Consider the following 144,179-nt stretch of genomic DNA (forward strand, 5'->3'; position numbering starts at 1 on the left):
ACCCTCATATATGGGACTCTCAATCAAAGGCAGATAGACAACACCTGCCTTCAACTGAGAGTCCCAACCCCAATTAACCAAACATAGAACCAGACATACTAGACTAAACATAGAATACCTGAAAACCAAACAGTGCCCAAAAACCCCGGAAAACTTAAACCAAATGCCCCTTCAACAAAACACACCACTCCGAACCACATAAAACGAATACCCTCTGCCACGTCCTGACCAAACTACAATACCAATTAACCTTATACTGGCCAGGACGTGACAGTACCCCCCCCTTAAAGGTGCTAACCCCGGAAGCACCTTAACAAAAATAACCCCAAGCAACACCAAAAAGAAAAATTCCCCCTTACTAAAGGGATGGAAGGGAGGGTGGCTGCCGTCAACGACGGCACTGTGCTACACCCCCCCTCCCCAACCCACCTATCTCTGGAGGTGGCTCCGGCTCTGGCCGTTCCAGGCTGTCGGGGCAGTCTGGCAGCTCGGGACAGTCTGGGCAGTCTGGCAGCTCGGGACAGTCTGGGCAGTCTGGCAACTCGGGACAGTCTGGGCAGTCTGGCCACTGCGGCAGTTCAGGGCAGTCTGGCCACTGCGGCAGTTCAGGGCAGTCTGGCCACTGCGGCAGTTCAGCGCAGTCTGGCCACCGCGGCAGTTCAGCGCAGTCTGGCCACTCCGGCAGTTCAGCGCAGTCTGGCCACTCCGGCAGTTCAGCGCAGTCTGGCCACTCCGGCAGTTCAGCGCAGTCTGGCCACTCCGGCAGTTCAGCGCAGTCTGGCCACTCCGGCAGTTCAGCGCAGTCTGGCCACTCCGGCGACTGTTGACTGGCGGGCAGCTCCGACGACTGTTGACTGGCGGGCAGCTCTGACGACTGTTGACTGGCGGGCAGCTCCGACGACTGTTGACTGGCGGGCAGCTCCGACGACTGTTGACTGGCGGGCAACTCCGACGACTGTTGACTGGCGGGCAACTCCGAAGACTGTTGACTGGCGGGCAGCTCTGATGACGACTGTTGACTGGCGGGCAGCTCTGATGACGACTGTTGACTGGAGGGCAGCTCTGATGACGACTGTTGACTGGCGGGCAGCTCTGATGACGACTGTTGACTGGCGGACAGCTCCGGTGACTGTTGACTGGCGTGGCTGGGTTTACGCACTTGAAGGCTAGTGCGGGGAGCGGGAACAGGACGAGTCGGACTGGGTTGACGCACTTCCGGGTCCGCACGAGAGACAGGAGCTGGAAACCCAGGGCTATGGAGGCGCACAGTCGGTCTTGGTCTTACCTCCTGCACAACCCGTCTTGGCTGGATGGAACTAGTAGCCCTGTACGAGCGGGTTGCTGGTACAGGGCAGATTGGGCTGTGCAGGGGCCTGATGGTAGCCGTGCGTAGAGCGGGAGTTGGGTAGCCTGGTCCTCGGAGGCGTACCGGCGACCAGATGCGCTGCGCAGGCATCCTCCTACCAGGCTGGATGCCCACTCTAGCACGGCACCTGCGAGGGGCTGGAATAACGCGCACCGGACTGTGCGTGCGTATGGGTGAGATAGTGCGCTCCTCAGCGAAACATAGCGCTCTCCACCCCATACGCTCCTCCATGTAACCACGGGCAGCTGGCTTCCGGCTCTTCCTACGCCTAGCCAAACTACCCGTGTGCCCCCCCAATTTTTTTTATTGGGTGTGCCTCTCGTGCTTCACCCTCAGCGCGTACATGGCCTCGTACCTCCGCCTCTCTGCCTTGGCTGCCTCAATTTCCCACTGCGGGCGGCGATAATCCCCAGCCTGGTGCCAAGGTCCGGCCCCGTCCAGTACTTCCTCCCAGGTCCACTTCTCCCGCCAGTCCAACTCGAAGTCCCTCTGCTCCTTCTTCTGCTGCTTGGTCCATAGTTGGTGGGTGATTCTGTCACGCTTGTCGTTGGAAATGGAGGACCAAAACGCAGCAGGTATGTGTATGCTCATCTTGCTTTTTAATAAATACAAAATGAACACCAAAATAACAAAGAACGAATGATCAACAAAAACAGTCTGGTAAGGCACAAGGCTAAACACAGAATAATCACCCACAAATAACAAACACAAACACACCCTCATATATGGGACTCTCAATCAAAGGCAGATAGACAACACCTGCCTTCAACTGAGAGTCCCAACCCCAATTAACCAAACATAGAACCAGACATACTAGACTAAACATAGAATACCTGAAAACCAAACAGTGCCCAAAAACCCCAGAAAACTTAAACCAAATGCCCCTTCAACAAAACACACCACTCCGAACCACATAAAACGAATACCCTCTGCCACGTCCTGACCAAACTACAATACCAATTAACCTTATACTGGCCAGGACGTGACACTTCCGTTTGGCAAAAGAAGAAAATTAAGAAGAGGAAGCAGTGGCCCCCAATACGGCCTTCCATTTGGTAGAAGAAAAAGAAGAAGAAGAAGAAGAAGAAGCAACAGTGGCCCCGCTAGTATATTTGGCTGGCCAGAAGAAGAAGAAGAAGAAGAATACGGCCTTCCATTTGGTAGAAGAAAAAGAAGAAGAAGAAAAAGAAGAAGCAACAGTGGCTTCACTCCTATACTTGGCTGGCAAGAAGAAGAAGAAACATAATAAATGAAGAAGAAACATAGGAAGATGAAGAAGAAGAAGAGGTGGCATCATTCCCCCTCTACTAAACCGCCTACCAAACTGTCTAACAAAAGCCTACCAATCAGCCTACCAAATGTCTACCAAACGTACTACCAACAGGCCTATGAAACGGCCTTACGTTTGGTAGAAGAAGAAGGAGAACAAGAAAATTATAAAAGAAGAAGGAACAGAAGAAGAGGAACAAGAATAATAAGAAGAAGAAGAATAAAAAGAAGAAGAACACGGCCTTCCATTTGGTTGAAGAGAAATAATAATAATAAGAAGAAGAATAATAACAACAATTATAAAAGAAGAATAAACAGAAGAAGACAAAGAAGACAAAGAAGAAGAAGAAGAAGAAGGAACTGTGGCTTCACTACTATACTTGGCTGGCAAGAAGAAGAGGAAGAAGAATAAGAATAAGAAGAAAAATAAGAAAAAATGATAGAAGAAGAAGAATAAACAGAAGACGAAGAAGAAGAAGAAACAGAAGAAGATGAAGGCGTGGCATCATTCCCCCTCTACTTATCGGCCTACCAAACTGTCTACCAAAACCCTACCAATCAGCCAACCAAATGTCTACCAAACGTACTACCAAGAGGCCTATGAACAACCTACAAAATGGCATTACGTTTGGTAGAAGGAGAAGAAGAAAATTATAAAAGAAGAAGGAACAGAAGAAGAAGAACAAGAAGAACAAGAAGAAAACGAAGAACAAGAATATGGCCTTCCATTTGGTTGAAGAAAAATAATAATAATAAGAAAAATAAGAAGAATAATAAGAACAATTATACTTGGCTGGCAAGAAGAAGAAGAAGAGGAAGAAGAAGAAGAAAAATAAACAGAAGAAGACGAAGAAGAAAAGAAGAAGAAACATAAGAAGAAGAAGAAGGGGTGGTATCATTCCCCCTCTACTAAACGGACTACCAAAGGCCTTCCAAAATGTCTATCAAATACTACCAATCAGCATTCCAAACGTCCTACCAAAGGCCTACCAAAAGGCCTATCAAATGGTCTTCCGTTTGGTAGAAAAAGAAGATTAAGAAGACGAAAAATTATTTAAGAAGAAGAAACAGAAGAAGAAGAAGACGAAGAAGGAGCAGTGGCCCCAATTCTCCACTTGGCTGGCAAGAAGAAGAAGAAGAAGAAAAATAATAAAAGAAGAATAAACAGAAGAAGACAAAGAAGAAGAAAAAGAAGGTGAAGAAGAAGAAACATAAGAAGATGAAGAAGGTTGTGGCATCATTCCCCCTCTACTAATCGGCCTACCAAAGGCCAACCAAACTGTCTACCAAAGCCTACCAAACAGTCTACCAAAGGCTTACCAAACAGTCTACCAAAGGCCTACCAAACATACTACCAAGCGGCCTATTAAATGGCTTACCAAAGAGTCTTCCAAATGGCCTACCAAACTTACTGCCAAGCGGCCTATGATATGGCCTACCAAACAGCCTTCCAAACGACCCACCCAACATCCTACCAAAAGGCCTACCAAAAGACCAACCAAATGGTCTACCAATCGCCTTACCAAAGGGCTTACCAAAGAGCTTACCAAACGCCCTACCAAACGGTCTATAAAAGGCCTACCAAAGCGATCTATTCAGCAGTTACGCCGGCCTATCCGATGGCTGTGCACTGGCCCGCATAGCTGTGTTGACCTGTATTCTTAGCTGGCATGTCCTCCTTAGTTTTACCATGCCACACACCTCCAAACATTTCCATAGAGCTGTTCAGAAGATGTGGCCCCATTCCTCCACTGAAATATAAAAGAAGAAGAAACAGAAGAAGAACAAGAAGAAGAAGAGGTGGCATCATTCCTCCTCTACCAAACGGCCTAACAAAGGCCTACTAAACTGTCTACCAAAAGCCTACCAATCAGCCTACCCAAAGCCTACCAAACGCACTACCAAGCGGGCTTTGAAACGGCCTCCCAAACAGCCTACCAAATGTCTACCAAAAAGTCTACCAAAGGCCTACCAAACAGACTACCAAACGACCTATCAAACAAACTACCAAAGACCTACCAAACGGCTTACCAAAGGGCCTACTAAGTGGGCTACCAAGCAGTTTACCAAACAGTCTACCAAAGGCCGACCAAACAGCTTTCCAAACGACATACCAAGCGGCCTACCAAATGGACTACCAAGCGGCTTACCAATAGGTCTACCAAATGGCCCGCGTAGCTATGTTGACCTGTATTCTTAGCTGGCATGTCGCCCTTAGCTTCACCAGGCCGTACACCTCCAAACATGTCCATAGAGCTGTTCAGCCTTCACCCAGAGGGCACCTTAAGATGCCCCAAGCCAGTTATTATGTCACAGTCTCTCAGAAGAAACAGAAGAACAAGAAGCAGAAGGGGTGGAATCATTCCCCCTCTACTAAACGGTCTACCAAAGGCCTACCAAACTGTCTACCAAAATCCTACCAATCAGCCTTCCAAACGGCCTACCAAAAGCCTACCAAAAGGCCTACCAAACGGCCTTCCATTTTGTAGAAGGAGAAGATGAAAAATTATAAAAGTAGAAGAAACAGAAGAAGAAGAAGAAGAAGGAGCAGTGGCCCCACTCCTCCACTTTACTGGCAAGAAGAAGAAGAAGAAGAAGGGGAGGCATCATTCCCCCTCTACTAAATGGCCTACCAAAGGCCAACCAACTGCCTACCAAAAGTCTACCAATCAGCCTACCAAAGGCCTAGCAAACATACTACCAAGCATTCTATGAAACGGCCTATCAAAAGGTCTACCAAACGGCCTACCAAAGGGCTTACCAAACGCCCTACCAAAGCGACCTACTCAGCAGTTACCCCGGCCTATCCAATTGCTGTGCACAGGCCCGCATAGCTGTGTTGACCTGTATTCTTAGCTGGCATGTCCCGCTTAGTTTTACCAGGCCGTACACCTCCAAACATATCCATAGAGCTGTTCAGCCTTCACCCAGAGGGCACCTTAACACGCCCCAAGCCAGTTATAATATCACAGTCTCTCAGAAGAAAAATAATAAATGAAGAAGAAACATACGAAGATGAAAAAGAAGTGGTGGCATCAATCCTCCTCAACCAAACGGCCTACCAAAGGCCTACCAAACTGTCTACCAAAAGCCTATCAATCTGTCTACCAAACAGCCTAACAAACGGTGTACAAAAGGTCTACCAAAGCGACCTGCTCAGCAGTTACCCCAGCCTATCCAATGGCTGTGCACTGGCCCGCATAGCTGTGTTGACTTGTATTCTTAGTTGGTATGTCCCCCGTAGCTTCACCTGGCCCTATACCTCCAAACATGTCCATAGAGCTGTTCAGCTTTCACCCAGAGGGCACCTTAAGATGCCCCAAGCCAGTTATTATGTCACACAGTCTCTTAGAAGAAGAAGAAGAAGAAGAAGAAGAAGAAGTGGCCCCATTCCTCCACTGGGCCGGCATCCTGACTGCCAGGTAACAATGAGTGTGACATCCAGCACTATGCTCATTTCAGTCATCTCAGACCCGTCGCTCACACACTTTGAGTGGACCAATCTGTCAAGCTGTCCACTGGCCCCAAGGCAGTGTTGACCTGTTTTCTTAGTTGGCGTGTCCCCCTCGTCTTCACCAGGTCACACTCCTCCAACCATGTCCGTAGAGCTGGTTAGCCTTCATCCACAGGGCAAATTAACACAGCCAGTTCAGTTATTATGTCACACAGATTCCCGTCACTGTCACCTCAGCCCCACAGCTCATCCTTTTGAGTGGACCAATCTGTCCGGCTGTCAGCTGACCCCCATATGGCATTGTTGACCTGCCTGCTTAGCTGGCATGTCCCCCTCAGCTTCATTAAGTCACAAGTGAACAAGAACGTTAACTACAAAGTAACTTTCTGAAGATGAATGCACAGGACGTAGAAATGCTCCTGTCTTTGTGTGTGTGCTGTGCAGGTCTACTTTGCGTAGATGTGAGCGACGATACTAATGACAACTGCCTTTTGGTAGATGGAAAGACTTTTCCAAAAACCTTCTCAATTAAATGTTAACTACAATGTCGCCTATGCCTACCTGGAAGACATATATCATGATTATTTGCATCAATCCATTGGGCATATGTTTAGCAATATCTACACACGTGGGCTCCAGAAACACAGGTAACCAAACATTCTATTGCTATATTTCCATGGTGCACACTTGAATGAAACTACACAAAAACATTTTTTATCTTTAGATTTTCCCCAGACCTCAAAAGTTGTCTCTTGATGTGGTTTAATTATTGTTGTGAACTTAGACCCCCCCCCCCCCCCCCCCCCCCCAAAAAATGAGAATAATGAGAAACCTGTAAAAACAAAACTGAGAAAACAGAATTTGGCAACAAAAAAACAAAAAAAACTGAATTAGGCAAAAAAGGAAACAGATTTTTTAGAGCCCTAACTATGTAGAAATCTAACATTCCACAAATGACTTTGAAATGTCAATGACATGTATTTGTATCAACATTTTAGCTTTTTATTTAAAAAAAACGAATGTATGTACATGGGTACCTATTAGTCCCTAGGGCACAACATATAGCCCCATCCCATAGCCCCATCCTACAGCCCCATCCTATAGCCCCATCCTATAGCCCCATCCTATAGCCCCATCCCATAGCCCCATTATAGGCTGTATCTCAATCGAATTGAAAGAAAAATAATATTTTCTCGTTCTCCTAGATTTTATTTTGTCCTCCTCACTTTTTTAAGTTGGAAGCACCAGTCCTACCAATGAAACATTTTAATTTAGAGCCCATAGAGCACCTTAACTTGCCCCAGGCCAGATAGGTCACACAGTTTCTCAGAAGAAGAAGAAGAAGAGGAACTATAAAACATGGTTTACATATCATGTTTGGGTCAGTTCTTCTGGACCCACTCAGTCTGTATCTTCTTGCCCATTTCAGAGTCTAGATTCAGGCAGAGTGTTCTTGGTGGTATTGGTCTTCCTTAAACTCACCCTGTTGAGGAAAAAGGGTATCCATTTATTTTTACGGTAATTACATAGAAATGTCATGGTGCAACGGTAGTTACCCAATAATAACGTGAACCATTTAAAAGCAACACATCATAAAGTTAATATGCCAAGTTAATCAAGTCAATGAATGTAGGATATAACTCACACTGAGATGTCGTCAAGCCAATAGATGGCGCTGCTGTTATGTGTATCTGAGTGTGGTACCCTATAGTAGGAGTGAGCAAAGTTAGGCATTCATTACTATGTGCTGAATGGAGCTGTATACATGCTACACAATGGTTCTGAAATAAAGACCTTCTAATCAACATTACCTTGCTCTCGTTTAGCACAAACATTACCTTGCTCTCGTTTAGCACAAACATTACCTTGCTCTTGTTTAGCACAAACATTACCTTGCTCTTGTTTAGCACAAACATTACCTTGCTCTTGTTTAGCACAAACATTACCTTGCTCTTGTTTAGCACAAACATTACCTTGCTCTCGTTTAGCACAAACATTACCTTGCTATTGTTTAGCACAAACATTACCTTGCTCTTGTTTAGCACAAACATTACCTTGCTCTTGTTTAGCACAAACATTACCTTGCTCTTGTTTAGCACAAACATGTTGTCACAGATAGGGCTTCTCTGATGAATGGTGTGTTGGAGGATGTTCCTGGGATTCACATGCGTTCTCAGGCACAGAGATTCACATGGTGTTCTCAGGCACGGGGATTCACATGGTGTTCTCAGAGACACAGGCACCGCCGTCTGCCATGCATCAGGAGAGCTGGGGAACATGAGGCAAAATGAGTAATACTTAAATAAGGGTACATACATGGAGCGTACCAAACACATTCATAAGCATTACTATGAATTTTGTGAATGTTATTGAGCAAACAGAAACAGAAACACTGTCTAAATGATCACTGTTCAGTTCAAGGAAGCTAAACCTTCATAGCTTTTGTTTATTCTGTGATTTACGGATACATACTGTACACAACTAATACATTATGTTATATGGCAATTGTATTATGATATGAAATATTCTAGGCTACTACAGTATATCATAATGTCACACCCTATTACACCATATGGTATCATATTGGTCTTACCATCAGTTGAAATCATCAGTTTGGAACAAAAACGCATCTCATTCTAAAAAGCTGAAGAATAGAATCCTGAGGTCTGGAAGACTACTGGTCACTGTAGCTTAGCGTTCTACCAAGAAGACAAGAAAGAATGAATGTGTACAATATGTGAAGGTATTTTATAGCAGCAAGGAGAGGAAAACCCCAACCCCTGGAAAACACCTGGAAAACCCCTGTCAACCCCTGGGACACCCCTGGGAAACCCCTGTCATACCAACACGTTGTAAATAGCTTCCATAGTTTCGAAGGAAGGATGACATAATGAAAGTATACACATTAATATTATTGTGTTTTTTGTGAAAGTGTGAAGTTAGCATTTTATTTAATTTTGAAATGTGTGGGTGGGTTGGGATCTACCTTTGGGGTCACACTTAGAACCAACTACAACAAAAAGTCTTCATAATCGCTTGACAATGCCTAAGCTTCAGAAATCATTTGTAAGCAAATGTCATTCTATACAAGCGTGGCAAAAAGGGTTAGAAAACTACATAGCAAATTGGCCAGTGTTACCTAGTGTTGATGTTTCAGTGTAAAATGTTCTATTGTTGATTCACTAATTGTTAAAATGTTTGTGTTAATAACCAGAGGTGAGTGTGGCAGTTTTACTCTGTGGAGAGTTTTATTTATTTTACCTTTATTTAACTAGGCAAGTCAGTTAAGAACAAATTCTTATTTTCAATGATAGCCTAGGAACAGTGGTTTAACTGCCTTGTTCAGGGGGAGTATGACAGATTTGGACCTTGTCAGCTCTGGGATTTGATCTTGCAACCTTCCGGTTACTAGTCTAACCACTAGGCTACGCTACCGCCCCAGAGTAAAACATTCCTGTCAAAACCATTCCTATCACAATCATATTTCCCAGCATGCTCGACTGCAAGTAGATTTTTTTAGGATTGTTTTTCATATCTGTGTTTTTGCATTAACATTGATTGCTTGATTAATCTGATGCTACACAAATATAAATAACATTTTCCTAATTAAATCCATTACTTTATTTAGATTCATTGCACCCGTTATTAAAAGGGTTGTTCCAGTTTAAACACAGACATTTTTTACTTTTCCATACTAAACTGCAAAAAAAAAAACATGTGTTTACTTTCTGTGCATTCTTAAATTACCTCCCCCAGACTGAGGTTCCACAATTGGAAGGCATTGTGTCATCGGCCGTAACCCCACCCCTCCTGTAGGTTAGGTTACCTGTATGCAGAGTTGCCTTCTGTTATTGGTAATCCAGTAGTACATCATGCTTTCAAGTTGACAATTTTTTTTTTACTGTGAATTTATGGGATTGTTTAGGATTTTTAAGACAGAAGCTTCTTCTATACTAAATGCCAAGAGAGTGCAAAGCTGTCATCAAGGCAAAGGGTGACTATTTGAAGAATCTCCAATATAAAATATATTTTGATTTGTTTAACACTTTTTTGGTTACTACATGATTCCATATGTGTTATTTCGTAGTGTTGATGTCTTCACTGTTATTCTACAATGTAGACATTTTTTTAAATAAAGAAAAGCCCTTGAATGAGCAGGTGTTCTAAAACTTTTGTAGTGTAGGTCCAAAGGTTAACTTACAAAGCATGAACAAAGAGATGCCTATTAGGCCAGAGGACCAGAATTGATCATACAACCTTCCTCCTTGGACTGGATACAGGATAAGAGAGAGAACAAAAAGCATTTAATTCCATTTAGAACATCTGAAGGTGTAACCTTCCAGCCTAAAACCAACCACCATTGACCAATCAAACAATACCAAGTTTACAGAGTAACCTGACCAACAAGGCAACAAGGCAGCAATCTCCACTGGGTGTCACAGCATCTAAAGGCTTGTGTGGGGAATGAGACCAATGTAAATATGACAGAATCCCTGAGAAGACAATAATATCCTTTGCATAGATTAATTCAGAGTTCACCCTGTCCAGATAGAAGTTACCACAGAGATCATACATCCATATAGACAGCAGCAGAGTTATCCTCAAAGGACACATTCCAGATACAAACCAAACATGCATACTATAGTAGTAGTCTGTCACAATAGTCAGTCCTCTGGATACTGTAACAGAGAGAGACAGTACATTTTGCCCCCTCAGAGGGGGAATGATTGACTAGTCCTTGGGCATTGTAGTTTGTTCCTGGACCATTTGCCATGTAGCTCCAGGTGTCAGAGATTTACAAAAGAACTGGGACATTTTCAGCCTCCAGGAATTGTTTGCAGATTCTTGCGAAATGGGGCCGTGCCTAATCATGTTGAAACATGACGACATGACGGTGATAGGCGTGATCACAGTCGATGATGAGCTGATCGTAAACCACAGGAAACGGGGGTCGAGCACGCCCCCCTTCACATCAACAAGGGAGTAGGTCGAGAGCTTCAAGTTCCTCTGCCCAAGTCACAAAGGACTTAAAATGGTCCACAGTTGTGAAGAACGTGTGACAGCTCCTCTTCACCCTCAGGAGGCTGAAAAGATTTGGCATGGGCCTGTCATTCCAAATATAGCCCCCCCTGAACTATTCACGTCCGTTGCTATTTCAACAGTGTGATGACCTAATGCATCACATTTTGGAGACCATTACAGCCTAAATTACATTCTTTTCATCCCCGCTATGTAAAGTAATGATTTCAGCGACAATTTTTACTTAGCCAACAAGATGAAAATATTACTTCGAAGTACCTGTGGGAACCTTGGTAACATTTCAACAACATGAAATCCATGTCTTAAACATTGCTATGTTTCGTAAATAGCAAAGAAAAAGCTTGCTTCATAGTTATTTACCTTACAAATCACAAAGTCAGCTAATTTTCTCTCCATTCATGTGCAAATCCGTTTGATTCATACGCTGGATTGAATGGTTGTCATGTTTATATTTTAACCTGCCCTTCCCTTATCTACACTGAAATAATATCATTTCAGTCGACCTCTATTATGATTAACTTTTTTCTATCTCCCATAGCTCATTAGCACCCCCTTGTGGTTGAATAAACAGTTGAAGTCGGAAGTTTACATACACGTAGGTTGGAGTCATTAAAACTTGTTTTTCAACCACTACACAAATTTCCTGTTAACAAACTATAGTTTTGGCAAGTCGGTTAGGACATCTACTTTGTGCATGACATAAGTAATTTTTCCAACAATTGTTCACAGACAGATTATTTAACTTATAATTCACTGTATCACAATTCCAGTGGGTCAGAAGTTTACATACACTAAGTTGACTGTGCCTTTAAACAGCTTGGAAAATTCCAGAAAAGGATGTCATGGCTTTAGAAGCTTCTGATAGGCTAATTTACATCATGTGAGTCAATTGGTGGTGTACCTGTGGATGCATTTCAAGGCCTACCTTCAAACTCAGTGCCTCTTTGCTTGACATCATGGGAAAATCAAACAAAATCAGCCAAGACCTGGTAGACCTCCACAAGTCTGGTTCATCCTTGGGAGCAATTTCCAAATGCCTGAAGGTACCACGTTCATCTGTACAAACAATAATACGCAAGTATAAACACCATGGGACCACGCAGCAGTCATACCGCTCAGGAATGAGACGCGTTCTGTCACCTAGAGATGAACGTACCTTGGTGCGAAAAGTGCAAATCAATCCCAGAACAACAGCAAAGGACCTTGTGAAGATGCTGGAGGAAACAGGTACAAAAGTATCTATATCCACAGTAAAACAAGTCCTATAACGACACAACTTGAAAGACCGCTCAGCAAGGAAGAAGCCACTGCTCCAAAAACGGCGTAAAAAAGCCAGACTACAGTTTGCAACTGCATATGGGGACAAAGATCGTACTTTTTGGTGAAATGTCCTCTGGTCTGATGAAACAAAAACAGAACTGTTGGGTCATAATGACCATCATTATTTTTGGAGGAAAAAGAGGAGGCTTGCAAGCCTGAAGAACACCATCCCAAACGTGAAGCACGGGGGGGCAGCATCATGTTGTGGGGGTGCTTCGCTGCAGGAGAGACTGGTGCACTTCACAAAATAGATGGCATCATGAGGTAGGAAAATGATGTGGCTATATTGAAGCAACATCTCAAGACATCAGTCAGGAAGTTAAAGCTTGGTCACAAATGGTTCTTCCAAATGGACAATGACCCCAAGCATACTTCCAAAGTTGTGGCAAAATGGCTTAAGAACAACAAAGTCAAGGTATTGGAGTGGCCATCACAAAGCCCTCACCTCAATCCTATAGAAAATTTGTGGGCAGAACTGAAAAAGCGTGTGCGAGCAAGGAGGCCTACAAACCTGATTTTGTTACAGCAGCTCTGTCAGGAGGAATGGGCTAAAATTCACCCAATTTATTCATGGAAGCTTGTGGAAGGTTACCCGAAATGTCTGACCCATGTTAAACAATTTAAAGGCAAAGCTACCAAATAAAAATTGAGTGTATGAAAACTTCTGACCCAGTGGGACTGTGATGAAAGAAATAAAAGCTGAAATAAATCATTCTCTCTACTATTATTCTGACATTTCACATTCTTAAAGTAAAGTGGTGATCCTAACTGACCTAAGACAGGGAATTTATACAAGGATTAAATGTCAGGAATTGTGAAAAACTGAGTTTAAATGTATTTGGCTAAGGTGTATGTAAACTTCCAACTTCAACTGTATATAGAACGCGTGAGCATGTGGGCTGAGCAGACACTTAACAGAGAACACACAAAACACATAAAGCAAGACACTTAACGCCTTTGTGACCCCAGACAACTTCCTACAATACTCTGTCATGGCTTTTGGGATGCGGAATGCACCAGCCACTTTTCAACGACTGGTTAATACCATATTAGCTGGCGTTCCCAATTGTAGACACCTGAAACCCCACCTCTTTAAGGAATACCTGGGATAGGATATAGTAGTCCTTCTAACCCCCCCCCCCCCAAAAAAAAAGATATAGATGTACTATTGTAAAGTGGTTGTTGCACAGGATATCATAAGGTGAATTGTCACAGTTGTCTTCGTCTTCTGACGATAATGCGAAATCGTCATCAGAAAATGTGGACCAAAACGCAGCAGGTACGTGAATGCTCATCTTGATTTTTAATTAATCTCAAAAATGAACATACAAAATAACAAAACACAAAAAACGAACACTCGACAAATAAACAGTCTGGTAAGGCACAAGGCTATACACAGAATAATCACCCACCAATCACACATACAAACACACCCTAATATATGGGACTCTCAATCAAAGGCAGATAGACAACACCTGCCTTCAACTGAGAGTCCCAACCCCAATCAACCAAACATAGAAACACACAACCTAGACTAACCATAGAATTAACTAAACATAAACCAAAACCCGGAAATACTAAATCAAACACCCTTTACACAAACACACCACCCCGAACCACATAAAACAAATACCCCCTGCCACGCCCTGACCAAACTACAAAACAATTAACCTTATATACTGGCCAGGACGTGACAGTACCCCCCCCTTAAAGGTGCTACCCCAGAAGCACCTTAACAAAAAATAACCCCAAGCAACACCAACAAAAAGTCCCCTTTTCTAAAGGGAGGGAAGGGAGGGTGGCTGCCGTCAACGACGGCACTGTGCTACACCCCCCCTCCCCAACCCACCTATTTCTGGAGGTGGCTCTGGTTCCGGCCGTTCCAGGCTGTCGGGCCACTCTGGCATCGCCGAGGGGCAGTCGGGCCAGTCTTGCATCGCCGGGGGTCAGTCTGGGCAGTCTGGCAATTCGGGAGAGTCTGGGCAGTCTGGCAATTCGGGAGAGTCTGGGCAGTCTGGCAATTCGGGACAGTCTGGGCAGTCTGGCAATTCGGGACAGTCTGGGCAGTCTGGCAATTCGGGACAGTCTGGGCAGTCTGGCCACTCGGACCACTCCGGCAGTTCAGGGCAGTCTGGCCACTCCGGCAGTTCAGGGCAGTCTGGCCACTCCGGCAGTTCAGGGCAGTCTGGCCACTCCGGCAGTTCAGGGCAGTCTGGCCACTCCGGCAGTTCAGGGCAGTCTGGCCACTCCGGCAGTTCAGGGCAGTCTGGCCACTCCGGCAGTTCAGGGCAGTCTGGCCACTCCGGCAGTTCAGGGCAGTCTGGCCACTCCGGCAGTTCAGCGCAGTCTGGCCACTCCGGCAGTTCAGCGCAGTCTGACCACTCCGGCAGTTCAGCGCAGTCTGGCCACTCCGGCAGTTCAGCGCAGTCTGGCCACTCCGGCAGTTCAGCGCAGTCTGGCCACTCCGGCAGTTCAGCGCAGTCTGGCCACTCCGGCAGTTCAGCGCAGTCTGGCCACTCCGGCAGTTCAGCGCAGTCTGGCCACTCCGGCAGTTCAGCGCAGTCTGACCACTCCGGCAGTTCAGCGCAGTCTGACCTCTCTGGCGACTGTTGACTGGCGGGCAGCTCTGACGACTGTTGACTGGCGGGCAGCTCTGACGACTGTTGACTGGCGGGCAGCTCTGACGATGACTGTTGACTGGCGGGCAGCTCTGACGATGACTGTTGACTGGCGGGCAGCTCTGACGATGACTGTTGACTGGCGGACAGCTCTGACGATGACTGTTGACTGGCGGGCAGCTCTGACGATGACTGTTGACTGGCGGGCAGCTCTGACGATGACTGTTGACTGGCGGGCAGCTCTGACGATGACTGTTGACTGGCGGGCAGCTCTGACGATGACTGTTGACTGGCGGGCAGCTCTGACGATGACTGTTGACTGGCGGGCAGATCTGATGAAGACTGTTGACTGGCGAGGCTGGGTTGACGCACTTGTAGCCTGGTGCGTGGTGCTGGTACTGGGCTTACCAGATTATGTACACGCACCTCCAGGCTAGTGCGGGGAGCGGGAACAGGACGAGTCGGACTGGGTTGACACACGAGAGACAGGAGCTGGAAACCCAGGGCTATGGAGGCGCACAGCCGGTCTAGATCTTACCTCCTGCACAACCCGCCTTGGCTGGATGGAACTAGTAGCCCTGTACGAGCGGGGTGCTCGTACAGGGCAGACTGGGCTGTGCGGGGGCCTGATGGTAGCCGTGCGTAGAGCGGGAGTTGGGTAGCCTGGTCCTCGGAGGCGTACCGGCGACCAGATGCGCTGCGCAGGCATCCTCCTACCAGGCTGGATGCCCGCTCTAGCACGGCACCTGCGAGGGGCTGGAATAACGCGCACCGGACTGTGCGTGCGTATGGGTGAGATAGTGCGCTCCTCAGCGAAACATAGCGCTCTCCACCCCATACGCTCCTCCATATAACCACGAGTAGCTGGCTTCCGGCTCTTTTTACGCCTAGCCAAACTACCCGTGTGCCCCCCCCCAAAATTTTCTTGGGGGTGCCTCTCGTGCTTCTCCTTCAGCGCGTACTTGGCCTCGTACCACCGCCTCTCTGCCTTGGCTGCCTCAATTTCCCACTGCGGGCGTCGATAATCCCCAGCCTGATGCCAGGGTCCGGCCCCGTCCAGAACTTCCTCCCAAGTCCACTTCTCCCGCCAGTCCAACTCGAACTCCGTCTGCTCCTTCCTCTGCTGCTTGGTCCTTTGGTGGTGGGTGATTCTGTCACAGTTGTCTTCGTCTTCTGACGATAATGCGAAATCGTCATCAGAAAATGTGGACCAAAACGCAGCAGGTACGTGAATGCTCATCTTGATTTTTAATTAATCTCAAAAATGAACATACAAAATAACAAAACACAAAAAACGAACACTCGACAAATAAACAGTCTGGTAAGGCACAAGGCTATACACAGAATAATCACCCACCAATCACACATACAAACACACCCTAATATATGGGACTCTCAATCAAAGGCAGATAGACAACACCTGCCTTCAACTGAGAGTCCCAACCCCAATCAACCAAACATAGAAACACACAACCTAGACTAACCATAGAATTAACTAAACATAAACCAAAACCCGGAAATACTAAATCAAACACCCTTTACACAAACACACCACCCCGAACCACATAAAACAAATACCCCCTGCCACGCCCTGACCAAACTACAAAACAATTAACCTTATATACTGGCCAGGACGTGACAGTACCCCCCCCTTAAAGGTGCTACCCCAGAAGCACCTTAACAAAAAATAACCCCAAGCAACACCAACAAAAAGTCCCCTTTTCTAAAGGGAGGGAAGGGAGGGTGGCTGCCGTCAACGACGGCACTGTGCTACACCCCCCCTCCCCAACCCACCTATTTCTGGAGGTGGCTCTGGTTCCGGCCGTTCCAGGCTGTCGGGCCACTCTGGCATCGCCGAGGGGCAGTCGGGCCAGTCTGGCATCGCCGGGGGGCAGTCTGGGCAGTCTGGCAATTCGGGAGAGTCTGGGCAGTCTGGCAATTCGGGACAGTCTGGGCAGTCTGGCAATTCGGGACAGTCTGGGCAGTCTGGCAATTCGGGACAGTCTGGGCAGTCTGGCAATTCGGGACAGTCTGGGCAGTCTGGCAATTCGGGACAGTCTGGGCAGTCTGGCCACTCGGACCACTCCGGCAGTTCAGGGCAGTCTGGCCACTCCGGCAGTTCAGGGCAGTCTGGCCACTCCGGCAGTTCATTGCAGTCTGGCCACTCCGGCAGTTCAGGGCAGTCTGGCCACTCCGGCAGTTCAGGGCAGTCTGGCCACTCCGGCAGTTCAGGGCAGTCTGGCCACTCCGGCAGTTCAGGGCAGTCTGGCCACTCCGGCAGTTCAGGGCAGTCTGGCCACTCCGGCAGTTCAGGGCAGTCTGGCCACTCCGGCAGTTCAGCGCAGTCTGGCCACTCCGGCAGTTCAGCGCAGTCTGACCACTCCGGCAGTTCAGCGCAGTCTGACCACTCCGGCAGTTCAGCGCAGTCTGGCCACTCCGGCAGTTCAGCGCAGTCTGGCCACTCCGGCAGTTCAGCGCAGTCTGGCCACTCCGGCAGTTCAGCGCAGTCTGGTCACTCCGGCAGTTCAGCGCAGTCTGACCACTCCGGCAGTTCAGCGCAGTCTGGCCACTCCGGCAGTTCAGCGCAGTCTGGCCACTCCGGCAGTTCAGCGCAGTCTGACCACTCCGGCAGTTCAGCGCAGTCGGACCTCTCTGGCAACTGTTGACTCGCGGGCAGCTCTGACGACTGTTGACTGGCGGGCAGCTCTGACGACTGTTGACTGGCGGGCAGCTCTGACGATGACTGTTGACTGGCGGGCAGCTCTGACGATGACTGTTGACTGGCGGGCAGCTCTGACGATGACTGTTGACTGGCGGACAGCTCTGACGATGACTGTTGACTGGCGGGCAGCTCTGACGATGACTGTTGACTGGCGGGCAGCTCTGACGATGACTGTTGACTGGCGGACAGCTCTGACGATGACTGTTGACTGGCGGGCAGCTCTGACGATGACTGTTGACTGGCGGGCAGCTCTGACGATGACTGTTGACTGGCGGGCAGCTCTGACGATGACTGTTGACTGGCGGGCAGCTCTGACGATGACTGTTGACTGGCGGGCAGATCTGATGAAGACTGTTGACTGGCGAGGCTGGGTTGACGCACTTGTAGCCTGGTGCGTGGTGCTGGTACTGGGCTTACCAGATTATGTACACGCATCTCCAGGCTAGTGCGGGGAGCGGGAACAGGACGAGTCGGACTGGGTTGACACACTTCCGGGTCCGCACGAGAGACAGGAGCTGGAAACCCAGGGCTATGGAGGCGCACAGCCGGTCTAGATCTTACCTCCTGCACAACCCGCCTTGGCTGGATGGAACTAGTAGCCCTGTACGAGCGGGGTGCTCGTACAGGGCAGACTGGGCTGTGCAGGGGCCTGATGGTAGCCGTGCGTAGAGCGGGAGTTGGGTAGCCTGGTCCTCGGAGGCGTACCGGCGACCAGATGCGCTGCGCAGGCATCCTCCTACCAGGCTGGATGCCCGCTCTAGCACGGCACCTGCGAGGGGCTGGAATAACGCGCACCGGACTGTGCGTGCGTATGGGTGAGATAGTGCGCTCCTCAGCGAAACATAGCGCTCTCCACCCCATACGCTCCTCCATATAACCACGAGTAGCTGGCTTCCGGCTCTTTTTACGCCTAGCCAAACTACCCGTGTGCCCCCCCCCAAAATTTTCTTGGGGGTGCCTCTCGTGCTTCTCCTTCAGCGCGTACTTGGCCTCGTACCACCGCCTCTCTGCCTTGGCTGCCTCAATTTCCCACTGCGGGCGTCGATAATCCCCAGCCTGATGCCAGGGTCCGGCCCCGTCCAGAACTTCCTCCCAAGTCCACTTCTCCCGCCAGTCCAACTCGAACTCCGTCTGCTCCTTCCTCTGCTGCTTGGTCCTTTGGTGGTGGGTGATTCTGTCACAGTTGTCTTCGTCTTCTGACGATAATGCGAAATCGTCATCAGAAAATGTGGACCAAAACGCAGCAGGTACGTGAATGCTCATCTTGATTTTTAATTAATCTCAAAAATGAACATACAAAATAACAAAACACAAAAAACGAACACTCGACAAATAAACAGTCTGGTAAGGCACAAGGCTATACACAGAATAATCACCCACCAATCACACATACAAACACACCCTAATATATGGGACTCTCAATCAAAGGCAGATAGACAACACCTGCCTTCAACTGAGTGTCCCAACCCCAATCAACCAAACATAGAAACACACAACCTAGACTAACCATAGAATTAACTAAACATAAACCAAAACCCGGAAATACTAAATCAAACACCCTTTACACAAACACACCACCCCGAACCACATAAAACAAATACCCCCTGCCACGCCCTGACCAAACTACAAAACAATTAACCTTATATACTGGCCAGGACGTGACATGAATGCACCAATTTGTAAGTCGCTCTGGATAAGAGCGTCTGCTAAATGACGTAAATGTAAATGTTGTAGTGCATATCTTGATGATCTAGTGATTTATTTATCTGAGTGGACAGATCATGTTAGCTCTCTAAGGGTAGTATGTGAATGTTTGGCAGCTGCTTCTCTAACCCTGAACTTGGCAAAGTGCGAGTTTGGGAAGGCCACTGTTACATCTCGACAAAGAGGTAGGCCATGGACAGGTGCGCCCTGTTGATGCTAAGGTCTTGGCTATCACTGCATTCCCTGCACCTACCACCAGACGAGAGCTACGCTGCTTTTTGTGGATGGTTGGCTACTACTGTAGCTTCTGTAAAAACTTCTCTTCGGTAGTTGCTCCATTGACCGATTTGCTCAGTCCGACAAGATCGTTTGAGTGGTCCCCGGATTGTCAGGTAGCTTTTGATACTGCTAAAGCACTCTTATGTAATACCCCTGTACTTGCTGCTCCGGATTTTGAACAACCATTTAAACTTGAAGTAGATGCTAGTGCCAGAGGTGCTGGTGCTGTTCTACTGCAGCAGGACAAGAGTGGAGTGGATCATCCTGTGGGTTATTTTTCCAGAAAATTGAACAAATGTCAGAGAAACTATGCCACCATCGAGCAAGAAGCTCTAGCGTTGTTGTTAGCTCTGCAATATTTTGAAGTGTATATTGGTTCTAGTGCCCTACCTGTGATTGTATATACGGACCATAACCCCTTAGTGTTTCTCCACCGTATGTACAACCAGAACCAGTGCCTTATGCGTTGGGCTCTTATTGTGCAGAATTATAATTTGGAGATACGCCACAAAAAAGGTTCTGATAATGTGTTCGCAGATGCTTTGTCTCGTGTGTAAAAATAATAATTTTTGTATGTTTTGAAATATTGATTTGGTTTGTTGATATTGTGGGGATTTATAGTAAATACTTTGGTCGCAATCCCCCCTAGGGTTGCTCTTTTAAGGGTGGGAGTGTTACAGATACAGGTAGTGTGTATCCTGTATTTGTATTTCTTTTCTCTCCTTCTCCCCTCACAGGTGACTATCATCATTCCCCCCAATCAGTCATCAATCAGTCCCCAATCAGAAGACACCTGTTCCTTTTCCCTCAACCAATCACAGCCCCTTTCCCTTGGTTTAAAAACCCAGTCAGTTGTTTTCTCCCCAGATCAATCTTTGTGTTCATTCTCTCAATCTCTCTGTGTCCCCATCGCTCTATCTCTGTATTGATCTATTTTGTTTTGCAACTACATGTCACATTTGTCCGGTTATCCTGTGAGTATTGTTTTGTTGTTTGACTGTTTGTTTGGTGGGAAAAGGGGGTACCAAGACAAGTCGCCCATGGGCATACATTACCCGTAGGAATACTTTGTCTAAGTATCCTAGTTAGAACTGGGCAGACCACCCACTGTATTTTTGGGTAGTTAGCTAACTGCTCTTGAAGTAGGCTAGTCTAGTTTAGGGGTGTTTTGGATTATTGTTTCTTTGCTTGGGTCCAGCTCAGCCCCTTTTCTCACACCCCATTACCGTGTGTTTAGCAATAAACCTTTAGAGTTTGACGGTAAACTTAAGTTGTCTGTGATTTTTGTTCTCATTGTTACTCGTCACTATTATAATTTGCATGATTTATGTTACGGGTCTCGTATCCATCCCCCCTAGACTGCAGGGCCAAAAGGGATTCGTAACAGTCATTATGGCCAAATAGTTCTATTTTTGTTTAATCACACCAGAGGACATTTCTGCACGTTCATCTCTAGGAGACAGAACGTGTCTCCTTCCTGAGCGGTATGACGGCTGCGTTGTCCCATGGTGTTTATACTTGGGTACTATTGTTTGTACAGATGAACGTGGTACCTTCAGGCGTTTGGAAATTCGCATACCGTCCCAACAGATCCACAGATGACGCAATCTCAATCGCACTCCACACCGCCCTTTCTCACCTGGACAAAAGGAACACCTATGTGAGAATGCTGTTCATCGACTACATCTCAGCGTTCAAGACCATAGTGCCCACGAAGCTCATCACTAAACTAAGGACTCTGGTACTTAACACCTTCCTCTGCAACTGGATCTTGGACTTCCTGACGAGCCGCCCCCAGGTGGTAAGAGCAGGCAACAACACGTCTGCCATGCTGATCCTTAACACTGGGGCCCCTCAGAAGTGTTTACTTAGTCCCCTCCTGTATTCCCTGTTCACCCACGACTGCATGGCCAAACACAACTCCAACACCATCATTAAGTTTGCTGATGACACAACAGTGGTAGGCCTGATCACTGACAACAATGAGACGGCCTATAGGGAGGAGGTCAGAGAACTGGTAGTGTGGTGCCAGGACAACAACCTCTCGCTCAATGTGATCAAGACAAAGGACTTGATCGTGGACTACAGGAAAAAGCAGGCCAAACAGGCCCCCATTAACATCGACGGTGGCTGTAGTGGAGCGGGTCGAGAGTTTTAAGTTCCTTGGTGTCCACATCACCAACGGACTATCATGGTCTAAACATACCAAGACAGTCGTGAAGAGGGCACGACATAACCTTTTATGAAAAGATTTGGCATGGGCCCCCAGATCCTCAAAAGGTTCTACAGCTGCACCATCTAGAGCATCCTGACCGGTTGCATCACCACCACGGGCCTTCCCTGTGGCTCAGTTGGTAGAGCATGGTGTGTGCAACGCCAGGGTTGTGGGTTTGATTCCCACGGGGTGGCCAGTAAAAAAAAAAAAATGCATGAAATGAAATGTATGCATTCACTACTGTAAGTCGCTCTGGATAAGAGCGTCTGCTAAATGACTAAAATGTAAAATGTAATGGTATGGCAACTGCTCGGCATCTGACCGTAAGGCACTACAGAGGGTAGTGCGAACAGACCAGTACATAACTGGGCCCAAGCTTCCTGCTATCCAGTGCCTATATAATAGGTGGTGTCAGAGGAAAGGCCATAAAATTGTCAGAGACTCCAGTCACCCAAGTTATAGATTGTTTTCTCTGCTACCGCACGGCAAGCGGTACCGGAGCGCCAAGTCTAGGACCAAAAGGCTCCTCAACAGCTTCTACTCCCAAGCCGCTGCTGAACAAGTCATAAAAATCACCACAGGACAATTTACATTGACACCCCCCCGTACACTGCTGCTACTCACTGTTTGTTTGTTACCTATGCATAGTCACTTCGCCCCCACCTACATGTACAGATTACCTCAACTAGCCTGCACACTGACTCTGTACCGGTGACCCCTGTATAAAGCCTCGTTATTGTTATTCTTATTGTGTTACTTTTTATTATTACATTTTATTTTAGTCTACTTTGTAAATATTTTCTTCTTCTTGAGCTGCGCTGTTGGTTAAGGGCTTGTAAGTAAGCATTTCACGGTAAAGTCTACACTTGTGGTATTTGGCGCAAGTGGCAAATAAAGTTTGATTTGATTTTGAGGGGCCCTTTTCCTGGGTTAACTTAGCCCAGAACCCCCCCTCTTACGACTCCGACCAATGCACCTATAGTTCGGTCTCGGTTATTTTATCCCAGCAACTTTGGTTTCCAATGGACTAATTAACCATATGCTAAAAATCCTCAATCAATCAAATCAATCTCAGAAACCTAGAGTAAAATGACATGCACATGTATGACTGTTCGATGACACAGGGTTACAGAACAATGAAGCAAGTTTATTAAAAATTCCAGAAACAGGCATAGAAAGCCTTTCTAGGGAGTTTTTCCTAGCCACCGTGCTTCTACACCTGCATTACTTGCTGTTTGGGGTTTTAGGCTGGGTTTGTGTACAGCACTTTGAGATATCAGCTGATGTAAGAAGGGCTATATAAATAAATTTGATTTGATATGACGAGACCAGGTGAGTAACTAACACAGGTGAAATCAATGAACAAAAATGAAAGACAGGGCTACGTTCAAGAACACAACGAAACAGAACACAAGGTTGACTAAGAAAAGAAATACAGAACCTTACACAACTGCAATCCTAATAGCCTATCTCTGTTCCTAACCCAGCCCCTAACAATAATAACCTATCTCTGTTCCTAACCCAGCCCCTAACAGTAATAACCTCTCTCTGTTCCTAACCCAGCCCCTAACAATAATAACCTATCTCTGTTCCTAACCCAGCCCCTAACAGTAACAACCTATCTCTGTTCCTAACCCCGCCCCTAACAATAATAACCTATCTCTGTTCCTAACCCCGCCCCTAACAGTAACAACCTATCTCTGTTCCTAACCCCGCCCCTAACAATAATAACCTATCTCTGTTCCTAACCCAGCCCCTAACAGTAACAACCTATCTCTGTTCCTAACCCCGCCCCTAACAATAATAACCTATGTTTCTTCCTAACCCCGCCCCTAACAATAATAACCTAACCCAGCCCCTAAAAATAATAACCTATCTCTGTTCCTAACCCAGCCCCTAACAGTAATAACCTAACTCTGTTCCTAACCCAGCCGCTAACAATAATAACCTATCTCTGTTCCTAACCCAGCCCCTAACAATAACAACCTATCTCTGTTCCTAACCCAGCCCCTAACAATAATAACCTATCTCTGTTCCTAACCCAGCCCCTAACAATAATAACCTATCTCTGTTCCTAACCCAGCCCCTAACAATAACAACCTATCTCTGTTCCTAACCCAGCCCCTAACAATAATAACCTATCTCTGTTCCTAACCCAGCCCCTAACAATAACAACCTATCTCTGTTCCTAACCCAGCCCCTAACAATAATAACCTCTCTCTGTTCCTAACCCAGCCCCTAACAATAATAACCTCTCTCTGTTCCTAACCCAGCCCCTAACAATAATAACCTATCTCTGTTCCTAACCCAGCCCCTAACAATAACAACCTATCTCTGTTCCTAACCCAGCCCCTAACAATAATAACCTATCTCTGTTCCTAACCCAGCCCCTAACAATAATAACCTCTCTCTGTTCCTAACCCAGCCCCTAACAATAATAACCTCTCTCTGTTCCTAACCCAGCCCCTAACAATAATAACCTCTCTCTGTTCCTAACCCAGCCCCTAACAATAATAACCTATCTCTGTTCCTAACCCAGCCCCTAACAATAACAACCTATCTCTGTTCCTAACCCAGCCCCTAACAATAATAACCTATCTCTGTTCCTAACCCAGCCCCTAACAATAATAACCTCTCTCTGTTCCTAACCCAGCCCCTAACAATAATAACCTCTCTCTGTTCCTAACCCAGCCCCTAACAATAACAACCTATCTCTGTTCCTAACCCAGCCCCTAACAGTAATAACCTAACTCTGTTCCTAACCCAGCCCCTAACAATAACAACCTATCTCTGTTCCTAACCCAGCCCCTAACAGTAACAACCTATCTCTGTTCCTAACCCAGCCCCTAACAATAATAACCTATCTCTGTTCCTAACCCAGCCCCTAACAATAATAACCTATCTCTGTTCCTAACCCAGCCCCTAACAGTAATAACCTAACTCTGTTCCTAACCCAGCCCCTAACAATAACAACCTATCTCTGTTCCTAACCCAGCCCCTAACAATAACAACCCATCTTTCTTCCTAACCCCGCCCCTAACAATAACAACCCATCTTTCTTCCTAACCCAGCCCCTAACAATAACAACCCATCTTTCTTCCTAACCCAGCCCCTAACAATAATAACCTAACTCTGTTCCTAACCCAGCCCCTAACAATAACAACCTATCTCTGTTCCTAACCCAGCCCCTAACAATAACAACCCATCTTTCTTCCTAACCCCGCCCCTAACAATAACAACCCATCTTTCTTCCTAACCCAGCCCCTAACAATAACAACCCATCTTTCTTCCTAACCCAGCCCCTAACAATAATAACCTAACTCTGTTCCTAACCCAGCCCCTAACAATAACAACCTATCTCTGTTCCTAACCCAGCCCCTAACAATAATAACCTATCTCTGTTCCTAACCCAGCCCCTAACAATAACAACCTATCTCTGTTCCTAACCCAGCCCCTAACAATAACAACCCATCTTTCTTCCTAACCCCGCCCCTAACAATAACAACCTATCTTTGTACCTAACCCCGCCCCTAACACTTACATTCTCACTGATGCTTCTGCAAATCTTACACGTGCATCTCCAATCTCTCAAAGGGGCTTTTTCAGCCACCCACTAACCCCCACTTTTTCCTCAACATTTCTGAAACCACAGGCCCCTTCCCTCCCAGGCTTAAGCAAGCCGTGACATAATTAAAACCTCTTCTAACCTAAGTTGGATGTGGCCCCCAACACCAGATGATACGAGCCTAGCATCCACAGGATTTCCTGCCTCCTAAATACAGTAGGTCATGCTAGCACCCTTAATATGATTTTAGCTACTTACCATCATAAAATAATAGTTTTAAACATTAACACGTATTCCCTTTTCTATTCTAATTGCACTAAATTGTAATCTAACCTAATTTATTATTCCAGTTACATCTGAAACATTCAACATCCCATCATCATCCTGTTATTTCAACATTATAACATTTCACTATCAACCTCCTACAAGCCTCATCCTCCAAACCAACCTCCTACAGGCCCTAAGGCCTCATCCTCCAAACCAACCTCCTACAGGCCCTAAGGCCTCATCCTCCAAGCCAAACTCCTACAGGCCCTAAGGCCTCATCCTCCAAGCCAAACTCCTACAGGCCCTAAGGCCTCATCCTCCAAGCCAACCTCCTACAGGCCCTAAAGCCTCATCCTCCAAACCAACCTCCTACAGGCCCTAAGGCCTCATCCTCCAAACCAACCTCCTACAGGCCCTAAGGCCTCATCCTCCAAACCAACCTCCTACAGGCCTTAGGCCTCATCCTCCAAACCAACCTCCTACAGGCCCTAAGGCCTCATCCTCCAAACCAACCTCCTACAGGCCCTAAGACCTCATCCTCCAAGCCAACCTCCTACAGGCCCTAAGGCCTCATCCTCCAAACCAACCTCCTACAGGCCCTAAGGCCTCATCCTCCAAGCCAACCTCCTACAGGCCCTAAGGCCTCATCCTCCAAGCCAACCTCCTACAGGCCCTAAGGCCTCATCCTCCAAGCCAACCTCCTACAGGCCCTAAGGCCTCATCCTCCAAGCCAACCTCCTACAGGCCCTAAGGCCTCATCCTCCAAGCCAACCTCCTACAGGCCCTAAGGCCTCATCCTCCAAGCCAACCTCCTACAGGCCTTAAGGCCTCATCCTCCAAGCCAAACTCCTACAGGCCCTAAGGCCCTATCCTCCAAACCAACCTCCTACAGGCCCTAAGGCCTCATCCTCCAAGCCAACCTCCTACAGGCCCTAAGGCCTCATCCTCCAAACCAACCTCCTACAGGCCCTAAGGCCTCATCCTCCAAACCAACCTGCTACAGGCCCTAAGGCCTCATCCTCCAAACCAACCTCCTACAGGCCTTAAGGCCTCATCCTCCAAACCAACCTCCTACAGGCCCTAAGGCCTCATCCTCCAAGCCAACCTCCTACATGCCCTAAGGCCTCATCCTCCAAGCCAACCTCCTACAGGCCTTAAGGCCTCATCCGTAACATAAACATAGTCCTGATATACTGTACCTTAAAACAAACAAACATCTCATCCGTAACCATTTTACTATATTACTTCATTCGCCTTTTGACATTTAACATCTTTAACCTTAAATTATTATTTTAATACATTCCAGTCCCAATTAATTTCTTCTTCTTCTTTTCTAGAGTCAACACCAAATTTTGTCTAAATGTTCAGTCTTCTTTGTGCTCCATGTGGGAGTAAACAAAGAAGAGGAATGAAGAAGAAGCAGTAAAACTTGTTCATGAGTGTGTGGGTGGGACCTTCCTATTCACGCTTTCGGCCACTAAAATGTCACAGAAAACTAGGCCTTAGACTGCCATTCTGACAAGTGACATTCTGACACTTATAATGAAGAAATGATTACTTAAATACTGGAAGTCTGAATATACTCTAACGTTAAGAGAATGTAAAAATGTATTTATTATTTAAATATCGAAGGGGGTCTGGCTAGGACAGACTACATGGCACAATTCTAAGCCATATGGGGTCGAGTTTTACAGCCACTAGAAGCAACGCTGGGTGTGGATATGGTGGGAACATGTGGGTCTGAGCAAGTGTGAGGTCGTTGATGTTTGTTGAAGTGTATGTATGTGAATGTTGTTGTTTGTTGTTTTTGTGTGGGGGGGAAAAAAAATGAAATGCCTCATGAGGTTAGTTCAACGGTCGTAACCCATCACAATCCAAAATATCAGCTTGTTTTTTTTTGCCAATGTTTGTAAACAATATAAATGTAAACAAACACTGTATAGCCTCATAACATGGTTTGTGAGTGGTTACATTTCTCCAGCCCCATCCCTCAGCCTTTTACCAAAACAGAGGCGGGGTATGGGAGTTGTTATTCTTTCTATTAAGGCCTTAAGCTTTAAACATATAAAGCGTTTTCATTGGGTTTTTTTTAAACGAATTTAGGAATTATATGTGTACGTGCATAATGATTGACACTATGCCCCTATATTGCCCTGGTTAAAGTCTGCAGTGGCTTGCAGAGATTGTTGTTTATGGAATTACTGCTTTATAAAATGTATCTTTAAGTCAACTTCTCTGTATGACGGGCCAATAAGTTATATAATATGGCTATAGGTGTGTGGCTGCTATGAACTGGCCTCCTATATACAGTGGAGATTTTAGCATGTAAATCTAGGTGCTATACACTGAATGAACAGTGAACACACGCTTTTTCAAGTATTTCAGTGAACAAGTATGATGATTGTTACCTCAGTTGAATTAACTAACTGTAAATTGCTTTCATCTGCTAAATAATTGAAATGAAGAAGAAAAAAAATGCATTAAATTATTACTGGATAAATAATTGTTGTGTTCTCTGATTGATGAAAATAAATCCAGACTGCTATGAAGAGAAAGCATATTATGTCCTACTGTTGAAAGAGATGTGTTAAAAGAAAAGGAGAATATTAACAGGGTTATGTCAGCTACCACTGAAAGGCTTTAGTAATAGTAGGAGCAATATAGTGTGTGGTCCTGTCAAGGCAGAGTTTAAAATGAGTTTTGGCTATATAGTCAAAAGATCCTATATGAAAATGAAAGGATCTTTTGACTATATATAGCCTAAACTAATTTTCAACTCTGCCTTTGTCTGCCATCTGTTTGTGATTTCTTTAAGGTAAGAAACTTATAAAATGACATATATATAGAGAGACGTTGATTAAAAATACATATTTTATAAAAAGGAAATAACTTATTACATACAGTATGTTGCATGACTTATTGCACGTAATGTAGGCCTAATGACAAGCCTTGCTGTTCCTCACACACTCTCGGCTACATGACTGTCTCTCCAACTTTTGTAATCTCTTTTTTAAAAAAAGAAGCTGTATAAGGACTAGTATCTATTCTAACTCTTATTTTAACATAGCCTGCTAACTTTGAGAAAAGGAACAAACATTAGTTATGGCTATGCATGACTTTCTAATGAATAGCCTAGCTCGCTGCTCACCAGGTCTTTCAAACTTCTCGGTTAGAACTGATTTAGTTCATTTAATTTGGATTCCCCCCCGACGCACTAATGTAACTATTAGTTAGATGCGGTGTCCAGAGCGCAATAGAGCAACGCGTCAGAGTACCACTGCTGCATATTTTGTGTAGCCTTCCGCACCTCAGTGTGTTGTTGATTTCCGTCAGTAGAGGGCATACATTTCAGCTAAATGTTCCGATGTGGCTTGTTGTTCCCTTGTTACAATTCGTATTGTATTAAACTTGATTTATTGTAACCTACCTTCTGTTGCGCTTTCTAGACCTGAGTTTCCCCTATTACAGGCAAATACATTGACAGTCATTGGACTACCTACCTCCCATATACACATGGTGTCAATGGTACATGATAAAGTTTCACTCTTTTACTCCAGCCCTTACTCAGGCTGTTAGTGCAGCAGTGATCATTGTTATTTTACAGCAGATGAAAGGGGAGTTATGCCTAGTGGTTAGAGCATTGGGCCAGTAACCGAAAGGGTGCTGGTTCGAATCCCTGAGCCGACTAGATGAAAAACCTGTTGATGTGCCCTTGAGCAAGGCACTTAACCCTAATTGCTCATGTAAGTCACTCTGGATAAGAGTGTCTACTAAATGACTAACATGATACAGCTTATAATAATGTACTGGTTATTATAATAGAGATAACTGTGTTTTCTCTGTGTTTCTACCCAGGGCTGTGTTTCTACCCAGGGCTGTGTTTCTACCCAGAATGGAGTGATGACCGCTGCTGCTCTTGCGATGGAGACAGTCCCTAAAGTATAATACCTAGTGTATTATATACCCTACATGAGGCTAAAAATGTATTGATACTAACACAGGTCATGACATGAGTAAAAGTCAAGTGTTCCCTTTTCAAAAATCACTGAAGTTAATGTTTTATATTAAGTATATTAACTATTATTTAGTTACAACCCAGGGTCGGTAGTGAGGTGGTGAACCCAGGGCCGGTAGTGTGGTGGGGAACCCAGGGCTGGTAGTGAGGTGGGGAACCCAGGGCTGGAAGTGTGGAGGGGAACCCAGGGCTGGTAGTGTGGTGGGGAACCCAGGGCTGGTAGTGTGGTGGGGAACCCAGGACCGGTAGTGTGGTGGGGAACCCAGGGCTGGTAGTGTGGTGGGGAACCCAGGGCTGGTAGTGAGGTGGGGAACCCAGGGCTGGTAGTATGGTGGGGAACCCAGGGCTGGTAGTGAGGTGGGGAACCCAGGGCTGGTAGTGAGGTGGGGAACCCAGGGCTGGTAGTGAGGTGGGGAACCCAGGGCTGGTAGTGAGGTGGGGAACCCAGGGCTGGTAGTGTGGTGGAGAACCCAGGGCTGGTAGTGAGGTGGGGAACCCAGGGCTGGTAGTGAGGTAGGGAACCCAGGGCTGGTAGTGAGGTAGGGAACCCAGGGCTGGTAGTGTGGTGGGGAACCCAGGGCTGGTAGTGAGGTGGGGAACCCAGGGCTGGTAGTGTGGTGGGGAACCCAGGGCTGGTAGTGAGGTGGGGAACCCAGGGCTGGTAGTGAGGTGGGGAACCCAGGGCTGGTAGTGTGGTGGGGAACCCAGGGCTGGTAGTGTGGTGGGGAACCCAGGGCTGGTAGTGAGGTGGGGAACCCAGGGCTGGTAGTGTGGTGGGGAACCCAGGGCTGGTAGTGTGGTGGAGAACCCAGGGCTGGTAGTGAGGTAGGGAACCCAGGGCTGGTAGTGAGGTGGGGAACCCAGGGCTGGTAGTGAGGTGGGGAACCCAGGGCTGGTAGTGTGGTGGGGAACCCAGGGCTGGTAGTGAGGTGGGGAACCCAGGGCTGGTAGTGAGGTGGGGAACCCAGGGCTGGTAGTGAGGTGGGGAACCCAGGGCTGGTAGTGAGGTGGGGAACCCAGGGCTGGTAGTGAGGTGGGGAACCCAGGGCTGGTAGTGTGGTGGGGAACCCAGGGCTGGTAGTGTGGTGGTTAACCACCTTGAACCCCAGCCAGCTGAGCACCTTCTCCAGTTTCACTGCAGGACAAGAGAAGGCACTCAACTCTCAAACAATTCTGTCTATCACTAAATCATTATTTCACATCAACCCATAATAACCAACTACTGAGTGAGACAAGAGAAAGTTGGTCAGATGTTGAAATATAGAAGTGTGACTGGTTGATGATAAGAAGTTGAAATACCAGCATCAATGTTTGATCCCGCTCTGTCCCTCATATCCTCTGCTGTAAACTTCTGGATGTTAATCAAGATACGTGTGGTCTCAGTTAGGCCCAGGGGATACGTGTGGTCTCAGTTAGGCCCAGGGGATACGTGTGGTCTCAGTTAGGCCCAGGGGATACGTGTGGTCTCAGTTAGGCCCAGGGGATACGTGTGGTCTCAGTTAGGCCCAGGGGATACGTGTGGTCTCAGTTAGGCCCAGGGGATACGTGTGGTCTCAGTTAGGCCCAGGGGATACGTGTGGTCTCAGTTAGGCCCAGGGGATACGTGTGGTCTCAGTTAGGCCCAGGGGATACGTGTGGTCTCAGTTAGGCCCAGGGGATACGTGTGGTCTCAGTTAGGCCCAGGGGATACGTGTGGTCTCAGTTATGCCCAGGGGATACGTGTGGTCTCAGCTGTTTTTTCAGTTTTTATTTTTTCAGCTGTTTGAAGATGGTGAATAAAACCGAAAGTAAAAGAAGCAAAAACAAAACTTAAGAACAGGAAGCATAGAAATAGAGCACAAAGAACAGATCAACCACTTCTTAGGCTTTCAGTGAGAATGACAGATCTATAACTCACAATTCTGCATCTGTAAAACGATGCCACATGCTCAATTGAAGGAGTAGATAAATAAACATGGTAGCAATGTAAAACTGGATCCCCTTCTTTTTTTTAAGAAAGGACTTTCAAAATAAAGGACATTTATCAAAACTACTTTCAAAAAGTTTTTACCCGTGATTGCATTAGAATTGTTGTGCATTGACTGCTTATCAGAATACATATTCTCCTCCTGTTGCTCTTGCCACTTGAGTGCCCTCAAGAAGAACATTTATCTTGCATAGATAAACTATTCTACTATGAGGTTGTCTGCTTTTGTTTGAATAACAATATTATAGTATCACTGGCAAATTACATCCTGAGTAATAAAGTATAGGCTTTGAATGACTTTGCCACCCCGCTAAAATGGAACACAATATCTCAGAATACATTTATTTGGGAATATATTTCGTAGAACAGTCTGTATTAGGCTGTAATCTCCAGACCAGCGGGAACTCCGATCAGGTGTCTTTTCTATGCCTGCTGCTTTAGGTTACGGTGCTTATTAAAACGCATTTGATACTGAATGTGATTCCCTTTTATTCATAACTTCCCTAGACGATCATCTCAGTTTGTATTCATGTCGATGCTTTGAACCGTTTTGTGTTTTATCTTTCTCACCTTCTATTATTGTATTTGTGAAGTACCTTGAAATGCATTTGTTGTAAGAAATGTACTATATAAATAAAGTTTGATTTCAGATGATGATGTGCCCAGACAGGATAGGCGTGGCTGCTTTCAATGCCTTTATATTACATCGATTACGGATGAAAGCCAAAGCAAAGAAAACCTGTTGAGCCTACAGCATTCTGGTTATAATTTCTTGAAGGTAAGAAACCTACTAAAGCACTAACTCGATCTTATTTCGTGGTGTACTATTAGTTAGTCTATACATTGAGTAAAAACACAGATTACATTTTTTAAAAAGTATTACATAGAGGTTTGCACTTTGCTGACGCGCACCAGGCTACACGACCGTCTCTCCGCTTTTTAGAATCTTTAAAAACGGTATGAAGACTAATATCGAACTTGTATTTTATGGTGTATAATGAACATGGCCAGCTAACCTTTAGGAAAATGTGAAAGATGTGAACGTATGTAGGCTGTCGATTGTGTGCAAGCCTATATGTGTCTTTCACACTTGAATCTTCTCGTTGCGCCCTTCTTCCGTTTCATTTCGGCCTATTTGTATTAATTTATTTGTATTTATATTTGTTTTTACTGATCGAAGGTTATTGTTATTGTTGTTGCTTGGATAACCTTATCCACTATTATCCTATGTTGGCCTATTTATATTTTCCATTTTTTATAAGCGGTGCGCACTGCGCAGAACAGCCGAAGAATTATCACTGAAACATTGTGGATTTAATGTTGTAGCCCAAGCATTTATTCAAGTTGGATCATCTTCTTATGTCGAAAGTCACACGAATCTAAGACATAGCTTGTGGATTGTAGCCTATAAATGCCTATTCCTGTTATTTTCCCGCCTATTTCTGTTCTTTTCCCGCGTTCCATCAAACATCTTTTCGTAATCGGTTACATGTAAATCCTCAACCGTGATGATCCGCTGCCGCTACTAACTGTTCACAAATGTATATGTGTATTTTAACCCAATAATGGTTGAATTGAAGTAGTTTAAGCTGTCTATCAAGCAATGTTTTTTTTGACAGAAACCGTTACTCTTTTAAAAACCAAACGGATGCAAACAGATCAAAGCGAGAGTTTCTATTGGACACATTCAGGTAGGTCCCTCGCCGTTTCGTTTGCTTCGGTTTAATAAACGTTTTGCAACAATCGGCGTAATGAATACGCCCCAGTGGATAGAGTGAAACATGCGTTCTTGCTGCAGCTGCGTTATGCGGACCCCATCCTATGGAATAAAAGTTTGAGTTCCTCCCTTATAAACTCCGCTGTGGTATTGTGCGCAATACTGTCAAAAATAGTTTAATTTAAGAAGACCACGAGTGGGGCTTTTATTGCTCAATCTAATTCGTGCTGATTAAAGAATCCTTAGGCCTAATGGACACATTCTCAAACTCGTGCACTTTTTATAGACTTAAAGAGCTGCAAATTGTCGAGCTATCAAACTGTCACCAACAAAAACGGAAGCAATAGGCTTATAGCAAACGCAGCATATTGCATTCATTTTTCACGTGCAAATAGCACTTTTCAATAGTGCTCAAAGCATGCCATTCCATGAGCGCAGAATTTCCATTTCAACTCGAAGCAACGAGCCCAATTAGTCCTCTATGACAACACAATGATAAACAACATAGTAGTCTAATTAGTCATTCGTTTTGGGGTTATGCTCAGGTAAAAGAATTTGGCTACTCTATATTTATATATTTCCAAGTCCTATTCTTGACGATCAAGGTGTATTAAATTCAAGCAAGCATTTCGCTACACTCGCATTAACATCTGCTAACCAAATACAATTTGATTTGATTTGAAATTCATTCGAATGACAGGAAATCTGACAGACTCATGTTTTCAATGTAAAGATATAGTCTACTTGTATTATTATATATAGAAAGCAATGGGTTAGGAGAAGCCTGCATAACTAACTCATGAAGTAAAATGTAACATCCATTTATGGCCAGCTATTAACTCATTGATTTATCCTGCAATAGATGTCATTCAATTGGTAATATTCCTTTTTGTCTTCTAAGGGCTCTAAGCAGGTTGATGTTTATTGGGATAAGTCTTGTCCTTGAGGCAGAACTGAGTGATTTCCACTAGCCTCCATCATTCTTAAATGGAAGAAGTTTCGAAACACCAAGACTCTTCCTTGAACTGGCCACCTGGCCAAAATGACAGAGCTCCAGAGTTCCTCTGTGAAGATGGGAGAACCTTCCAGAAGTACAACCATCTTGGCAGCACCAGCACTCCACCAATCAGGCGTTTATGAGCTCCCGAGTGGCACGTGCATCTCAGTGCTAGAGGCGTCACTACAGACCCTGGTTCGATTCCAGGCTGTATCACAACCGGCCGTGATTGGGAGTCCCATAGGGCGGTACAAAATTGGCCCAGCGTCGTACTGGTTAAGGTTTGGCCGGGGTAGGCCATCATTGTAAATAATAATTTGTTCTTAACATATTTGCCTAGTTAAATAAAGGTTAAATAAAAACATTTAAAAGATTATGGTATAGTGGCCAGATGGAAGCCACTCCTCAGTAAAAGGCACATGACAGCCCGATTGGAGTTTGCCAAAAGGCACCTAAAGTACTCTCAGACCATGAGAAACAAGATTCTCTGGTCTGTTGAAACCAAGATTGAACTCTTTGGCCTGAATGCCAAGGGTCACGTCTGGAGGACACCAGGCACCGCTCATCACCTGGCCAATACCATCCCTAAGGTGAAGCATGGTGGTGGCAGCATCATGCTGTGGGGATGTTTTTCAGCGGCAGGGACTGGGGGACTAGTCAGGATCGAGGGAAAGATGAACGGAGCAAAGTACAGAGAGATCCTTGATGAAAACCTGCTTCAGAGTGCTCAGGATCTTTAGACTAGGGCAAAGGTTTACCTTCCAACAGGACAATGACCCTAAGAACACAGCCAAGACAACGCAGGAGTAGTTTCGTGACAAGTCTCTGAATGTCCTTGAGTGGCCCAGCTAGAGCCCGGACTTGAACCTGATCGAACATCCCTGGAGAGACCTTGAAATAGCTGTGCAGCGATGCTCCCCATCCAACCTGACAGAGCTTGAGAGGATCTGCAGAGAAGAATGGGAGAAACTCACCAAATACAGGTGTGCCAAGCTTGTAGCTTCATGCCCAAGAAGAATTGAGCCTGTAATCGATACCAAAGGTGCTTCAACAAAGTACTGAGTAAAGGGTCTGAATACTTATGTAAATATGATATTTCATACATTTGCAAAAATGTCTAAAAACCTGTTTTTGCTTTGTCATTATGGGGTATTGTGTGTAGATTGATGAGGGAAATGAAGCATTTTAATCCGTTTTAGAATAATAGTGTATTTTAACAAAATGTGAAAAGTGAAGGTGTCTGAATACTTTCCAAATGCACTGTGTGTATATATATATATATATATATATATATATATATATATATAATATAATATATATAGTATAAATGCACTATATATATAGTATAAATGCACTATATATATATAAAATATATATATAAAGTGCATTTATACTATATATATAGTGCATTTATACTATATATATATATATACAGTACCAGTCACAAGTTTGGACACAGCTACTCATTCAAGGGTTTTTCTTTACATTGTAGAATAATAGTGAAGACATCAAAACGATGAAATAACACATATGGAATTATATAGTAACCAAAAAAGTGTTCAACAAATCAAAATATATTTTATATTGGAGATTCTTCAAAGTAGCCACCCTATGCCTCTATGAAAGCTTTGCACACTCTTGGCATTCTCTCAACCAGCTTCATGAGGTAGTCACCTGGAATGCATTTCAATTAGCAGGTGTGCCTTGTTAAATTTCTTTCCATCTTAATGTGTTTGAGCCAATCAGTTGTGTTGTGACAAGGTAGGGGTGGTATAAAGAAGATGGCCCTATTTGGTAAATGACCAAGTCCATATTAAGGCAAGAACAACTCAAATAAGCAAAGAGAAACAACAGTCCATCATTACTTTAAGACATGAAGGTCATTCAATCTGGAAAATGTTGGAACTTTCAAAGTTTCTTCAAGTGCAGTTGTACGCGTTATGATTAAACTGGCTCTCATGAGGACCGCCACAAGAAAGGAAGACCCAGAGTTAACTCTGCTGCAGAGGATAAGTTCATTAGAGGTTACCAGCCTCAGAAATTGCAGCGCAAATAAATGTTTCACAGAGTTCAAGTAACAGACACATCTCAACATCAACTGTTCAGAGGAGACTGTGTGAATCAGGCCTTCATGGTCAAATTGCTGCAAAGAAACGACTACTAAAGGACACCAATAAGAAGAGACTTGCTTGGGCCAAGAAACATGAGCAATGGACATTAGACCGGTGGAAATCTGTCCTTTGGTCTGATGAGTCCCAATTTGAGATTTTTGGTTCCAACTGCCGTGTCTTCGTGAGACGCAGAGTATGTGAACGGATGATCTCCACATGTGTGGTTCCCACCTTGAGGCATGGAGGAGGAGGTGCGATGATGCTTTGCTGTTGATTTATTTAGAATTTAAGGCACGCTTAACCGGCATGGCTACCACAGCATTCTGCAGCGATACACCATCCCATCTGGTTTGTGCTTAGTGGGACTATCATTTGTTTTTCAACAGGACAATGACCCAACACACTTCCAGGCTGTGTAAGGGCTATTTGACCAAGAAGGAGAGTTATGGAGTGCTGCATCAGATGACCTGACCTCCACAATCACCCGACCTCATCCCAATTGAGATGGTTTGGGATGAGTTGGACCGCAGAGTTGCCAGGTGCGACAAAACTAGGGCCTGTTGATAGTGTTGTTAAAAAAGCAGAGCAGCACTTTATTATGGACAGACTTCTCCCCATCTTAGCTATTGTTGTATCAATATGTTTTGACCATGACAGTTTACAATCCAGGGTTACTCCAAGCAGTATAGTCACCTCAACTTACTAAATTTCCACATTATTTATTGCAATATGTAGTTGAGGTTTAGGGTTTAGTGAATGATTTGTCCAATGCTTTTAGTTTTTTTATATTGAGGACTAACTTATTCCTTGCCACCCATTCTAAAACTAACTGCAGCTCATTGATATGTGTTGCACTGATTTCACTCACTGTTGGAGCTGAAGTGTATCGTGTTGAGTCATCTGTATACACTGGCTTTACTCAAAGCTTGTGGCAATTCATTAGTAAAGATTGAAAAAAAAGTAAGTGGCCTAGACAGCTGCACTGGGGAATTCCTGATTCCACCTGGATTATGTTGGAGAGGCTTCCATTAAAGAACACCCTAGAGTTGAAGTGGGAAGTTTACATACACCTTAGCCAAATACATTTAAACTCAGTTTTTCACAATTCCTGACATTTAATCCTAGTAAACATTCCCTGTCTTAGGTCAGTTAGGATCACCACTTTATTTTAAGAATGTAAAATGTCAGAATAATTGTAGAGAGAATGATTTATTTCAGCTTTTATTTCTTTCATCACATTCCCAGTGGGTCAGAAGTTTACATACACTCAATTAGTAATTGGTAGCATTGCCTTTAAATTGTTTAACTTGGGTCAAACGTTTCGGGTAGCCTTCCACAAGCTTCCCACAATAAGTTGGGTGAATTTTGGCCCATTCCTCCTGACAGAGCTGGTGTAACTGAGTCAAGTTTCTAGGCCTCCTTGCTCACACACGCTTTTTCAATTCTACCCACAAATTTTCTATAGGATTGAGGTGAGGGCTTTGTGATGGCCACTCCAATACCTTGACTTTGTTGTTCTTAAGCCATTTTGCCACAACTTTGGAAGTATGCTTGGGGTCATTGTCCATTTGGAAGACCCATTTGCGACCAAGCTTTAAAATCCTGACTGATGTCTTGAGATGTTGCTTCAATATATCTACATAATTTTCTGTCCTCATGATGCCATCTATTTTTTGAAGTGCACCAGTCCCTCCTGCAGCGAAGCACCCCACAACATGATGCTGCCACCCCTGTGCTTCACAGTTGGGATGGTGTTCTTTGGCTTGCAAGCCTCCGCCCTTTTTCTTCCAAACATAATGATGGTCATTATGGCCAAACAGTTCTATTTTTGTTTCATCAGACCAGAGGACATTTCTCCAAAAAGTACGATCTTTGTCCCCATGTGCAGTTGGAAACCGTAGTCTGGCTTTTTTATGGCGGTTTTGGAGCAGTGGCTTCTTCCTTGCTGAGCGGCCTTTCAGGTTATGTCGATATAGATACTTTTGTACCTGTTACCTCCAGCGTCTTTACAAGGTCCTTTGCTGTTGTTCTGGGATTGATTTGCACTTTTCGCACCAATGTACGTTCATCTCTAGGAGACAGAACGCGTCTCCTTCCTGAGCAGTATGACGGCTGCCTGGTCCCATGGTGTTTATACTCGCGTACTATTGACTGTATAGATGAAAGTGGTACCTTCAGGCGTTTGGAAATTGCTCCCAAGGATGAACCAGACTTGTGGAGGTCTACAATTTTTGTATGATTTCTTTAGATTTTCCCATGATGTCAAGCAAAGAGGCACTGAGTTTGAAGATAGGCCTTGAAATACATCCACAGGTACACCTCCAATTGACTCAAAGTATGTCAATTAGCCTATCAGAAGCTTCTAAAGCCATGACATCATTTTCTGGAATTTTCCAAGCTGTTTAAAGCCACAGTCAACTTAGTGTATCTAAACTTCTGACCCACTGGAATTGTGATTAAGTGAAATAATCTGTCTGTAAACAATTGTTGGAAAAATTACTTGTGTCATGCACAAAGTAGATGTCCTAACCGACTTGCAAAAACTATAGTTTGTTAACAAGAAATTTGTGGAGTGGTTGAAAAACAAGTTTTAATGACTCCAACTTAAGTGTATGTAAACTTCCGACTTCAACTGTATGTGTTCTGTTAGACAGGTAACTCTTTATCCACAATATAGCAGGGGGTGTAAAGCCATAACACATATGTTTTTCCATCAGCAGACTATGATCGATAATGTCAAAAGCTGCACTGAAGTGTAACAAAACAGCACCCAAAATCTTTTTATCATCAATTTCTCTCAGCCAATCATCAGCCATTTGTGTAAATGCTGCGCTTCTTAAGTAGCGGGATTACTTTAGCTTCCCTCCAGGCCTGAGGGCCCACACTTTCTAGTAGGCTTAGATTTCAAAGATATGGCAAATAAGAGTGGCAATATCATCCGGTATTATCCTCAGTAACTTTCCATCCAAGTTGTCAGATCCCGGTGGATTTTCATTGTTGATAGACCATTTTTTCACCTTTTTTCACAGCATGAGGTTGGTGCCTGAAACTGATCATTTGATCCTGTAGAGGTTAATGTGTTTGGACCCCAGGAAGAATGGCTTGGCAGCAGCTAAAAAAGCAAGTAGTGGCCTAGTCAAAGTAGAGACCAAATTCCAATTGAGATGTTGTGGCAGAACTTGAAATGAGCAGTGAATGCTTCGAAACCCACAAATGTCACTGAGTAAAGCAGTTCTGCGTGCAAGAGTGGGCCATAATTCCTCCACAGTGATGTGAGAGAACTATGGATGCAAGGACTGACCATCCACGATATCAAAATTGTAGTTTTAACCATTTTTTGAGGCTATACAACAGTTGTTTACATTTACAATGTTTACAAACATTGGAGTAAAACAAGCTTATATTTTGGGTTCTGATGGGATACGACAGTTGAACTAAGCTCATGAAACATTTATAATTTATATTCTTCAAGAATCAATCCGTTATATATACATATAATACACATTGAACGAAGAATTTACAGATTGCCCCTTTAAGTTTATCAAAAGTGTGCAAGTAATGTCGGTTAGGCCAATGGATTTTTTTATTCAATTTTTTATCAGCACAAATTAGATTGAGCAATAAAAGCCCCACTCGTGGTCTTCTTAAATTAAACTAGTTGTTGACATTATGGCGCACAATACCACAGCGGAGTTTAGAAGGGAGGAACTCCCTCAAACTTTTGTTCCATATGCTTCGATCCGTAGTATGCAGATGTTGCAAGAGCACATTTTTCACTGGCTGTCCACTGGTCGCAATGACAATGATTGATAGGCAGCTTAAACTTCTTCAATTCATCCATTATTGGGTTAAAATACACATATACGTTTGTCAGCAGTCATCCACAACAACCACGGTCCCGTAAGATGCAGATAACAAAATGATACACCTTCCTAGGATTCTAGCTTTAAATAACGGTATAAAAACTCATATCTAGTCTAACTTGTATTTCATGAACTATAATTAACAGCCTGCTAACGTTGAGTAAAAAGTTAATGTTGTAATGCGGGCTGTTCCTGAAGCATAGGCCAACCCTACTACCACGCCAACATGGCCGTCTTCACAACTTCTCGGTCGGACTAATTGCGTTGATTTAATTTGTATTCCTCAATGCACTGCTGTCATCAAAAACCATCTCTTAGATGCGGTGTCCAGAGCGCAATAGAGCAATGCGTCAGAGTACCACTGCTGCCTAATTTGGGCAGCCTTCCGCACCTCTGTGTGTTGTTGATTTCTGCCAGCAGAGGGCACACACCTAATATCTGAAATCTGTTGTGAATGTATTGTAAAGTTTTTTTAAATGTATAACTGCCTTAATTTTGCTGGACCCCAGGAAGAGTAGTTGCTGCCTTGGCAGGAACTAATGGGGATCCATAATACACCCCAGGTAGAGTAGTTGCTGCCTTGGAAGCATGGGGATCCATAATAAAGCCCAGGAAGAGTAGTTGCTGCCTTGTCAGCATGGGGATCCATAATAAACCCCAGGAAGAGTAGTTGCTGCCTTGGAAGCATGGGGATCCATAATAAACCCCAGGTAGAGTAGTTGCTACCTTGGAAGCATGGGGATCCATAATAAACCCCAGGAAGAGTAGTTGCTGCCTTGGAAGCATGGGGATCCATAATAAACCCCAGGAAGAGTAGTTGCTGCCTTGGAAGCATGGGGATCCATAATAAACCCCAGGAAGAGTAGCTGCTGCCTTGGCAGGAACTAATGGATCCATAATAAATACAAATACATTTCAGCTAAATGTTCCCATGTGGCTTGTTGTTCCCTTGTTACAATTCGTATTGTATTAAACTTGATTTATTGTAACCTACCTTCTGTTGCGCTTTCTGGACCTGAGTTTACCCTATTACAGACAGATGCATTGACAGTCATTGGGCTACTGTACCTACCTCCCAAATTCACATGGTGTCATTGGTACATGATAAAGTTTCACTCTTTTACTCCAGCCCTTACTCAGGCTGTTAGTACAGCAGTGATCATTGTTATTTTACAGCAGATGAAAAGGCAGTTGGTGATATAGGTATCTGATTCTTTTGTCCATGGCAGTGATCATCAACAATGGAGCGGTTGTTGGTAAAGACTCTGGATGAGGTGACGAGTGACGAGATGAAGAGATTCCAGTGGCTCCTGATCAAGCACCAGAGGCGTGGCTATGAGCCCATCAAAAGAAGCGAGTTGGATCGCGACACAAGCAGGGAGAATACCGTGGAGCTGATGGTGAACAAATACAAAGAAAATGGGGCTCTGGGTGTCACAATTAATATCCTAAAGGACATGCACCAGAATACACTTGCTGGCAAGTTGAAGACAAAGGCAAACATTCTCAAAGAAGGTAATACAGAATTTACAAATTACAGGTCATAGACACCTATGATGAAAAAGACAGCTGAACATGACTGCCACATTATACTGGGACAGGATCATAGACAGATACATGTAGCATCTTTAACGTGTGTATGTACAGTTTATTAAATTATTGGCACCCTGTTCAATACGTCACCTTGCAAGGATAATGGCACAGACAGGGGCGAAAATCTGATATCAACTTTGGAGGGGACAATTACATGAAATTTTCTCAAGAGCAATTCCTGAGGGGGACACCAAAAGTAGTGCTGTAACACATAGCCTACATTGTAATATGGTAAATGTATATTGAGGAACCAAAGAAATAAGGTGTTTGCCGTACTCCAAACTACCGGTACCCAAAACTACCCAACTAATCCTTCCCTGTGGCTCAGTTGGTAGAGCATGGTGTGTGCAACGCTAGGGTTGTGGGTTCGATTCCCACAGGGGGCCAGTACAAAAAAAAAAAAAAAATGTAGGAAATGTATACATTAGCTACTGTAAGTCGCTTTGGATAAGAGCGTCTGCTAAATGACTAAAATGTAATCACAACAGCAATACCATTGCTTTTAACAAATCTTAGTTCAGTCACCAGTTTAAGTTGAGAGTGGGGGTATCCATGGCATTTTCCAATTATGTTCCTATTTTACAAGTCAAAAAAATTGAGAACCTTTCATAATGTTGCCAAACAAAGACTCAACAAACTTACCTGAGACTCCCTGTCTCTGCCAGTCTGTCCCTGCATATCTGTCCCCAACTCTGCTGTCTGTGTGCCATCTGTTGCCTGCTCTGCCTAATGACATCATTGTGAAACATTTCCATTAGAATTTCATTTCTTTCTTATGAACATTTTATCAACTAGTCTTTGAGATATTAGGCTACTAGGGTTCTTACTATGCGTTTTGGTGTATTGAAAAATACTCTGATGTCCGTCTTTTATTTTTCTGCCATTTTTCTACCTGGCTGGCTACACACACAGTGTGTAGGTTATTTACAGTAGGAGATGGGCTTCTATCATCTTCAATCATTCTATTTGGGCTTCGATCTAAAAGGTAGCTAGCAAATGTGAAACGTATTAAAATGACAAGAGTTGACAGCTGTATGAGTTCACCATTTACACAACATATGCTGCAACCTTTTGTCATTTTAATAGTTTGTTTCATATTGGCTGGCTTCCAACAATAGCTGAATTTGCAAAGCTAGCGAGCACCAATTCAGTTTCAGTGGTGTTTGCTATAATCTTTGCTACCCGGGTTAAATAAAGGTGAAATAAAATAAATAAATAAAAGTTCACTTGCGACAATTTAGCTTTTGCAACGAGACCATTAAATATATTTAAGACAATGGTAGAAGAGAGTGTAGTTCTGTTCAGTTTGGATTTCAGTTTATCGCTAACCTTATCACAGGGACTTTGAAGCATGCTGATTCCATCTTTGACGACGCCACATAAATGGAATAGGTACTAGCTAGCTTAATAGTTAATATTTGCATGTATATGTATATGTATATATATATATATATGTATGTATGTGTGTATGTGTGTATGTGTGTATGTATGTATGTATGTATGTATGTATGTATGTATGTATGTATGTATGTATGTATGTATGTATGTATGTATGTATATATGTAGTACCAGTCAAAAGTTTGGACACAGCAACTCATTCCATTTTATTATTTTTTTTACTGTTTTCTACATTGTAGAATAATAGTGAAGACATCAAAACTATGAAATAACACATATAGAATCATATAGTAACCAGAAAAGTGTTAAACAAATCAAAATATATTTTATATTTGAGATTCTTCAAAGTAATAACTCAGGAAAAGAAGACTGAGTTCAAATCAAATTGATGACAGCTTTGCACACACTTGGCATTCTCTCAACCCGCTTCATGACGTAGACACCTGGAATGCATTTCAATTAACAGATGTGCCTCATTAAAAGTTAATTTGTGGAATTTCTTTCCTTCTTAATGTGTTTGAGAAAAACAGTTGTGTTGTGACAAGGTAGGGGTGGTATACAGAAGATAGCCCTATTTGGTAAAAGACCAAGTCCATATTATGGCAAGAACAGCTCAAATAAGCAGAGAAACAACAGTCCATGTTTACTTTTAAGTCATGAAGGTCAGTCAATGTGGAAAATTTCAAGAACTTTGAACGTTTCTTCAAGTGCAGTCACAAAAACCATCAAGCGCTATGATGAAACTGGCTCTCATGAGGACTGCCACAGGAAAGGAAGACTCAGCTCAAATCAAATTGTATAGTAAGAGATTAGAATAACAAATAATTAAAGAGCAGCAGTAAATAACAATAGCGGGGCTATATACAGGGGCTATCTACAGGGGGTACCGGTACAGAGTCAAGGTGTTAATGTGCGGGGGGCACCGGTGTCAAGGTAATTACGTACATGTAGGTAGAGTTATTAAAGTGGCTATGCATGGATAATAACAGAGTAGCTGCAGCGTGGGGGGGGGGGCAATGCCAATTGTCTGGGTAGCCATTTGATTAGCTGTTTAGGAGTCTCATGGCTTGGGGATAGAAGCTGTTTAGAAGCCTCTTGGACCTAGACTTGGCGCTCCGCTACCGCTTGCCGTGCGGTACCAGAGAGAACAGTCTATGACAAGGGTGGTTGGAGTCTTTGACAATTTCTAGGGCCTTCCTCTGACACCGCCTGGTATAGAGGTCCTGGATGGCAGGAAGCTTGGACCCAGTGATGTACTGGGCTGTATGCACTACCCTCTGTAGTGCCTTGCAGTTGGAGGCTGAGCAGTTGCCATACCAGGCAGTGATGCAACCCGTCAGGATGCTCTCGATGGTGCAGCAGTAAAACCTTTTGAGGATCTGAGGATTCATGCAAAATCTTTTCAGTCTCCTGAGGGGGAGTAGGTTTTGTCATGCCCTCTTCACGACTGTCTTGGTGTGCTTGGATAATGTCAGTTTGTTGGTGATGTGGACACCAAGGAACATGAAGCTCTCAACCTGCTCCACTACAGCCCGTCAATGAGAATGGGGGCGAGCTCGCTCCTCCTTTTCCTGTAGTCCACAATCATCTTCTTTGTCTTGATCACGTTGAGGGAGAGGTTGTTGTCCTTGCACCACACGGTCAGGTCTCTGACCTAGCTGTCTCATCGTTGTCGGTGATCAGGCCACTGTTGTGTCATCAGCAAACTTAATGATGGTGTTGGAGTCGTGTTTTGCCACGCAGTCATGGGTGAACAGGGAATACAGGAGGGGATTAAGTACACACCCCTGAGGGGCCCCAGTGTTACAGTTTTTCTCAGTCGCTTTGGTGCATTTTTCACATCATCCCTAACATGTGCAAAATAATAAGTGCATTTCTCTGAACAATTTGTACAAACTGCTATATACAATAGATGTGTTTCTAAAGCTAGTCAGTGACTAAAAATCCTTAGTACATCTCTCAAAAGTAAATATTCATGCCAATGATCATGTCAGTGTCATCAGAATGATAAGTCATTGAGTCAATGTTCACGAACAAGGTCGTCAAAATGTTTAGGCATGTTGTCAATGGAACTGTGTACTTTGACAGTATTACCTGATGTAAACTTAGGCTACAGTTTGGATGACAGTTACTGTATTGAAAATGCACAAGGCTGCACTTCTATGGCATATATCAATTTCAACAGTACTATTTACATATTACTGTATGTGGGTTATTGATTGAAAGAGACTGGACAACCCAAGGGGCACAAGGGAAAAAAAAATAAATTATAAAGAAACACAGGAAACCACCCCTAAGGCACAACTTTGCCCGCAGCACTGTTCTAGTGCTGTCTCTACACATCCAGACCTTCCTGTCTGTCGGCCCACATATTCTCATCCACATCACACCGGATATTTTCCCTTCCAATGCAACGTGGAAAGAATCTTTTGGAATGCCTTATCCATCCTCTGCAGGCGTCTACTGTGATGTCCTCACATGCTGCATCCATTGCAGCCAGCAGGGTCATCTGTGTGTGTGGCTGACGATCGTACACCTTCCACCTCCATGCTGAAAAGAACTCCTCAATTGGGTTAAGGAATGGTGAATAAGGTGGGAGGAATTCTATGAGCATCCTCGGGTGGGTCACAAACCATTGCCTTATGATGTTTGATCGATGGAAACTCACATTATCACAAATGACCACATACTTTGGCAAATCCTCTCTAAACAGACCCCTCTCATCATCAGGGATGAGAGCCCTGTAGAGAGTCTCTAAAAAGTTGAGTAGATGCTGGGTGTTGTATGGCCCTATAAGGGGGATATGGGTTAGGACACCATGCTCCGAAATAGCAGCACACATGGTGATATTTCCTCCCCGTTGGCCTGGCAAATCCACAGTAGCTCTGTGACCGATGATATTCCGACCCCGCCTTCTGCATTTGGTCAGGTTGAAGCCAGCCTCATCCACGTATACAAAGTTGTGAGAGGGTTCACTTGATTCCAACTCAATTATACGCTATATCCCAGAACACACAGTTGAATTTGTTTTGGTAAGGAAGAGTGACATATAATGTACATATATTGCATGTTCCTTCCACAGCAATGGAAATGTGTGCAGTTTATGCTTACAGTACTATGTATCACTATAAAATGTTGCTGTAAAGTAGTTACATAGATATATGTTTTACCTGTACATACTGGTACCGTAGCTCCTTAACTCTGTCCTCATTCCTTTGGAATGGTACACGGTACAGCTGTTTCATACTCATCTGGTTTCTATGCAGCACCCTGTCGATGGTTGAAATGCTAACCGTATGGATGTTTTCAAAGACATCGTTGTCTTCTATAATGGTCCTTTGAATTTCCCTGAGTCTCATGGCATTGTTTGCTCGGACCATGGTGCAAATAGCCTCCTCCTGTTGAGGTGTGAAAAGGCGTCCTCTGCCACCGGTTTGAGGTAATCTTGCAGTCCTATGTGGTGAAAAATGCAGTGATGCATCGCACACTTTCACATAGACAAAAACTATCCGAACACACATTTTATTGTAAAACATACAGGTGGGTGCATGTAAGGTGCGGTATGTATCTGTATAGAGTATATTTCTGTATGCTGTGAAATACAAGTGGACTACTGTAATATGAAGCATTGTAGGAAGTATACAGTATGCTGCTTATACAGTAACTGTGCACTGTACATTGGTGGACATACCTGTTCTCTCTTCGAAACGTTTGAACTATTGAGGACACGGTTGATCTCCCAATATTCGGCTGCATCCTTCGACCTGCCTCAGCCATTGTAAGGCCATGATTGACAACATGGTCTACAATAGTGGCCCTTATGTCATCAGATATGCGCCTATGTCCTCTTCTGCCTCTTCCTCTGTTTTGCCTTCCACCACGCATCCTTGCTCCTCTTCTTCCTCCTCTTGGCTGTTGACCCTGTTCGTTTCCTGGTCCATCCATTATTGGAAAATTGCAACTCTGTGTTGTGGTCTGTCTATATATGCTTGCCAATTGATTCTTCATGAGATGCACCTTTGAGCAATTTAAACAACTGGTTGATTGTTGGTTGAACTAACACTTTACATTCCTTCATGAGTGAGGGTCTATTTCACCTGCACCATTCATCAATTCACGTTTTTGTACAAAAGGTCTAATAGAAATGTGTAAAACTATGCTTGACAGTTTATGACAAATAGTTCTTAGATGTTTTGAGGGGTAAGACTATTCAACAGAGAACCATCTACTATATTTTGATCAACATGACATGAGCAATTGAAAATGTGGGAAAAAGCTGACACTTGTACATTATCAATTGCAATATGTACAAAAGCAATTGCAATTTGTTCAAAGGAATAAGAAATTGCTTTAATGATGTGCACAAGTGACTAGATGATTTGGAATTTGTACAAGTAGTATCAAGAATGGCACTTTTGATCTAAGAAATGCACCAAAGCGACTGAGAAAAACTGTAAGAATCAACGTGGCAGATGTGTTGTTGCCTACTCTTACCATCTGGGGGCGGCCCGTCAGGAAGTCCAGGATCCAGTTGCAGAGGGAGGTGTTTAGTCCCAGAGTCTTTAGCTTAGTGATGAGCTTTGAGGTCACTATGGTGTTGAAAGCTGAGCTGTCGTCGATGAACAGCAATCTCACATAGGTGTTCCTTTTGTCCAGGTGAGAAAGGGCGGTGTGGAGTGCGATTGCGTCATCTGTGGATCTGTTGGGGCGGTATGCGAATTGGAGTGAGTCTAGGGTGTCCGGGAGGATGCTGTTGATGTGAGCCATGACCAGCCTTTCAAAGCACTTCATGGCTACTGACATGAGTGCCATGGGGCGGTAATCAATTAGGCAGGTTACCTTCGCTTCCTTGGGCACAGGGACTATGGTGGTCTGCTTGAAACATGTAGGTATTACAGGTTGAAAGTGTCAGTAAAGACACTTGACAGTTGGTCCGCGCATGCTTTGAGTACACGTCCTGGTAATCTGTCTGGCCCAGCGGCTTTGTGAATGTTGACCTGTTAAAAGGTTTTGTTCACATCTGCTACCGAGAGTGTTATCACACAGTCGAGCAATACCTCGAGACTTCTTGAATATTAGACATCGCGCACCAGCTGTTATTGACAAAAAGACACACATCCCCACCCCACGTCTTACCAGCGGTGCCGTCTCTGTTCTGCCGGTGCATGGAAAATCCCGCCAGCTCTATATTGTCAGTTTCTTCGTTCAGCCACGTCTCGGTGAAACATAAGATGTTACAGTTTTTAATGTCCCGTTGGTAGGAAAGTCTTAATATTATCTCCCGACCTCAACCCAATTGGTTTGGTTTGGGATGAGTTGAACCGCAGAGTGAAGGAAAAGCAGCCAACAAGTGCTCAATATATGTGGAACTTCTTCAAGACTGTTGGAAAAGCATTCCAGGTGAAGCTGGTTGAGAGAATGCCAAGAGTGTGCAAAGCTGTCATCAATGCAAAGGGTGGCTACTTTGAAGAATCTCAAATATAAAATATATTTTGATTTGTTTAACACTTTTTTTCATTACCATATGATTCCATGAATTGTTTCATAGTTTTGATGTCTTCACTACTATTCTACAATGTAGAAAATTGTAAAAATAAAGAAAATCCTTGAATGAGTAGGTGTTCTAAAACTTTTGATATATATCAAAATATATATATATAAAAATATTCCACATTTTGTTATATTACAGCCTCATTATAAAATTGATTTAATTGTTTTTTTCCCCTCATCAATCTACACACAATACCTCATAATGACAAAGCAAAAACAAGTTTTTACAAATGTTTGCTAATTTATGAAAAATGTAAAACTGAGTATTCAGACCCTTTACCCTTTCCTCAGTACTTTGTTGAAGCACCTTTGGCAGTGATTACAGCATAAATGTTTCTTGGGTATGATACTACTAGCTTGGCACACCTGTATTGTCACGTCCTGACCAGTATAGGGGTTATTTGTTATTGTAGTTTGGTTAGGACGTGGCAGGGGGTATTTGGTTTATGTGGTTCGGGGTGTGTGTCTATGTAGAGGGGTGTTTGATTTATGTATTCCGGGGTTTTTGGGCACTGTTCTATGTTAGTGTATTTCTATGTTCTGTCTAGTCTAGTCTATTTCTATGTTTAGTTTATTGGGGTTGGACCTTCAATTGGAAGCAGCTGGTTATCGTTGCTTCTGATTGAAGGTCCTATAATTAGGAGTTTGTTTTCATGTTTTTTTTTGTGGGAGATTGTGCTGTGTATAGCTTTGTGCCTTACCGGCATGTTATTCGTCATTGTGTTTTTTGTGTACGTGTTTGTTTTGGTTTACCTTACCTTCTTTGTCCATTTAATAAAAGAAGATGAGTGCACATATTCCTGCTGCGTTTTGGTCCACTCTACCCTACGACAACCGTGACATGTATTTTCAGGTCTCTCCAGAGATTTTTGATTCGGTTCAAGTCCGGGCTCTGGCTGGGCCACTCAAGGACATTCAGAGACTTGTCCCGAAGCCACTCCTGCATTGCCTTGGCTGTGTGCTTAAGGTCGTTGTCCTGTTGGAAGGTGAACCTTCACCCCAGTCTTAGGACCTGAGTGCTCTGAAACAGGTTTTCATCAAGGACCTCTCTGTACTTTGCTACATTCAGCTTTGCCATGATCCTGACTAGTCTCCCAATCCCTGCAGCTGAAAAACATCCCCACAACATGATGCTGCCATCACCATGCTTCACCATAGGGATGGTGCCAGGTTTCCTCCAGACATGACGTTTGGCATTCAGGCCAAAGAGTTCAATGCTGGTTTCATCAGACCAAAGAATCTTGTTTCTCATGGTCTGAGAGTCTTTAGGTGGCTTTCGGCAAACTCCAAGCGGGCTGTCATGTGCGTTTTACTGAGGAGTTGCTTCCATCTGGCCACTGTATCATAAAGGCCTGATTGGTGGAGTGCTGCAGAGATGGTTGTCCTTCTGGAAGGGTCTCCCATTCTCCACAGAGAAACTCTAGAGCTCTGTCAGTGTCACGACTTCCGCCGAAGTCGGCGCCTCTCCTTGTTCGGGCGGCGTTCGGCAGTCGACGTCACCGGCTTTCTAGCCATCGCCGCTCCATTTGTCATTATTCCATTTGTTTTGTCTGGTTTCATACACACCTGGTTTTCATTCCATAATCAACTGCATGTATTTAGTCCTCTGTTCCCCTCCATGTCGTTGTGTGTAATTGTTTATTGTTGAGGGTGGTATTTGTTACGTATATTATTCCAGGCGTTGCACTTTTGTTTTTGACTGTGTTTTGGCACTTGTTTTGTTATGTGCTGTATCATATTATTACCGGTATTAAAGTGCGCCTGTTATTTATACTCCGCTCTCCTGCATTTGACTTCGCCTCATACACCTCTCCTAACAGTCAGAGTGACCATTGCGTTCTTGGTCACCTCCCTGTTGGGTTATTGTCCTGTTGAAAAACAAATGATAGTCCCACTAAGCCCAAGTCAGATGGGATGGAGTATCACTGCAGAATGCTGTGGTAGCCATGCTGGTTAAGTGTGCCTTGAATTCTAAATAAATCACTGACAGTGTCACCAGCAAAGCACCCCCAGACCATAACACCTCCTCCATGCTTTACGGTGGGAACCACACTTGCGGAGATCATCCGTTCACCCACACCGCGTCTCACAAAGACACAGCGGTTGGAACCAAAAATCTAAAATTGTCCTTTTCCAAGATAATCCATCCACCTGACAGATGTGGCATATCAAGAAGCTGATTAAACAGCATGATTGTTACACAGGTGCACCTTGTGCTGAGGACAGTAAAGGGTCACTCTAAAATGTGAAGTTTTGTCACACAACACAATGTCACAGATGTCTCAAGTTTTGAGGTAGCTTGCAATTGGCATGCTGACTGCAGGAATGTCCACCAGAGCTGTTGCCAGAGAATTTAATGTTCATTTCTCTACCATAAGCCTCCACCAATGCCGTTTTAGACAATTTGGCAGTACGTTCAACCGGCCTCATATCCTCAGACCACGTGTAACCACTCAAGCCTAGGACCTCCACATCCGGCTTCTTCAGCTGTGGGATCGTCTTCCATAGATTAGGGCCAAATTGACTGATTTCAATTGACTGATTTCCTTATATGAACTGTAACTCAGTCAAATTTGGCTTAACAAATCACATATGTTATATGTTATATCACTGTGTGAATAGGGGTTGAATTATTTTTTAATTACTTCCCCTTCCTCTGTCCTCCATAAATATAATATCTGTAAGGTCCCTCAGTTAAGTATTGAATTTCGAGCACAGATTAAACTACAAAGACCAGGGAGCTATTTGAAAGCCTCATAAAGAAGGGCAGTGATTGGTAGATGAATGACAATAACAAATCTGACATTGAATATATCTTTAAGTATGGTCAAGTTCATAATTATGATGTGGATGATTTATTAAACCACCCAGACACATTAAATATGCAGTTACTCCTTCTGAACTGAGCTGCAGAACAGGAAGTAAACTGCTTAGGGATGTCACCATGAGGCCATTGGTGATTTTAAAACAGCTACAGAGTTCAATGGCTGTGATGGGAGAAAACTGAGGATGGCTCAACAATATTGTAGTGACTCCACAATAATGACCTAAATGACAGAGTGAAAAGAAGAATACAAATATATAGAATAAAAATATTTCAACGTCCAAATGTGTCAAGGCTCTAAAGTAATACTGCAAAAAAACACAGCAAAGGAATACACTTTTTGGCCTTAAATGCAAAGCCTTATGTTTGGGGCAAATCCAACACAACACATCACTGAGTAACTGCCTCCATATTTTCAAGCATGGTGGTGGCTGCATCATGGTATGGTTGTCTTTAAAATCAGCAAAGACTGGGGAGTTTTTAGGATGAAAAGAAATTAGATGGAGCTAAGCATAGGCAAAATCCTAGAGTAAAACCTGCTTCAGTCTGCTTTACACCAGACACTGGGTGATGCTGAATTCACCTTCCAGCAGGACAATAACCTATAACATGAAGCCAAATCTGCACTGGAGTTGCTTACGAAGAAGACGGTAAACGTTCCTGAGTGGCCAAGTTTTGACTTCAATCTGTTTGAAAATCTATGACAAGACTTGAACATTTCTGTCTAGCCATGATCCTCAACCCCTTGACACTTTTTTAAAGAATAATGGCCAAATATTGCACAATACATGTGTGCAAAGCTCATGAGACTTATCCAAGAAGACTCACCGCTGTAGTCGCTGCCAGAGGTGTTTCTAACATGTATTGACTCAGGAGGATGAATCCTGATCTAATCAAGGTATATCAGTGTTTTATTTCACCTTAATCTAAAAAATATATTGATTTTTTTCACTTTGACATTAGAGTATTTTTTTTGTAGATAGTTGACAAGATATGACAAATCCATTTTAATCCCATTTTCTTACACGGCGGTGTAGATTCTCGATAGGCACTGTATGGCTGCCAGGAAATATTGTTGTTTTTGTTACAGGCTTAAATTAAAATGATAACAAGACCACTGCAAATGAGTGACTTTGTTTAGTTTAGTTGATTCATTTGACCATTTAAAAAAACAATCACACATAAAACTTGAAAAGCCATATATGCACATGATCGAGGATAACACACAATAAAGTCTGGGACTTATTTCCATTGTTAAATCATGGAGGACAACACACAATAAAGTCTGGGACTTATTTCCATTGTTAAATCATGGAGGATAACACACAATAAAGTCTGGGACTTATTTCCATTGTTAAATCATGGAGGATAACACACAATAAAGTCTGGGACTTATTTCCATTGTTAAATCATGGAGGACAACACACAATAAAGTCTGGGACTTATTTCCATTGTTAAATCATGGAGGATAACACACAATAAAGTCTGGGACTTATTTCCATTGTTAAATCATGGAGGACAACACACAATAAAGTCTGGGACTCATTTCCATTGTTAAATCATGGAGGATAACACACAGTAAAGTCTGGGACTTATTTCCATTGTTAAATCATGGAGGACAACACACAATAAAGTCTGGGACTCATTTCCATTGTTAAATCATGGAGGACAACACACAATAAAGTCTGGGACTTATTTCCATTGTGGTCCTCTTGAAACAAGATGACTAGGCAAGATCCAACACGGTTGAACACAGTATTACAGAGAGATAATAAAACATAAAAACAAAGAAAAATAAGATCCAACACAATTGAACACAGTATCACAGAGAGATAATAAAACATTAAAACGAAGAAGAAGAACATCTATCTCATCATTGCCATGACATCATAAGGTACATTCAAATGAACACAGAAGACATCAAACAGTGTTTTTACTTTATTTTTAAAGCTGCCCAGAGAGGACGTTGGCAACTCATTCCACTCTGAGGCTCCAGTATACAAGACAGTATCTTTCCCAGCATTACTCCTGAACCTGTATAAGCACACATTAGCAACACCTGATCTGGTGCTGTGATTGTGTGCATCCCTAATATGGGGAAAGTAATTGGTTAGATATCTGGGCACAGAACCATAAATACTCGTGTAAACCAAACCCAATCTAATCTGGAACACCCGAGCCTCAACAGGCAGCCAGTTGAGTTTCTGAAAGCAGCTCTATGTGGGTACGGGGACTCCCCTAAAATACTACCCTGATCAGCTTATTCTGGGCTATCTGGAGCTTCCTCTTCAGAAGCTTAGATAAGCCCCCAAACCAGGAAGTACTAGCGTAGTCAAAATATAATTGAATGAGGGTGGTGGCTAGCAGTCCTTATCTCCTGTGGGCTAGGTGGGACGTTTGCGTCCCACCCTAGTCAACAGCCAGTGGAATCGTGTGGCGCGAAATACAAATACCTCAAAAATGCTATAACTTCAATTTCTCAAACATATGACTATTTTACACCATTTTAAATGCAAGACTCTCGTTAATCTAACCACATTGTCCGATTTCAAAAAGGCTTTACAGCGAAAGCAAAACATTAGATTATGCCAGGAGAGCACCCTGCAAAAAATAATCACACAGCCATTTTCAAAGCAAGCATATATGTCACTAAAACCAAAACCACAGCTAACCTTTGATGATCTTCATCAGATGACACTCCTAGGACATTATGTTATACAATACATGCATGTTTTGTTCAATCAAGTTCATATTTGTATCAAAAACCAGCTTTTTACATTAGCATGTGATGTTCAGAACTAGCATACCCACCGAAAACTTCCGGTGAATTTACTATATGATACTATATGATATATGATATATGATTACTCATGATAAACGTTGACAAAATACATAACAATTATTTTAAGAATTATAGATACAGAACTCCTTCATGCAATTGCGGTGTGAGATTTTAAAATAGCTTTTCAGCGAAAGCACATTTTGCAATATTCTGAGTACATAGCTCAGCCATCACGGCTAGCTATTTTGACACCCACCAAGTTTGGGGCTCACTAAACTCAGAATTACTATTAGAAAAATTGGATTACCTTTGCTGTTCTTCATCAGAATGCACTCCCAGGACTTCTACTTAAACAACAAATGTTGTTTTGGTTCCAAATAATCCATAGTTATATTCAAATAGCTCTGTTTTGTTTGTGCGTTCAGGTCACTATCCGAAGGGTGACGCGCGAGCGCATTTCGTGACAAAAAAATTCAAAATATTACATTACCGTACTTAGAAGCATGTCAAACGCTGTTTAAAATCATAAAATAGCGATAAAATTCCATCCGGGCAACGTTGTATTCATTCAAAGGCTGAAAGAAAAAAATGGAGTAGTCTCGTGAACGCGCATCTCAGTCTCACTGTCCCCAGACTGACCACTTACAAATTCTGCTGCTGTTCTTTGCCCAGAGACAGCAGACACCCCATTCCACTTTCTGGCGGCTTTAGAGAGCCAATGGAAGCCTTAGAAAATGTCACGTTACAGCACAGATGCTGTATTTTCGATAGAGATGCAACAGAAGGACAACAAATTGTCAGACAGGGCACTTCCTGTATGGAATCTTCTCAGATTTTGGCCTGCCATATGAGTTATGTTATACTCACAGACACCATTCAAACAGTTTTAGAAACTTTAGAGTGTTTTCTATCCAAATCTACTAATTATATGCATATTCTCGTTTCTGGGCAAGAGTAGTAACCAGTTTAAATCGGGTACGTTTTTTATCCGGCCGTGCAAATACTGCCCCCTAGCCCCCAACAGGATTTATCAAGCAGCTTGGACTTTCTAGCCAAAAACGTAGTCCTGTCATTAACCTTCCCTAGCACTTTAGTGGTCATTCTCACACCTCCCAAGATTCCATCAAGGATACATCCCAGGTAGCTAACTGAGGTTTTAGTTGTCAGCACATCACGCCCTAACTGCACTCTGATTTCAGAGGACCTACACAATTTAGGTCTGGACCCAAAAATAATTGCCTCAGTTTGTGCACCGATAGCTTATTATCTCCAAGCCATTTGCTAATGTTAGAAAGCTCTGTGGTAAGTATGCTCTCCAACATAGTTTTAGTTTTATGAGACACCAGAAGTGTAGAGTCATCCGCATAAAGACAGTAGCGGCCCAAGCACGCCACAACTCATTGGTCTTGCCTGAGACAGTGAACAATTAACCTCTACCACTTGCTCCCTACCTGACAAGTTGGACTTTACCCAGCCTAGAGAGATTCTGCTTAACCCCAGTGCCTCCAGTTTGGAGATTAGGAGACAGTGGTTAGCTGTATCAAAGGCCTTCTGTAGGTCAAGCAGTACCATTCTACAGAGATTTCCCTCATCAATCTCTTTCCTGATGAAGTCAGTCAAGTAAAGTAGACATGAATCAGTGGTGTAAGTTTTTCTAAACCCTGACTGAAAATCATACATTAGACTTTGTTTGTTGACATATTCATAAATTTGCTCATGTACATCTCTCGACAGTGGAGAAGAGCACTGCTACAAAGAGCACTGCTACGAAGAGCACTGCGGCAAAGAGCACTGCGGCAAAGAGCACTGCGGCAAAGAGCACTGTGGCAAAGGAGAGCACTGCAAAGGAGAGCACTGTGGCAAAGAGCACTGTGGCAAAGAGCACTGCGGCGAAGAGCACTGCAGCGAAGAGCACTGCAAAGGAGACACCAGCGGAGAAGAGCACTGCAGCGAAGAGCACTGCAAAGGAGACACCAGCGGCGAAGAGCACTGCGGCGAAGAGCACTGCGGCGAAGAGCACTGCAAAGAAGAGCACTGCGGCGAAGAGCACTGCAAAGGAGAGCACTGCAAAGAAGAGCACTGCAAAGAAGACCACTGACGCTACATTGAAGAGACCTGCAAAGAAGACACCAGCGGAGAAGAGCACTGCGGCGAAGAGACCTAAGCTGTTCTAGATCAAGAGAATGGGCCCATATGGCATACTTTCTTTTAGACCGGTTTACAATTAATAATGATATTTCATAGGATTTCACTTTTCTTTTACGTGCTGTATTTTCTTAAGCTTTTCTCAGAATTTTTGCCATTTTACAACCTGACAATGAAATAAAAATCATAATTTTCAAGAATTGGTAGTTAGACATTTTCTCATATGCTCTTCAGAACATAAAATACGCAATAATAAAATACTAACTGGTGTCAGCAAGGCTCGATAAACAGGGCTGCCCGCTGGAAACCCTCCAGACCAGTCGATCATCCCCGTGGGCCAGTGAAAAATATATTGAAAAATATTTTCATGCTATTTTTAATCTAGGTTATATAATTGATTTTTTTTTTTAAATGATGGATTCCCGAAGCTGTTTGTTCATACATCGATTATTTTTCACATGTGCTGCACTCAAACGGCTCTCAAACAACAAAATTGTCAAAGGCTCCAGCCACCCAAGTCATAGACTGTTTTCTCTGCTACCACACTGCAAGCAGTACCATATGGAGCCAGATAGCTGCCAAAGGTTGAACGTACGTGTCGTTAGGATCGTAAGAAAATCCATATGTAAATTGTTAGGTTCATAAGAAAAGTAATGCGTGAAACATGAAACGTAACCGTTAAATTAGATCTGTAAACGTACAAATGTTACAACTATGAACATTTACACGTTCAATTCTTACTTTACATCTCCCTTTACTCGGTTACAGATATTTTTTATACATACAAGCTTTTGTCAGGAATGTGGCATCTGCAAAGGACATGGACCGAACGCAGCTAGTCAAAGTTAGCTAGTCAATCAAGCATCTTTAGCCCAGACGTTAGAGGTGCTTTGCAGCTTCCGGGTTTCATTTCCAAAATAAAAGTCTGAAGCTTGTTTTAAAACGGCATTTGATAACGATGTTATACTACTACACTTGGGCTTAGTGTAGGCTTAGGCATTCAGCAAATGTGTGAGAATACTACTATAAAGACACAGAAGACTCTTGTCTAGAAAAAACGCCTGAGCTGCAAAACAGAAAGTAAATATGATTTAGGCTAGGCCTATTCCACTATCTAAATATGCCATGCTGTTGTGCTATTTAATGGCCATATAATTTCATAATTAATTTTTATAGGTGAGTGGGGCTACTGTGGTGATCATGTAACCTAATGAATCACACTTTTTCCAGTATTTAGGAGCACAGGCTGTAGACCTTATACTAGGCCTTTTGACTGTTGCATTTGAAACTTCCACTCTGTATGGAGGCTTGTTATAGCCATTTGCTTTGCACAACCCCATCACTCAGAGACTATATCCATATCAATAAATGAGACAAAACAAAATGTTGATTAAGTTTTGGCTATAACCAGTTATAAAACACAAATAAGAGTTCTAAAATGATTCTGCCAGACACCAGAACCCTAAATGATAGCCTAAATTGTAATGGCTACAAGTTGAATGCCTATTTTTAATTAAACATAGAATTATTAAAGTGATAGGCTAAAGAACTGTTCTATTGTCTTTGATTTAGTTCCTATTGCAGTGTGGATGACATACTGACTGACTGAACAGAATGAAGGATGAATTAAATGGAATGGAATGATGAGTTGCATGCATCATGCATGCTCTGCACTTTATTTGGCTAGTAGACAAATAGGCCTACATTAGGGTATAATGACTATGGCTGCATTCCTCCAGAAGGGCATCTTCTTTTCCTTTCGGCTTTTCCAAAGGCGCATGGTGCTGTGGTGCTACATGGAGATCACAAGCTCTTCAGCTGGGCAGTAGGGTCGCGATGGAGGGAATCGCCTATACCGGAGACTACCTAAGACCACTGCAACAGCGTTATTGTAAAGTGTTGGAATAAGCTTATGCCAGACTTAGCCTCTGTTTAACCTCTCACTTGTTCATTTCAATGTCCATATGTTCATGACCCGATTCATATGAATCATGTCAAATTATTTTAAATTCACATTAAGCCCTTCTACAGAATATGCTTTGTCAAGGTTTTGATTGATGGAATACATTTCTAAATATTCTATAAAAAAATAATATTTTGAGTGGCAAAGACTCCAGTGGTTATACATAATTCATAGATTCACCAAACAGTTATTATTATTATTATGATCCATTATTCCTGGTAGATACTACTGGTTATGATTCATTATTCCTGGTAGATACTACTGGTTATGTTTCATTATGCCTGGTAGATACTACTGGTTATGATTCATTATTCCTGGTAGATACTACTGGTTATGATTCATTATTCCTGGTAGATACTACTGGTTATGATCCATTATTCCTGGTAGATACTACTGGTTATGATTCATTATTCCTGGTAGATACTACTGGTTATGATTCATTATTCCTGGTAGATACTACTGGTTATGATTCATTATTCCTGGTAGATACTACTGGTTATGTGTCATTATTCCTGGTAGATACTACTGGTTATGATTCATTATTCCTGGTAGATACTACTGGTTATGATTCATTATTCCTGGTAGATACTACTGGTTATGATTCATTATTCCTGGTAGATACTACTGGTTATGATTCATTATTCCTGGTAGATACTACTGGTTATGAATCATTATTCCTGGTAGATACTACTGGTTATGTGTCATTATTCCTGGTAGATACTACTGGTTATGATTCATTATTCCTGGTAGATACTACTGGTTATGATCCATTATTCCTGGTAGATACTACTGGTTATGATTCATTATTCCTCGTAGATACTACTGGTTATGATTCATTATTCCTGGTAGATACTACTGGTTATGTTTCATTATTCCTGGTAGATACTACTGGTTATGTTTCATTATTCCTCGTAGATACTACTGGTTATGATTCACTATTCCTGGTAGATACTACTGGTTATGATTCATTATTCCTGGTAGATACTACTGGTTATGATCCATTATTCCTGGTAGATACTACTGGTTATGTTTCATTATTCCTGGTAGATACTACTGGTTATGATTCATTATTCCTCGTAGATACTACTGGTTATGATTCATTATTCCTGGTAGATACTACTGGTTATGTTTCATTATGCCTGGTAGATACTACTGGTTATGATCCATTATTCCTGGTAGATACTACTGGTTATGTTTCATTATTCCTGGTAGATACTACTGGTTATGATTCATTATTCCTGGTAGATACTACTGGTTATGAATCATTATTCCTGGTAGATACTACTGGTTATGATTCATTATTCCTGGTAGATACTACTGGTTATGAATCATTATTCCTGGTAGATACTACTGGTTATGATTCATTATTCCTGGTAGATACTACTGGTTATGATTCATTATTCCTGGTAGATACTACTGGTTATGATTCATTATTCCTGGTAGATACTACTGGTTATGATTGCAGACAGAGCCCAGAGAATGGGATGGTGCAGTATGGAATTAGTCATATTTTGATAAGGTGCATGCATGGGGATGTCCACATCACCCAGAGATATTCCCATGCTGTAGATAGACACCTAGCGGACTGAAACTTCACTGTTGTAGGCATAATACAGTAACAGATTATGCTCCTTTTAATGATCTGCCGTCTAAGGAGTGTGCTGACACTTATTGATATTCTACAGATATGGCAGCTACAGTGCATTCGGAAAGTATTCAGACTTTTTCCCTTGACATTTTGTTACGTTACAGCCTTATTCTAAAATGTATTAAATAGTTTTTTTCCCTCATCAATCTTTTTTTTTACATTTTATTTCACCTTTATTTAACCCGGTAGGCTAGTTGAGAACAAGTTCTCATTTGCAACTGAGACCTGGCCAAGATAAAGCATAGCAATTCGACACATACAACAACACAGAGTTACACATGGAATAAACAAAACATACAGTCAATAATACAGTAGAACAAAAGAAAACAAAAAGTCTATATACAGCGAGTGCAAATGAGGTAAGATAAGGGAGTTAAGGCAATAAATAGGCAATGGTGGCGAAGTAATTACAATATAGCAATTAAACACTGGAATGGTAGATGTGCAGAAGATGAATGTGCAAGTAGAGATACTGGGGTGCAAAGGAGCAAGATAAATAAATACAGTACGGGGATGAGGTAGGTAGATAGATGGGCTATTTACAGATGGGCTATGTACAGGTGCAGTGATCTATGAGCTGCTCTGACACCTGGTGCTTAAAGCTAGTGAGGGAGATATGAGTCTCCAGCTTCAGAGATTTTTGCAGTTCGTGCCAGTCATTGGCAGCAGAGAACTGGAAGGAAAGACGACCAAAGGAGGAATTGGCTTTGGAGGTGACCAGTGAGATATACCTGCTGGAGCGCGTGCTACGAGTGGGTGCTGCTATGGTGACCAGTGTGCTGAGATAAGGCAGGGCTTTACCTAGCAGAGACTTGTAGATAACCTGTAGCCAGTGGGTTTGGCGACGAGTATGAAGCGAGGGCCAACCAACGAGAGCGTACAGGTCGCAGTGGTGGGTAGTGTATGGGGCTTTGGTGACAAAACGGATGGCACTGTGATAGACTGCATCCAATTGGTTGAGTAGAGTGTTGGAGGCTATTTTATAGATGACATCACCAAAGTCGAGGATCGGTAGGATGGTCAGTTTTACGAGGGTATGTTTGGCAGCATGAGTGAAGGATGCTTTGTTGCGATATAGGAAGCCGATTCTAGATTTAATTTTGGATTGGAGATGCTTAATGTGAGTCTGGAAGGAGAGTTTACAGTCTAACCAGACACCTAGCTATTTGTAGTTGTCCATGTATTCTAAGTCAAGAGCCATCCAGAGTAGTGATGCTGGACGGGCGAGCAGGTGCGGGCAGTGATCGATTGAATAGCATGCATTTAGTTTTACTTGCGTTTAAGAGCAGTTGGAGGCCACGGAAGGAGAGTTGTATGGCATTGAAGCTCGTCTGGAGGTTAGTTAACGCAGTGTCCAAAGAGGGGCCAGAAGTATACAGAATGGTGTCGTCTGCGTAGAGGTGGATCAGAGAATCACGAGCAGCAAGAGCGACATCATTGATGTATACAGAGAAGAGAGTCGGCCCGAGAATTGAACCCTGTGGCACCCCCATAAAGACTGCCAGAGGTCCGGACAACAGGCCCTCCGATTTGACACACTGAACTCTATCAGAGAAGTAGTTGGTAAACCAGGCGAGGCAATCATTTGAGAAACCAAGGCTGTCGAGTCTGCCAATAAGAATGTAGTGATTGACAGAGTCGAAAGCCTTGGCCAGGTCGATGAATACGGCTGCACAGTAATGTCTCTTATCGATGGTGGTAATGATGTCGTTTATGACCTTGAGCGTGGCTGAGGTGCACCCATGACCAGCTCTGAAACCAGATTGCATAGCGGAGAAGGTACGGTGGGATTCGAAATGGTCGGTAATCTGTTTGTTAACTTGGCTTTCGAAGACCTTAGAAAGAAAAGTAGAAGCTCGAATTGTTTGGGTACAGACTTGGATAGTAATATAGAACTCTGCAGGCTATCTTTGCAGTAGATTGCAACACCGCCCCCTTTGGCAGTTCTATCTTGGCGGAAAATGTTATAGTTAGCAATGGAGATTTCAAGGTTTTTGGTGGTTTTCCTAAGCCAGGATTCAGACACGGCTAAGACATCCGGGTTGGCAGAGTGTGCTAAAGCAGTGAGTAAAACAAACTTAGGGAGTAGGCTTCTAATGTTAACATGCATGAAACCAAGGCTTTTACGGTTACAGAAGTCAACAAATGAGAGCACCTGGGGAGTGGGAGTGGAGCTAGGCACTGCAGGACCTGGATTAACTTCTACATCCCCAGAGGAACAGAGGAGAAGTAGGATAAGAGTACAGTTAAAGGCTATACGAACTGGCCGTCTAGCACGTTCGGAACAGAGAGTAAAAGGAGCAGGTTTCTGGGCATGATAGCATAGATTCAAGGCATAGTGCACAGACAAAGGTAAGGTAGGATGTGAGTACATTGGAGGTAAATCTAGGCATTGAGTAATGATGAGAGAGATATAGTCTCTAGAGACGTTTAAACCAGGTGATATCATCGCATATGTAGGAGGTGGCATATTGAGGCATATTGAGCAGGGCTAGAGGCTCTACAGTGAAATAAGACAGTAATCACTAACCAGGACAGTAATGGATGAGGCATATTGATATTAGAGAGAGGCATGCGTAGCCAAGTGAACATATGGGTCCAGTGAGTGGTTGGGCTGACTGGGGTCACGGCGATTCAGACAGTTAGCAGGCCGATGCTAACAAGCTAACAGTTAGTAGGCCGGGGCTAAACAAGTTAGCAGTTAGCAGACCGGTGCTAGCAAGCTAGCAATTAGCAGACCGGGGCAAGCAAGCTAGCAGTTAGCAGACCGGGGCAAGCAAGCTAGCAGTTAGCAGACCGGAGCTAGCAAGTTAGCAGAAGGGCCTTTGGGGGACGTCATGATGGGGGTAAGTCTGTTTTTGCCTCTTCGTGTGGTGACGTCGATAGACCAGTCGTGGATTAGTAGTTAGGGTTCCAAGTAGTTCTAGGTAGCTAGCAGGCCGCGGTTAGCAGAATGGGCCTTCAGCGGACGTCACGCCTGAGGGGCCTGTTGAAATCCTCTGGCAGATTATGTCGGTATTCCAGTCGTAGAGGATCGGCGGGGTTCCGTGCCCCGTACCGGCAGTAGAAGGGGTCCAGATATTGTAGCCCAGGAGTGGGCTTCGGTGGTAGCACAGGAGCCCTGGCCGGGCTAGCTTCAGGCTAATTGGTGCTTGCTCCGGAATGGAAACGCTAGCCAGGAGTAGTCACCCGGGATTGCGGTTAGCTAGTTGCGAAGATCCAGATGAAAATGTTCAGAGTTTGCGGTAGGAATCCGGGGATATGGAGAGAGAAAAAATAGGTCCGTTATGCTCTGGTTTGAGTCACGTTGTTCGAACTGGCGAGAGCTTTCCGAGCTAAAGGTTACCTGATGACCGCTAGCAATGGTTTGCTTACTGATAGCTGGTAGGTAGTTAGCTGGCTAGCTTCAGTTGAACACAATAGCCCATAATAACAGGTTTTTTGAAATGTTGGCAAATGTATTAGAAATAAAGAATAGAAATACCTTATTTACATAAGTATTGACACCTTTTACTTAGGACTTAGTTGAAGCACCAAGTCTTCTTGGGTATGACGCTACAAGCTTGGCACGACCTGTTTTTGGGGAGTTTCTCCAACTCTTCTCTGCCGATCATCTCAAGCTCTGTCAGGTTGGATGGGGAGCATCGCTGAACAGCTGTATTTTCAGGTCTCTCCAGAAATGTTAGATCAGATTCAAATCCGGGCTCTGGCTGGTCCACTCAAGGACATTCAGAGACTTGTCCCGAAGCCACTCCTGCGTTGTCTTGGCTGTGTGCTTAGGGTCGTTGACCTGTTGGAACTGTCATCCCGGTCTGAGGTCCTGAGAGCTCTGGAAGATCTCTCTGTACTTTGCTCTGTTCATCTTTCCCTCATTCCTGACTATTATACCTGTACTTGCTGCTGAAAAACATCCCCACAGCATGATACTGCCACCACGCTTCACTGTAGGGATGGTGCCAGGTTTCCTCCAGATGTGACGCTTGGCATTCAGGCCAAAGAGTTCAATGTTGGTTTCATCAGACCAGAGAATCTTGTTTCTCATGGTCTGAGTGTCACGTCCTGACCATAGTAATATGTTATTTTCTATGGTAGAGTAGGTCAGGGCGTGACAGGGGGTTGTTTTTCTATGTTTTGTATTTCTATGTTCATGTTCTAGTTTTGTATTTCTATGTTGGTTTTGTTTGGGATGATCTCCAATTAGAGGCAGCTGGTCCTGCTTGTCTCTAATTGGAGATCATACTTAAGTAGGGTTTTTTTCCACCCGGGTTTGTGGGAGATTAATTTTGAGTTGTGTATGTTTTCACCTCTTCGTCACGGTTTGTTGTTTTATCATTCAGTTTATTTATGTATTGCATAGTTTCACAGTATTAATAAAATGTGGAACGACACACACGCTGCACTTTGGTCCGCTAATTCCTACGACAACCTGAGTCCTTTTGGTGCCTTTTGGTAAACTCCAAGCAGGGTGGCATGTGCCTTTTACTGAGGAGTGGCTTCCATCTGGCCACTCTATCATAAAGGCCTGTTTGGTGGAGTGCTGCAGAGATGGTTGTCCTTCTGGAAGGTTCTCCCATCTCCACAGAGGAACTATGGAGCTCTGTCAAACTGACCATCGTGTTCTTGATCATCTCCCTGACCAAGGCCCTTCTCCCCCGATTGCTCAGTTTACCCGGGCGGCCAGCTCTAGGAATAGTCTTGGTGGTTCCAAACTTCTTCCATTTAAGAATGATGGAGGTCACTGTGTTGTTGGGGACATTCAATGCTGCAGACATTTTTTGGTTCTCTTCCCCACATCTGTACCTCGATACAATCCTGTCTCAGAGCTCTACGGACAATTCCTTCGACCTCATGGCTTGGTTTTTGCTCTGACATGCACAGTCAACTGTGGGACCTTATATAGGCAGGTTTGTGCCCTTTCCAAATCATGTCCAATCAATTGAATTGACCACAGGTGGATTTAAAAAAAGTGTAGAAACATCTCAAGGATGATCAATGGAAACAGGATAATACATTACGTAAATAAGGTATTCCTGTTTTTTATTTTTAATAAATTTGCTAAAAAATCTAAAAACATGTTTTTGTTTGTCATTGTGGAGTATTGTGTGTAGATTGTAGAATAAGGCTGTAAAGTAACAAAATGTGGAAAAAGTCAAGGGGTCTGAATTCTTTCCGAATGCATTGTACATACACCTTTCAGACAGAGGCTGACCTGCCTCCCTCTAACAGGGATTATGGTATTGTGGAAACCCAGTCAGATACAATGCAGTTCACTGGGTCCTCAGCCTGACTGTTTCATCATATACAATACTATTTTCACCGACATGCATAAAGCCATCTGGTTGAGGGAGCTCCACTACTGTCCAATATGGTGTGGATGACCATCTGATTACAGACTGCTTTAGGGGATCTGACCCATCAAAGGCCACACAAACTTCAAGGTGATCTTGATTCAGATGCCTGATCTCTCCTCCTCGCTGTGAGCAGGCCTCATCTGGAGAGGAGCTGCCACAGTGTCTTGTTGAGAAACTAGTGTAACATGTAAAAACCATAGAGAGCGATGAGATTTCAGAGTAGAGGTGAAGATGTCTACTTGTATCCAACTGAACTGCTGCACAAGCAGCTTTGTATCCCCTCAACCAGGAAAGGCTTCGATACACAGTTTACTGCTTACCTCTTTCTTTTCACCAGCAAGGTGTATGGCTCATAAAGATGTTGAGATTGTTAAGCCTAAAGAACACCCTTACTTGCGATGAGACTCTGCAGTGATCCGGATCTTTCTGCATATATGCCACTTGTTCAAGAGGTAAAGTGGGAAATTAAAAAATGATTTAAGTAAAGTTACTGATTGCATGCCCATGAGCAGAAGGAACAGACTGAATGCTAATGATCATATCTACATGGAAACAGAGCGGAACAAGCAGAGTATCCTTTATACCTGTACTTATTGGTAACTGGGGCTTTTATCCAGCAGGACACCAAGGTCAATTAAGTGTTGTTGTATGAGGGAGTTAACTTCTTTGGGCTAGGGGGCAGTATTTTCACATCCGGATAAAAAACGTACCCGATTTAATCTGGTTACGACTCCTGCCCAATAACTAGAATATGCATATAATTATTGGCTTTGGATAGAAAACACCCTAAAGTTTCTAAAACTGTTTGAATGGTGTCTGTGAGTATAACAGAACTCCTATGGCAGGCAAAAACCTGAGAAGGTTTCATGCAGGAAGTGGCCTGTCTGACAAGGTGTTGTTGTTCTTGCTTCTGTGTATTGAAGAGTCAGGATCTTAGCTGTAACGTGACATTTCCTAGGGCTCCAATAGGCTCTCAGAGCCCGGGAAAAACCTGAACGATGACGAGGCAGCCTCAGGCTGAAACACATTATCGCCTTTTCCAAGTGGCCCATCAGAGGACAATGGAATTAGGCGTGTGCCCGATTCGACCCCGTGCAGTATTTTCCTTCGGCTGTTTAGCTAATTGCAGATTCCCGGTCGGAATATTATCGCTTTTTTACGAGAATAATGGCATAAAAATTGATTTTAAACAGCGGTTGACATGCTTCGAAGTACGGTAATGGAATATTTAGATTTTTTTTGTCACGAAATGCGCCATGCGCACGACCGTTATTTACCATTTCGGATAGTGTCTGGGACGCACGAACAAAACGCCGCTATTCGGATATAACGATGGATTATTTTGGACCAAACCAACATTTGTTATTGAAGTAGCAGTCCTGGGAGTGCATTCTGACGAAGAACAGGAAAGGTAAGACCATTTTTGTTATAGTAAATGGGATTTTGGTGAAGGCTAAACTTGCCGGGTGTCTAAATAGCTAGCCCTGTGATGCCGGGCTATCTACTCAGAATATTGCAAAATGTGCTTCATCCGAAAAGCTATTTTAAAATCGGACATATCGAGTGCATAGAGGAGTAATGTATCTATAATTCTTAAAATAATTGTTATGCTTTTTGTGAACGTTTATCGTGAGTAATTTAGTAAATTGTTAGTGAATTCCCCGGGAAGTTTGCGGGGGGTATGCTTTTTCTGAACGTCACATGCTAATGTAAAAAGCTGGTTTTTGATATAAAAATGAACTTGATTGAACAAAACATGCATGTATTGTATAACATAATGTCCTAGGGTTGTCATCTGATGAAGATCATCCAAGGTTAGTGCTGCATTTAGCTGTGGTTTGGGTTTATGTGACATTCTATGCTAGCTTGAAAAATGGGTGTCTGATTATTTCTGACTGTGTACTCTGCTGACATAATCTAATGTTTTGCTTTCGTTGTAAAGCCTTTTTGAAATCGGACAGTGTGGTTAGATTAACGAGAGTCTTGTCTTTAAATAGCTGTAAAATAGTCATATGTTTGAGAAATTGAAGTAATAGCATTTCAAAGGTTTTGAAAATCGCGCCACAGGATTCAACTGGCTGTTACGTAGGTGGGACGAATTCGTCCCGCCGGTCCCATAGAGGGATGATGTGGGTTCATAGGAGGCTAGCTGTCTCCCACACCATGATAGTACTGTATACATGAAAGGACTTATGAATGTAAAGAAACGGGTGACATAACTGAAAAGACTTAAAAAATAAACAGAATGTAAAAGTTAATATTAAAATCATTTTGGTAGGAACTGGAAAACAAACCTTTTTAATACATAACGTCCATACTACCAACAATGTTTTGGTTAGATAATTTGTGATTAACTATTTAAGTGTTACTAATTTAGCCTTTTCTGAAGTCTTCTATGTTTAATTGCCAACTTCAGCTGCAGTAACCAGTTACCCGGGAATTTGAGTGGCAGATACTGGCTGGATGGTCCACATACAGCATTTTGGGTGAAGAAAACCCACACATAGGGTTTTCTATGCCTGTCCATGAAGCTGGCTAGCCATTTTAGTTTCAAGACATGTGAATCTTGTTAACTATAGATATAGCTAACACTGACAGTCAAAAATGTTACGTTTAGTATGCAAATGTTATCAAACCAAACTAAAACATATGTTCAGTAAAGATAATTATTATTTATGTATGGTATAAAAACACCATGAGGGAAGGGCACTCTTTGTGGCAGGGCCGTCAAATAGCGCCTGCCTATTAATGCATTCAAAGTGAAGTGAATGAGTTATCTAATTAACTTTATCAACAGGCAGGCTGGACCTGGAAATGATATCGAGGTCATGACCAGGGAACTGCTGAATGCCATTTCCCAAAACGTAAACAAAACGTTCCTAACACTGTACCACCACAACAACCACCACTCCAGCACGGTGTCGATCGAGAGATGGTCAAGGTAAAACAAATCTATAGCGAGGACATTTAGCTAGTGTAGTTATGTCATAATTACATGCGTGTTTTGAAATGATTTGATTTGCTTCCAGATACTTTGCAGACCAACATGCCAATGTTTTGCCTCAGCATTTAGAACAGCCCTGAAGTCACAGCATCCATCTATACAGTCAAAGTAGCATTACTGTTGGGTGTTGTCATGACCAGTGTTTTACTTGATGTCTTACCCTTTTTGCATTAGTGATTGATTTCATGTAAGCAGTTGATCATGTAGCAATATTTATAGATGCCCATTTTTTTTCTCCAGTTCTTTCCCTTCCCTCTTCAGGCGGGAGTCGGGTGGAGTTGCCAGAGTCAAACAACACATTTCCTCTCCCAAAACTACACAATCAACAGTAGTCGCAGTGTATTTGCTGGCTTGTAAAACTGAGAAGACCACCAAAACATTAGATGAGCTTGCCCTAACGCAGGCAGCGTTAGGCAAATTATCAATCACAGTCTGTGATGACAGTTCTCGCGCAGAGGTAAGTGCACCGTGTTTCATTGTTCTCCACAACAAATTGAATTCAATTAAGTTTTATTGAGGAACCTAGCTTGTGAAAAACATTGCTTGATTGTAAATTCATTGCTTTTAGATATCAAGCCTGTTAGAGAAGTACCCCAGAATAACCTCAATCTCTTTTAGATATCAAGCCTGTTAGAGAAGTACCCCAGAATAACCTCAATCTCTTTTAGATATCAAGCCTGTTAGAGAAGTACCCCAGAATAACCTCAATCTCTTTTAGATATCAAGCCTGTTAGAGAAGTACCCCAGAATAACCTCAATCTCTTTTAGATATCAAGCCTGTTAGAGAAGTACCCCAGAATAACCTCAATCTCTTTTAGATATCAAGCCTGTTAGAGAAGTACCCCAGAATAACCTCAATCTCTTTTAGATATCAAGCCTGTTAGAGAAGTACCCCAGAATAACCTCAATCTCTTTTAGATATCAAGCCTGTTAGAGAAGTACCCCAGAATAACCTCAATCTCTTTTAGATATCAAGCCTGTTAGAGAAGTACCCCAGAATAACCTCAATCTCTTTTAGATATCAAGCCTGTTAGAGAAGTACCCCAGAATAACCTCAATCTCTTTTAGATATCAAGCCTGTTAGAGAAGTACCCCAGAATAACCTCAATCTCTTTTAGATATCAAGCCTGTTAGAGAAGTACCCCAGAATAACCTCAATCTCTTTTAGATATCAAGCCTGTTAGAGAAGTACCCCAGAATAACCTCAATCTCTTTTAGATATCAAGCCTGTTAGAGAAGTACCCCAGAATAACCTCAATCTCTTTTAGATATCAAGCCTGTTAGAGAAGTACCCCAGAATAACCTCGGTCTCAAGCAGTTGGTTCTACAAGTCATCAGGTAAGAATTGCAAAGCATTGAGGTTTGTTTGGTAAAGGCACAGTTCACTCTATGTAAAAAATCTTTCCCTCCTATAGATGTGTTAAAAACATTAATATTCAGGTTACTCAGCATATGTTATCACTTTAATGGAGGCTAGTGGGGTCCAGCAGTCTGATTTACATCATGTGATACTACTTTGTAGTTGATAACCCCAACAGGTTGTCAGTTGGCACTGCGAAGTGGTGGGATTTTTTGTCCAGCTAATTCCACAATCAGTGAAAGGATTGTGATCTTTAGAGGCAGGAAATATTTTCCTACAAAACTGGCCGTGGCAATTTATCAGTTTCGTTAATTCAGCAGAATATGTAAAGAACCACACTTATAATATCTACACCTATTATTTTGTGCAATCATCCCTTAAAACAAATGTCTAAAGGAGAGAAGCTGGCAAACTGCGCTTTCCATCGTCAAACTGCTTATTTACTCTTTAGTGCATACCACACGTTCCTCTGGCAAAATGCACCTTGTCTATGCCAGAAAAAGGCGCAAACAGCTTTGTATATCAGGGCCTGAGTTTTCTTAGTTTCACATACCAGGTGCATATAAGCAGGGGAATAGCTTAAGGTGGCGTTGCAGTGCCCTGGCCCCTGTATTTTGATGTTCTTTTATTTTTCAAAAAGGGGGACCTGGTATCCGATGGCTACTCTGGGGGAATCCTGCGATTGGCCTGAAGTGGTGGAAAGACCATTGTCTACATTGAAAAAATCGACACAAGTCCTCTCCCACCAGATGCACCCAAGTTTGCTAGAATGCCCAAGGGAAATTGCCACAAGTGTGGTAAACTAATGCCTCTACAGCTGCTGACAGTCCATGTACAGTCCTGTGGGTCTGCAGGTCACGGTAAGGCTGGGGACTGGTGTACAAAGCAGTGGTATTGTTGTTATTGACTTCACCAGGCTTATGTTGACTGACACTAACTTTTGTCAGACACTGTTGCGCATCCTTACAGGAGCCAGACAAGGATCTCAGTATTGCCGGAGTGGCAGAGATGGAACCTGATGAAATCTGATGGAATGGATTGTAGAGTGGTAAGTTAAATACATCGCTGTCACTTCATTATTAACTGCGTCCAAGAGTAAAGCTTAACCCTGGTTGACCAATCTGATCTTGCGAGCTCACATTGTTGAGACGTTGTATGGGCCCCATCAGTCTGCTCTGATAAACTATGGGGTTAGGCATGATTGACTAACTGCTGGCTGACCAGTGGCGCTCTCGTGCACTTCATTAGTCACTTCATTAGTCATTAGTCACTTCATTAGTCATTGTTCTTAATGGAAGTTGTGATTTCATTTGGCAACGCTACTAGTCTCCACATGGTTTCAAGCACAGAGGCCAGACGGACAAATTATGCGCAATAAACTGTGAGCGGAGTGGTCAGTCTGGTTTACCAGGCCAAGTAAAGCTGTGTATTTCACTATTAACTATACCCCCGATAGGTACAGGCATCGTGTCCCATCTGTCTGAAAATGTATCCCGTCGCAAACCTTGAGGCTCGTGACAGTTATTTGTGAGAGATAATGTATGGCATCATCACACACAAGATAGTGTTTATTGAAAGGCAAATTTTCCCTTATAATGACAGACTTGTTTTTAATGTAGAACCGAAGTGCAAGATGGACTCCACGTGCAAGTGATATCATGGTAAGATGATAAGAAAGTCATAAAGGGATTACAAGAATTTTGAGACATTTCCAGGGATTCAATGGCTAGAATGAGCACTCACCCACAAGAGATGTAATTACGGGAGAAATTACCCTCAGTGCCAGAAGGTATATCGCACAGGAGGTGGGGAATATCTCCCCATCACTAGTGGGTGAGTGGTGCATTTTACAGCTATGACAACACACTGCTGTGTCTGGCTTTTGCGAGATTGTAAGCAGGATAGTTTTAATTTCAGTGTCGGTGGCGTGTTGCGCTGCATCAGTCAGTCAGTACAGACAGATAGTTCCGGATCAGTGTCAGCAGAGAGAATCTCCTTCAACAAGTCGAGTGGCACAGCGGTCTAAGGCACTGCATCTCAGTGCTTGAGGCGTCACTACAGACACACTGGTTCAAATCCAGGCTGTATCACAACCGGCCCGTGATTGGGAGTCCCATAGGGCGGCGCACAATTGGCCCAGCGTCATCTGGCTTTGGCCGGTGTAGGCTGTCGTTGTAAATAAGAATTTATTCTTAACTGACTTGCCTAGCTAAATAAAGGTCACATTTAAAAAATAGATTAACACTTTTTTTTTTGAAATGGAAGCGGCAGAAAAAAAGCTTGCCAGCTAGAATCTTGAAGGTCACCTACCTGACAAAACACCAGAGCCCTCAAAGAGTTCCTAACGAATGTTAGTGCCAATGATGATCGCCCCATTTGATCGATAATGGCACTTAAAAAAATGAAAGGGTGTGTTGTCTGTATTCATTGAATGTATTCATATGATGTGTTGTATGTATTCATTGAACATAGATGGGCAGGACCACTCAAATTGCTTCTTTTAAATAAGCTACTCCCTGTGGTTTGATTGTCTACCTCCAGATATTATCACAGAGATCAGGGAGTGCCTTTTTGACGGCTTTTCCTGCCAATTAGTGTCCCCCTCCACGTCACAATGGGAGTCGATAAACTATTAGTGTCCGTTGCTATACCAACGGTGTGAATACCTAATGATTAGAATGTTGGACGTCATTACAACCTAAATGACGTTCTTTTCATCATCGTTATGTAAAAGGCTGATTTCCGTGACAATGTCGGTGTTTAAACAAGTTTTGTTTAGTTAATCAAATTCAAACTACTTTTGGGTACCTTGTTAAAACATTACAACATAAAATCCATGTCTTAAACATGGCTACGTTTCGGAAATGGAAAAGAAAACGTGTCATCTGCTTGACATATTAAAGTTATTTACCTTACAGATCGCGAAGTCAGTTAATTTCCACTCCATTCATATGCAAATCCATTTGATTCATACACTGGCTTGTCTGGCTGTCTTGTTTATATTTTAAGCTGCCCTTACCTTATCTACACTGAAATAATATAATTTCAGTAGTCCTCTATTATGATTCATTTTTGTTCTATCTCTCATAGCTCATTAGCACTCCCCTTGTGGTTGAATATATGTATCTATTGTAGGTCCTACGATACAACAATTAATCATGTGGAAAAATAAACACCTTCAAAGGATACCTTACAACTTACAATAATGAACACCTTGTGAAACAGCTGTGAAAACCAACCTGGCAATATTTAAGATTTTAATACATAAACGTTGGTCGTTTTTTGGTACAGTTGTGTCATTCATTTATTTTCACAGATTTGTTGTGTACTCACATGGCAATCATAGACTAAAATACTGACCTCTGGTGTGTGGAATACAGAGGAGGTGGTTGCTGTGTGGGTGGGAGGTTCTGGCTGTCCCTTGTTCTCAACAGGCATCCAGTCTCAGAAGGGGGACTTGAAGAGGATGACTGCAAAGTTCAGGCACTACTGCTCTCTTTGTTCTGAGTGTTTGCAGTGCTCGTGTTTTTAGTTCATCTGTGTATCTCACATTATGTGCCCAGTGTGATAATTCTCTTTCTTAGCAGATAATGACAACATGACAACAACAGTGTCTGTAGATGATGTAATTAAAAGTTGGAGGGTGGTTGGAAATGGAGGACATCAGGTGGATCCACGTCTGGGTGTTGGGCAGAACCCCTAGGTCCTGGAGGACAGGAGCAGAGTTAAAGGGAACAGGGTAGGAGACAGAGACGTAAACAAGCAAACACACAGGTTACAGTTTACTGTGATAAACTTTGATGGATTAGTGCAGTGTTAGAAGTGGGAGATATGTACTTTAACACTTTTTGAAGATATAGCCTACCTCAAACTGGTCCCCCTCCGACTCAGAGCACAGAGAATAAGACTGATCAGAATTCACTGGTTCTGGTGGATGGGATACCTCCCGGGTACTCAGACAGTCGGTGTTCCTGAAGTCATTTGGAGGTAAATTGAAGAGGTACCTTTTTATAAGCTCAGCATAACTACCATTTCTTGCTTTCTCAAATGTCAACCAAAGCTTAACATACTTTGTCTCATGGGCTTCACCGTAGTGTAGAACGTCAGTGCTTCCAGTGGTCGACAGTTCAACTGCTCCAACTGTAGAAGATTGTTGGCTTCCACCGAGGTAACCCTAGGAAGACAAAGAGAAAAATATCACTGTTAGGGAAACTAAAACAAGCTTCAGGTTATTTTGTGTGCAAATGCAAATAGTTATTATATTCACCTTAACAGATAGTGACCCCAGCTAGGAGCGAAAGAGCAGCAAGGTTTCTCAGGTCTCGCCTTCCTTTCGTCCTTCTAGCAAACCAAGTCATTTGCCCGGATGTCAAAGCACTTGGTTTCCTTCTTGATTCTGCTCCGGTACCTCTCCTTCTGTTTCTCCTGCGCCTTGTCCATGTTCAGTCTCACCTTGATTGATGACAGGAATACATGCAATTATATTTCATATTACAAATACATTTCTTACATATCTCTTGGAGGGCCAGAAAATAAATACACACCGGACAATTTTTACCTGGTCAAAAACCTCCACATCCTTCTCAGTCCGTGCCTGAAGGTGATCCTCGAAGACGTTCTGATCTGCTTCTTCAACTTCCACCACATCAGGTGGAGTTTCAGTGACCTGAAAGTACGTTATACAAAATAGCAATAGACAAACACTAGTCAAGCACACATTTGAAAGACTACAGTATATGTAATAATTGTAAATACAATTGCATTGTTTACCTCAGTCTTCAGCTGCAGCTCCTGTCCGTACTCGGGGGTAGGAAAGCCATGTCTATTGACAATGTAAGATTTTGAAATATGTCTGATTATGTACCATGGAAAAAATAAAAATGTTTTACGAAAGAAATAAAACAAACCCTTGGTGACAGAATATAACCTAAAACATCCATACCTTGTTCCAGCGTTCATGACCTCGGTCACTCAAGATGACCTCAGGAGAACCGTGGGTGTTGAAGAGGCCCCGCCAGTCTTGTCCTTGATGGGTATCATACAAAACAAAAATCTATTTTTGGTTCCAAGCACCCTTTTTAATGGGTCACAGAAGGGAATTTAGAGTTAAGCACATACTCTTCCTTTACTGACCTTAACTAGCATTCCCTCCACCCACTGTCAGACACCAGCTGTTGCCATTCCTGGATTTCGTGAAGGATCAAATGAGGTCAACCCCTAACATTTAAAGTGTTAGAGTGAAGACTACTTCATTCTTACCTGTGTCTGTGTGATAGTATCCAGATTTTCAAAAGTGTAATGATACTGACACACACACATTCTATAATATTGAACCATTACACAAAACATTATCAGGGCAAAATGTCAATTGTGCCACTTACCGATCATGTGCCATGGTGAAACAACTGATAGGCTTCAACTCTGGCGCCACAGTCTTCACCCTCTCAAACTTCTGTCAGGATAGACAGGGTACTGACCTTTAAGCACAAGGTGACAAAATGAAACATTGTGTGCTCTCTAATATGACATTCATTGAAATCATAAAATCATTTCAGATATAATAGAATGTGATTGATAAACAAAAGGTTATTTCACTTGCCCAGCTGTCCACATCCTTGACAATACCACGCTCAGAAGAAGCGTAGGTTGATTTTGGCAATCATGTGCTTCACTCCGAAATGGCCAGCATGCATCTCGGGCCAACATGGCCTCCTTCTCCTCAGTGAAAATCACCCTCCTATGTGTCGGCCATTCTTCCCCTGTAGGTATATCTGATTGCCTAACAAGTTAGAAGACAAGAGTTGTTGAAATACTCAACTCTAAGTACATTTGCACTGCTGTCTTTCGCTCTCTGTGTCTCTCTTCCTACCTCTCTTTCCCTCTCTCGCTTTCATCCTTTCTCACTTTCATCCTGTCTCTCTCTTTCTCTGTCTGTCTGTGTCACAGCTGTTCAAAGGATCGGACCAAAATGCAGCGTGTTCGTAGTTCCACATATTTATATATTCCGTGAAACTAAATGCAATACACTAAATACTTGAAACACAAAAAACAACAAACCGTGACGCAGAGAGGAAACCACACTACTCAAAAGATTAATCTTCCACAAAAACAGGTGGGACAAACATCAACTTAAATATGACCTGCAATTAGAGACAACGAGGATCAGCTGCCTCCAATTGGAGATCAACCCAAACAACCCCAACATAGAAAGACAAACTAGAACTAAACATAGAAAAACCACCCAAAACACCCCCTGTCACGCCCTGACCACTCTACTATAGAAAATGACCTCTTACAATGGTCAGGACATGACAGTCTGTCTGTCTGTGTCTCTCTGTTTAGAGAAGACACCTAGCAACATGTAGATGACCAACTAGCTAGATGGAAAATGGTTGTTGAAAATGGTTGTACATAACGAAATCCTTCCAGATATGTAATAGAAGTTACCTGCTTAACGTTAACCCGAATTGTGAATTTCTCTGCCCCCAACGAATGTTGCGCCCCTTGTCGAGATCAGTGGTGCCTTCATAGTACTTCACCTGGTTGGAAAGATAAAATAAAATCTCCTCGAGGGATGGCATTGGAATGCCAGCTACATACAAACAGAAAGCTACAATAACAGTTAGCTAGCTAGATAACGTTAGCTAAGTAAAACTGTCTGGCTCGCTAGCTAGCTGTCTAGGCAGGCTGAGGTAAATACGTAATGAGGTAGTGTAATGAAACAGGCAGGGAGCAGGTCTCGAACCCTCGACCATCTAGCCCGAAGTCCTGCGCGCTATCGACTGTGCCGCAAAAACATGCTCGAGCGGCAGAATCGATTTCCGCGCTTATAAACCCAGGGTTGTTGCAATAGCAATGTCAATCTAAAAACAGCTTAAATAATTCCTTCCTATTTAACAATATTTTCTTATATAAAGACAAATATATGGTAAATAAAGAGGGTTTCTTTCCAGTCTTTTCGGTCTCCTGAAGCAGTAGCAAATGAGCAGGTTGTCACCGTCAAAAACACCGTCCTTGGAGAGCGATTCTGAGGTAATAATTTTGCGCTAATGAGCTGAAATAGACCTAGAGAATATAGCAACGGACACTTTGATCCCTTACGTACGTCGGTCAGAATTTTGCAAGTTCTAGCAAAAGCCCTAGCAACGGAAGCTATAACTCATTGAACATCATTGTGACGCAGGGGTGTACCCTTTTTGGCAGGGGGACATTATTTGGCATGACAGGCCCTCTGATCCTCAAAAAGTTCTATAGCTGCACCATTGAGAGCATCTTTACTGGCTGCATTACTGCTTAGAATGGCAACAGCACCGGCCTCGATCGCATGGCGCTACAGAAGGTGGTGTGGACAGCCCAGTACAAGACTGGGGCCGGGCTCCCTGCCATCGAGGATCTCTATAACAGGCGGTGTGAAAGGAAGGCCCAGAAAATGTTAAATACCCCAGCCACCCAAGCCAAAGACTGTTCTCTCTGCTTCCGCACGGCAAGCGGTACCGGAGCAACAAGTCTGACAGCAACAGGCTCCTGAACAGCTTCTGTACCTAAGCCAACATGGCTACACAGAATATCTGAGTTGACCCTTGCATTTAGTCGCTATGCACACTCACAGGACTCTACATATTCATGCACATTGACACTCCAACACACACACATATACTTCATATCCTCACACACACATAACATGCATACACATTTATACTGACTCTACACACACAAACACACGCACTCACATACAATCATCATATTCGCTGATGCTAATCTGTTTATCATCTATCCTGATGCCGAGTCACCTTACCCCTAAACATATCTACCTCCATCACTCCAGTATCCCTGTACATTGTTAATATGGTACTGACCCTGTATATAGTATGCTTACCCCTATACATATCTACCTCCCTCACTCCAGTATCCCTGCATTAACACTTTAAACTGAAACTGAGCCAGAAGCAACAATAGATTGTAGCATAAGTATGTGTGGTTTATAATCCTAGTTGTGGTTTCCATAGGAGAAAAGAAAATAGACATGCAATGAATCCCCAATAACATAGTAATGACATTGTCCAATAGGAAATAACTGGAAATAGGCATAAACATACAGGAAAGAATATGCATAAAGAGTAGTAAGGAATATTATATACATAAACATAATGGCAAGAATACCTGAGAAATATGCATACATAATATGTGGCAGGGATATAACCAAGTCAGTGGAGGCTGGTGGGAGGAGCTATAGTAGGACGGGCTCATTGTAATGGCTGGAATGGAATTAATGGAACGGAATAAAAAAAATGTGGTTTCTATATGTTCCATTGATTCCATTCCAGCCATTACAATGAGCGACGGTGAATAAAACCGAAAGTAAAATTTAAGAACAGGAACCATAGAAATAGAGCACAAAGAACAGATCAACCACTTCTTAGGCTTTCAATGAGAATGAGAGATCTATAACTCACATTTCTGCATCTGTAAAACGATGCCACATGCTCAATTGAAGGAGTAGATACATAAACATTGGTAGCAATGTAAAACTGGTATCCCCCTCTTTTTTTAACAACGGCCTTTCAAAATAAATGACATTTGACAAAACTACTTTCAAAAAGTGTTTACCCGTGATTATATTAGAATGTGCATTGACTGCTTATCAGAATACATATTCCCCTCCTGTTGCTCTTGCCACTTGAGTGCCCTCAAGAAGAACATTTATCTTGCATAGATAAACTATTCTACTATGAGGTTGTCTGCTTTTGTTTGAATAACAATATTATAGTATCTCTGGCAAATTACATCCTGAGTAATAAAGTATAGGCTTTGAATGACTTTGCCACCCCGCTGTTTGAGTAGAGCGCCGCGGCGGAGAGCTTTATAGACATTTAATTCCCTTCATCTGAACATCGGAGTGTCTTCAACAATCAAGCGTAAAATGGAACACAATATCTCAGAATACATTTCTTTTTGGAATATATTTCGTAGAACAGTCTGTATTAGGCTGTAGTCTCCTGACCAGCGGGAACTCCGAACAGGTGTCTTTTCTATGCCTGCTGCTTTAGGTTACGGTGCTTATTAAAAAGCATTTGATACTGAATGTGATTCCCTTTTATTCATAACTTCCCTAGACGATCATCTCTGAGTTTGTATTCATGTCGATGCTTTGAACCGTTTTGTGTTTTATCTTTCTCACCTTCTATTATTGTATTTGTGAAGTACCTTGAAATGCATTTGTTGTAAGAAATGTACTATATAAATAAAGTTTGATTTCAGATGATGATGTGCCCAGACAGGATAGGCGTGGCTGCTTTCAATGCCTTTATATTACATCGATTACGGATGAAAGCCAAAGCAAAGAAAACCTGTTGAGCCTACAGCATTCTGGTTATAATTTCTTGAAGGTAAGAAACCTACTAAAGCACTAACTCGATCTTATTTCGTGGTGTACTATTAGTTAGTCTATACATTGAGTAAAAACACAGATTACATTTTTTTAAAAAGTATTACATAGAGGTTTGCACTTTGCTGACGCGCACCAGGCTACACGACCGTCTCTCCGCTTTTTAGAATCTTTAAAAACGGTATGAAGACTAATATCGAACTTGTATTTTATGGTCTATAATGAACATAGCCAGCTAACCTTTAGGAAAATGTGAAAGATGTGAACGTATGTAGGCTGTCGATTGTGTGCAAGCCTATATGTGTCTTTCACACTTGAATCTTCTCGTTGCGCCCTTCTTCCGTTTCATTTCGGCCTATTTGTATTAATTTATTTGTATTTATATTTGTTTTTACTGATCGAAGGTTATTGTTATTGTTGTTGCTTGGATAACCTTATCCACTATTATCCTAAATGGTTTAATTTAAGAAGACCACGAGTGGGGCTTTTATTGCTCAATCTAATTCGTGCTGATTAAAGAATCCTTAGGCCTAATGGACACATTCTCAAACTCGTGCACTTTTTATAGACTTAAAGAGCTGCAAATTGTCGAGCTATCAAACTGTCACCAACAAAAACGGAAGCAATAGGCTTATAGCAAACGCAGCATATTGCATTCATTTTTCACGTGCAAATAGCACTTTTCAATAGTGCTCAAAGCATGCCATTCCAGGAGCGCAGAATTTCCATTTCAACTCGAAGCAACGAGCCCAACTAGTCCTCTATGACAACACAATGATAAACAACATAGTAGTCTAATTAGTCATTCGTTTTGGGGTTATGCTCAGGTAAAACAATTTGGCTAATCTATATGTGTATATTTCCAAGTCCCAGTGGCGGTTCTAGCTTGTAGGGTCCGCCCCAAAAAGAAAAAAGCACCATTCTGCACTAACATTTTTATTCAGACATTTGTAACAACACAATTAAATAATCATAACATTTAAAACGATATAAATATATATACAAAAATAACACTCAAATATAAAAAAGAAGTAACAAAGACAAATTGAAACAAACTGTTGTATATAAATACAGATAAAAAAAAAGATAATCGAATTATTACACTATTACCCTATTCCTAACAAAAAAACACGAATAAAACTAAATTGCACAAATCCTATATCACACAAAGGCACAAATAGAATAACACACTTCTAAAGAAGATAACCTGATTATTACAGGATTGCACTTTAAACAAGAAACACACAAACTAAATTGCACAACTAATTGCATTACTAATTGCATTAGTACTGTACAAAGTTAGAGATTCCCCTGCTCCCCCTACCTCGGTCTTCCAGTGGGGAGACCTGAGGTCAACCTTTCCACATTTTGTTACATTACAGCCGTATTCAATGTACACACAATAACCCAATAATAAAGCAAAAACAGGTTTTTAGAAATGTTTGCAAATGTATTAAAAACAATAAAAGACAGAAATACCGTATTTACATAATTATTCAAACCGTTTGCTATGAGATTCAAAATTTAACTCAGGTACATCCTGTTTCCATTGATCATCCTTGAGATGTTTCTACAACTTGATTGGAGTCCATCTGTGGTAAATTCAATTGATTGGACATGATTTGGAAAGGCACATACCTGTCTATATATGGTCCCACAGTGGACAGTGCATGTCAGGAAAAACCGAGCCATGAGTTCGAAGGAATTGTCCATAAAGGTCCCACACATGATTGTGTTGAGGCACTGATCTGGGGAAGGGTACGAAAACATTTCTGCAGCATTGAATGTCCCCAAAAACACATTGGCCTCCATCATTCTTAAATGGAAGAAGTTTGGAACCACCAAGACTCTTCCTAAAGCTGGCCACCCGGCCAAACTGAGCAATCAGGAGAGAAGGGCCTTGGTCAGGGAGATGACCAAGAACCCAATAGTCACTCTGACAGAGCTCCAGAGTTCCTCTGTGAAGATGGGAGAACCTTCAAGAGGTACAACCATCTCGGTAACACTCCACCAATCAGGCCTTTATGGTAGAGTTGCCAGACGGAAGCCCCTCCTCAGTAAAAGGCACATGACAGCCCACTTGGAGTTTGCCAAAAAAGCACCTAAAGGACTCTCAGACCATGAGAAACAAGATTCTCTGATCTGATTAAATCAAGATTGAACTCTTTGGCCTGAATGCCAAGCATCACATCTGGAGGAAACCAGGAGGCAGCCTCATGCTGTGGGAATGATTTTCAGCGGCAGGGACTGGGGGACTAGTCAGGATCGAAGGACAGATGAATAGAGCAAAGTACAGAGAGATCCTTGATGAAACCTGCTCCAGAGCACCCAGGACCTCAAACTAGGGCAAAGATTCACCTTCCAACTGTCGTGGAAATATTCAGTCAATAATATTTCACAAACACCAGAGCCTGTGAGTTCAAATATACTTTTATTACGACATAATGAAAGCCGAGCTGGATCATGAAAACAACTCAATTTCCAGTCTTGGCACAGACTTCTACATTCTTCCTCCTTAAGTCACACAGAGTAATTCCTCTTAATGACTCATCTCCTCTGGCATTTAGCCACCGTTATCTTATTGCCTGGCACTAATTCTAGTTTGGTTTCATATTAGGGAAACTGCAGAGCCACACCATTAGTTCAAAAAGATAGACTTGTTCTCGACTGAGACAGGTGCATGCATGTAGGACCATAGCAACCGTCCATAGATACATTTTACAGACATAACCAGATATGTCAACCTCTGAAAGGAACACCCATGTTCTGGAAAAGTCCCAAGAGGTGTAACCATAGCAACAGTGCATATTAGGCCACACCACTTGTTACAGAAATAACCAGTCATGTCCACTCCCCAGACAGGTGCATGTCCAGTGGCGTCTAATGACCCAGACTCACATATAGAGTGCACTCATCCTGCGGACTATCCTGAAATGTATAATGGCCACACATGTTCTGGAAAATTCTCAATACAACAGGACAACGACCCTAAATACACAGCCAAGACAACGCAGGAGTGGCTTTGGGACAAGTCTCTGAATGTCCTTGAGTGGCCCAGCCAGAGCTCGGACTTGAACCTAATCGAAGATCTCTGGAGAGACCTGAAAATAGCTGTGCAGCGACGCTCCCCATCCAACCTGACAGAGCTTGAGACGATCTGCAGAGAAGAATGGGAGAAACACTCCAAATATAGGTGTGCCAAGCTTGTAGCGTCATACCCAAGAAGACTCCAGGCTGTAATCACTGCCAAAGGTGCTTCAACAAAGGGTCTGATTACTTATGTACATGTGATATTTCAGATTTTTATTTTCAATACATTTGCAAAAATGTCTAAACCTGTTTTTGCTTTGTCATTATGGGGTATTGTGTGTAGATTGACGAGGAGAAAACAATTGAATTGATTTTCTAATAAGGCTATAACGTAAGATAATGTGGAAAAAGTGAAGGGGTCTGAATACTTTTCGAATGCAATGTATATACAGTATATGTATGTGTATATATATTACTGCTCAAAAAATAAAGGGAACACTTAAACAACACATCCTAGATCTGAATGAAAGAAATCATCTTATTAAATACTTTTTTCTTTACATAGTTGAATGTGCTGACAACAAAATCACACAAATAATCAATGGAAGTCCAATTTATCAACCCATGGAGGTCTGGATTTGGAGTCACACTCAAAATTAAAGTGGAAAACCACACTACAGGCTGATCCAACTTTGATGTAATGTCCTTAAAACAAGTCAGAATGAGGCTCAGTAGTGTGTGTGGTCTCCACGTGCCTGTATGACCTCCCTACAACGCCTGGGCATGCTCCTGATGAGGTGGCCTCCTGAGGGATCTCCTCCCAGACCTGGACTAAAGCATCCGCCAAATCCTGGACAGTCTGTGGTGCAACGTGGCGTTGGTGGATGGAGCGAGACATGATGTCCCAGATGTGCTCAATTGGATTCAGGTCTGGGGAACGGGCGGGCCAGTCCATAGCATCAATGCCTTCCTCTTGCAGGAACTGCTGACACACTCCAGCCACATGAGGTCTAGCATTGTCTTGCATTAGGAGGAACCCAGGGCCAACCGCACCAGCATATGGTCTCACAAGGGGTCTGAGGATCTCATCTCGGTACCTAATGGCAGTCAGGCTACCTCTGGCGAGCACATGGAGGGCTGTGCGGCCCCCCAAAGAAATGCCACCCCACACCATGACTGACCCACCGCCAAACCGGTCATGCTGGAGGATGTTGCAGGCAGCAGAACATTCTCCACGGCGTCTCCAGACTCTGTCACGTGCTCAGTGTGAACCTGCTTTCATCTGTGAAGAGCACAGGGCGCCAGTGGCGAATTTGCCAATCTTGGTGTTCTCTGGCAAATGCCAAACGTCCTGCACGGTGTTGGGCTGTAAGCACAACCCCCACCTGTGGACGTCGGGCCCTCATACCACCCTCATGGAGTCTGTTTCTGACCGTTTGAGCAGACACATGCACATTTGTGGCCTGCTGGAGGTCATTTTGCAGGGCTCTGGCAGTGCTCCTCCTGCTCCTCCTTGCACAAAGGCGGAGGTAGCGGTCCTGCTGCTGGGTTGTTGCCCTCCTACGGCCTCCTCCACGTCTCCTGATGCACTGGCCTGTCTCCTGGTAGCGCCTCCATGCTCTGGACACTACGCTGACAGACACAGCAAACCTTCTTGCCACAGCTCGCATTGATGTGCCATCCTGGATGAGCTGCACTACCTGAGCCACTTGTGTGGGTTGTAGACTCCGTCTCATGCTACCACTAGAGTGAAAGCACCGCCAGCATTCAAAAGTGACCAAAACATCAGCCAGGAAGCATAGGAACTGAGAAGTGCTCTGTGGTCTCCACCTGCAGAACCACTCCTTTATTGGGGGTGTCTTGCTTATTGCCTATAATTTCCACCTGTTGTCTATTCCATTTGCACAACAGCATGTGAAATGTATTGTCAATCAGTGTTGCTTCCTAAGTGGACAGTTTGATTTCACAGAAGTGTGATTGACTTGGAGTTACATTGTGTTGTTTAAGTGTTCCCTTTATTTTTTTGAGCAGTATACATACATACATACATACATACATACATACATACATACATACATACATACATACATACATACATACATACATACATAGTACCAGTGAAAGGTTTGGACACACCTACTCATTCCAGGGTTTTTCTTTACTATTTTCTACATTGTAGAATAACAGTGAAGACATCAAAACAATGAAATAACACACATGGAATCAGGTAGAAACCAAAACAGTTTTAAACGAATCAAAATATATTTTACTTTGCCTTGATGACAGTTTTGTGCGCTCTTGGCTCAATCAGCTTCATGAGGTAGTCACCTGGAAAGCATTTCAATTAACAGGTGTGCCTTTTAAAAGTTAATTTGTGGAATTTCTTTCCTTCTTAATGTGTTTTGAGCCAATCAGTTGTCTTGTGACAAGTATTTATTTTTATTTCACTAGCCAAGTCAGTTAAGAACAAATTATTATTTACAATGAAGGCCTATCCGGGCAAGAACAGCTCAAATAAGCTCAAATAAGCAAAGAGAAATGACAGTCCATCATTACCTAAAGACATGAAGGTCAGTCAATACTGAACATTTCATTTGGAACTTTGAAAGTTTCTTCAAGTGTAGTCGCAAAAAACATCAAGCTCTATGATGAAACTGGCTCTCATGAGGACCACCACAGGAAAGGATGACCCAGAGTTAACTCTGGTGCAGAGGATAAGTTCATTAGAGTTAACTGCACGTCAGATTGCTTCCCAAATAAATGCTTCAGAGTTCAAGTAACAGACAGATCTCAACATCAACTGTTCAGAGGAGATTGCGTGACTCAGGCCTTCATGGTCGAATTGCTGCAAATAAACCACTACTAAAGGACACCAATAAGAAGAAGAGACTTGCTTGGGCCAAGAAACATGAGCCATGGACATTAGACCGGTGAAAATCTGTCCTTTGGGTTGATGAGACCAAATTTGAGATTTGTGGTTCCAACCACTGTGTCTTTGTGAGACACAGAATAGGTGAACAGATTATCTCCTTATGTGTGGTTCCCATCGTGAAGCATGGAGGAGGTGTGATCGTGTGGTGGTACTTTGCTGGTGACACGGTTGGTGATTTATTTAGAATACTTTGATTTATTTAACACTTTATTGGTTACTACATGATTCCATATGTGTTATTTCATAGTTTTGATGTCTTCACTATTATTCTACAATGTAGAAAATAGTAAAGATAAAGAAAAACCCTTGAAAGAGTAGGTGTGTCCAAACTTTTGAATGGCACTGTATGTAACCAAATAAGAACATCAATACAACACTAAAATTCAAATTGTGTGCTTCTGTGTGTGTTGTGTGGGGGAGAGATACAAAGAGGGAGTTGGAGTTAAAATTGAGATTGTGTACAATCCTAGATCTATGATCCGGTGCAACTCTAGTTGCGGTAAAGGGGTTCAGAGGCAGTGAAACACAACGTGACAGTTTGGGCAGGAGACTCTCCAGGAGATAGAAGTCAGCACTTCTCACCTTTAATTAGGACATACAAATGAAAAAATAGAGAGACAGAGACCAGGGCTGTTACTCTGTGGGTAAAAAGACAAGGGACATATCAAGCTGGTGTTGTGTGAGTATATACTTACCTCGCTAGAGGTATTCATTCAAACCCAGCGAGCTCTTGGAAGAATGGAGCAATCTAGGGGTTGAGAACAGCTGGCTTCCTCTGGGCAAACTTGTCATGCACTTTGTCCCATCTTCAGGGTTCATCAATATAGTTGAAGAAATCAAGTGAGGCATTGAACATATAAAAATAAGCCCGATGCATCTACTTCAAACCCTTGCTAACTAACAGTGTTGTGTTGGAGACCACCTAAAGTGAGACCAATTCAAGACCAAGAACGGAGATAATCGAGTCTGAGTCAAGACCGAGACCGGAAGGGGACAAGGGGTCCGAGACCGAGTCAAGACCAAGAATAGAAAAATGTGAGTCCAATTCAAGACCATGATTGTAATTTTGTCAAATCACCATAATATGAGTTTATAATGTCCAGTATTTCTGGGTTCATATTTCAGAACAACATGTGAATTCTTTAGACTTTCAGAATAGTGAAAAAATGCATTCTGGGGTAAAATAGAGCCACTCTACAAATTATTACTAACCCAAACACAGTGGGGAACAATGGGCCTTTTACGCCTTCAGAACAGGCTAAGGATTTAAAAAAATATATATTATTATTATTATATAATTATATTATTATTTTCAATTATGTTCTGATTTAATCTTTTCAGTTTTGGTTGGGAAGTAAAGGGTAAACACTGAAGAGCAAAAACGATCCAACCAGGATTTGTCTTTGCTGGTCTCTGGGGAGATAGATATAGCTAGCTAAGTAAGCCATTGGCTAGGCCATCAGAAGCTAAATGAAGGCATTTGCCATTCAACTGTATTATGACACAATTTTGGAGTGACAGTGGAATCAACCAATCACATTTTGACTTAATGGGTGGGACCGTTTTTACAAAAATGTATGGAAACTTCTGCCTTCTTGAAGGCCAACGGGTCACTGCGCAATAGCGAGCAGTAGTTTTCCCACGGTCTAGCTAGCTAGCTTTTGTTGCAGGCTAGTTTGCAGCAGTTGCAGCAGGTCTTATCAAAGAGGATGTTGTTGCTAATTTGTTAGCTTTTCCCTTTCCAAGAATAACTTCTAACAATAAGTTAAGTTTCAAATGATCTTCCTCTAGTGAATGGAACTGTGTTTGTTATTGCAGCGTCACTTCCTGTTAGCCGTCTCTTTGAAAATAAGTTGTGTGTGAAACATTGTTGAATTTAAAGTGGAACTGACAGCATTTTAGCAACATGAAATCTTATTAAAAAATGTTCATTTACACCTCCGCAGGAAGAATATGACACTTAAAAAAACAAACAAGCGACCACTTAGATATGGACATTTTCACGTTTTCATAAATTCTTAGAATGTTTGTGAATTACGAATATTAAGGCATTTGTGAAAATTCTATATTAATATAGAATGGGAACACGGCCGTGCGTTTGGACCATTAATAGACACTGCAGTAAATAAAACCAAATAAAACCATCTGTCTTGTCCAGGACCGGAGTCTACACAGACCAGTGGGCTATAGCCAATCAGAGGTACAGTACTCCTTTATACAAATAAACAAGCCATTTACATCACAGGGCTGACATCATTCAATTTGAACTGGAGTGTATGTTTACACGCAGTTGCAACAGGGCGACTTTAGATCATTAGAATGCATACGCCAAAAGCCACAAAATACACCTGAATGAATTTCTGCAACTATAGAAACACCACAGGAGTCCTCTTACATTTGGGAACTTTACAGTCCTATTGATCAAACAACCATGAAAAGGTAGGCAGGCTCTCTCTCTCTCTCTCAGTTATACACATCAACAAGATCAACAACTAACGCTAGCCGGAGCAAGATGAGATAAAATCTAACGAAGTAACATTAGATAAACCCCCTAAAACTTTTTTAGTTGGCCATCAAAATTGCACTGATAAACGATGGGGAATTGTAGCTTCCTCGTCCTTCTGCAGCTTACCTGCCAATGCATGCTTGTCCCAACCAAGCACCAAAGCTAACTGGCTAAAGTTGGCTAGCTTGCTAGCTAGCTACTTATAGACACAAATGAGAGAACACCACTTTGACCATTTTACTTGCTGTAGCAGAGCTGGTTAGCTAGGCTGTTTACATGTTATCTATAGCATTCTTGACTAACTATTACTTTCTTTGCCTACGTTTACTGACACCGGTCTTATTCAGTGAGGAGTTGTGCCTTCGTAAATGCATCAGTTATTCTGCGCTCTGGCACACTCAGACGAGAGTACTCTGAAATCGTAGTAGATAGCCAGAATTAATTTGCTAGGAGATATGCTAATTGGTTAACAGTCATACAAGTTCTTGTTAGCTAACCAAATGACATCTGTGTATAACCACCGAAAAACGATATGAGGGGGAAAAGTCAGTAACTCACCCACTCATCCAATGGCATGACATCCTCCTAGCAGTAAGTTAGCTATCTAGCGAACGTCAGGCTCAGTGTTTTTAGCTTGCTACATAAATAGATACGCTAGCCTATTTGCCACGTTATGACCGACTTGTGATCACTTCCCTTGCTAGTTTGATTGTATTGATATTCCCAGCCTTATTTACATTTGTCAGTTTTTGTCCAAAATATTGAGTCATTGAAACTGAAACAGTGCATCCCGAATGGAGGCAGCAAACAATGTACCAGGTCAGCTGGGATTTACAACCTGATAGCAATATTTTTTGGACTACCAAGAAATGTATTGGTGAATTATATTAATCATGCATTGAACTGCATCCATCAATTCTGCCAACAATGCCTTAGTGTACGTCATGGAACGCTGAGTCAAATAGAACCTATTTCTAAAACCTCTTGTAGAAGAAACTGGGAATTTTATATTTTTGACTGATATTATGATAGTCTGTTTGGTTCATATCTGCAAAGTAGTTAACACGCTGTCAGTTCCATTTTCAACTTTAGGTAATCAGTTACTTTGTGTGCTAAACGTGAGATGGGAAGTAATTGTTGTATATTTTGATTGTGAAATGCTTAATAGTTGTGTTTTTGTATTGTTATGATTGGGACATACTGGCTTATTATGTCCGAGATTATGGAGTGCTTATCCTTTAACATCATGCTGTGTGTGACTGCTGTCTTTCCATCGGCCCTATGCAGTGGTGTAGTGGGGATTTAACATCGTGCTGTGTGTGACTGCTGTCTTTCCATCGGCCCTATGCAGTGGTGTAGTGGGGATTTAACATCATGCTGTGTGTGACTGCTGTCTTTCCATCGGCCCTATGCAGTGGTGTAGTGGGGATTTAACATCATGCTGTGTGTGACTGCTGTCTTTCTATCGGCCCTATGCAGTGGTGTAGTGGGGATTTAACATCATGCTGTGTGTGACTGCTGTCTTTCAATCAGCCCTATGCAGTGGTGTAGTGGTGCTTTAACATCGTGCTGTGTGTGACTGCTGTCTTTCCATCGGCCCTATGCAGTGGTGTAGTGGGGATTTAACATCATGCTGTGTGTGACTGCTGTCTTTCCATCGGCCCTATGCAGTGGTGTAGTGGGGCTTTAACATCGTGCTGTGTGTGACTGCTGTCTTTCCATCGGCCCTATGCAGTGGTGTAGTGGTGCTTTAACATCGTGCTGTGTGTGACTGCTGTCTTTCCATCGGCCCTATGCAGTGGTGTAGTGGGGATTTAACATCGTGCTGTGTGTGACTGCTGTCTTTCCATCGGCCCTATGCAGTGGTGTAGTGGGGATTTAACATCATGCTGTGTGTGACTGCTGTCTTTCCATCGGCCCTATGCAGTGGTGTAGTGGTGCTTTAACATCGTGCTGTGTGACAGCTGTCTTTCCATCGGCCCTATCCAGGGGTGTAGTGGGGCTTTAACATCGTGCTGTGTGACTGCTGTCTTTCCATCGGCCCTATCCAGGGGTGTAGTGGTGCCTGGAGATGTGGGTATACTCTAATTTTGTCAATAAGTTCCCAAACGGCCCGCCCAGCAAAAGAAAAGGCTCCCTGTGGGAAAAGTCCTGTTTCCCTGTATGATTCTTCTGTTTTTCACTCAAAATCACACCTTTTCTTAATACATATATATTTTTTGAAATGTTGGTATAAGTCCACACCTCAATCTGATTGGGTGGGTCTGTCAGGTCCTGGTTCCCCAGTGGGTGGGCCTCTGTCCACCCAGGCCCATCCATATCTATGCCCCTGTCTCCCCAGTGGGTGGGCCTCTGTCCACCCAGGCCCATCCATATCTACGCCCCTGTCTCCCCAGTGAGTGGGCCTCTGTCCACCCAGGCCCATCCATATCTACGCCCCTGTCTCCCCAGTGAGTGGGCCTCTGTCCACCCAGGCCCATCCATATCTACGCCCCTGTCTCCCCAGTGGGTGGGCCTCTGTCCACCAAGGCCCGTCCATGTCTACGCCCGTCTCCCCCAGTGAGTGGGCCTCTGTCCACCCAGGCCCATCCATGTCTACACCCCTGATGCAAACAGAGCATGATGACAATTGCACATCACAAATAGCCTACTAACCAACACTTTGGACTATACTTTTTTAATACCTGGTTTGCACACCCATTGTTGTCTTAGTTAGCATTTACTGGTAGATATCATCAGTTGAAAGGTCTTTCCTTCCATACCAGCTACCGATGTCATTCTTCTGTGAGCTGCTCCATGCCAAAACCAGTTGAGAACTGCACACTCTTGCTGCCTGTGGATGATATTCCACTGAAACTAGGCTGTGTGTGTAAATATATTTCACGTGCTTTTTGATTGTAAAGGCTACTTTGTGCATGATTTCTCTATTGTTCTACATCATTGATTTTTTTTTTTTAAATATATATATTTATTTAACTAGGCAAGTCAGTTAAAAACAAATTCTTATTTACAATGACGGCCTACACCGGCCAAACCCGGACGACGCTGGGCCAATTGTGTGCCGCCCTATAGGACTCTCAATCAATGCCGGTTGTGATACAGCCTGGAACCGAACCAGGGTGTCTGTTGTGACGCATCTAGCACAGAGATGCAGTGCCTTAGACCGCTGCCCCACTCGGGATAAGTCCTATACCTCCACTACACTACTTTGATACGCATCAGTAGGGATTAAGACGTGAGTATACGCAAAGCACACTGAAAATAAAGTGTCCCTTTTGTGTTTTTTTACAAAAAGTGCACTCTCCTACATTTAGCTTGTCTGTGCAGATTAACAAAGCTGACGTTGCCACCATTGTATGTTCCTTCCTGCATATTTCCACACATCTAAGTTCCTGTAGATTGTGAAAACAGGAAGTCACTAACTGCAGTCGTACCCACACAACACAAGCCTGTATCAGCAAAATACTAACATATTACAATGGGCAATTCTCTAAGTTAAACAGCATAGTAAGTCTAATTAAACAGTATAGTATTCAACTAATATTTACTTCCCACCACAGCATTCTCCTACACGAGTACGCTGGCTGGTATTACGGTTGCTATCCTTTACAGAATCACCAACCTGTCACATACTAGAGGCCTATAGGTTCGCCATTGTGCAAACATGGCGAACCTAATAGATAAGGGTGTTAAGATATTTTTGTTTCAACAAATGAGTGTATATATTTGGCCTGGTCAAAGCAGTTTTATGCGCTGACTTAAAACCTGTTGGGGCTAGGGGGCAGTATTGAGAATTTTGAAAAAAATATGTGCCCATTTTTAACTGCCTCCTACACCAACTCAGAAGCTAGAATATGCATATTATTGTTCAGGTTTGGATAGAAAACACTCTGAATTTTCTAAAACTGTTTGAATGGTGTCTGTAAGTATAACAGAACTCATATGGCAGTCAAAACCCTGAGACAAATTCTGACAGGAAGTGGATACCTGATGTGTTGAATTACCTTTAAGCCTATGCCATTGAAACACACGGGCTTATTAATCGTTGAGCACTTCCTATGGCTTCCACTAGATGTCACCAGTCTTTACAAGTGTTTTGAGTCTTATACTGTGAGATCTGACCGAACAAGAGCCTTGCAACGGTGGTGGCCGATTAGACTCTGGCGCGCGAGTTCATGTTGGGTACTCTCGTTCCAATACGTTTTAAAAGAGAATGCAATCGTCCGCCTTGAGTATTATTCATGTTCTGGTTAAAAAAGGCACTAATGATTTATGCTATACAACATTTGACATGTTTGAACGAACGTAAATATTTTTATGTTTGAGAAATTTGAATTATGACATTTAATTGTTTTCAAATTTGGCGCTCTTGATATTTCACCTGTTGTTGATAGGGTGTACCAGGGGTGGGACGCTTGCGTCCCACATAGCCCATAGAGGTTAATGGAAGCGGATAATATAGATTTAAAAAAAAAAAATGTTTTTAACTCCGCTGGTCCGAGACCTGGTCGAGACCGAGTAGAAATGTATCTGACACCGAGACAAGACCTTGGCCCAGATTCACAAAACACTTCTTAACCTCTCTAGGGGGTGTGGGCCAGTAGCGTCCCACCTGGCCAACATCCAGTGAAATTGTAGAGCGCGAAATTCAAAAATACTCAATTCAAATATTTAACATTCTTAAAAATATATGTGTTATACATCAAAATAAGCTTAACTTCTTGTTAATCCAGTCGCCATGTCAGATTTCAAAAAGGCTTTACGGTGAAAGCAAACCATGCGATTATCGAGGACAGCGCTCAGCACACAAAACATTACGTACAGTTACCAGCCAATTAGATTAGTCACGAAAGTCAGAAATAGCAATACAATTAATCACTTACCTTTGATGATCTTCATATGGTTGCACTCACAAGACTCCATGTTACTCAATAAATGTTTGTTTTGTTTGAAAAAGTCCCACTTTATATCCAAAAACCTCAATTTTGTTGGCGCGTTTTGTTCAGTAAACCAATGGCTCAAATGCAGTCACAAAGAGGCAGACGAATTCCAAATAGTATCCATAAAGTTCATAGAAACATGTCAAACGATGTTTATAATCAATCCTCAGGTTGTTTTTAGCCTAAATAATCGATAATATTTCAACCGGACAATAGCGTCGTCAATATTAAAGAAAAACAAGAAAGGCGCGCTCTCAGTCTCGCGCAGTAACCAGCTCTGAGGCTATCCCAGGGTCCACTCACTCAATGTTGTCATTCTCCCTCATTTTTCAGAATAAAAGCCTGAAACAATGTCTAAAGACTGTTCACAACTAGTGGAAGCCATAGGGAATGGAATCTGGGTCCTATCCCTTTAAATGGTGGATAGGCTTTCATTGGAAAAACAGCCATTTCAAAGTAATGTCACTTCCTGGATGGATTTTCCTCAGGTTTTTGCCTGCCATTTCAGTTCTGTTATACTCACACATTATTTTAACCGTTTTAGAAACTTTGGGGTGTTTTCTATCCAAATCTACTTATATGCATATCCTAGATTCTGGGCCTGAGTAGCAGGCAGTTTAGTTTTGGCACGCTTTTCATCCGGTGGTGAAAATAGTGCCCCCTACCCTAGTGAGGTTAAGCAAAAAACTTAAGAAGCATCTTAAGAATAAAAATAAGAAGTTCATAAGATAGTTTGTAAGTGCAATTCCTCAACAATATCTTAATCAACCAATCAATCAAATGTATTTATAAAGCTCTTTTTACATCAGCAGATGTCACAAAGTGCTGTACAGAAACACAGCCTAAAACTCCAAACAGCAAGCAATGCAGATGTAGAAGCACGGTGGCTATCATAAACTCCCTAGAAAGGCAGGAAGCTAGGAAGAAACCTAGAGAGGAACCAGGCTCTGAGGGGTGGCCAGTCCTCTTCTGGCTGTGCCGGGTGGAAATTATAAGAGTACATAGCCATTTAAGGCCAGATTGTTCTTCAAGATGTTCAAATGTTCACAGATGACCAGCAGGGTCAAATAATAATCACAGTGGTTTTAGAGGGTGCAACAGGTCAGTACCTCAGGAGTAAATGTCAGTTGGCTTTTCATAGCCAAGCATTCAGAGGTTGAGACAGCAGGTGCGGTAGAGAGACTCAAACAGCATGTCCGGGACAAGGTAGCATGTACGGTGAACAGCTCAGGGTTCTGTTGTGGAATATTCTAATCAAATGAGAGAGACTGTAATTTCTTCAAACAATCATCTTTATTTATTATCGATTTAATTATTGCAATAATGAAGCTGTCGACCGCACAGTTGTGTTGCCGAGAGCCCTCTTAAGGATACCCTAGGATAGGGGGCGCCACAGCGCATTTTGAAAGAAAATTCGTTCCCATTTTCAACGGCCTACTAATCAAACTCAGAAGCTAGGACATGCATATACTTATTATATATGGATAGAAAACACCCTAAAGTTTCTAAAACTGTTTGAATGGTGTCTGTGAGTATAACAGAACTCATATGGCAGTCAAAACCCCGAGACCGATTGAAACAGGAAGTGGAGTTCTGAATTGTGGACTCGACTTCATCACTTTGCCTATTAATCACACCATGAGCAATGGTTCACTGAGCACTTCCTATTGCTTCCACTAGATGTCCCCAGTCTTTTCACAGTGGTTTGAGCCTTATACAGTCGAAACTCAGTGAATGAGACGCATTGGAAATTGGTCACAGGGGATGGGCCATCACCATTATGACGTCGGCGGCCCAGTCTACCCCCACCTTTGGAAAAGTTTTAAAACACTCTGCAACCGTCCCCGTCGAATCTTATTGGCTCTCTAGATGCTACAGGCCCGAAGATTAATGTTTTACAACGTTTGACATGTTTGAACGAACCTAGTGGAGGAAAAAAGTAAATTTTCCGAAACTACTGTCCCGTGCACGTCGGAGCAGTTGGAGACACGCTACCAACAGCAGGCTAATGGAACATGAAGGATGGAATTTTTCGACCGAAAATACATCTGTTGTGGACCTGGGATTCCTGGAAGTGCTTTCTGATGAAGACAACTAAAGGTAGGCGATTATTGACAATATTATACAAGATCAGATGTGACTTGCGATTGTGCCAAGATGGCGCGGCGCTAGTTTTCCAGGCTCATTTTCTGAGTATCGCATCTCCTTTTATCGCAAAGTGTGATTACCCAGTAAAGTTAATTTAAAATCTGGTATGACAGGTGTTCTCAAGAGATATTCATCTATAAATGTTAGATTGACAATATAAATTTAAAAAATTGTTTTCGAATAGTAATAAAGGGAATGATGCACTGTTTCCCGGAACGCATTTGAGGGGAAAATAGTTAGTCAACGTCAGACGCCGATGTAAAATGCTGTTTTTATATATAAATATGACCTTTATTGAACAAAAGAATGCATGCTGTGTGTAACATAATGTCCTAGGTGTGTCATCTGATGAAGTTTGTAAAAGGTTAGTGCTGCATTTAGCTGTCTTCTGGGTTTTCGTGACATTATATGCTAGCTTGAAAAATGGGTGTCTGATTATTTCTGGCTTGGTACTCTGCTGACATAATCTAATTTTTTGCTTTCGCTGTAAAGCCTTTTTGAAATCGGACAGTGTGGTTAGATAAAGGAGAGTCTTGTCTTTAAAATGCTGGGAAATAGTCATATGTTTGAAAAATTGAAGTTTTCGGATTTTAGAGGAATTTGTATTTCGCGCAACGCCCATCATTGGATATTGGAGCAGGTGTTCCGCTAGCGGAACGTCTAGATGTAAGAGGTTAACCTTTACAGATTTGTTATATAGCTGACACTAAAAATGCTTATTCGTGGCTGGTTCCACCCCTCCCATGCCACTTCGGTCTCATCTCCTGGTTATCTACCTCTGGTGTGGTTTTAACACCATCTCGGCTTAGTTTCCCAGATGCCAGGATGAGGTAATGAGACAATGAAGGATTACGCTCTACTCCTCCAGGCTATCTCGGTTACACCCACCACATCTCTGGAATGCCAGCTGTTGGTTTTTAGTCTCCTCTCAGTTCACACAGATGAGGAAGTACTCATCAAAGCTATTCGATGTATAAACAGTATTATAACATAATCTTGTCATTTTGCTCTCACAGTTCCCTAGCCACAGGCAGAACAGTTGAAACTGGAGCAGCAGCATGACCAGGTGGACTGGGGACAGCCAGGAGTCATCAGGCCAGGTATTCCTGAGGCATGATCCTAGGGCTCAGGTCCTCCGGGAGTGGAGGGAGAGAGGGAGAATTAGAGGGAGCATACTTAAATTCACACAGGACACCAGATAAGACAGGAGAATTATAACAGACTGACCCTAGCCCCCCGGCACATAAACTATTGCAGCATAGATACTGGAAACTGGAGACTGAGACAGGGGTGGAACAGGGGACACTGTGGCCCCGTCTGACGATACCCCCGGACAGGGCCAACCAGGCAGGATATAACCCCACCCACTTTGCTAAAGCACAGCACCAACACCACTAGAGAGATATCAACAGACCACCAACTTACTACACTGAGACAAGGCTGAGTATATAGCCCACCAATATCTCCTCCACCGCACGAGCCCAAGGGGGAGCAAAACCGGACAGGAAGATCACGTCTGTGACTCAAGTGACGCACCCCTCCTGGGGACGGCATTGATGAGCACTAGTAAGCCAGTGACTCAGCCCCCCGTCAGAGGCAGAGAATCCCAGTGGAGAGAGGGGAGCCGGCCAGGCAGAGACAGCAAAGCAGTTCGTTGTTCCAGTGCCTTGCCGTTCACCTTCGCACCCCTGGGCCAGACTACACTCAATCGTAGGACCTACTGAAGAGATGTGTCTTCCGTAAAGACTTAAAGGTCGAGACCGAGTCTGCTTCTCTCACATGGTTAGGCAGACCATTCCATAAAAATGTAGCTCTATAGGAGAAAGCCCTGCCTCCAGCTGTTTGCTTAGAAATTCTAGGGACAGTAAGGAGGCCTGCGTCTTGTGACCATAGCGTACGTGTAGGTAAGTACGGCAGGACCAAATCGGAGAGATAGGTAGGAGCAAGCCCATGTAATGCTTTGTAGGTTAGCAGTAAAACCTTGAAATCAGCCCTAGCCCTAACAGGAAGCCAGTGTAGAGAGGCTAGCACTGGAGTAATATGATACATTTTTGGGGTTCTAGTCAGGATTCTATTTTTCGGCATCATTTTTGGACAGAAATTTGCAACCGAGGACATATGATTTTCACGTGCTACACTCTTCAGCACTCAGCGGACCTGTTCTGTGAGCTTGTGTGGCCTACCACTTCGCGGCTGAGCCGTTGTTACTCCCAGACGTTTCCACTTCACAATAACAGCACTTACAGTTGACCGGGGCAGCTCTAGCAGGGCAGAAATTTGATGAACTGACTTGTTGGAAAGGTGGTATCCTACAACGGTGCCACATTGAAAGTCACTGAGCTCTTCAGTAAGGCCATTCTACTGCCAATGTTTGTCTATGGAGATTACATGGCTGTCTGCTCAATTTTATACACCTGTCAGGAACGGGTGTGGCTGAAATAGCCAAATCCACTAATTTGAAGGGATACTTTTGTACATAAAATGTATGTAAAATTAATAAGAGTTATTACATTTACATTTACATTTAAGTCATTTAGCAGAGTTATGGTGGCAAAATTACAAAATTACGTTATAATACTGTTATTGAAATCAATGGTTGTTCAATGTAATTAGAATAGGGTTCTTAGAACTCTCGTGTGTGTGTGTGTGTGTGTGTGTGTGTGTGTGTGTGTGTGTGTGTGTGTGTGTGTGTGTGTGTGTGTGTGTGTGTGTGTGTGTGTGTGTGTGTGTGTGTGTGTGTGTGTGTGTGTGTGTGTGTGTGTGTGTTAACGCTGACAGCAGATTGACTATGCCTTAGGTGATAAACCTAACAAGCTACATTCCATTCATGTGAGGGAAATTGCTCCGATCTGACTGTAATATACCAGGGAGAGATGGCTTAGGTTGAGAGGAACCTCGTTTTGGAGGCAAACCCTGTTTTTTTTATATATTTTTATTTTATTTAACTAGGCAAGTCAGTTAAGAACAAATTCTTATTTACAATGACGGCCTTAACTGCCTTGTTCAGGAGCAGCTCGGGATTTGAGCCAACAACCTTTCAGTTACTGGCCCAACGCACTAAACACTAGGCTACCTAGTGGTTACAGTCTTCACAGCAGATACTGTCTGCTGTGAATTATTAATTTATTTCATAGCAAATGCTATCTGGCTGGGGGATACTCCGTTCTCATATATCAAATCTCACCTTGTGACCAATTCCACACATCTGTTGTTTGTCATGTAGACTAATCGGGTGTATCTTTGCCATATAAAAGATCTTGATATTCTTTGTGTCGGGGCTCTCAACCCAAGTCAAGAGTGTTAAGTTGACCAGCCTCATTATTGCAGAGCACTCACATCATTCACTTGTGTATGTGGTGTGACCTGCTTTCCTTATTAATAAGTGAATAAAGACTTTAGTTTAAGTATACAGTGAGGGGAAAAAAGTATTTGATCCCCTGCTGATTTTGTACGTTTGCCCACTGACAAAGAAATGATCAGTCTATAGTTTTTAGTTTATTTGAACAGTGAGAGACAGAATAACAACAAAAAAATCCAGAAAAACGCATGTAAAAAATGTTATAAATTGATTTGCATTTTAATGAAGGATCCGTACTATGAAGCTGTTGGCAAGAACACATTTTTCACTGGCTGTCCACTGGTCGCAATAACGTTGATGGATAGGCAGCTTAATAAACTTCTTCAATTCATCCATTATTGGGTTAAAATACACATATACATTTGTCAGCAGCCATCCACAACAACCACGGTCCCGTAAGATGCAGATAACAAAATGATACACCTTCCTAGGATTCTAGCTTTAAATAACGGTATAAAAACTCATATCTAGTCTAACTTGTATTTCATGAACTATAATTAACAGCCTGCTAACGTTGAGTAAAAAGTTAATGTTGTAATGTGGGCTGTTCCTGAAGCATAGGCCAACCCTACTACCACGCCAACATGGCCGTCTTCACAACTTCTCGGTCGGACTAATTGCGTTGATTTAATTTGTATTCCTCAATGCACTGCTGTCATCAAAAACCATCTCTTAGATGCGGTGTCCAGAGCGCAATAGAGCAATGCGTCAGAGTACCACTGCTGCCTAATTTGGGCAGCCTTCCGCACCTCAGTGTGTTGTTGATTTCTGCCAGCAGAGGGAACACATTTCAGCTAATTGTTCCAATGTGGCTTGTTGTTCCCTTGTTACAATTCGTATTGTATTAAACTTGATTTATTGTAACCTACCTTCTGTTGCGCTTTCTAGACCTGAGTTTCCCCTATTACAGACAGATGCATTGACAGTCATTGGACTACCTACCTCCCATATACACATGGTGTCAATGGTACATGATAAAGTTTCACTCTTTTACTCCAGCCCTTACTCAGGCTGTTAGTACAGCAGTGATCATTGTTATTTTACAGCAGATGAAAAGGCAGTTGGTGATATAGGTATCTGATTCTTTTGTCCATGGCAGTGATCATCAACAATGGAGCAGGTGTTGGTAAACACTCTGGATGAGGTGACGAGTGACGAGATGAAGAGATTCCAGTGGCTCCTAATCAAGCACAAGAGGTATGGCATTGAGCCCATCAAAAGAAGCGAGTTGGATCGCGACACAAGCAGGGAGAATACCGTGGAGCTGATGGTGAACAAATACAGACTCAATGGGGCTCTGGGTGTCACAATTAATATCCTGAAGGGCATGCACCAGAATACACTTGCTGACGAGTTGAAGACAAAGGCAAACATTCTCAAAGGAGGTAATACAGAATTTACAAATTGCAGGTCATAGACACCTATGATGAAAATGACAGCTGAACATGACTGCCACATTTAACTGGGACAGGATCATAGACAGATACATGTAGCATCTTTAACGTGTGTATGTACAGTTTATTAAATTATTGGCACCCTGTTCAATACCTTTCAATACGTCACCTTGCAAGGATAATGGCACAGAGCCTTTTTCTTAAATGTTTTATGAGATTGGACAACACATTGGGAAGGACCTTAGACCATTCCTCCATAGATAATATTTCCAGATCCGTGATGTTCTTCATCTGCGTTTAAGGACGTGCCCTATTCAATTCAAACCACATGTTTTCAATGAGGTTCAAGGCCGGAGACTGAGATGGTAATTTCAAAATACTGATTTTGTGGTCAATTAACCATTTTCTTAATAAATAAATAAATAAATATATATATATGAGAGAGAGGCCACAATTCGTCAGGGCATGCTCTACAATGTGTCGAAAGCATTCCACAGGGATGCAGTTCTATGCTGACGCCATTGCTTTCCAAAGTTGTGTCAAGTTGGCTGGATGTCCTTTGGGTGGTGGACCAATGTTGATACACACGGAAAACTGTTGAGCGTGAAAAACCCAGCAGCATTGCAGTTTTTGACACACACAAACCGGTGCGCATGGCACCTACTACCATACCGTGTTCAAAGCCACTTACATGTTTTATCTTGCCAATTCACCCTCTGAATGGCACACATACACAATCCATGTCTCAATTGTCTCAAGGCATAAAAATCCTTTAACCTGTCTCCTCCCCTTCATCTACACTGATTGAAGTGGATTTAACAGGTCACATCAATAAGGGATCATAGCTTTTAACGTTTCAAATTCAAACACGATTATGTCCTTTGGGAAATGTCACACTCCTCAAGATGGTCAATGTAAGGTTTCCAGATTTTATCAAATGCCTTTTTTTGCTTAATTTTATAAAACTCAGAGCTAATGGAATGTAACTACATAGATCAGCCCTCCAGTTCCTTATTGACGGTGAGTATGATGCTTTCCAATTGACAGCTATAAAAAAAAAATGTTGCAGCAATAAAAGCTAGCTTAAACAAAATGTTGCAGCAATTAAAGCTAGCTTAATAACAATGTTGCAGCAATTAAAGCTAGCTTTAAAAAAATGTTGCAGCAATTAAAGCTAGCTTTAAAAAAAATGTTGCAGCAATTAAAGCTAGCTTAAAAATTACACGATATTGATCACCAACATTTACACTTCCAAACAGACAGTTGTGGAGATGGATGAATATAAACACAATGATATGATAGCACAGACATTACGCCAAAATGGTGTCAGTTTGTCACAGGACCACAGCATATGCAATAGGGTTCCTTTTATTGTGTGTGTGTGGGGGCGGGGGTTGCATGTCCAACATAGATGTGACATTTCTGGGTACATTACATACTTTCTGGCAGGAATGTAGTAAATCCTATGGATTATCTTGAATTTCAATCATTTATATCTAAGGTTGAAGGAGAAAATATGAACATTTTACCATATCTGTGACCAATAGTTCTGATCAATTTCTTCTTTGAGATCTATTTCCTATTCCTTCCTTATAGGTTCTGAGCTATCATGTAGAAATTCAATTAACCCTTGATATAACTTAGCAATTAACGTATTTAGCGTTGCAGCTTATTTCAGGATTTTTTTCAATACTACATGCTTAAGGTTCATCCAGATTCTGTTGAAGTGATCGAATAATATCGATTGAGTAATGTCCTATGTTTCACCGAGTCATGGCTGAACAAGGACATGGATAATATACAGTTAGCTTGGTTTTCGGTGCATCAGAAATACAGAACAGTAAGATCGGAGGTTGAGGTTTTGCTTGCCTGAGTTAGAGTACCTCATGATAAGCTTTAGACCATACTATGTATTCTTTGTAGCTGTCTATCTACCACCACAAACCGATGCTGGCACTAGGACCACACTCAACGAGCTGTATAAGGCCATAAGCAAACAAGAAAATTATCATCCAGAGGCGGCACGTCTAGCGGACGGTGACTTCAATGCAGGAAAACTGAAATCTGTTTTACCTATTTTCTACCAACATGTCACATGTACAACTAGAGAAAAATAAACTCTAGATAAACTTTACTCCACACAAAGCTCTCTCTCGCCCTCCATTTGGCAAATCTGACCATAACTCTATCCTCCTGATTCCTGCATACAAGCAAAAACTCGAACAGCAAGAACCAGTGACACGCTCAATACAGAAGTGGTCCGATGAAGCGGATGCTAAGCTACAGGAATGTTTTGCTAGCACAGACTGGAATATGTTCCGAGATTCATCCGACGGCATTGAGGAGTATACCACATCAGTCACCGGCTTCTTAATAAGGGAATTGACGACGTCGTCCCCACAGTGACCGTACGTACATATCCCAGCCAGAAGCCATGGATTACAGGCAATATACACACTGAGCTAAAGGCTAGAGCTGCCGCTTTCAAGCAGTGGGACACTAAGCCGGCGCTTATAACAAATTCCGCTTCGCCCTACAATGAAACATCAAACAGGCAAAGCGTAAATAAAGCACTATGAGCAACATTTTCTAAACCAGCTCTCAGATGTGGCAAGGCTTGCAAACTTTAACGGATTACAAAGGGAAACCCAGACGCGAGCTGTCCAGTGATGCAAGCCTACCAGGCGAGCTAAATGCCTTCTATGTTCGCTTCGAGGCAAGCAACACTGAACCATGCACAAGAGCACCAGCTGTTCTCAATGACTTTAAAGAGTTTAACATTCACAAGGCTGCGTGGCCAGATGGATTACCAGGATGCGTAATCAGAGCTGGCAAGTATCTTCACTGACATTTTCAACCTATCCCTGACCCAGTCTGTAATACCTACATGTTTCAAGCAGACTACCAAAACCCCTGTGCCCAAGAATGCCAAGGTAACCTGCCTAAATGACTACTGCCCTGTAGCACTCACATCTGTAGCCATGAAAAATCTTTGAAAGGCTGGTCATGGCTCACATCAACACCATCATCCCAGAAACCTTGGACCCACTCCAATTTGCATACCGCCCCAACAGATCCACAGATAACGCAATCTCAATTGCACTCCACACTGCCCTTTCCCACCTGGACAAAAGGAGCAACTACCTGAGAATGCTGTTCATTGACTACAGCTCAGCGTTCAGCACCATAGTGCCCTCCAAGGGCTGTAGTGCCCTCCAAGGGCTGTAGTGGAGCGGGTCAAGTTTCTTGGTGTCCACATTATTAAGGACATATCATGCTCCAAACACATCAACACAGTTGTGAGGAGGGCACAACAACGCCTATTCCCTATCAGGAGGCTGAAAAGATTTGGCATGGGCTCTCAGATCCTTAAGTTAAACAGCGGCGCCGATCGAGAGCATCTTGACTGGTTGCATCAGTGCTTGTTATGGCAACTGCTTGTTGAGCATACCAAGTCTGGGACCAAAAGGCTCCTTAACAGCTTCTAACCCAAAGCCATAAGACTGCTGAACAATTAATCACATGGCTACACATACTATTTGCATTGACAACCTTATTTTATTCTTATTGTTTTGCACTGACTCTCTTGCACAGGCTCAATGTACACTCACTGGACTCTAACCACACACTCACACATACTACACTTACACTTCAACACACACACACAAAACACACATGCATATTGACGCAACACACACACACATTCATTCACACGCGCTGCTGCTACTCTGTTTATTATCTATGCATTGTCACTTTACCCCTACCTACATGTACACATTACCTCAACTACCTTGACTAACCTGTACCCCCGCACATTGACTCTGTACCGGTACCGCCTGTATATAGCTTCGTTATTGTTATGTTATTGTGTTACTATTTTTCCTTTAGTTTATTGAGCATATTTTTCAAACTTTTTTAAAAACTCTGCATTATTGATTAAGGGCTCATTAGTAAGCATTTCACGGTTGTTATGTGAGAGAAAACAATACCACCTAATGACTGATGACAACTGAGGGCTAAATAAAGGGGGATTAATCAAGGAGAAAATGATGCCAGGTGTAACGATGGGAACAGGTGTGTTTAACGATGGGGAACAGGTGTGTGTGTAACGATGGGGAACAGGTGTGTGTGTAACGATGGGGAACAGGTGTGTGTAACGATGGGGAACAGGTGTGTGTAACGATGGGGAACAGGTGTGTGTAACGATGGGGAACAGGTGTGTGTAACGATGGGGAACAGGTGTGTGTGTGTGTGTGTGTGTAACGATGGGGAACAGGTGTGTGTGTGTAACGATGGGGAACAGGTGTGTGTGTGTGTGTGTCGATGCGGTGTGTGTGTGTGTGTGTGTGTGTGTGTGTGTGTGTGTAACGATGGGTAACAGGTGTGGTGTGTGTAACGATGGGGAACAGGTGTGTGTGTGTGTGTGTGTGTGTGTGTAACGATAGGGAACAGGTGTGTGTGTGTGTAACGATGGGGAACAGGGGTGTGTGTGTGTGTGTGTGTGTGTGTGTGTGTGTGTGTGTAACGATGGGAAACAGGTGTGTGTGTATGTGTGTGTGTAACGATGGGAAACAGGTGTGTGTGTGTGTAACATAGTTGCCATGACCGGCGACGTCAAGCGCCGGTGGAAGGGAGCAGGAGTGACAAATACTATTTTATATGATTTCTTTAGTTGTAAAAACATAAATCAATTAAGTTTTGGATAACCCACATTTTTATTTTTATTTAACCCTTATTTTACCAGGTAGGTTGACTGAGAACATATTCTCATTTACAGCCTGGGGAATAGTTACAGGGGAGATGAATGAGCCAATTGGAAGCTGGGGATGATTAGGTGACCGTGATGGTAAGAGGGCCAGATTGGGAATTTAGCCAGGACACCGGGGTTAACACCCCCACTCTTACAATAAGTGCCATGGGATCTCTAGTGACCACAGAGTCAGAGATCTTTGAGGTCTATTTTGCTTCCACTGGTCCTGGGACCCCTTATTAAGGTCAACAACATCATGAACTTTACCCAGTACCAGGACATTTTTTGTCAAAAACCTGGTTGCCTCTGCCAGGAGGCTGAAACTTGGCCACATGTGGATCTTCCAGAAAGGCAATAACCCCAAGCACACATTTAAAATCCATAAAGAAATGGTTAATTGACTACATAATCAACACATTACAATGGCCATCTCAGTCTCCAGACTTGAACCTCAATGAAAATCTTTGGTTTGAATTTTAAGGGGACATCCATAAACGCAGACTATATCAAGGATCTGAAAAGATTCTGTATTGAAGAATGGTCTAAGATCCCTCCCAATGTGTTCTAGAATCTCATAAAACATCTGGTAGGATTCTGTATGAAGGAATGGTCTAATATCCCTCCCAATGTGTTCTAGAATCTCATAAAACATCTGGTAGGATTCTGTATGAAGGAATGGTCTAATATCCCTCCCAATGTGTTCTAGAATCTCATAAAACATCTGGTAGGATTCTGTATGAAGGAATGGTCTAATATCCCTCCCAATGTGTTCTAGAATCTCATAAAACATTTTTGAAAAATACTCAGTGCCGTTATCCTCACAAGGTGGGGTATTGAAAACAGGGTGCCAATAATATTAACCCCCTATTTTTTTAAGAACATGTTTTATTACTTGTTAAACAAAATGTCTTTCTCTGAGAAATTGTATTAGTATAACAGAATATGATTTTCCATTTTTTTTGGCGCTCAGTATTTGTATTATTTATTTTATAAAGTATTTTTTTATCGTCTTTATCAAGGGTGCCAATAATTTTGGACCAGACTACAGGAGAATATCGGTCAAGTGAACATATTGTAAATAATTACCATCATAACTTTGAGGAGAAACCTGATATTTAGAACTATACTGAACAAAAATATAAACACAATATGTACAGTGTTGGTCCCATGTTTTATGAGCTGAAATAAAAGATCCCAGAAAAGTTCCATACGCACAAAAAGCTTATTCTCTCAAATGTTGTTGACAAATTTGTTTACATCATTGTTAGTGAGTATTTGTCTTTTGCCAAGATAATCCATCCACCTGACAGGTGTGGTATATCAAGAAGCTGATTAAACAGCATGATCGTTACACAGGTGCACCTTGTGCTGGGGACAATAAAGGGCCACTCTAAAATAATTTAATGTTAATTTCTCTACCATAAGCCTCCACCAACGCCGTTTTAGACAATTTGGCAGTACGTTCAACAGGCCTCACAACCTCAGACTTCATGTAACCACGGCAGCCCAGGACCTCCACATCCGGCTTCTTCACCTGCGGGATTGTCTGAGACCAGACACCCGGACAGCGGATGAAACTGAGGAGTATTTCTATCTTTAACTAATTCTGATTGACCTAAGTTGGTGGGTCTATGCCCACCCATGGCTGCGTCCCTGCCCAGTCATGTGAAATCCATAGATTAGGGCCTAATGAATTTATTTCAATTGACTGATTTTCCTTATATGAACTGTAACTCAGTAAAAATGGTTGAAATTGTTGCCTTTATATTTTTGTTCAGTATAGTTACGTGTAATGTCGCTAATTGTTAAACATACAGTGCCTGTAGAAAGTCAACACCCCCTTGAACTTTTCTTTACATTTTGTTGCGTTACAAAGTGGGATTGAAATATATTTAATTGTAATGTTCTGTCATTGATCTTCTACACAAAATACTCCATAATGTCAAAGTGAAAATAAAAATATATATTTTTTTTTACTATTAAATAACTAAAATATGGAAGGAGCGCAGGAAAAATCCTGGAGTAAAACCTGCTTCAGTCTGCTTTACACCAGACACTGGGGGATGAATTCACCTTTCAGCAGGACAATAACTTACAACACAAAGTCTGTTGAACACAGTATGACAGAGAGATAATAAAACATAAAAACAAAGAAGAACATCTATCTCATAATTTCAGTTACAGCGTAAGGTACATTCAAATGAACACAGAAGACATCAAACAGTGTTTTTACTTTATTTTTAAAGCTGCCCAGAGAGGACGTTGGCAACTCATTCCACTCTGAGGCTCCAGTATACAAGACAGTATCTTTCCCAGCATTACTCCTGAACCTGTATAAGCACACATTAGCAACACCTGATCTGGTGCTGTGATTGTGTGCATCCCTAACATGGGGAAAGTAATCGGTTAGATATCTGGCCCGCAGAACCATAAATACTCCTGTAAACCAAACCCAGTCTAATCTGGGACACCTAAACCTCAGATAGCTAACAGAGGTTTTGGTAGTCAGCACCTCAACCCCTAACTCCACTCTGATTTCAGAGGACCTACACAATTTACACTACCAGTCAAAAGTTTTCGAACACCTACTCATTCAAGGGTTTTTCTTTATTTTGACTATTTTCTACATTGTAGAATAATATGAAAGACATCAAAACTATGAAATAACACATATGGAATCATGTACTAAACAAAAAAAGTGTTATATAAAATGCCATCCTTTGCCTGGATGACAGCTTTGCACACTCTTTTCTCAACCAGCTTCATGAGGTAGCCACCTGGAATGCGTTTCAATTAAGGTATGCCTTCTTGAAAATGTGTAACTCTGTGTTGTTGTATGTGTCGAACTGCTTTGCTTTATCTTGGCCAGGGCGCAGTTGTAAATGAGAACGTGTTCTCAACTAGCCTACCTGGTTAAATAAAAGTGAAATATCTAAATAAAATAATTATGTAAAATCCTTGCAAATTAGTTCGCAACGAGCCAGGCAGCCCAAACTGTTGCATATACCCTGACTCTGCGTGCAATGAACGCAAGAGAAGTGACATAATTTCCATAGTTAATATTGCCTGCTAACATGAATTTCTTAACTAAATATGCAGGTTTAAAAAATATATACTTCTGTGTATTGATTCAAAGAAAGGCATTGATGTTTATGGTTAGGTACATTCCTGGAACGATTGTGCTTTTTTCGCGAATGCGCTTTTGTTAAAACATCCCCCATTTGGCGAAGTAGGCTGTGATTCGATGATAAATTAACAGGCACCACATTGATTATATGCAACGCAAGCCAAGCTAGTTAACCTAGTAATATCATCAACCATGTGTAGTTAACTTGTATGGGTGAACGGATGATCTCCGCATGTGTATTTCCCACTGTAAAGCATGGAGGAGGAAGTGTTATGTTGTGGGGGTGGTTTGATGGTGACACTGTCTGTGACACTGTCTGACACTTAACCAGCATGGCTACCACAGCATTCTGCAGCGATACGCCATCATTTGTTTTTCAACAGGACAATGACCCAACACACCTCCAGGCTGTATAAGGGCTATTTTACCAAGAAGGAGCATGACGAAGTGCTGCATCAGATGACCTGGCCTCCACAATCCCCCAACCTCAACCAAAGTTAGATGGTTTGGGATGAGTCAGACCGCAGAGTTAAGGAAAAGCAGCTAACAAGTGCTCAGCATATGTGGGAACTCCTTCAAGACTGTTGGAAAAGCATTCCAGGTGAAGCTGGTTGAGATAATGCCAAGAGTGTGCAAAGGTATCATCACGGAAAAGGGTAGCTATTTGAATAATCTCAAATATAAAATATATTTAGATTTTCTTCAAAACTTTTTTTGGTTACTACATGAATCCATATGTGTTATTTCATAGTGTTGATGTCTTCACTATTATTCTACAATGTAGAAAATATTTAAAATGAAGAAAAACCCTTGAATGAGTAGGTGTTCTAAAACTTTTGACCGGTAGTGTAGGTCTGGACCCAAAAATAATGATCAGTTTGTACAGAAATAGCTTATTATCTCCTCCACCACTGGCTCCCTACCTGACAAGTAGGACTTTACCCAGCCTAGAGAGATTCTGCTTAACCCCAATGCCTCCAGTTTGGAGATTAGGAGACAGTGGTTAGCTGTATCAAAGGCCTTCTGTAGGTCAAGCAGTACCATTCTACAGAGATTTCCCTCATCAATCTCTTTCCTGATGAAGTCAGTCAAGTAAAGTAGACATGAATCAGTGGTGTAAGTTTTTCTAAACTGACAGAAAAATCATGCATCAGATTTTGTTTGTTGACATATTCATAAATCTGCTCATATACAACTCTCTTGCCAGCGGAAAACGGCACAACAAAGGTGAGCACTGCAAAGGTGAGCACTGCAAAGGTGAGCACTGCAAAGGAGAGCACTGCAAAGGAGAGCACTGCAAAGGAGAGCACTGCGGCAAAGAGCACTGCAAAGGAGAGCACTGCGGCAAAGAGCACTGCAAAGGAGAGCACTGCAAAGGAGAGCACTGCGGCAAAGAGCACTGCGGCAAAGAGCACTGCAAAGGAGTGCACTGCAAAGGAGAGCACTGCGGCAAAGAGCACTGCGGCAAAGAGCACTGCAAAGGAGAGCACTGCGGCAAAGAGCACTGCAAAGGAGAGCACTGCGGCAAAGAGCACTGCGGCAAAGAGCACTGCAAAGGAGAGCACTGCGGCAAAGAGCACTGTGGCAAAGAGCACTGTGGCAAAGAGCACTGCGGCAAAGAGCACTGCAAAGGAGAGCACTGCGGCAAAGAGCACTGCGGCAAAGAGCACTGCGGCAAAGAGCACTGCAAAAGAGAGCACTGCAGCGAAGAGCACTGCAAAGGAGAGCACTGCGGCAAAAAGTACTGCGGCGAAGAGTACTGCAAAGGAGAGCACCGTGGCGAAGAACACTGCAAAGGAGAGCACTACTACTGCAAAGGTGACACCAGTGGTGAAGAGCGCTGCGAAGGAGAGCACTGCCAAAGGCACCTGCAAAAACTGAGCCATTCTAGATCAAGAAGATGGGCCCATATGGTATACTTTATTTTTGTCCATTTACTTGTCAAAGACCTACAATTAAGGAGGATTGTAATCTATTTTCTTAAGCTTTTCTCTGAACATTTGAAATTTTACAACCTGACAATTAAATGAAAAATATATTTTCAAGAATTGTAATGTTTACATTTTTCTCATGCTCTTCAGAACATAAAATACGCAAGAAAATACTAACGTGTCAGCAGAGCTCGACAAACAGGGCTGCCCGCTGGAAACCCTCCAGGCCAGTCGATCATCCCCGTCAGTGGCCCGCTTGGGCCAGTGAAAAGAAATATTGTAATAATGCTATTTTTAATCTAGGTTATGTAATTGTTTTGTTTTTTTAAAACAGATGGATTCCCAAAACTGTTTGTTCGTTACGTAGATTATTTATCACATGCACGCTGCACACATATAGCATATAATATGTCGGGCAGAGAAAGCACACAGCTCTCAAACTTCTACACCCAAGTCATAGACTGTTTTCTCTGCTACCGCACGCACGGCAAGCAGTACCGGAGCACCAAGTCTAGGACCAAAAGGCTCCTTAACAGCCCCAAGCCATAAGACTGCTGAACAGTTAATAAAATGGCTACCCGGACTATTTGCATTGGCCAGCTTATTTTTGCACTAACATTCTTGCGGTGCTCTATACACACTCACTGGACTCTACCCACACACTCACTGGACTCTACTCACACACTCACTACACTGATACTCCAACTCACACTTTCACACTCTCTACATACACTGCTGCTACTCTGTTTATCTACCCTGACTGCCTAGTTACTTTTACCCCTACCTACATGCAGTGGTGTAAAGTACTTAAGTAAAAATACTTTCAAGTACTACTTGAGTAGTTTTGTTTTTGTATCTTTACTTTACTATTTTAATTTGACGACTTTTACTTCACTACATTCCAAAATAAAAGAATGTACTCTTTACTTCATACATTTTCCATGACACCCAAAAGTACTCGTCACATTTTGAATACTTAGCAGGACAGGAAATGGTCCAATTCATGCACTTATCAAAATAAAATCCCTGGTCATCCCTACTACCTCTGATCTGTAAGATTCACTAAACACAAATGCTTTGTTTTTAAATGATGTCTGATCTGAGTGTTGGAGTGTGCCCCTGGCAGACAGCTGCATCTGAAAGTAATAGGTACATCTGAAAGTAATAGGTACATCTGAAAGCTGTACATGGATGTGGTTTTCCAACAGCAAAGCTCAGTGCAACACAGCAGTGTTGGCATTGTTTATATACTTTTTTTTGGTAATGTTTCCAACCCCCATATTGTACACTCACACAGCCATTCAAAGTGTGTTGCATTATGGGGCAATACAATTATCTCACTCATATGTCGACTGCATGAACTTTACAAAAATCCTTTGATTAAAGGTCATGAAGTTTCAACTGGAAGTTTTTTCAGTTGCTCTTCACCAGCTTCATCCTGCAGCCATCACCTGCATAGTGGGAGGCTCAATTGTCAACCATCATAAGGGTGTTATTGTTTGACCCACGCTAAAGTGACCAAAGACGTGACTAAAAACAGGAAGCAACTTTGACTCGATTCATATGTGTACAGTGGATATGTACAAATGAATGTGATATTTGAGGCTCACACATGATATGTACACACATGATTTCAGTGTGTAAATGTGTGATATGGGTTTGGAGACATGTTTATTTCGACATTAAAGAAAGAAATAAAATCCTTTCATAAACAATGTCAGTCACTGCCATGTTGCACTGAGCCTTGCTGTTGGAAATCCACATCAGTGTCCGCTTTTTGTCTGTGGCAGATGCACCTCCCCCGATTTCACTCCTCGATTTTTGTCTGCAGTCTGTTGCTTTGGCCTTACCACTCAAACAAGCCCATTGTCAAGATAGACATGTGACCTCTCTAACAATGGAAATACCTCAAAAATGGAAGGCAGGCGGGAGGAGGTGAGATCTACTGGGACCATTCTAGCCAATGAGAGGGCCGATACCCATATGAACGGCAGGCACAGCTCCTATACAGTACATAATGTTTTTTTTCTCAAAGTGTCCGGGATGTCACGTGTCCTACATATATCAGTACACTCATAATAGTCTCTACCAAGTCCCCAACACCCGGATGTTCTGGTTTTCAGGGGAAATGGAAAGAGAGCCTGTCACGCAATTTCTGCCTCTGGATTATATACAGAGATCTGTATATGATGACGAGATGCTCATGTTTCCACCCTAACAATGGGAGTCATTGTCCCAAAGGTGGGAAGGCAGGCAACAAGTTTAGGTCCAAAATAAGCCCATAGAAACGCATTGGGCTTATTTTGGACAGATTATGGCGAGAGTGAAATCTCTCGCTTCGCCTCTTCCTCTCTGTGTTAACAAGGTGACACTCCCATTTTAACTAGGGTTGAATATTTTCCTGGTATTTTACAAATGTTCCATCCCTAGAATAAATCACTTTTCTCCCGTTTTTTAATTTCTTTTTATTTAACTAGGCAGGTCAGTTAAGAACAAATTGTTATTTACAATGACAGCCTACCAAAAGACAAAAGGCCTCCTGCTGTCACAGGCGTCAATGAAAGGTGACCAAAATGCAGTGGGTATAGTGCTCATCTTTCTTCTTTATTTGAAAGGACACTCAAAATAAACAGACGACAAAACAGTTCCATAAGGCACACAGGCTATACAGAAAATAACCACCCACAAAAACACAGGAAAAACAGGCTGCCTAAGTATGGCTTCCAATCAGACACAACGAAAGACACCTGCCTCTGATTGGAAGCCATACATGGCCACACACAGAAAAAGAAACATAGAAATAGAAAACTAGAACCAAAAAAAAAAAAAACACACAAAACAAACACCCCCTGACCATACTACAATGACAAATGACCCCTTTACTGGTCAGGACGTGACACCTGCGGGACAGGGGCTGGGATTAAAAATATTAAAAATATATAAATATAGGACAAAACACACATCACGACAAGAGGGACAACACTACACAAAGAGAGACAATAACGTAGCAAAACAGCAACATATAACAACACAGCATGGTAGCAACACAACATGACAACAGCATGGGAGCAACACAACATGGTAGAAATACAACATGGTAGCAGCACAAAACATGGCACAAACATTATTGGGCACAGACAACAGCACAAAGGGAAAGAAGGTAGAGACAACAATACACCACGCAAAGCAGCCACAACTGTCAAATACCGGTAACCTGGTATTTCCTGCCAAAACCGGAAGTGTCATTCAAAAGCGTTATAAAGTATATAAATAGGCCTATGTCTGGATTTGATTAGAGCTTTGATCAAAAATGCATGCCTGGTGCTACCTGACCCTGATTGGACATATATTAAATACATTTTATGGGTCCAAACCCCAAAAAGACCAAATGATTGTGCTGTTATCCAATACATAAGATATAGGCTACTGCACATTATGCACGACAGAAAAACATAAAATCCCATAGATGTAGTTAGACTTCAGGAATGATCGTGGACTTCAGGAAACAGCAAAGGGAGCACATCGACCGGACAGCAGTGGAGAAGGTGGAACGTTTTAAGTTCCTCCATGTATATATCACGGACAAACTGAAACGGTCCATGCACACAGACAGTGTGGTGAAGAAGAGGCAACAAGCACCTCTTCAATCTCAGGAGGCGGAAAAAAATGTGGCTTGTCACCGAAAACCCTCACTAACTTTTACAGGTGCACAATTGAGAGCATCCTGTCGGGCTGTATCACCGCCTGGTAGTGCAACTACACCGTCCACAACCGCAGGGCTCTCCAGAGGGTGGTGCTGTCTGCACAACGCATCATCGGTGGCAAACTACCTGTCCTCCAGGACACCTACAACACCCAATGTCACAGGAAGGACAAAAAAGATCATCAAGGACATCAACCACCCGAGCCACTGCCTGTTCACACCGCTACCATCCAGAAGGCGAGGTCAGTACAGGTGCATCAAAGCTGGGACTGAGAGACTGAAAAACAGCTTCTATCTCAAGGACATCAGACTGTTAAACAGCCACCACTAGCACCAGAGAGGCTGCTACCTACCTACAGACTTGATATCATTGGCCACTTAATAAATGGAACACTAGTCACTTTAATATTGCCACTTTAAGAATGTTTACATATCTTGCATTACTCATCTCATATGTATATACTGTATACTGTATCATTCACTATCTATTCTTCACTATCTATTGCATCTTAGCCGCTCTGTCACTGCTCATCCATATATTTTATACTTATATATTCTCATCCTATTCCTTTACTAGATTGTGTGTATTAGGTTTTGATGTGGAAATGTTAGATATTAACTGTTAGATACTGCTGCACTGTCAGATCTAGAAGCATAAGCATTTAGCGACATTCGCAATAACATTTGCTGACCATGTATGTGTATGTAACCAAAAAAAAATGATTTGAGCTATATGCTCTATTGGGTAAATAAATTAATGGTTGACTGTGCTCCATACTGAGATGGGCCGTCTGTCCCCACCCTGAGCGTTGATGATTCATCACGCAGCGGCCGTAGAGAAGCCAGATTCAGACATTGCATATAATTGAACAGTTCCATTTCACGCAATGCTGTTCATATACATGATTTATTATAATTTACTGGATTCTCAATTATATTTATCACGGAAAAGGGAGAGGTTTTGGGCGGTAAATCTCGGTAACCGGGGTTCCCGCATTCAACCCTAATCTTAAACTCCTCTACATTCGCTGGATTGGTTGAACAGTGCAGAAGCGGCCTGTTATTTTTCTTCCCTTCAAGACCAGTACATTCATCTTATGCACATCTATCACTCCAGTGTTTAATTGCTAAATTGTAATTACTTCGCCACTACGGCCTATTTATTGCCTTACCTTATTTGCACACACTATATATCGATTTTTTTTCTATTGTATTTATTGACTGTATGTTTTGTTTATTCCATGTGTAACTCTGAGTTGTTGTTTGTGTCACACTGCTTTGCTTTATCTTGGCCAGGTCGCAGTTATAAATGAGATCCTGTTCACAACTGGCCTACCTGGTTAAATAAAGGTGAAATATTTTTTTGGTTAGGGAATCTAGTTTCAGGCGTTTATTTTACGCCTGCTACGTTAGGTTACACTCGTAACAAGCATAACGAAACTTTTATTCGATTAAACAGGCCATACCAAATTCCGACACTCATGGACCTCCATTTAAAAAACTCCTCGCTTGGTGAGCAAAAAATAATAATACGCTACCTTCTGGAAAAGACAGATTTTGGGCAGTTTAGGCTTTCCCTCTCGCTTCGCCTCTTCCTCTGACTGCAGTCAAAACTTTGTGACATTTGATCACGTTTTTTTGTACAGTTCAGGTAGTCGTGATGTAGGCGCAAGTCTGACAATTTTTACCCTATAATGAAACACTTTGGAAGGCGGCCCATTGCCTTTTTGGAACTGGTAACACTATTTTTACGCCACTTCGATACCGAAGTGTATTTTGTAGCAGAATAGGAGAATTTACGCAGCAGGTTAGGATAATTAACGTAACAGGTTAGGCGACTGAGGCTAAGGTTAGGAAGGGGGATAGGATTAGCGAAAATGCTCTCCTAACCTATGAAAATCACGTTGTATCAAAGTGGAGTGAAAAGAGTGGGCTTGTTTGGTAAGGCTGAAGAAACCGACTGCAAACTGGTGGTGCATCTGCTACAGCAAAAAGTCGGAGGCTCGGTGCAACATGGCAGTGTTGCCATTGTTTAGAAACTATGTTTTTTGTATTGCCGCTGCCGAAATAAACATGTCTCCAATCCCCAAATCACACACTTAAATATAGGTGTGTACATTGCTATCAATTGGGCAGTAAGAGCCTGAAATATCACATTCATTCATATCCAATTTAATCATGAATATCGGCAAAGTTTCTTCCTGTCTCAGTCATGTATTTGGGTCGCGTTTGTCAAACAATAACACTAATGATTGATTGACAAATGCTTCCCACAATGTATGCGATTGCTGCAAATTGCAACGGGTGAGGAGCATGTCGACTGCAGTCGAAACTTCATGTCCTTTGATCACATGGCTGTTGAAAAGTTCATGTAAGCGCAAGTCGGACAATTTGTATCCGCATAATGCAACACACTTTGAAAGGCGGTGACCAACGATGGTCGCCGACTTGACAAAAGTGATCGGCTCGAACGCGTCCAGTGTGTCGCTTTTTGGAACTGCGAAAGCAAGCCGCCCTGTCGCCGCAGTGTATTCTGGGTACCCACAGTAGATTCAAGATGGCGGCGAGCAGGAGACTACACAAGGTAAATCTCATGATCGCACTATTTTCATATATCTTTCAACATTTAAGCCGAATGGTCTATCTAAGTGCTTAGTCATTATTTACCCCAACGCTGCCACGATGTCATGATGCGTATTTGTCCCGTAACGTTGTGTGTTGAAATAATGTCCCGCTAAAAGCGAGAAGTCGCTCTGTTTCGTTGACTAGATAGCTTACGTTAGCTAGTTAGGTTAGCTAGCTCAAACTATGGGGTGTATTCATTACCTCTTACATCGGACACAGTTTACCGTTTGTGAACCAAACAGAGCGAACGAAGCGGGGAGGGACCTACCCCAGTCTATCCAATAGAAACTCGTTTTCGTTGCAAAACGTTTGAAGTAAACCGTTTCGGGTTGCGAAACGTTTTGTAACATACCGTCAGACGGAACGGTTTGCCACAGAATCGGCGTAATTAATACACTCCTGGTTTGGAAACACCGGCAAATTTAAGCCAAATTGAGGATCACAGCAGGGAAACCAGTACGCAGTGTTGCTCGCTAATACTTAGAACTGACACCAATCTCCGGTACAGAAGGAGAAACTGACATTATTAGGTTATTATCAAAACCTTGCGATTGCTGAACAATTTTCGTTATTGAACTAGGCTACTGTAACTAACTAGCTACGCCAACTGTCTGAGCGGTTTGTTTGATGGCTAGCTGCTTTAGCTAGCTAGCTCCCCATATCGCCCAACTAGCGTTAGCTAGCTAAACCAAAGAAAGGGCGTTTCACTTACAATGTGACTCAGGTAGCACAATCTCATTGTCCCAATGTTTAGAGGATTAGCAAGTCGCTCAACGGTTTTACTTAACGTTTCAAGTTAGCCCTGTGTATCAATGCGATTTAGCTATAGTCACGTTAACTGCTGTAACGTTAGCTAGCTATCTCGCTAGTCAGCTAATGGTAGTAGTTAACGACTTTATAAACTATCTGTTTCCGTTTTAGAAACGAAACCGCAAGTTGTTAGCTGTAATGCTATTAACGTTACTAGCTATCACCGCACATATGGTTTTGGAAATACATTTAGTCAAGTGTTATATTTGATAGTTATAGTTTTTGTCACTAACAGTAAGGCCTAGACTACTAGATAGTCAGCCAGATATGGCTCTTATCAACACGACACCATTGTAGAAAATTAACTCATGGTGCAGTTCTCATGAGGTCATCGTGAAGGTTTGCAGCAGTAAACGAAACCGAAACGTTTTCTAGACCTAACTAATAATAAACACTCAGCAAACTGAATTGTGTGGACCAAACAAAACATGAATTAGTAAGCTTTGTCTTTTAGGTTTGTTGACATCAACAAGACGTGTCAATGCCATATTTGCTGTCATTCACAGACATTGATGCCTCACAGGCAGACAGCTCTCTGTTTATGCATAATGACTTGAATGACATTTGACTTATTGTAGTGAATGCGGAGCCACAGTCATTGGAAGTTCTCCTAACCCCTTCCTATGAGTCGGCTATGTACATTACACTTATGTTCCTTTTCCTCATTGGAGGGGGTCGCTTAACGTGTCATAATGTTGTATGTTGCTCTCTTTTCAGGAACTTGAAGAGATTCGCAAGTCTGGAATGAAAAACTTCCGAAACATTCAAGTGGATGAATCCAACATACTGACCTGGCAAGGTCTCATTGTCCCTGTAAGTGGTTTTATTCCTTATCATCGTCAATTCATGGCTTCACAATTCTCTCATGAAGGCTATTAAGTTCACAGAAGCCCTGTTGTAGTTATAGAACTATTACATGTATGGAATGTCATTACATGGTTATACGGGTTGGTCCTTGGATATGGTCATTGTCGAACTAACTAACCATGGTTTATTTTCTACCCATTACTCCTCTAATAGGACAACGCTCCTTATGACAAGGGAGCTTTCAGGATTGAATTAATCTTCCCCGCCGAATACCCCTTCAAGCCCCCCAAGATCACATTCAAGACGAAGATCTACCACCCCAACATCGACGAGAAGGGACAGGTGTGTCTGCCTGTCATCAGTGCAGAGAACTGGAAGCCAGCCACCAAAACGGACCAAGGTGGGTGAGCCTCAGTCTCCCAATAGTCACTCTCTGGTGGGAGTGCGGTCAGCCCTCTGGTGGGAGCGCTGAAACATTAGCTTGAACATTTTACACACATAACAGTGCTGGATTTTCCTGAAAATTGAGTTGTGCATACATGTCATGTCAGGACTTAAAAACCTCTCATTTGCCTAGAATGTAAATTATGCCTGCAATGCTTATGTGATTTTTTTGTAAAAATTTTGCCTTTCATTTAACTAGGCAAGTCCGTTAAGAACAAATTCTTATTTTTAATGGAGGCCTAGGAACAGTGGGTTAAAACTGCCTTGTTCAGGGGCCGAACAACAGATTTTTTTTTGACCTTGTCAGCTCGGGGATTCGATCTTGCAACCTTTCGGTTACTAGTCCCAACGCTCTAACCACCAGGCTACCTGCCCCCCCCTCTAACCACCAGGCTACCTGCCTCCCCCGTAATACGGAGCAGATGACAGGAAAATAAAAACTTGCACTAGTCATTTTAGGTTCTCAGTGTAGTAATTGATTTTGTAGTAATGCGTTTGTTTTCCCTGTCTATTCTGCAGTAATTCAGTCTCTGATTGCGTTGGTGAACGACCCCCAGCCAGAGCACCCCCTGAGGGCAGACTTAGCAGAAGAATACTCAAAGGACCGGAAAAAATTCTTTAAGAACGCAGAAGAGTTTACAAAGAAACATGGAGAAAAGAGACCAATGGACTGATTACCTGACCAGTGTGTAGCCCTCTCTCTCCCTCCCTTCCTCATCCCCACAACCAAATGTATGTCTTCTCCTCCCTTCTCTCTGTACCTTCCCCATCTCCCCACACATCCTCTCCTCCATTCTTCCCTCACACATACATGTCATCCTAGCAGCCTCACCTCAGCGCGTGGCTGCAGCCACAGCCTACCCTTTACGCAGGACCCTGGATCAGACAGGCCTCCTCCTCCTCCTGGTGATAGTTCGAGGCCGTTACTAACTTTCTACTATTTTCTTAAATTAAAATCAAAAAGACAGGGAAAAATATATGGTTAGAGCACTTCCATGTTAAAGATGGTGAACTAAGGAGGGGGAAAAGTAGAAAGAAATGATTTTTTTTTTTTTAAATCCAATGTTTTAGTTTTGCTGTTTGTTTAAAAAGAGGAAAAACAAGAAATCACAGCTTGAATACCGTATGCCTCTTGTGGTAGCACTAATTTGTGGAAGGAGATTTTTCTGACAGAGAATGAAAAGTCGTGGTTCTGCTTTTCTTATTTTCTGTTTCCTGTTCTCTAGTCTCACCTTGGTCTGTCACACCCCAAAATGAAATGTTAGCTAGGCCCTGGAAGTGTGTGCTGAAATGTTTTCCTTTTGACTTCTCTGCTTCTGTAGTTGCACTGTATTCTGTGGAACAAGCCCTCACCGTTGTCCATCCCCTCAGTTTGGAGCCAGTCCACTGAGCAGACAGAAACAAAATGGCAACCGATTAATAAGCCAATATTGTTATCAGTTACAAGTGTAATTGACTGGTGATAATTCTGTTTTATTCTCCCCACTGGTCCAAAAATGCCTTTTTATGATTGGAAAACTGAAGAATACTCAATGTACTTCAGTTTCCATTATTTTCTGTTTATGAGGATGCCCCTCTTTGCATTGGACATATTTTCTCCATTTGCATTCTGAGACTTCGTTTTGAAATGCTTTTGATTATCTCCCTCTGTGTTTTATAAGGCGGCTGTGTACCCCACCCACTGCAGTCTACTCAAGACAAAGTGGGAAGTAAAAACATTAGTTCTGACTCCTCACATTTTGCTGTAAGTCTACTATCCAGTCCGCTCATCATCGTCACTCCCACCCGTATTGTCAAACGGAACATACACATGTCAAAATCGGAACCCCACCGCCTTTCTCTCTACATAAATATAATCTTGTCACCGTGAACCAAATCTTATTTGTCGTCACGAGAGACTAACACACACGTATATATGTATATCTCAGTGGCTGATATAGCCACTGGAACAGAACAGCGCCCCCCCCCCCCCCCCCCCCCCCCCCAAAGGTCTTAGTGAAGGGTCAGACCTGATTGGGGCAACGCCAGGGGACTGAAGTTGAGTCCAAAATGGCACCCTATTCCCTTTTATAGGGTTCTGGCCAAATTGTAGGGCACTTATGTGCTGTGTTCATACGCAGTGCGCTATATAGGGCTCTGGTCTATAGTAGCGCGCTATATAGGGCTCTGGTCTATAGTAGCGCGCTATATAGGGCTCTGGTCTATAGTAGCGCACTATATAGGGCTCTGGTCTATAGTAGCGCGCTATATAGGGCTCTGGTCTATAGTAGCGCGCTATATAGGGCTCTGGTCTATAGTAGTGTGCTATATAGGGCTCTGGTCTATAGTAGTGCGTTATATAGGGCTCTGGTCTATAGTAGCGCGCTATATAGGGCTCTGGTCTATAGTAGTGTGCTATACAGGGAATAGGGTGCCTTTGTTTAACACAGACTGATTTACATCACAGTGGTCCTATGTAACAGGTACCTTACACTGAGCTGGGAGAGGTCTGTCTGCCAGTAGGGTGTAACAGCTGTGTGATTCAGTCCAATGTTTCATAATAAAGATGGCTAACCATTTGGTCCCATTGTCTGACGTCTGTGAGCTTGTCCCTGTGTCTGGGTGAATGACTGCTGGGACCTTGTCTGGCTGCTGTGAGGTTGTCCCTGTGTCTGGGTGAATGACTGCTGGGACCTTGTCTGGCTGCTGTGAGCTTGTCCCTGTGTCTGGGTGAATGACTGCTGGGACCTTGTCTGGCTGCTGTGAGCTTGTCCCTGTGTCTGGGTAAATGACTGCTGGGACCTTGTCTGGCTGCTGTGAGCTTGTCCCTGTGTCTGGGTGAAGGACTGCTGGGACATTGTCTGGCTGCTGTGAGCTTGTCCCTGTGTCTGGGTGAATGACTGCTGGGACCTTGTCTGGCTGCTGTGAGCTTGTCCCTGTGTCTGGGTGAAGGACTGCTGGGACATTGTCTGGCTGCTGTGAGCTTGTCCCTGTGTCTGGGTGAATGACTGCTGGGACCTTGTCTGGCTGCTGTGAGCTTGTCCCTGTGTCTGGGTGAAGGACTGCTGGGACATTGTCTGGCTGCTGTGAGCTTGTCCCTGTGTCTGGGTGAATGACTGCTGGGACCTTGTCTGGCTGCTGTGAGCTTGTCCCTGTGTCTGGGTGAATAAATGTGTTGGGAATGGGAACACTTTTAAAAATGTTAGTTTTTAAGGGACAGTGCAACATTTTATTGTTTAATAAAGTGTGTGTTTTAAATAATTTTCAACTGCAGTCCCTGGGTAAGATATACTGTAGACGTGTAGGGGAAAGGCAAGATTCAACAATAGGTAAGTGAATGTGTAGGGATTCAGCAGTTCTTCTCGAAGATGTGAAGGCGGGACAAAGTTTGTGGTCAGAGTGACGCCACAGAAAGAGATTCCACTATACATTAAGGGACATTTCCATAATAGTCTGGTCTGTACTTCAAATCAGGAAACATTGGACATAGCTGAAAGTTGTAGCCTACATTCATATCAGTGGCCTGACAAGGCAGACTGGGTGGGACAATGTTTAGACTTTTTCATTTGGTGTCTAGTGAGACAACCTGCCAGTAGAGGGCACCATACTCTAGTCACATTTTAATTAATTGTGTGTAAAATAGCAAAAGGAATAAATACACAATAATGAACAATAACTTGGCTATATACACAGGGTACCAGTACTGTGTTGATATGCAGGGGTACGAGGTAATGGAGGTAGATATGTGCATTTATGTGCAGATGAAGTGCCTAGGTAACAATATAGATAATAAAGAGTAACAGCAGTGTATGTGATGAGTCATAAGTTATTGCAATAAGGGTCAATGCATATAGTTAAATAGTTAACCAATAGCTACCCTGACTAACTATACTGAACCAAAATATAAATGCAGCATGTACCGTGTTGGTCCTATGTTTCATGAGCTGAAATAAAAGATACCAGACATGTTCCATACGCACAAATCGATTATTTCTCTAAACTTTTGTGCACAAATTTCTTAACATTCCTGTTAGTGAGCATTTCTCCTTTGCTAAGATAATCCATCCACCTGACAAGTGTGGAATATCAAGAAGCTTATTAAACAGCTTGACCATTACACAGGTCAGCCTTGTGCTGGGGACAAAATGCCACTCTAAAATGTGCAGTTTTTTCACACACAATGCCACAGATGTCTCAAGTTTTGAGAGAGTGTGCAATTGGCATGCTGACTGCAGAAATATCCACCAGAACTGTTGCCAGAAAATGTCATGTTCATTTCTGTACCATAAGTCGCCTCCAACATTATTTTAGGGAATTTAGCAGTTCGTCCAAATGGCCTCACAACCGCAGACCATGTCTAACCATGCCAGCCCAGGGACCTCTTCATCCTGCGGTATCGTCTGAGACCAGCCACTCGAACAGCTGATGAAACTGAGGAGTATTTATGTCTGTAATAAAGTCCTTTTGTGGGGAAATACTCAGTGGGTGGGCCTGGCTCCCAAATGGGTGGGCCTATACCCTCCCAGGTCCACCCATGGCTGTGCCCCTGACCAATCATGTGAAAACCATAGATTAGGGCCTAATGAATTTATTTAAATTGACTGAGTTCTTTATATGAACTGTAACTCAAATCATTGAAAATGTGGCATGTTGAATTTATATTTTTGTTCAGTATATTTAGCAGTCTTATGGCTTGGGGGCAGAAGCTGTTCAGGTCCTGTTGGTTCCAGACTTGGTGCACTGGTACCGCTTGCAGTGCGGTAGCAGATAGAACAGGTCTATGAATTGCGTGGCTGGAATATTTGTCGATTTTTAGGGCCTTCCTCTGACACGACCTGGTAGAGAGGTCCTAGATGGCAGAGAACTGGGCCCCAGTGATGTTTTTTATTTTTATTTCACCTTTATTTAACCAGATAGGCCAGTTGAGAACAAGTTCTCATTTACAACTGCGACCTGGCCAAGATAAAGCAAAGCAGTTTGACACACAACAACACAGAGTTACATATGGAATAAACAAACATACAGTAGAAAAAAATAAAAGTCTATATACAGTGAGTGCAAATGAGTTGGTGTGTGTGGACCATTGATAATGCCTTAGTGATGTGGACACCGAGGAACTTGAAGCTCTCGACCTGCTCCACTACAGCCCCGTTGATGTGGATGGGGGCGTGCTCGGCCCTCCGTTTCCTGTAGTCCACAATCAGCTCCTTGGTTTTACTGATGTTGAGGGAGTGGTTGTTGTCTACCCTTACCAACTGGGGGCAGCCTGTCAGGAAGTCCAGGATCCAGTTGCAGAGGGAGGTGTTCAATCCCAGCGTCCTTAGTTTAGTGATGAGTGTGGAGGGCACTATGGTGTTGAACGCTGAGCTGTAGTCAATGAACAGCATTCTCACATAGGTGTTCATTTTGTCCAAATAAGAAAGGGCAGTGAGGAGTGTGTGACGACCCTCCCACTCTGTCTGCCGTATTCTCTCTCTTTGCTCTTGTTTCCTTATTAGGATGCCGGTGGGCGGAGTTGGGAGGGTCGTCAGCTACATGGGAAACACCTGGGCTCGGGTGTGTCCCAGGATAAATGGACCTCTTCCACAGTCATTGGGGAGACTCTCTCCATGCAGACACTTTTATTTGATGTCTGTTGTGGTAGTTGTGTGGCTTTTTGGTTGTTTGCTTTGGCACCATTTCAACACCCTGCACTATTACATTCAGGCATGCAAAACACTCCCTTACACTACTGATTACACACACCATTGTTTTTAGTTACTTTATTTAATAAATATATACTTTGATATTCCTTGTCTCCACGTTGTCTCCCTTTTGTTGCTTGCTGAGAGTTCTGAGCAATAGTGATTGCATCATCTTTGGATCTGTTGGGGCGGTATGCAAATTGGAGTGGGTCCAGGGTCTGGGATGATGGGTGTTGATGTGAGCCATGACCAGTCTTTCAAAGTATTTCATGGCTACAGATGTGAGTGCTACGGGGCGGTAGTCATTTAGACAGGTTACCTTGGTGTTCTTGGACACAGGAACTGAAAACCTCTCATTGATAACATCTGACTGATATTATCTCACTGATAACATCTGACTGAAGACATCGCACTGATAACATCTCACTCTCACTGAAGATCTCTCAAAACATATTGATACAACAGTAGCTAAGATGGGGAGAAGTCTGTCCATAATAAAGCGCTGCTCTGTCTTAACAGCCCTATCAACTAGGCAGGTCCTACATGCACTAGTTTTGTCACACCTGGACTACTGTTCAGTCGTGTGGTCAGGTGCCACAAAGAGTGACTTAGGAAAATTGCAATTGGCTCAGAACAGGGCAGCCCAAAGTGGAGGAGATATTGACTTCATCACTACTTGTATTTGTGAGTGGTATTGACATGTTGGATACACCGAGTTGTCTGTTTGAACTACTGGCACACAGCTCGGACACTCATGCATACCCTACAAGACAAAAAATACACCTTATGGAACAGCGGGGACTGTGAAGCACCACAAAAATAGGAACAGACACATGTATACACACACATAATAACATATGCACTATACACACGTACACATGGATTTTGTATTGTAGATATGTGGTAGTAGAGTAGTGGCCTGAGGACACACACTGTGTTGTGAAATCTGTTGTGAATGTATTGTAATGTTTTAAAAATTGTATCCAGTAGATATTTAGTATACTGACGCTCAACACCCCTTGACTGTAGCAGGTGTCAGTAAACAGTCACCAAAACTCTGGATTATAAAACAGCCTAACCAGCTCTGCTAGGGGGAGTAAAATGGTCAGAGTGAGTTGTTCTCTCATTTGTGTCTGGAAGAAGCTAGCAAGCTAGCCAATGTTAGCCAGTTAGCTTGAGTGCTTGATTGCCGTTGTGAGGTCAGAACACTGATCAACAAAACTCCTCGGCCAGAGCGTCCAGTGTGCGCAAAACTCTCTGAATTTTACTAATGGACAATCTGACAACTCTCTGAATTTTACTAATGGACAATCTGACATCGCTCTGAATTTTACTAATGGACAATCTGACAACTCTCTGAATTTTATGAATGGACAATCTGACAACTCTGTGAATTTTATGAATGGACAATCTGACAACGCTGTGAATTTTATGAATGGACAATCTGACAACTCTCTGAATTTTATGAATGGACAATCTGACAACGCTGTGAATTTTATGAATGGACAATCTGACATCGCTCTGAATTTTATGAATGGACAATCTGACAACGCTCTGAATTTTATGAATGGACAATCTGACAACTCTCTGAATTTTATGAATGGACAATCTGACAACGCTGTGAATTTTATGAATGGACAATCTGACATCGCTCTGAATTTTATGAATGGACAATCTGACAACGCTCTGAATTTTATGAATGGACAATCTGACATCGCTCTGAATTTTATGAATGGACAATCTGACATCGCTCTGAATTTTATGAATGGACAATCTGACATCGCTCTGAATTTTATGAATGGACAATCTGACATCGCTGTGAATTTTATGAATGGACAATCTGACATCGCTCTGAATTTTATGAATGGACAATCTGACATCGCTCTGAATTTTATGAATGGACAATCTGACAACGCTCTGAATTTTATGAATGGACAATCTGACATCGCTGTGAATTTTATGAATGGACAATCTGACAACGCTCTGAATTTTACTAATGGACAATCTGACAACTCTCTGAATTTTATGAATGGACAATCTGACATCGCTCTGAATTTTATGAATGGACAATCTGACATCGCTGTGAATTTTATGAATGGACAATCTGACATCGCTGTGAATTTTATGAATGGACAATTTTATCAATGGACAATCTGACAACGCTCTGAATTTTATGAATGGACAATCTGACATCGCTCTGAATTTTATGAATGGACAATCTGACAACGCTCTGAATTTTATGAATGGACAATCTGACAACGCTCTGAATTTTATGAATGGACAATCTGACATCGCTCTGAATTTTATGAATGGACAATCTGACAACGCTCTGAATTTTATGAATGGACAATCTGACATCGCTGTGAATTTTATGAATGGACAATCTGACAACGCTCTGAATATACGAACGTCCATAGCGCACTGTGCCATTCCAGATTGAATTTATGAACACACCCTTAATGTAATTTATCTGTAGTCTATTAAACTTCACAAATGAGCTATGAAAGTAAATCATGTAGCCTACTTTACTACATCTAATTCTGGCCAGCTCTGTCACTTCTTTCGCTAAGGAGGCGTTAACCAGAAGGGATACATTAGAAATGCCCCCGGTTTGGACACAATCCACTATTCCCTGAGTCCTCTTCCCGACGGTACCCAAAACATCTCCTGTCACCACCAACTTGACGTTGGGTTGAGGCATTATCGCTGGACGCTGGTGGAAAAAGGGATACAGCAGACAGACAGACAGAGCGATTCAAACTACAGGGTTATTTTGTTCCCACCAAGTGCTACACTGAGCTGAGTCGCAACAATGTATCGATGTTCAATTCACCGGTTTTGCGACACCTCAACAGTGGACTCTACCTACAGAATTGATAGAAATATTGTAGCCGCCAAACGTGATCATCTCGTGAACGTTGTAGATAATTACTCATTTAAAACACTCACGGGAACACAATCTACTTGTTATTGTTGTCCCCAATTGCCTTACTTCGTGGTAATTCCACCTATACGATTTGAGTCAGCGAATCAGGTCATTTGCATATCCGGATTAGAAAATAAATATTTTGCTTAGCCCCATTGAGCATCTTCTTATTGATCCATAAAAGCATGTCCCGATGTTAGCCTATTGGACAGCTAGTTGTCAAACGAACGCACAGGAAGCCAACTGAACTCATTCCGCTCAGAGTGGGAAAAAAGCGTCACTATGGTCACTTGCACAGCCTAATTCTATAGAGGCAATGGCCCTAGCATACCTACAAATGGATGAACATATAAGAAACAGGCCTATAATTGTTCACTTATTGTATCAAATAGGAAAGACTATTGCAAGCGATGAGTTTTTAAATTTTTTAACTGCAATCTGCCTCTAGCATACACATCATACACAATAATAATAAATCATGGAATTCGATCGAAAAAGTACACAGCTCGTCCGACTGACTCGCGGCTGCAATGAAATCCGTAACCTAATTTTATGGATTCACGTGACCTCTATTGGATCAAAATGGTACTTTTATGTGACGTGTCTTAGAATTTATTTCTCTCTTTTTTTTCTCTTTAGTCAAAGGTAAAATATTTGAGTAAATAATGATGTGTAATTGATGCTATATTCAAGGTATAAGCACCAATGCCGTGGGCTACAACATGACTGTTGGTCCATCCCTATAGCCAATGCCTACACCAAATGCAACAAAGACTGATCATCACAGAAATAAAACATTCAGAAATCTTAATATTATTTATTTGTTTCTATGTTCTGTGAATGACTTCTTTTCTTCTCAATGACATAGTGGATGATGCATAATTGGCCAACATTCTAATTCTTTAATTCTATTGTTTCCATTATGCATTTGTGCAATCACTGAGACAAGTGATTGGACAAGTAGTAAGCCAAGCCTTATTTGTTTGCCAAAAAATGACTAGGCCTACATAGTCTACATTGAAAGAACATTAGGCCTGTTACAGGCCGTTATAACGTCTGGATTCTGAACATCTATTCTGAAGAGGATGGATGTGGTGGGAAGCTCAGACCACGACAACAGTCTGAAGAGGATGGATGAGCCGGGAAGCTCAGACCCTGACAACAGTCTGAAGAGGATGGATGAGGAGGGAAGCTCCGACCACGACAACAGTCTGAAGAGGATGGATGAGGAGGGAAGCTCCGACCACGACAACAGTCTGAAGAGGATGTATGCAGCGGGAAGCTCAGACCCCGACAACAGTCTGAAGAGGATGGATGCAGCGGGAAGCTCCGACCACGACAACAGTCTGAAGAGGATGGATGCAGCGGGAAGCTCAGACCCCGACAACAGTCTGAAGAGGATGGATGCAGCGGGAAGCTCAGACCACGACAACAGTCTGATGAGGATGGATGAGGTGGGAAGCTCAGACCCTGACAACAGTCTGATGAGGATGGATGAGCCAGGAAGCTCCGACCCCGACAACAGTCTGAAGAGGATGGATGAGGAGGGAAGCTCCGACCCCGACAACAGTCTGATGAGGATGGATGAGGAGGGAAGCTCCGACCCCGACAACAGTCTGAAGAGGATGGATGCAGCGGGAAGCTCAGACCACGACAACAGTCTGAAGAGGATGGATGCAGCGGGAAGCTCAGACCACGACAACAGTCTGAAGAGGATGGATGAGCCAGGAAGCTCCGACACCGACAACAGTCTGAAGAGGATGGATGAGGAGGGAAGCTCCGACCCCGACAATAGTCTGAAGAGGATGGATGAGCCAGGAAGCTCTGACCCAGACAACAGTCTGATGAGGATGGATGAGGAGGGAAGCTCCGACCCTAACAACAATCTGAAGAGGATGGAGGAGGAGGGAAGCTCAGACCCCAACAACAATCTGAAGAGGATGGATGAGGTGGGAAGCTCAGACCCTGACAACAGTCTGATGAGGATGGATGAGCCAGGAAGCTCCGACCCAGACAACAGTCTGATGACGATGGATGAGGAGGGAAGCTCCGACCCCGACAACAGTCTGAAGAGGATGGATGAGGAGGGAAGCTCCGACCCCGACAACAGTCTGAAGAGGATGGATGAGGAGGGAAGCTCCGACCCCGACAACAATCAAGGTCATTCTCTCATATCAGAATGTGACCTTTTCAGAAATCTAAAACTGTTGGACCAGGACCAGGAATGGATGTCAGATGAAGACACGGTTCTGTTCAGCAGAACCTCAGGCTCCTCTTCCCAAGCCCTGTCATCCATTGTCAGTCTCTGCGACCCCATGGCTCAGTACCTGAATGAGGAATTCAAAGCTTTCCTTGAGAGAAGAGGGACCTACAAGGAGCTAGAGATGATAGTTTCCAATGTCCTGCTGAAACTTCTCCAGGCCAGAAAAGCAGATGGGGCCCCACTGTTTATCAGCCCTACACCTGATAACTCTGCCCTCCATGATCAGAAGACATCAACGTTAGACAAGGAGATTAATGTATCTCCATTGAATGTAACTGCTGCTGGTCCTTTGGAGGTTGACGCCTCTCCATCACCCACACCTAAATATGTTGTGATCTCTTTGGTCGAAGGACTTGACCTGGACCCCTCGACCAATCAGTGCACAGGAAACACGAAAGAGATACCAGAGGAGCAGTCGTCAACCATTCTGAGGATGGAGCAACAGGACTGTCTGAATAAGATTGCCTTTGACACCCATGCCGATGCAAAGGCAGAATACATGAACTCTAAGCTTTTCAACAAAAAGGTAAGTGTGTGTGTGTGTGTGTGTGTGTGTGTGTGTGTGTGTGTGTGTGTGTGTGTGTGTGTGTGTGTGTGTGTGTGTGTGTGTATGTGTGGGGGGATTGACATTTAAACTAGAATCATTAATTGAAACAATATCCACCGGGTGTGTCTGATGATTCTAACTAATCATCTGCTCCTTAGAACCGGGATTGGCTGAATCAGGTGCTTGTATAGGGCTGGAGCAGAAGCTGGCAAATCCAGTAGCTCTCCAGGAGGATGGTTGGTGACTCCTGATTTAAACTGGACTGTGTAGTTAGGCTACATAATAGATCATGGATTTCTCCTCCTATTTTCACAGAAGCTTGGCCAGACCCCTCATCACAGGTACACAGGCCGTCTCCCTCCAGTGAGCAGCGGCTCCCGGGGTTCGGACTCTACCACTACGACTCTGAGGGGGATCCTCCAGGCTGCCCTGTCCAGCCTCAACAGACAGACCAGGAGGGAGATATACCTCTCCCAGAAACTGGGAAGGATCGTCATCCCTTTCTCTGGGACACGATAGGTCGGCCCGGAATGAAATGTCCCGTGAAGTCATTCTACTTAAGGACAGATTCTGGGACATGAAATAAATAGTATCTTGAAGAACCTGCTTTTTAATTCATAGGTTTACAGAAAGGACTGTGTGTGTATATACTGTATAAGGGCCATATGTTGATCAATTGGAGATCACAATTGTCTGAAGTAGGGTTTATCTCCTTACCTTCTTTTCTTGTCTTCTCCTCTCCTTAATATCATTGACCTGAAAGCACAGGGCAGGTGAAAGGAAAATATAATTTGTTTTTACATGTCCAGCTTTATGTAGTGCATATGGAGGAAAGAGAAGTCATTGAATGATTCGGTGGTTGGCCAATGGGGTCCGTGTACAATGGCCACATAAAAATACTCAAATAATAAAAAAACATATAAACCCAAGCAATATCAAGGGGTCTTTGATGACCTACTAAATAAAACATGAAGAAAAAAAACATTTGATTTGTCACATGCTTGGTAAACAACAGATGCTTACTTCCGGGTCAGTTTCCAACAATGCAGACTTAAAGATAAAAAATAGAAATAGTGACATGAGGAATAAACACACACTGAATAACGAATAACAATAACATGGCTATACACAGGGAGTACCAGTACCGAGTCGATGTGCAGGGGTACGAGGTAATAACATGGCTATATACAGGGACTACCAGTACCTAGTTAATGTGCAGGGGTACGAGGTAATAACATGGCTATATACAGGGAGTACCAGTACCGAGTCGATGTGCAGGGGTACGAGGTAATAACATGGCTATATACAGGGAGTACCAGTACCTAGTTAATGTGCAGGGGTACGAGGTAATAACATGGCTATACACAGGGAGTACCAGTACCGAGTCGATGTGCAGGGGTACGAGGTAATAACATGGCTATATACAGGGACTACCAGTACCTAGTTAATGTGCAGGGGTACGAGGTAATAACATGGCTATATACAGGGAGTATCAGTAATGAGTCGATGTGCAGGGGTACGAGGTAATAACATGGCTATATACAGGGAGTACCAGTACCTAGTTAATGTGCAGGGGTACGAGGTAATAACATGGCTATACACAGGGAGTACCAGTACCGAGTCGATGTGCAGGGGTACGAGGTAATAACATGGCTATATACAGGGACTACCAGTACCTAGTTAATGTGCAGGGGTACGAGGTAATAACATGGCTATATACAGGGAGTATCAGTAATGAGTCGATGTGCAGGGGTACGAGGTAATAACATGGCTATATACAGGGAGTATCAGTACTGAGTTGATGTGCAGGGGTACGAGGTAATAACATGGCTATATACAGGGAGTACCAGTACTGAGTTGATGTGCAGGGGTACGAGGTAATAACATGGCTATATACAGGGAGTATCAGTACTGAGTTGATGTGCAGGGGTACGAGGTAATAACATGGCTATATACAGGGAGTATCAGTACTGAGTTGATGTGCAGGGGTACGAGGTAATAACATGGCTATATACAGGGAGTACCAGTACTGAGTTGATGTGCAGGGGTACGAGGTAATAACATGGCTATATACAGGGAGTATCAGTACTGAGTTGATGTGCAGGGGTACGAGGTAATAACATGGCTATACACAGGGAGTATCAGTAATGAGTCGATGTGCAGGGGTACGATGTAATAACATGGCTATATACAGGGAGTACCAGTACCGAGTCGATGTGCAGGGGTACGAGGTAATAACATGGCTATATACAGGGAGTACCAGTACTGAGTTGATGTGCAGGGGTACGATGTAATAACATGGCTATACACAGGGAGTATCAGTACTGAGTCGATGTGCAGGGGTACGAGGTAATAACATGGCTATACACAGGGAGTACCAGTACCGAGTCGATGTGCAGGAGTACGAGATAATAACATGGCTATATACAGGGAGTACCAGTACTGAGTCGATGTGCAGGGGTACGAGGTAATAATCTGGCTATATACAGGGAGTACCAGTACCGAGTCGATGTGCAGGGGTAGGAGGTAATAACATGGCTATATACAGGGAGTACCAGTACTGAGTCGATGTGCAGGGGTAGGAGGTAATAACATGGCTATATACAGGGAGTACCAGTACTGAGTTAATGTGCAGGAATAGGAGGTAATTGAGGTAACTATGTACAGTACATATAGGTAGCAGTCTAGTGTGTGTGCACAGAGTCAGTGAAAGCAGCCTTGTTTAGCAGTTCCATGGCTTGGGGATAAAAAGCTGTTCAGGGTCCTGGTGGTGCCAAACTTGGTGCACCGGTACCGCTTGCCGTTCGATAGCGGAGAGAACCATCTATGGTTTGTGCGCTAGAGTCTTTAACAACATGACAATCGTGTGTTGTTTTCTTCTGACAAAAAGGCAATATTGTGTTCCAACAATGTATCAATCTTGTATCCTCAGTAGTTTTCCGGCAATCTTTTAATTTCCGCCTTCCAAATGATATTATCAATGTGCGTGACGTCACAAGTGCTTCAACCAATCACAGAACAGCGTGTGTTATCCTTTACTTCCGTGTTACGGGACTTGTCAAGCTCTGATTGGTTTACATCAGCATTAATGTTTGAAAGTGCCTGTCTTCGAGCTTTACATCCTCTCGCTCTCGGTTATGTCCACATAGACACAAACATGGGATTAATTCACGCTCTCCGCGGCTTCATCAAATCGTTTTTGGTCGTTCTTTTGTGGTCCAAATGCCAGGGTCGGGAGTCCGAGTTCAACTATGTAACTTGCGGTTCACTTGTGAAATTGCTGAACACGAGACACAACGTTCGGCTGCACTCCCATGATGTGAAATACGGCTCAGGTAAACCATCATCATAAACCTTCATCCCAAAGTTCAGTTAGGCTATTGACCAATAATCAATGTCGTTCAATCAGAACATTCATGTGTTTCAATCAATGAACACATACAGCAAGCCTAACCTATAGCAAGCAATAACCCGGTTGGTCCACATATAACTAACTACAAGTCAAAAGGCTAAATGTATAACGCGTTTAAATGAGTATATAAAAACCATACTCTCTGTTAGTCTATATGGCTGCTATTTATGTGCAGTCGACCTAGATATGTCGACAATCGAGCTCGCTACGGTGTATCAATCAAGTGGAACACAAACGAGTGGTAACACTGTTGCAACAATGGATCCTATCAATCCGTAGTGAAACATTTTTATAGCAACACAATAAGCAGGTGGTTACATTCAAGTGTGGCTATTGGATACATGTTTTATCTTTTTTTTTATAGCTGTAAGCTATAGTAGGTCTAGCCTAGTATAGCTTACAGCTAAATGTAAGCTTAGCTGTTCATGCAAATCTTGCCATTGCCATCCCCAGAGGGGTGTCAGCTGCATCGACACGGGTGTACTGTAGTCTAATACACAACAGAACCCAAAGGAGGAGGGATTTAACTGTAACACTGTACTCTATTACAGGTATAGCCAGCCATTTCTTGTCATTGAGTGGAATTTAAACTGACCTCAATTATTCAAACCAAAGTGTTACTTTTGTGTTTTTGAGGCTAGACCTTTAGGCTTTGAAGCTCTACTTGACTGTTCCCTGAACATGTAGGCTAGATGGAAGCTGTATACTATACAAGGCACACAACAGTACCCTGAAGTCTTCTATATGAACTGATACCTCTCTGGGGGGGTATAATTTATGGAACTTTCCAACAGAAATCTGTTGGGGGGGGGGACATTGTAAATAACAAGGCTGCCAACAAACAACGCCTACAAAGTTGTATAGCGGCAGAATAAGATACTGGGTAGGGCGTGGGCTATTTCATTAAGTTTTTCACTCCCAACGTTTATTCTGAAAAATGTCTGTCCTAACTCTGGTAGCCTATGGACAAACATTTATGAATAAGCTACGTGGTGAGTTGATGCCTTTTTCGTCAGCTAGGTGAATTGGTCATGCTACTTTTGTATGCGTTTGTTTGTTGGCAACCTTGTACTTTACAAAGTTTTTTTGTAATAGATTTCTGTTGGAACGTTCCACAAATTATACCCACCACCTCTCTGGCTAAGAAGAGGAAAATAAAGACAAGATGGCGGTTGAGGTAAAGCTGTTGACTCCTTGTAAACTGTAGGCAGTGGGCAGCAGTCTGTGACGGGCGTCGAGAGTGCAGATGATGCCAACAGTTACTGGAGGATTCGGGGGAAGCCCAACAGGACCTGCCAACGAGGCGTGCCCATCCAGTGTGGGCAGGCCATCCGCATCACGCACATGACCACAGGACGTAACCTTCACACACACCACTTCAGCTCGCCGCTGTCCAACAACCAGGTAAGAGAGGCAGTGGGCATGCGCCCACACACACACACACACACACACACACACACACACACACACACACACACACACACACACACACACACACACACCTAGGTGGCTGCTGTCAATAGTCAGGTAATGCAACACATGCTATTTTAGCTAATCACTGTCCCACAACCAGGTAACAAACACACATTCACACACCACTAACCCTCAGTGCTGTCCATCAACCTTTAGGAGGTGAGTGCGTTCGGTGAGAATGGCGAGGGGGATGACCTGGACGTGTGGAGGGTGCAGTGTGACGGCTCCACCTGGGAGCGGGACGAGGCGGTGCGCTTCAAACACGTTGGCACAGACGCCTTCCTGACCGTGACGGGCGAGCAGTACGGCCACCCCATCCGCGGGCAGAGGGAGGTGCATGGTATGGGCACTGCCAACCAGAACAACTACTGGAAAGCTATGGAGGGTGTCTTCATTCAGCCCAGCCAGGAGCCACTGAGACACAATCATGAAGAGTTCTGATGACGTCATCAACACTGCACCACGATGACGTCATCAGACATCACATCATCTGAAATTAACCCTATTCCCTATTGCATAATATACACTGAGTGTACGAAACATTAAGAACACCTTCCTAATATTGACTTGCACCCCTCCCCTCCCACCTACTATCATACCCTGTTCAAAGCCACTGAAATATTTTGTCTTGTCCATTCACTCTCTGAATGGCACACTTAGGGGGTGTGGTTGTGAGATATACGTGATGTATATGGTTGTGGTGAAAACATGTGGGTCTGAGCAGGTGTGATGTCATTGATGTTTGTTGAAATGTGTTTACTTTGTTTATGTATGGTTGTTATTGTAAAAAAAAAAAAAAAATGACTTGTACACACACAATCCATATCTCAAGGCTTAAAAATATTTTTTTAACCTGTCTCCCCCCCTTCATCTATACTGATTGAAGTGGTCTCCCGAGTGGCGCAGCAGTCTAAGGCACTGCATTGTAGTGCTAGAGGCATCACTACAGACCCTGGTTTGATTGCAGGCTGTATCACAACCGGCTGTGATTGGGAGTGCCGTAGGGAGGCGCACAATTGGCCCAGCGTCATCCGGGTTTGGCCGTGGTATGCCGTCATTGTAAATAAGAATTTGTTCTAAACTGACTTGCCTCGTTAAATAAATAAAGTGGATTTAACAGGTGACATCAATAAGAGATCACAGCTTTCACCTGGTCAGTCTGTCATGGAAAGTGTGGGTGTTCCTAATGCTTTGTACACTCAGTGTGTACCCACATGGCTCTGATCAAAAGCAGGGCACTAAATAGGGAATAGGGGGCCATTTCAGACACGTTCTGCTCCAGGAGGACACTCACACATTCTCATTACCCAACCAGGACCAATGGGGATGACTACTGACTACTGGCAGTAGACGGATGAGGGAGATGAATGAGAATCAGCTGGATGTTTTGAATTTGACAACTTTGAACAAGATGGAAAGTGAAGAATTTGGCTATGATTAGTTTCAGAGGGAAATATTGATGTAATTGAGGTAGATGGTCATTCACCTGTGTACTCTTCAGCAACTGACTGTACAGATCCTGATGCTAATAAAAACAAACATTCCCTTGATCACCTCACTAGTTAGTAAAGGGAGTATCTATTGGTCTATGCCTTGGCTATAAAGAGCTCACACTTAGACAACACATAGTGTGCTGTAAGGCCTTTTCCCCTTAGACAATGACTTACCTTATTGCTCTTTTGTGCATTTTGGGAGTGATTTCTTCTTGTGTTTAGACTTTTTGTGTTTAGACTTTTTATGTTTATGTCAGGAAGGAATATGTTTTATTTGTATTAGGGAAGATCGTATAAGATGATTAAAAAAAAAAAATTATAATCAATTTGCAGTGTTCATTGTGTCATCCGAGTGGATATTTTATACTGTAAATATACAGCTTCAACTCTTAAGGTAGGAAAAGACACCTTAGTTTGGGTTATATGTAGCTGTCTGTTGCTCCTTAAATGATAAATACATAAACAATGAAATATCCAGTATTGTCTAGTGGTGGGTTACTTGAAAGCAATATTTCAATGTGTACCTACTGCAAGTCATTAGTAAATCAATAACTGTCTTGAAACCCAGAAATTAGACAGACTCGAGAAACAGATGTCTTCTCCAATTCACAGAAACTATTTTCCAAAGACCGAGTACGGTGATCAGCCGTTGATTCTGCGTGAAGCGGTCAGTGGAGCTGCTTTTATAAACAGGTTACATTAGGACTCAGAAGAAATGATACAGACAGAGAAGACATATAGTCTATTCAGGTTATTTATCACGTTTAATAACAGGGCAGAGGCTATAAAGAAAATAAAAAAACACCCAACTAACCCTATAATCATTAAAAACCCACTACCCCATTCCACTACTTTGACCCTATCTGTTCCTGCACCATGCCAACGACCTGGGAGGACGGGACACCACCACTTAACACACCCTGGAACTCTTCTGAAGTCAACTCTCGTATACCCAAATACTTCTCTGGAGCTGCCACCACAACATCTATTCTTTGTGATTTACATTCCATTTCTGCGGTACAGTTGATAACCATTGATTTGAACAATAAGAAGCCAATCTTGCTGAAGCATATACACTACATGAGCAAAAGTATGTGGACACCTGCTTGACTAAGATCTCATACCAAAATCAAGGGCATGAATATGGAGTTACTGCTATAACAGCCTCCATTCTTCTGGGAAGGCTTTCCACTAGATGTTGGAACATTGCTGCGGGGACTTGCTTCCATTCAGCCACAAGAGCATTAGGGAGGTCGGGCACTGATGTTGGGCGATTAGGCCTGGCTCGCAGTCGGCGTTCAGATTCATCCCGAAGGTGTTTGATGGGGTTAAGGTCAGGGCTCTGTGCAGGCCAGTCAAGTTCTTCCACACCGATCTCGACAAACCATTTCTGTATGGACCTCACTTTGTGCACAGGGGCATTGTTATGCTGAAACAGGAAAAGGCCATCCCCCCACAAAGTTGGAAGCACAGAATCGTCTAGAATGTCATTGTATGCTGTAGCATTAATATTTCCCTTCACTGGAACTAAGGGGCTTAGCCCAAACCATGAAAAACAGCCCCAGACCATTATTCCTCCTCCACTAAACTTTACAGTTGGCACTATGTGTTCGGACAGATAGAGTGTTCCTGGCATCTGCCAAACCCAGATTCGTCCATTGGACTGCCAGATAGTGAAACGTAATTCATCACTCCAGAGAACGTGTTTCCACTGCTCTAGAGTCCAATGGCAGCGAGCTTTACACCACTCCAGCCGACGCTCGGCATTGCACATGGTGATCTTAGGCTTGTATGCGGCTGCTCAGCCATGTAAACCAATTTCATGAAGCTCCCGAGGAACAGTTTTTGTGCTGACGTTGCTTCCAGAGGCAGTTTGGAACTCGGTAGTGAATGTTGCAACTGAGGACAGACTATTTTTTATGCGCAACGCTCTTCAGCAGTCGGCGGTCCCGTTCTGTGAGCTTGTGTGGCCTACCACTTCACGGCGTAGCAGTTGTTGCTCCAAGGTAATTCCACTTCACAATAACACCATTTACAGTTGACCGGGGCAGCTCTAGCAGGGCAGAAATTTGACGAACTGACTTGTTGGAAAGGTGGCATCCTATGACGGTGCCACGTTGAATGTCAAGGAGCTCTTTAGTACGGTCATTCTACTGTCAATGTTTGTCTATGGAGATTGCATGGCGGTGTGCTCGATTTTATACACCTTTCAGCAATGGGTGTGGCTGTAATAGCCAAATCCACAAATTTGTATATATAGTGTATCACTCGTTGGCCCAACCCTCTGTGCTGGCACAGATCTACTACTCACAGGGATGCTCTCAGGATGCCTCACCCTTGACCCATCCTCCTCTACCTTCTTCACTGCCTCAGCATACGACACCTTCTGCACTACTCTGACTCTAGCCACCTCAACCTGCCTCTCTCTCCGGACACTTCCAATCCCCAGCAACATGGGCACCCTTACTGTTGACATGACACACACAACTTTATCCACTGAAACAACACAATCCTCTATCCCAATGCCCTTCTGCACACTTCCCACATCTTGGAATCTCCGTCCTGCACACTGTTGTGACACGACTATAAATGTGGCACCTGAAACACCGCAGTGGATTTGGCACAAAAGCTCTAACAGGATAACTGATGTATCCTAACATGACTTTGTTTGCTAGAGACTCTGACTCAAAAGGCCTGATAGTGACTCCTCTGTGGTTCACCACGCTCATCACAGGGGCTGTGTCGCACCAAACGACAGGCATCACAAACACCAGGAATCGTCAACTTCAATTGCTCCACCTCCACACTTAACACTACCCCAGAAATCACTCCTTTCAATGGAGAGCAAAGCAAGAAACAGATCTTGACCCAAGTTGCTTGACAAGGGGCGCCAGCTCCCTCTGGTCAGAAGAAACAAAAACAAATATCACAAGTCCACTACAGGTCTCCTAGGTTACGTTCATTGATTCAACTGCACCCAACTCCTTTCTCACCCCGCCTGAAACCACAAATGGATCCACCAAAAGGCAAGGATCCACTTTCTCCAAAAATGTCACTCCTCGTGGACCAGATTCTTCTCATGTCCATTGATGCCACGCTTGGGTTCCGAGCTCTTCACCACACCTTCCACCTTATTTAACTCGTCCTCATTCACTTCCATTTCATATCCAGAACTCGTTCTGGCTCACGGCTCACTCTGTTTACACTTGACACCAATCTCCTCCAGGTCTCACTCTGTTTACACTTGACACCAATCTCCTCCAGGTCTCACTCTGTTTACACTTGACACCAATCTCCTCCAGGTCTCACTCTGTTTGCATTTGACACCAATCTCCTCCAGCTCTCACTCTGTTTACACTTGACACCAATCTCCTCCAGGTCTCACTCTGTTTGCATTTGACACCAATCTCCTCCAGCTCCTCACTCTGTTTACACTTGACACCAATCTCCTCCAGGTCTCACCCTGTTTGCACTTGACACCAATCTCCTCCGGGTCTCACTCTGTTTGCACTTGACACCAATCTCCTCCAGCTCTCACTCTGTTTACACTTGACACCAATCTCCTCCAGGTCTCACTCTGTTTGCATTTGACACCAATCTCCTCCAGGTCTCACTCTGTTTACACTTGACACCAATCTCCTCCAACACCCCATCTCCATTTTTATCGCCCTCTTCCACCAATTCAAATCCAACTTTCTCATTCTCTTCAACCTCCTCTTCCTCTTTCCCCTCCATTTCTCCTCAGAAATCCACCTTTCTGTGTCCCTTTCCCAACATTCCTCTTCTCCTGACTTTGTTTGCGGCCCCGGCGTAACTCCACCTCATAATCGTCCTGCTCACTTCGGATATGTGTGTTTCCGGGCGCCAACATTTTGAGAGAATGAGCAGTGGCCGACACAGAAAAAACGCCCCCCAAACTCAACTCTGTTCTACTCCCATCGTGGCAGAAAACCTTCTGCTCTCTCTTGGTACACCGTTCAACCAAAGCTGCTATGCTCTCGTTGGCACCCTAACAGCAGCACCGTTGAGGCTATCTATGTTTTAAAGTAGTCAACGTTCTTCTTCTTTTGCGTTTGAAAAAGTGTAAAGCTAGTATTGGTGTTTTACCGCCTCCAACAGTGCTGGAGTCCTGAACCAAATCTTTGTGTGTCATTAATTTATTGTGGCCACTAGATGGTAGTGATATAGCATAAAGCCAATTACTAACCACTGGCAGGCAACCCGATTTGATGAGACAATGCTCAGATCATTGGCTAATTGCTACCATCTCATAAGAATCCCCACCCAGTTGACTAATTTAAAATGGTGGAAGCCCTAAATGGAGTCCTATATCTATCTCTATGAGTTGTCTCCGCTGGCTCAATACACAGGGCTGAGCCTGGATCAGTGTGGAGGGAGTGGTGGGCGGATGGCTGCAGAGCTAAAGATTCATACAAACTCTTTGCTCCTGGTTGCTGCACTGAGAGACTGATATGTGGCGCTACTAGCTTCCTCTGGGGTTCTCTCTGGTAGCTGTTGTGCCTGGGTCAGCTGTAACATTATCATATGTATCAGCAGCTCCAGCGTCTGGCGGAAGAGTGGTGTAAATGAGATTCCCCAGAGGTTGGGATGAGGGCTGGGAAAACCTCTTCCTGAAGTAGAGAGAGAGTAGAGTAGAGGAGCCCTCCATTCAGGCTGTAGCAGATGATCAGTTCCAACGCTGGAGTAGTCGTGTCACACAAACACACACGATTGGGGTGTGACTGCAGGAGTAGGGGATTGGGGTGAGTCTTCTCCATGATGCTCGTCCAGCCCCCAGCCGGATCAGGTGTCCAACTCCCTCCCAGTGCAGGCGTACACCCCCTCATCAACTGCCATCACCTTGGAAACCACCAATCCCAATCCAAACATTCCGTTTCCACGGTGGATCAACCCTCCATCCGTCAAGCACTGAGCTGAGAGCTCGGTGACGTTTATGCCTTTGTTCGGTCCGAAGGTGAAGAGCTCCTCCAATGGGGCGTCTTCTCAGCGCCCAGGTGATGGGCTGGTCGGTGGAGATGGGGAAGTGGAGCAGACTGCTGACGTTGCAGGTGAGGGTGATGTCACCACCCTCTGGGACTACGGACTGAGGGTTCTCTGGCACTTCCCTCAGGGTGTATGCAATAACTTTGAGTGTCATGTCTGCCTGGGAGGTTCCATAGTAGGTAACGCGATTGCTGGGAACGGCATGGCATTGATGCCACTGTCTGGTAATCTCACTGACTGTATTCTCAGCTCAACTGCGCTGTTCGACAACCGCTCCATGCTGATGTCACCAATGTTTACACGGCCTCTAAGTGACTTTTCTAGGTTTATGCGGCTGCAGACAAGGGTGGAGAGGATCTCTACGCTGTCACCAAGCCCTAGCTCTCCCTTGCTGCTCAGTCCAACAAAAATGCCCTTCGGGATCTTCGTATTCTGTGATATGACAGCGTCGCAACATGGGTTGACCTTCCAAACGGATCAGAGAACCAGGAGAGAAAAGAAGCATAGACCTGGAGAACACCCAAAGTGAGAGAGCACAATGTAGGTGGAGGTGGAGATATGATAAACACATAAACGCAGAGATATTCATGGACCCTGGGACTCAACACCTCCCTCGCCAAGTCTAGGTCCAAAAGGCTCCTTAACAGCTTCTAACCCCCCAAGCCATAAGACTGCTGAACAATTAATAAAATGTCCACCAGACTATTTACATTGACCCCCCCACCCCCTTTGTTTTTACACTGCTGCTACTCTCTGTTTATTATCTATGCATAGTCACTTTACCCCTATCTACATGTACAAATTACCTCGACTAACCTGTACCCCCGCACATTGACTCTGCACTGGTACCCCCTGTATATGGCCTCGTTATTGTTATTTTATTGTGTTACTTTTTATTAAATGTTTAACTTTTGTTTATTTAGTAAATATTTTATTAACTCTGTTTCTTGAACTGCATTGTTGGTTAAGGACTTGTAAGTAAGCATTTCACGGTACCTGTTGTATTCGGCGCATGTGACAAATGACAGTTGATATGATTTGATTTGGATTTTAATTTATTTTTAATGAATGGGGTAGAGAGTGCAAACACCTAAAACACTCTTAGATGGAAACATAAATACATTATTTATTATGTAATACATTTGGGTGGAATACTTGGGTAAGTCAGAAAAAGTCCCTCTGTGATAGGACAGGTTATAGATAGATGGTGGTGGATGGGGGTTTTATAACTTTTGTCAGCAATTGTAGGAGGAAGGTGTGTGTGTGTGTGTGTGTGTGTGTGTGTGTGTGTGTGTGTGTGTGTGTGTGTGTGTGTGTGTGTGTGTGTGTGTGTGTGTGTGTGTGTGTGTGTGTGTGTGTGTGTGTGTGTGCGTGCGTGCGTGCGCACATAGCACTATTTATTCTGAGTTTTCTATGAAAGTTCTGTATTAAAAAGTAAACTAAGAAATATCCTAGTGATGTTAACTTTGATGCCACATTTTAAACCAATATTTTTCACAAATTTAAAGAGGCAATATGGGATTCAAACAACCACAAAGGGTCACCCCGGCATGGGGCTGGAGAAATGTAACCACTCTCAAATTCATATATTCTTCTAGAACCAATTTAATTGAATGTGTTTGCACAATTGTGCCACAGTAGACCCCGCCTCCTAGGCTCCACAGTAGACCCCGCCTCCTAGTCTCCACAGTAGACCCCGCCTCCTAGGCTCCACAGTAGACCCCGCCTCCTAGGCTCCACAGTAGACCCCGCCTCCTAGTCTCCACAGTAGACCCCGCCTCCTAGGCTCCACAGTAGACCCCGCCTCCTAGTTTCACAGATATAACCCACAACAAAACAAAAGAGAGGAGGACATTATTGTCATGTCATAGCCATGAGTAGACCACATCAGTATTGCCTAGTCTTAAAGATTTTCACCAATATTTTTTATGGATTTTTGATTAACTATAGCCATGCTACGGATTTGGCACAAAAATACTCAATCTACATTTTTAAGTTACATGATCTCACTGAAATAGGTTTTAATGTTTGAGAGAAATTAACTATTAGCCTATTGTATTACATAATTCTAACCCTCAAAAGTGTGACAACTTAAATTATTTTATTAAACCCATTATACATTAATCCGTTCAGCAGACTGGAAAACTGAACAAAGACATTAATTGACAATGAGCCAAAGTGTTATGAAAATTAAAGTTAATGGGTTTCGTTTACAGCAATTGTTATTAGGATATTACAAACATTCCCATTTAAACGCGTCAGTGTTTTTAAGATGATTCAGAATAAACTGTTTTTTGTTCATAATTCTCTCGTGCGTTTTATAGCTTTATAGCTTCAAATATAGGCGTATTAGCACGACTAAATTAAATCAAATATTTTTTTGTTAGTCTTTTTTGTTGAATAGTTTAACATTTTGACTGCAAACGAATTTACATGCCTAGAAATCCTGTCTCACCCAATAGTACGTGTCTTAAAAGAGGGTACATCAGACAAGTTATTATTTTCGAAACGAAAAAGATTCTACATTTCCCTCAAACCGCATGACTTTCTGTATGTCACACATGCAGCTGAATTGAGAAGTTTAAGAGAAAGACAACCATTTGCATTTCCAATGCTCCAATCCTCCAAAATCTAATTTGAAAGATGTCTTATCCTACATGATAAAATACATTTAATTATTATTATTTATTTTTTAATCTGTGTGTTCTGGATGGGGCTGTAAAACTACTATTTGAGTAAAAAAAAAAGAACATTGATTTGCTCACCGTGCGTCTCTCCAAATGTGTGCGCTTTCAGAACGCCAGGTGGCGACAAACCACAGGGAAAATACTCGTGGTCGCAACATCATGGACCAGTGAGGATGTTCCGTTCCATCATTCGATCGGCTATGGTCTGCATTACTAGTGTCACTGCCTGTCGGGGCTAAGGACTACACACACAAGCCTCTCTGAACCGTGAACAGCTCGTCGACCTCAGGCAATATGAATAATTCATACAGCACCTAAAACGTTGGCAACTGTTTATTGTTTTTGGACGATACCACGGGATCTCACCAGGAAAGGCTATTGGATTATGTTAATTGCACTTTTAAAATGGTCTCGAACTGCTCAATAAGTAAATCTCGTGTGTAGGTTGACTTGTAATATAATCTCCTAGCCTTCTGGCATCGCAGTGAAGAACTAGATATGTGTGGACATACATACATCTGTAACAAATATTAGCAGTTTGTTTTGTAGCAATAAAAACACTTAATTCAATGTTATAAAATGTATGGATGTAGCCTAATTATTTTCATTATCTATGTTCAAAGCTCATATAGTTACCCTTTACCTGAAAACTTAGGTAAATTACATTTTGCATCTGAAAAAGCATTTTAATTCGACTTCATAAACGTGATTAGTG

The 144,179-nt window shown here is 43.0% G+C and overlaps 4 protein-coding genes and 2 long non-coding RNA genes across 14 annotated transcripts; 5 read left to right on the plus strand and 1 right to left on the minus strand.

The window, feature by feature from the left end:
- Nucleotides 1-6,929: 6,929 nt before the first annotated feature.
- Nucleotides 6,930-8,834, minus strand: LOC106570887 (uncharacterized). Its single transcript, XR_001320796.3, has 4 exons — nt 8,683-8,834; nt 8,171-8,357; nt 7,735-7,794; nt 6,930-7,572 (listed from the first exon to the last, which is right to left on the minus strand). It is a non-coding gene; the product is annotated as an uncharacterized LOC106570887 (long non-coding RNA).
- Nucleotides 8,835-32,464: 23,630 nt separating this feature from the next.
- On the plus strand, nt 32,465-56,980 carry LOC106570863 (uncharacterized). The gene is made up of 3 exons (XM_014143430.3): nt 32,465-32,578; nt 41,718-42,003; nt 56,370-56,980. Exons 2-3 carry the CDS (start codon nt 41,730-41,732, stop codon nt 56,807-56,809), a joined length of 714 nt encoding a protein of 237 aa, XP_013998905.2. The 5' UTR covers nt 32,465-32,578; nt 41,718-41,729; the 3' UTR covers nt 56,810-56,980.
- A 4,999-nt stretch (nt 56,981-61,979) lies between these two features.
- Nucleotides 61,980-75,043, plus strand: LOC106570864 (uncharacterized). The gene is made up of 4 exons (XR_014380577.1): nt 61,980-68,683; nt 68,987-69,203; nt 70,015-70,084; nt 70,747-75,043. It is a non-coding gene; the product is annotated as an uncharacterized LOC106570864 (long non-coding RNA).
- A 4,343-nt stretch (nt 75,044-79,386) lies between these two features.
- On the plus strand, nt 79,387-110,437 carry LOC106570865 (uncharacterized). Of its 9 annotated transcripts, none has more exons than XM_045695371.2 (5): nt 79,387-79,492; nt 86,358-86,488; nt 96,064-96,147; nt 99,505-99,790; nt 108,884-110,437. In XM_045695371.2, exons 4-5 carry the CDS (start codon nt 99,517-99,519, stop codon nt 109,555-109,557), a joined length of 948 nt encoding a protein of 315 aa, XP_045551327.2. In that variant the 5' UTR covers nt 79,387-79,492; nt 86,358-86,488; nt 96,064-96,147; nt 99,505-99,516; the 3' UTR covers nt 109,558-110,437. The 9 variants fall into 9 exon arrangements, 6 of the variants coding, with proteins under 6 accessions (XP_045551327.2, XP_045551324.2, XP_045551331.2 ...); XM_045695374.2 differs by having other exon boundaries at nt 79,400-79,492; nt 86,371-86,488; XR_014380576.1 differs by lacking the exons at nt 96,064-96,147; nt 108,884-110,437 and adding an exon at nt 104,338-106,522 and having other exon boundaries at nt 99,505-104,251.
- Nucleotides 110,438-115,722: 5,285 nt separating this feature from the next.
- On the plus strand, nt 115,723-119,977 carry LOC106570866 (ubiquitin-conjugating enzyme E2 L3). The gene is made up of 4 exons (XM_014143434.3): nt 115,723-115,894; nt 117,463-117,558; nt 117,766-117,952; nt 118,516-119,977. Exons 1-4 carry the CDS (start codon nt 115,868-115,870, stop codon nt 118,668-118,670), a joined length of 465 nt encoding a protein of 154 aa, XP_013998909.1. The 5' UTR covers nt 115,723-115,867; the 3' UTR covers nt 118,671-119,977.
- A 12,451-nt stretch (nt 119,978-132,428) lies between these two features.
- Nucleotides 132,429-135,105, plus strand: LOC106570867 (stromal cell-derived factor 2). Its single transcript, XM_014143435.3, has 3 exons — nt 132,429-132,730; nt 134,015-134,211; nt 134,437-135,105. The coding sequence occupies exons 1-3, from the start codon at nt 132,484-132,486 to the stop codon at nt 134,719-134,721; spliced, it is 729 nt and encodes a 242-aa protein (XP_013998910.1). The 5' UTR covers nt 132,429-132,483; the 3' UTR covers nt 134,722-135,105.
- The last annotated feature ends 9,074 nt before the right edge of the window (nt 135,106-144,179 follow it).

Source organism: Salmo salar, chromosome 15 (assembly GCF_965601325.2).
Source record: "Salmo salar chromosome 15, fSalSal1, whole genome shotgun sequence".
NCBI classification, from domain to species: Eukaryota; Metazoa; Chordata; class Actinopteri; order Salmoniformes; family Salmonidae; genus Salmo; species Salmo salar.

Excerpts from the sequence above, each read along its gene's own strand:
- LOC106570863 (XM_014143430.3), top strand. The coding sequence starts at position 41,730 with ATGGAGCGGTTGTTGGTAAAGACTCTGGATGAGGTGACGAGTGACGAG. Across the intron at positions 42,004-56,369 it reads GGCAAACATTCTCAAAGAAG|TGGAGAAGAGCACTGCTACA; the intron begins GTAATACAGAAT and ends ATCTCTCGACAG.
- LOC106570865 (XM_045695371.2), top strand. The coding sequence starts at position 99,517 with ATGGAGCAGGTGTTGGTAAACACTCTGGATGAGGTGACGAGTGACGAG. Across the intron at positions 99,791-108,883 it reads GGCAAACATTCTCAAAGGAG|CGGAAAACGGCACAACAAAG; the intron begins GTAATACAGAAT and ends CTCTCTTGCCAG.
- LOC106570866 (XM_014143434.3), top strand. The coding sequence starts at position 115,868 with ATGGCGGCGAGCAGGAGACTACACAAG. Across the intron at positions 115,895-117,462 it reads CGAGCAGGAGACTACACAAG|GAACTTGAAGAGATTCGCAA; the intron begins GTAAATCTCATG and ends CTCTCTTTTCAG. Across the intron at positions 117,953-118,515 it reads AGCCACCAAAACGGACCAAG|TAATTCAGTCTCTGATTGCG; the intron begins GTGGGTGAGCCT and ends TCTATTCTGCAG.
- LOC106570867 (XM_014143435.3), top strand. The coding sequence starts at position 132,484 with ATGTTTGAAAGTGCCTGTCTTCGAGCTTTACATCCTCTCGCTCTCGGT. Across the intron at positions 132,731-134,014 it reads TGATGTGAAATACGGCTCAG|GCAGTGGGCAGCAGTCTGTG; the intron begins GTAAACCATCAT and ends TGTAAACTGTAG. Across the intron at positions 134,212-134,436 it reads CGCCGCTGTCCAACAACCAG|GAGGTGAGTGCGTTCGGTGA; the intron begins GTAAGAGAGGCA and ends ATCAACCTTTAG.